Source organism: Malus domestica, chromosome 14 (assembly GCF_042453785.1).
Source record: "Malus domestica chromosome 14, GDT2T_hap1".
Taxonomy (NCBI): domain Eukaryota; kingdom Viridiplantae; phylum Streptophyta; class Magnoliopsida; order Rosales; family Rosaceae; genus Malus; species Malus domestica.
The window spans coordinates 14,092,487-14,236,665 of record NC_091674.1 but is presented as its reverse complement, the minus strand read 5'-3'; the positions used below and the strand labels follow the sequence as shown (position 1 = coordinate 14,236,665).

At 36.6% G+C, this 144,179-nt stretch overlaps 5 protein-coding genes, 1 long non-coding RNA gene and 1 pseudogene across 10 annotated transcripts; 4 read left to right on the top strand and 3 right to left on the bottom strand.

Moving 5' to 3' along the window:
• Window positions 1–28,892: 28,892 nt before the first annotated feature.
• Window positions 28,893–31,183, top strand: LOC103454715 (cytochrome P450 76A1). The gene is made up of 2 exons (XM_008394314.4): window positions 28,893–29,933; window positions 30,333–31,183. Exons 1-2 carry the CDS (start codon window positions 28,971–28,973, stop codon window positions 30,957–30,959), a joined length of 1,590 nt encoding a protein of 529 aa, XP_008392536.1. The 5' UTR covers window positions 28,893–28,970; the 3' UTR covers window positions 30,960–31,183.
• Window positions 31,184–74,736: 43,553 nt separating this feature from the next.
• LOC103454778 (cytochrome P450 76A2-like) lies at window positions 74,737–77,578 on the top strand. 2 transcript variants are annotated; one of them, XM_008394378.4, is made up of 3 exons: window positions 74,737–75,740; window positions 75,972–76,587; window positions 77,500–77,578. In XM_008394378.4, exons 1-2 carry the CDS (start codon window positions 74,814–74,816, stop codon window positions 76,584–76,586), a joined length of 1,542 nt encoding a protein of 513 aa, XP_008392600.3. In that variant the 5' UTR covers window positions 74,737–74,813; the 3' UTR covers window position 76,587; window positions 77,500–77,578. The 2 variants fall into 2 exon arrangements, with proteins under 2 accessions (XP_008392600.3, XP_017177997.3); XM_017322508.3 differs by lacking the exon at window positions 77,500–77,578 and having other exon boundaries at window positions 75,972–76,915.
• A 690-nt stretch (window positions 77,579–78,268) lies between these two features.
• On the bottom strand, window positions 78,269–81,109 carry LOC103454712 (protein PSK SIMULATOR 1-like). 2 transcript variants are annotated; one of them, XM_008394312.4, is made up of 2 exons: window positions 80,802–81,109; window positions 78,269–80,374 (listed from the first exon to the last, which is right to left on the bottom strand). In XM_008394312.4, exon 2 carries the CDS (start codon window positions 80,310–80,312, stop codon window positions 78,582–78,584), a length of 1,731 nt encoding a protein of 576 aa, XP_008392534.3. In that variant the 5' UTR covers window positions 80,313–80,374; window positions 80,802–81,109; the 3' UTR covers window positions 78,269–78,581. The 2 variants fall into 2 exon arrangements, with proteins under 2 accessions (XP_008392534.3, XP_008392533.3); XM_008394311.4 differs by having other exon boundaries at window positions 78,269–80,380; window positions 80,802–81,098.
• Window positions 81,110–86,146: 5,037 nt separating this feature from the next.
• Window positions 86,147–89,449, top strand: LOC103454714 (AT-hook motif nuclear-localized protein 1-like). Its single transcript, XM_008394313.4, has 5 exons — window positions 86,147–86,870; window positions 87,327–87,394; window positions 87,541–87,669; window positions 88,248–88,409; window positions 88,859–89,449. Exons 1-5 carry the CDS (start codon window positions 86,435–86,437, stop codon window positions 89,201–89,203), a joined length of 1,140 nt encoding a protein of 379 aa, XP_008392535.1. The 5' UTR covers window positions 86,147–86,434; the 3' UTR covers window positions 89,204–89,449.
• A 19,858-nt stretch (window positions 89,450–109,307) lies between these two features.
• LOC139191170 (protein kinase and PP2C-like domain-containing protein) lies at window positions 109,308–115,399 on the top strand (annotated as a pseudogene).
• A 151-nt stretch (window positions 115,400–115,550) lies between these two features.
• LOC114821106 (uncharacterized) lies at window positions 115,551–116,423 on the bottom strand. Its single transcript, XR_003768522.2, has 2 exons — window positions 116,096–116,423; window positions 115,551–115,978 (listed from the first exon to the last, which is right to left on the bottom strand). It is a non-coding gene; the product is annotated as an uncharacterized lncRNA (long non-coding RNA).
• Window positions 116,424–117,349: 926 nt separating this feature from the next.
• LOC103454711 (ubiquitin-conjugating enzyme E2 22) lies at window positions 117,350–121,242 on the bottom strand. Of its 3 annotated transcripts, none has more exons than XM_008394308.4 (7): window positions 120,969–121,242; window positions 119,410–119,549; window positions 118,780–118,924; window positions 118,597–118,674; window positions 118,283–118,395; window positions 118,067–118,170; window positions 117,350–117,881 (listed from the first exon to the last, which is right to left on the bottom strand). In XM_008394308.4, exons 2-7 carry the CDS (start codon window positions 119,410–119,412, stop codon window positions 117,506–117,508), a joined length of 819 nt encoding a protein of 272 aa, XP_008392530.1. In that variant the 5' UTR covers window positions 119,413–119,549; window positions 120,969–121,242; the 3' UTR covers window positions 117,350–117,505. The 3 variants fall into 3 exon arrangements, with proteins under 3 accessions (XP_008392530.1, XP_008392532.1, XP_008392531.1); XM_008394310.4 differs by having other exon boundaries at window positions 120,974–121,240; XM_008394309.4 differs by having other exon boundaries at window positions 119,410–119,562; window positions 120,969–121,141.
• Between the last annotated feature and the right edge of the window lie 22,937 nt (window positions 121,243–144,179).

The following is a 144,179-nucleotide window of genomic DNA, read 5'->3' as shown; positions in this document are numbered from 1 at the left end:
CATATTGAGTTGCACGAGTATTCCCGAGAGGGAAATACTGAAATGGAGGAGGAACCCAACAAGGGGTTTGAGGATTTTTGTTAGCTAGGAAGGGAAATAAACCCCATGAACCACAATGAGATTCTTTGACAGTGAAGGAGGTCAAATCATTTAATAAAATTTGGTATCGATGATCACTTAATAAGGGTTATGCTTAATAGCTATGGTAGACTTAATTTGAAGGCTTTGATACTAATCAATGTAATGTAGTTGTGCAATGTATTTGTTAATTACTATATGATAATAAACATTAGGACTATGTATCCTTGTTATCTTCAGTGCCTATTATGTCCTAAACTACGTTAATGTGAAGAGTATCAAATATGTAAATACGCATCATATACACAATATGAACACGGAATGCACAACATATGTTCATTTCATGCACATAGTATGCACATAACTGGTGATCGAGCAATGACCTATTTTTGGCATTAATAAGAAACTTTAACAGCAACCTATTGGTATAGTGATACAACTAAAACATAACTGTTACATACATAAGGTTATAGTGACAATTTGCAAAGTCTTGTTTTGTATATCAACTACCTTTTAACCGTGCACGTGGAAAACATAATACTCGTTGTCGTTAATAACCATGCACACCACATGCAAATTACGGAAAAAATTTCACAAATTTATGCAATTCAACACTTGAACCATAAAGTGTTCCATCCCAGTTTTGTAGCATGTTGAAAAGTAAAGTTCATTCCACAACCCATAGGCCCCAAAATGAAACACAAACCCTAGCTTATAAGTATTGATTCACCTTACAAACAACCCATTTATCCCATAAATCATTGATGTAGAAACTTGGAACTAAACACCCTACCTTAATATGCCTACAAAAGCTTTAGTCGTGGGAAAAAATGAAACTTTCCGGCCAAAACAAAAAATACGATACAAACCTTCTATCTTTAAGGATGGAACAATTTGTTGTGTTTGGTTATGGAAGAATAACACACATAGCTCATAGATCTGAGCTTAAACCCCAAAACCCTAACCTCATTCTTCTCACCTCTCTCTCAACATCCTTGTGTTTGAAATCAGAGGTATGGGTTCAACCCAAAACCCAGCTCACTCTTCTAACCTCTTTATGCACTTCCCTCTCTTTGAAATCAAGGCTCACATATTTGAACTCAACAAAAAAACCCATAGTTCAGACCTCTATCTCGACATCTTTCTTTTCCAACCCAGAAAAATGACGTCATCACTGTGAGTTTTTACAATTTATATGTGGGTATTTTCATCATTTTAGTTTTGTGCATGGTTTGTTCATGGCTTGTAGGTTTGTCCTATTTCAGTCCTAAGATTAAGAAATAAGTCATTTTTGGCAATTTCCCTAGATAAAATGACTGGATCAACAACACATGGTTGCAGTCACTATTCTAAAAATCCCCACCTAGGTGTTAAGGGGTTAGCCACCATTCAATTAGTCTCTAGGCATTGAAAATGAAGAAAGTACACTTAGACTCGCTTAGGGTTCACCTATCCTGCCTAACTTTCACTTAAACAGAAAATCGATAACTTTCATTTTGCATTTTATTTTGTAAATAAAATATAAGAGACTCGTTAAATAAATGGATGAACACTCATTATATGCTTCTTCCCTATGTTTTCAATATGTTCTAAACTTTATAATCTATGTCATTTCTTTAGCAAGTTATGTATCCCAGTACAATTATCTGTTTTAAGTATAAATGGGCACTTCTTTATACAATATGTTTGTACCATACTTAGGGCCTCCGTATTTAGATCTCGTATAAATACTCGGGGGACTCAAATGTAATTATGTAATAAATGAATGGGGTAAATATGTAATAAATGAATGGGGCAAATATGTAATAAATGAGGAGCCCTTATTCTATAAAAGGACTCTTCACTCTCCTCATTAAGGGAGGCCAAGTCTTGGGCCTGTTGGAAATGTGCCCTAAAACCAATCATATGATGATACTTTACGGACATTTCACATGTTAAACTAATCTAGTTTAATATCAAGGGCAAAAATTATTGTTTTAAGCTGTCTCATATAAATGTTATATGCTTAAATGATAAGTCCAAGGAATATGTAATTAGGAGAATGTAATTTAAAGAAGTTAGATTTATGAGACCATTCTCTTAGTGACCTTGGAGGATGAGAGATTGCTAGCTAATCTCCTCCAAGGGGGCCGGCCTCTTAGAGAGAAAGAAAAGCCGAAAGCTTTAGTTTTCGGACTTAGTACTACAATCCCATAGATTGTCTATAATGGCTTGTATATGTACCTAAGTAGTCTCATCCTCACAATCTTCCTATTGATAATGTATCATTGGAAGAACATGTTAGTTAAGTCTATCATAAAGAGGACAACACTTTTAATGTCATAATTCTTCAATTACAAATTGTTGTATAAAGAAATAAGAGTTGCTTTGAACAACCCTTAGCTAATGCAAACATTAGTGCTTGTTTCTTTGTTACATGAACAAGGAACTTGAGAAGTAAGCACAAGGGCATGGACACTTTATGTGCCATGATTCTTCACTTACAAATTGTTGTATGAAGAAATGAGAGTTGCCTTGAACAACTCTTGAAAGTTTGTAATTATGTTTAGAACATAATGGTTGGTTGACAAAAATAGTCCATCAACATGGACTTATGATGATTTTGAATCATTGAGTGTTGAAGTGTTAAACCACTTCTAGAGACGGAAACTAGGCAAGGATTTCACATTTGTGTCCCTATCCAAATGGTTCACTAAGTTTATTGTAAACTATATAGTGAACAATAACCACACGCTCTCCAAATCGTTTGATGTGTATAACACAATTGAAATAAGTTTCAAGAGAGATAGTGGAAGTTTAGGGACCATGACTATTGTAGTCAAAGGAGAAGTCAAATGAAGAAGGGGAAATAACTCCAAGGGAACAAACTTTCTTTATGAAAGGATGGACATTGGAAGGGGTATTTGCAAGAAATGTCTTGCAAGTGTCAATAACACACCTTTTGAAGGTGTTGTAAATTGTTCTTGAAAAATTCAAAACAGTTGGTTCTTCTACTTGAATGCTTGATTCCGTATTAGTAACTATGTTTTACAATTGTTGTAAAAGTGTGGCTAATAAGAAGTAGAAGATTAATGAGAGAAGAGAAAGTACTTCACATTCGGAACGTGAATCAAATGTAGATCTCTGTGAAAGCAGATCGTACTTACTTCCTCATATGAACTACCAAAGAAATTGGAAAAACCAAAGATTGTCTTTACATTCCAATTTTAAGGAACTTAATTCCGTCACTATGAGAGATGGATGAATGTTTTGTTTGACAAAACATTGTTCTTTATTAATGAATGATTAGATTATTGTAATCTAATTGATTATCTCTATAGTAGAGATGATATGGTAGTGTTAACTGTTTAGAATATAACGATGCTTAAAACCCAAAAGGTTGCAAGGTAGTGACTAATCCCAACTGAGTTGTGATACCTCTAAAACATAAATTACGAGTTGGTCATAGATGGATGCTTTGGATCGTTAGATCCGGATCCAATGCCTTCTTGTTAAAATTGTATAGAGGCAAAATGTTTGAATCTTTATTCTTTTGGAAAGGAAGAAAGAATCACAAAGTTGTTGAGGTTAATTCACTTAGATGTTAGTGGCACTTGTCCATAACATAATACTGCTCATGTTGTATGACATTCACCGAAGATCGCTCTCGGTTGGACTATCATTTATTTTGAATAAACACAAGTCCGAATACTTTGCAAAAGGTTTCAAAGAATTCAAGAAATGTAAGTTGATGAGTAAAATGTGTAAAGTATTTACCTCCTTAGATTTGATCCAAGGAAAGGTAACACTTTAGAACAGTTTCCTTGAAAGATATCAAGGAAACAAGCATCATATGATAATGGATTTCTCCATTAAGAGAAGAACGAACTCGAATAAGATTTAGTTCGTTGGATGTTATCAATTACCCATATATATAGGATATATACTTCTAAGACAATATGATTGTCAATTAGAAGATCTTCCAAAATTTTCATGACTCCATAGGATGTAGTTAGAAAGAAAGACAAATCTTAATCATGTTAAGATTTGGGGTTGTGTGCTAATAAGCAATATTTGTTTAAAGAATTATCTTGTGGGTATCCTTAAATTAACATTTGGATATCACTTCTATAAACCAACTAACAAATGTTGTTTGTTGGGTAGTTCATTGTAATCCTACACTAGGATTTGCCTAAGATAGAGCAAATGAACGAGGGATAGAACTCAAAGAATGGGTTCTTTGAGAGACAAGATAGTGATCAACAAATATAACAACCTAGTTCCTATACCACAAGCTCCAAGGTAGTCGAGAAAGATTTATAAACTGTCTCAGTTGAATGGTTTGAACTTTATGATTATGTCATAGAGTTACACCTCTTAATTCGAAAGAAATAAGAATGAAAATCCTTATGACTACATTGAGTGTATATACGACATATACTCAAGGAAATGGTAAAGTACCATTTGACCCGAAATAATGAAACCTTTATAGCTAATTGGTAACTTAAAGTGACTACAATCAAAGAGATTGGTTGACTTTGAAGAAACCATCTTTAACGTAGTCTTGGTTTCAATTAATTCGAAGATTGCTAGCTACAACTAAATGGTGATTCAATGTTTGGACATAATATGGGTTTCCGAAACCATTATTAAGATAGTCTTGATAATATATGTCTAAAACTATGAATAACAAGACATGTAAGTTGTAGAGATCCATCCATCATGAATCTTAGCAAGCTAGTGGGAGCTATAAGCGTTTTATGAGAGAAAAGATCAAATCATTTGATTTCTCATAAAGATGTAAATGAATATTTTGTTTACTAGGTTTACAAAAGATTAGTGGGAATTAATTATGTTCCTAAATTTGAATATATATATATACACATATATGATATATTAATTTTGGAAATGAAAAGAATACTTCTTCGTTAAAGTTATGACTTTAAACATTCTATAAAGATAGAATGGATATGGGAAACATAGTCTATATACATGGGATGGAAATCTACAATGATAGATTTCAAGATATAATTGAATTATATCAATCCCTAATAATAGACAAAAGATGCTAGGAAGTTTCTCATATAATGATAAACTTCAATCAGAAGAACAACTCTAGTGAGACTAGGAGGTAGCTCTTCTCAAAGGGAACGTACCCTTTGACTCCCAAAGAAATAATGCGTAAATAGAATCCTTTATGCATACGCATAAAGGTGATTTACGTATTTCATATTGTATGAAAAACGTTGATATGAGTTGTACCAAGATCGGTACAAGACGATATCAATGCAAGCCCAGGATCAGAACCATGGCAACTGTCAAGTGAATCCTTAAGTATTTGAGAAATAATAAATGATGGATTCCTCAAGAATGAGGAAGAATTAGAGTAACGTAATGAAAGCGTAAATGTATTAGATTATGAATCTAATCCATCATTGAATGTTTCTTCATTATGAATGAAGAGATAATTAGATATCTCTTTATTATGACTAAAGAGATATTTGGATGGAAACATTAAAAGTAATGACTTTAGTGTGTTCCATTATGCATGCAAAATATATTGCCATAAAGAAGCTTACAACAATGTTGTTTGGATGAGAAAGTTCATTTATGAACTCTCTATTCGGTTCCAGCCAGAAAGTGTCTCTAGTGTACCGACACTACGACACGAATGGGGCGATAGCTCAAGCCAGGGAATCAAGGTCTCATCATGATCCGAACTCAAATGAGAGACTAAACCACATGATTAAGAATCATGTATAATGGTGACGTCGTTATTCTCAAGGTTGCTTCTATGGATAACATATAGATATCCATTGTCTAGGCCTACTACTCAGCCATTTTTAAAATGACTACAGAAGAGGTATCATCATTGATGACCAAGCTGATTAGCTTTAGTGCAAGTGGGAGATTGTTGGAAATGTGCCCTAAAACCAATCATATGATGATACTTTACGGACATTTCACATGTTAAACTAATCTAGTTTAATATCAAGGGCAAAGATTATTGTTTTAAGTCGTCTCATATAAATGTTATATGCTTAAATGATAAGTCCAAGGAATATGTAATTAGGAGAATGTAATTTAAAGAAGTTAGATTCATGAGACCATTCTCTTTCGTATACATATCCTAAACGTTCCTGATCATAGGATTGCCAATTGGGCATTGACAGTCCGTTAAGATCAGTACGTGCTGTGTCTTCTCTCAGGGATAGTGACTGGTCTCGAGTCATTGGTGTGATTGACACCAAGACAAGCATGTAGGTGCTCAATAGAGAATGAGTCAACTGAACACGATCAACGAGGAGTTCTCATACTCATGTCACATGAGAACTCATGGTTGGGATAATGCAAAGTAGTCATTTGACCTGAGGCATCATAGTTGTCTTATGGTTAAGTCCTTGATCTTTGACTATGTCAAAGTCACTCTGTCAGAGGTGTCCACGGCATAGTTGGGGTTAAGCCACTTAGCCATGGAGGCAAGTGAATGCGTAACAAGGGATCTCTAACCTTCAAACCGTTTAAGGGAGAATACTCTATGATATGATTAAGAATCTCTGGCCAGAGTATGAATGAGATTTAGGAAGTCGTTCCAAATCACATTCAAAGTAATCATATAAGTAAATGAATCACATTGGATAGTAGACATGAATAAACTATCAAACCAAACAATGTGGTCAAGAGTATTGTATTAGAGAAATACCGTATTGCATTGTAATCCTAAACTGAATAGGTTCTCCACCTCTTCTAATTAGCTTGGGTAACCATGACATACTGCTAGGTGTCACTCATGGTTTGTGGAAGCCCTAAACGTGTATAAACACTAAAGGGAGAATTGAAAGTAAGTTTCAATTCACAATCGATTTGAAAGAGTTCTAATCGCCCACTGCCTCGCTAAAAGGAACCTAATGGATCGTATACCGTGTAAGGTAGAGATTGAAGAAACAACGGAGATGAGTAAGGATAATTAAATGGTTTAATTATTCATGGCAAGGATTAATTAATATGTTAATTAATCAAACGAATAAAGTTCGTTAAAGACCTCGGGTTAGTTTTGGGCCTCAAGGCCCAATGGGCTTCGAACGTCAAGCCCATTGACTTAAGTTGTATGACAACTTAATGACTAAATATTCACAAAGGCCCAAACAGCCCAATAATGGCCATATTGATAAAGGAGTGGGTTTTGGACTTATTACAAGTTTGCCACTCCAATGAAGGTAGGTATAAATATGACTTTATAGCCTTTTCTTCATTAGGGTTTCTTTTAGAGAAAAGATGAGAACAAAATGTCTCTCCCTTTCTCTCTAAGAGGCCGGCCCCCTTGGAGGAGATTAGCTAGTAATCTCTCATCCTCCAAGGTCACTCATCTCTTCTTCAAGTCCCTCCTTGGTGTGGAAAAATTAGAGGTTCTCAATTTTGGGAACTTGGAGAATCCTTTCTACCATCCTCCTCCAAGAAATCGATGGAACTGAGAAGCAAGGAATGAAGGCCCTCTCCTTGGGTGATTAGCCTTTGCTTATGCAAAGAGGAATCAACAAAGGTATAAAATATCTCAACTCACTTTGTTCTTGAGTTGAGTCTTGGTTCATCTTTCTACTAGGCTTTGAATTTCATGGGTAATGTTTTGTTTTTGAGTGCATACAAGCATGATTCCGCCTTTAAATGTTAATTGCATGCCATAGATGTTGCTCAAATGAACATGTTTTTCACAAAATTTCCTTCAGGGCCATGGGAAGAGAGCACACAGAAAATAGGCTAGAGAGCATACTGCCTCTAGCCTTCTTGTATATTCACCATTCAGAGTGAAACAATATCAACATCAGTGTGGACGTAGCCCAAACATTGGGGGTGAACCACGATACATCTTGTGTTCTTTACTTTCTTGTAGATTCACAGTCGGATTTACGTTGTTCTAAAACCCCTCTGGTTTTGTGCATCAACACAATACATTATAAATTTACTTAAATCCGACCCGTCTTAAAATTTACTTTTTAATTAGTTAAAATTATGAAAATACCCGTAATGATGAAAGCGTTGACTTACGTTGACATCTAGGTAATTTTCTTTTATTTTATTCCCGTGGCATTGTCGACAAGAAAGTGTAGGCGACAACGGATTGGATTTCAGAGCTAAAACTAAGTCTACAAATTTTTATTGTCAAGGGCATTTTGGTAATTTCATAATTGGAGATATTTCTCCACTTTAGGCATTCCCTTGGCTGACACGTGGCAGTTTTTACCTGATTCGAAATATATAAGCACACAAATTAAACCCTCTTTTTATCAATTGTAGCAAAGTATGTAAGTAGGGATCGTTCTAGATCGGGGATTAGGAGGGATTGCCAAATCACTTGAAAACTGACTCAAATACGTAAAAACAAGTTTAAAACACTAAACTAGACTCAAAGAATGCAAAACTAAACTTTAAAACACCAAAACAAACCAAAAGACTCAAAACAGCAAACAAACACTCAAAACTGCCTTAAAAACACTTTCTGGGCACTTTTGACACCTAACACTAAATTGGACGAAATTGGGTTATAACTCGACTCAAGACCCTTAAAAACAAAAACTAAATTAATTTCTACTTAATCTAACACTTTAAAATAAATGGGGAATTGGTTTTGACGAAAATTGAAAACAAAAACAAAACTTGTAAATGAACAGATTCTAAAACGAATTTGAGAAAAGTGAATGGATGGAAAGCTAGCTAAGGGGTTCTTCTCCACACATGTCACACTTGCATACAAAACAATTTCCAATTGCTTTTCGATAAACCATGAATTCCCAACACCCCAGATTAACCGTGAATTGCATTAATTAACCCTCAGATTTTCCTTAAGTTATTGGATTGGATGAATTGCATACGACAACCCAAAGCATTCCCCACAAGTTCCCTACATGAATTGCATAATAGAGATACAAGCAAGAATCATTAAGTTCTATGAAAATCATAAGCATTGGCGAAGCACTCGTTACTGTGAATTGCATGAAACTTATGCCAAGAATTTACTTAACACGATTGTGATCAACAACCTTTACTACTTTTGAATATAAGTTCATAACGATTAGGTGAAATTCCCTTATATCCTAGCATCAAACTTATGCATGAAAATTAAGCGTGCACTCTCAACCAACACACACAAATCAATTTTAATTCATGTAGATAAGTAAATTGAATTCACAACTTATGAAACGCAATTGAAAGTAATCAAATCATATAGCAAGCATAAACATGGTTTCGAATCCCCCCCTAGCCAAGGGGGGTTTAGTTCCTCATACTCACAAAGCAAAGATACATAAATTTAGACATTAAAATCCAAAGAAAGAAAACACCTAGATGATCCAACTTGGACAGCAGGTGCATCCACAAGTCTTCTTTCCTCCTTGCTGTGGCACTTGGTCTAAAGTCAGGTTCTAGGGTGGTATTTGTATGGGAGAATGGGTAGGGAATGGTATGGAAGGGTTTAGGATTGATGGGGGGTACGGCTAGGGTAAAAAGAATCAGAAAAATATGGAAGAATGGTGAAGGAAGGCTGTGGCAAAGAGAGGGAATGATTTCTGGCGAAAATTCTGAATATGGACGGGTGGTTGATGTGTTTTTGATGTAGTGTAATGTGTAGTGTTCTTCCCTTCACTCCCTATTTATAGAAGCTCCAAAGCAAATAATCACTCAAGTGGCTTCAATAAACAATACAAACAAAGACCAAAATGATGCAAAAACAGCTAGTTTACATGCTCTTTTATCATTGTGTCTTGCCTTTAACAAAAGGCAATCATTCATTTTTTGCTAATTCAACTCCTTTGTAGCTATCCATGTGCTTTCATTCTTCAATTTCTGATGCATTTGCCTTGTATTCCATCCCTTTTCCACATGTACTAGCTGTTAGACAACTTTCACACACATGTTTTGCATCATTTCATCTTGCAAACATCAACTTTTGACCACTTTACACCTCTACACACATGCTATGCATCATTTCAGCTTGCAATTATGTTTGTAGTTGCTGAAAATGTGAATACATCTTGTAAAGCAATCCAACAAATGGCATCTTTCACTTCTTTTCCTTTCAAATTGTTCCTTAGGTGTATGTATCTGCACACTTCCACACTTCAACTTCATTATTCAGATTTTTGCATGTGTTGAAACCCTTTTTAAAACACCAAAAACGTCCATCCCACTTGCTCCATATGCATGCAATCCATTTTGGCCCAAAATTGCTCCAAATTGCACCAAAATGCACTTTCTTTCCAACTTTCTTATAAGCAATAACTAACTAAGTAAATGCAAGAAAACATGTTAACTAAGTCGCATAAATATGCTCCTATCATTACCCCATTTTTCTTTCTCTCTTCATCACTCCCTTTCCCCCATATCTCTCTCACTCTTCTCTCTCTCTTGGCCGAACCACACACACACACACACACACACACACACACACACATCTACACTTTTGTCACCACCATCACTGGCACCTTGGCACTCCGGCGAGCTCTGGAAAAGGGATGAAACCACCATCAATTCCTCTCTTTTCTTTGGACAATAACCTTCACAATGCAACCTTTTTCTCCGGTGAATTCTTGCCACTTCCTGCCAATGTATGCCTTGGAATTGGTCCCTATCATTGTAGATCATGTATAGGTTCACGATTAGTAAGTTTTTGGGTGGTGTAGGAACTCGGAAAACACAAGGAAAGTCACTGTTCATTTCTAGAAATTTCCAAATCCATGATCATTTAGCCATCTTCCAGCCATTTTTCTAGCCAACTCCGATCTCAGTTGGGCCTCCTAAAGGTATGAACCTCTTCTCCACATTCCTAACTACATATTAGCTTTTGAATCACTCGATTTGGGCTCGTATCGAGCTAGGAACGAGCACTCGAAGTTGGGAGAAAAATCTGGAAAAACTCCAGAAATTTGAAGAAAGTGAGTACACTTGTACTTGCAACACATGGGTTGGACGTGGGATTGCCAAGGGTTGACGTGTGAAGCGTATGCACATTCGCCGGAGGCACTATGCTTTGCCGCCGTCGACTTTTTTAGCAACCCATCTCGGCGCATGGTGATGTGTGCGGCGGCGTGTGGGGGAACCCGAGCATAATGAATTCGAATTCACTATTTTTTTTCCCAAATTCGATCGTTTTAGTAAATGGTCTCTATTTGTATTTAGGTGCGTCGGTTGGAAGTGACCTCATCCTCCCTGGTTTGAGCAACTCCCCGGTAGCTGAATATTTGTGAGTGGACCCCTTTTTAAATTGCATGTTTTTTATTAAATGCTAGGCTTGCATTCACGAAAAGCATGGTTTCATGATTTTACACTTCATGATTTGTTATGGTTTATGAATGGATGCTTTGAGCTTTTAAGCTCCGATGATTTGGAAAGATTATGATTTATATGTTTGGTGCTTATTTAGTGGGTAATCATACAACACATACACACGACATGAGAGTATGTAGACATCTATAGCCATAGGTCACAGTTGAGGATATTTATGACATACTCCCAGCTTCACTGGCAAAACCAGTGTCGAACAACTTCATTGGCCAAGGCTACTGTTAGTGTGTGTGTGTATTCCTTCTCTGGCATAACCCAAAGTCAGACAGCTTCACATTCAAGTGATGAGGTCTACCATATTTCTTCACTACGTAATCCAGTGTCATACAGCATCACCTTCGGGTGATGGTTATGCCTTTAGGCGACTATAATACCCCTAGTTGAGTACATCGTCGTGTTGATTTTCAAGACTCTTTGGCTTTGCCTTCAGGCGTTTCATTATCACTTTTAGAGATGATTTTATTGTACGAACGTTTTTATAACATGTAGAGTTTTTAGAAAAACCTATTATGTAGTATTATATGCATTTTCAAAACGAGGGGTTAGTATCTTCAGAAAGAAATCGGTTTTATTATTATTAGTATTAGTATAAATTATAGTCGACTCACCTTTTGTTTTTGCACCTCTTCAGGACCTAGTGATGAGCATTACGACCCGAGCTTCAAGGCATTTCCCTACCAATGATCTTGCGTTCTTCCACTTGCGTATGGCTTCTTTATGAATAATTGTAACTTGATGTCTTACCTTTAACTAGTACTTCCATTTAATGGTATGCTTTGGACATATTCGTACATATTTTATTTCGAATTTGTGGTCGTTGGACATTTTGTCTCGTTCATGTTTAATTTGGATTATTATTATTGCCTCTTAATGTTTGTATATTCCTTGTGATTATTATTTATTACATGACTTTTGGATTACATGTCCCCTCATGTCCTCGCAAATTCATATATTCATGGCTCGTCACTCTCGAGTGTCGGCCAGCACGTGTTATCCAGGTGTCATTTAGATATCTGGGTTAGGGTGTGTCAGTTTGGTATCAGAGCCAAGTTAGATCAATGTTGGTGGACTTAGTACTAGAAGCTTAAGAACACGATCAACAATGTGTAGACTTAAAAGGAACAAGTGTAAAATGGGTTGAGATGAGATCAAAGAATATGGAAAGATGGAATCTTAATGCAAAGAAACAGGTTATTCGTGCCTAAAAATTATGAAGCAGTGAAGATGGAGATTCTCGATTAAGCACATAAGTTGGCCTATGCTATGTATTCGGGGTAGTACGCAAATGTATCACAACATTCGTCCTTATTATTATTGGTATGGTATGAAGCGGGATATCACTGTTTATGTAAGGAAATGTATAGTCCGTCAACAAGTAAAGGCAGAGAGGAAGAAACTAGATAGACTATTGTAGAACCTTCCGATTCCAGCTTGAGAGAATATCACTATGAATTTTGTGTATGGGTTAGCAATGACTTGGTCAAATTATGATGGCATCTTAGTGATTGTGGATAGACTTACTAAGTTTGCTCATTTTATACCCGTCTGATAGAATTAAAAATTGGAGAAGTTAGCAAAGCTATTTATTGAAAACATCGTCAAGTATCACGGCGTACCTGTCACTATCGTATCAGATCAGAATCCAAGATTTACTTCTAGATTTTGGAAAGCATTTCATGACGCCTTGAATACTAAATTATTGTATAGCACTGCTTACCACCCACAGATAGATGGTCAATCCGAAAGGATGATCTAAACTTTTGAGGACATGTTAAGAATGTGCGTTTTTAGTGGAAGGGTAGATGAGATGAGTATTTACCTTTGGTTGAGTTCGCATACAATAATAGTTATCATTCTAGCGTTGGTATGGCACCGTTCGAGGCATTATATGGTAAAGCATGCAGGACATCACTATGCTAGACCGAGGTTGGTGAACGAGTATTGGTGGGACCAGAAATCGTTGATACTACGAATGCCAACATCTTGTTGATAAAAAAAAATTGAAGACTGCACAGGACTAACAAAAAAGTATCGTCAATCAGCATTCTACGAATCGAGAATACGAAGTTGGTGATTTTGTGTTCCTAAAGTTGTCGCCTTTGAAGGGTATAGTTCGCTTCAACAAGCGAGGAAAGTTAAGTCCTCGACATATTGGCCCTTATAGAATTACAGAGAAAATTGGTGCTATTGCTTACAGATTAGAGTTGGCGCCAGAGTTGTTACAGATACATGATGTATTTCATATCTCTATGCTTCGGAAGTATGTATCGGATCCATGACATAATCTAAAACCACAACCATTGGAAGTGAGACAAGACATGAGTTACGTGGAGGAACCAGTGGTGATTATCGATCGACAGGACAAAGTGTTAAGAAATAAGGTCATTCCACTAGTAAAGGTACTATGGAGGAATCACGTAGTTGATGAGGTGATGTGGGAGACTGAAGAACTGATGCGAGCTCAGTATCCTTTCCTATTGAGCTAAAGTAATGGAATTTCAAGGACAAAATTTTCTTAAGGGGGGTACATTGTAATAATCCGTCTTAAAATTTACGTTTAATGAGTTAATATTACGAAAATACCCCTAAAGACGAAAACGTTGACTTCTATTGACTTTTGTCTGTTGACATGTATGATATTTTCTTTTCTTTTATTCCTGTAGCACTCATCAATATGAACGCGTAGGCAAGACATATTGGATTTCAGAGCTAAAACTCAGTCTCTACGAATTTTTGATCATCAATGGCATTTTGGTAATATCACAATTGGAGATATTTCTCCACTTTTGGCATCGCCTTGGTTGACACGTGGTAGTCTTTACCCCATTTTTTTGGGTGTTCATTTTGGTCCCGTGAACCTTCTCTCCCTCTTTTTATTCTTCATTTTTCTCTCTCTTCATCACTCCATCTCCCCCTCATCTTTCTCACTTTTCCCTCTCTTGGCCGAACCATATACACACACATACACACACACATCTACACTCTTATTACCACCATCATTGGCACCTTGGCACTCCGGTGAGCTCTGGAAAGGGGATGAAACCACCACTAATTCCTCTATTCTCTTTGCACAGTAACCTTCATTGTGCAACCCTTTTCCCGGTGAATTATTGCCACTTACGGCCAAGGTAAGCCTCGAAATTAGTCCCTGTCATTGTAGATTATGTCTAGGTTCACAATTAGTAAGTTTTTGGGTGGTTTTGGTGGTGTAGGAACTCGGAAAACACAAGGAAAGTCACCGTTCATTTATGGAAATTTCCAAATCCGTGATCATTTGGCCACCTTCTAGCCATTTTTTCAGTAAACTTTGATCTCCATTGGGCCTCCTAAAGGTATGAACCTATTCTCCACATTTCTAACTACATTTTGGCTTTTGAATCACTCGATTTGGGCTTGTATCGAGCTCGGAATGAGCTCTTGAAGTTGGGAGAAAAATCTGGAAAAACTCCAGAAATTTGAAGAAGGTGAGTGCGCTTGTACTTGCGGTGCGTGGGTAGCATGTGGGATTTCCAAGGGTCGATGAGTGGAGTGCACGTGCCTCCGCCGTCCACGATGGCATCGTCGACTTTTCCAGCAACCTATCTCAGCGCGTGTGATGATGGGTGGGGGAACTTGAGGTCCCTTCTTAGGTTTTTTTATGTGCCGAATCTGAATCTGATGTCTGTTTTCCTAATTTCGATCATTTAAGTAGAGTTTTATTAAATGGTCTCTATTTGTGTTTAGGTGCGTCGGTTGGAAATGACCCCGTCATCCCTAGTTCAAGCAACTCCCCGGTAGCGGAATATTTATAAGTGGACCCTTTCTTAAATTGCATGATTTTTATTAAATGCTAAGCTTGCATTCATGAAAAGCATGGTTTAATGATTTTACACTTCATGATTTATTATGGTTTATGAATGGATGCTTTGAGCTTTTGAGCTCCGATGATTGGAAAGATTATGATTTATGTTTTCGGTGCTTGTCTAGTGGGTAATCATACAACACATACACATAACATGAGTATGTAGACGTCTATGGCCACAAGACACAGTTGAGGATATTTATGACATACTCCTAGCTTCATTGGCAAAACTAGTGTCGATGTGTTATGTGTGTGTATGTGCGTGTGTGTGTGTGTGTGTGTGTATTCCTTATTTGGCGTAACCCAGGGTCGTACAGCTTAATCTTCGGGTGATAGGGCCTACCATGTTTCTTCACTGGTGTAACCCAGTGTCGTACAGCTTCACCTTTGGGTGATGGTTATGCCTTCAGGCGACTATGATACCCCTAGTTGAGTACATCGTCGTGTTAATTTTCGAGACTCGTTGGTTTTGCCTTCGGACGTTTCATTATAACTTTTAAAGATGATTTTATCGTATGAAAGTTTTTATAGCATGTAGAGTTTTTAGAAAAACCTATTATGTAGTATTATATACATTTTCAAAACATGGGGTTAGTATGTTCAGAAAGAAATCGGTTTTATTATTATTAGTATTATTATAAATTATGGTCCACTCACCTTTTGTTTTTACGCCCCCTTAGGACCTAGTGATGAGGATTACGACTCGAGCTTTGAGGCATTTCCCTACCAGTAATCTTGCATTCTTCCACTTGTGAATGGCTTCTTTATGAATAATTGTAACTTGATGTCTTATCTTTCACTAGTACTTCCATTTAGTGGTATGCTCTGGACATATTTGTACATCTTTTATTTCAAATTTGTGGCCATTGGACATTTTATTTCGTTCATGTTTAATTTCGATTATTATTATTGCCTCTTAGTGTTTGTATATTCCTTGTGATTATTGTTTGTTGCATGACTTTTGGATTACTTGTCCCTCCATGTCTTTGCAAATTCATATATTCATGGCTTTCGTCACTCTTGAGTGTCAGCCAACACGTGTTATCCATGTGTCATTTGGATATCTGGGTTGGGGTGTGGCAATCCGCGTAGCTGCCTAGGCGTTAGGCCCTAGCCCACCTCTCGACTAGCGCCTAACGTCTTTTAGAACCTTGGTTGCAATAGTCTGAATGGTGGGTTTCAAAATTATAACTAGCCGAATCATCTTAAACAAGCCACTAACCCAAACTTTATATTATAATTAAGGGTTTGGAGCAATTAAATCAATAGAACATGCAACCTCAACTCGTATACGAAAACTGATAGGTTATTCAAAATATTTAGTGTCAGTAATGACATCCTTATCTAGCCTATCCAGAAGATTAACATGTTCAACAAAAACGTTAACTTTAAAGTCATCAGTTGAAGTATCATTCTCGAGACTAAATCAAACATTGGTGTTATTTGCGGTGTGTCGTTGTCGGGTGGGGGGAGAGGGACAATCTTGTATCTTTGAATAGAAGGGTTCCAGAATGCAAGCCGACTTTTCTATCACAAAGGTAGTTTGTGGTACAAGCAAATGTCGCCATTGTAACACCTGACACATTGGGTAATATATTCAAGGTGAATGACTGGTTGTTGCATTAGCCTAGCTTTGGTGTCAAATGTTTCATCCTCGTTTAAATGTCGCATTATCATTGTGTAGGTGGGGGGGGGGGCAACATGCATAACTCTTCGACTAGAAATTTGTTCAAGAAAATGTGGCTTTTGCTAATCACAGGGTGTGCCACATCTAATATGCATATCAATATGCTTGTCTCCTCCAAAGCTCTTCATTAACCTCATCATAAGTTGCTTTGCTCCAAATTTTTCCAATTTGTTGTCCAGTTTGTGTCGAGGGGAGGGGTGATTAATCCAAAATTATCTCAGTAGTTATCACATGTATTATAAGAATGTAATTTTTTGATTGTATTAGTTTAGAATTCCTACTTAAATAGGGATTGGTACAACCCTAAATATATTGTAATATTTTCACACATCAGTGTAAGGAGTTAGAAGCCCTTTATCTGAACTGTCTATTTTCCAAGTTGCACTTCGTAGATCATCCTTGCAAAATATTAGCCCAATGAAAAATGTTTGAGGCATCTAATTGAGTTCAAAGAAATTGACAAACACTATGTTCTAAGAAACATTGAAATTTCATTATTACAACAAAATGAGTAAATGGTTTCTTTTGAATTGATTTTTTGCAAAGATGATCTATGAATGAAGACTTAAAAAAAAAAAGGTTCGGATTGTTGAAGTTCGATGTATAATGAGCCTTATGAGACCATGATTTTTAGGGGTCAGAATAAGACTTATCCGGTCATGGACTCACTAGCTCGGAATAAGACTAATATGAACTCCAAGACTTAAAAGATATGATTCTGTTCATATCTAAATCAGATCATGTAGTGGGTGCCACCATTACCTTATTCCGGGGCAATAGGTGGAGTCCTAACGACTCCATTGGATAACCATGCTTGTTTTGTAACACACATGATCTGATCTAGGAATTGGCGTGCGCTACAAGTAATCATAACTCCTTAGTGGATGCAATATCTACTTCTAGATACCTTCTACGATTCTCCCGGCTTAGAACGAAGATTCTATCCCAAAAAGGTCTCTCTCCCAGAGTATAAATACATTTGTCTAGGGTTCATCTCTGGTAACACTTGGATTTTCTTACCCACTACTTAAGCTTAAATTATTCACTAATTTGACCCTCGAAATGCCTTTAGCTGGCTCAATCACCCTCCTAGGGTTCTAGGCTTGCTTATGGCTGTTTAATATTTTGCAGGTAGTCGAGTTCGAGCACTTCCATCACACACAACAGTGAGTGAATTTGGTTCCAACAATTGATGCTTTCATTGAGAGTGAACTTTTATTCCTCTCAGCCAAACCATTATACCAACTGACATGTCCAAACCATTACACCAATTGACATGTCTGAAAGCTTGGTTAATGATGACAACTTTGTCACCCTCCAAGATGACACAAACTAAAGATATGACGGGACCACCATCATTGATAAGATATAGGAAGATGTCATGGAAATCTGTTTATCTCTAAAAAGTGTCGGACGAAACCCATTGGTTAGAGAACTTGCAAGACTTGCTGACATGAAAAAAGTCATTTCTCACTTCGGAGAATTGGCAATCTAAATCGATTTGACCTCCAAAGAATTGCCTCAGCACCTTACCCTTGAAGAGCTTCATAGGAAGTCTAGAAGACTTCAGAGTCTCTACCCTATCCAATGCTTAGGAAAAGAAGCATTCTATAAGAGTGAACTACATATACGGTGAGCAAGAATATTTGAGGAACACATGAAAAGAAAGAAATGAGGCTTCTAAGAAACCAAGAATGGTGGCCTCTATCAATAAACTACTAACCATTGATTCCAACATCCTTATATTCTCTGATTGAGATCTTGAAGATGTTCACTCGCCCCACGATGATGCCCTTGTCGTCAAGGTGAAAATCTCTAACTCTCTAGTAAGCTGGGTCCTGGTCGACAATGGGTAAGGAGTTAGCGTTCTCTTCAAAGATGTTGATGAAAAGATGGGGATTCTTGATACCATTAATTAGGGAAATACGATCCTCCATACCTTTAATGGGGCATCGATCAAATCCTTGGGAATAGTAAAATAGGTAGTCTAGGCAGAGCCCTACAACCACTTGGTTACCTTCCACATGATAAATTGCCTAACTCCTCACAACGCTATCCTCGACCATAATTAGTTACATAAGATGAAAGATGTCTTATCCATCTACATCAGCTACTTCGTTACCCTACTCCAAGTAAGGCAAAAGAAATAAAAAGAGATTAATCCGCTCAATGGGATAACCTCCACTCCGTTACCCCAGTCTGAGTGCTGTGCCTTCGAAAGTATAAATATGATCCAAAAAGGGAAGCAAAGTTCTAGCACTTCCATGGGAGAACCAAAATATCAAAGTCAGGAGGTCAACAGATGAGCTACAAGGAATTCGACCTAGATCTTAACCTCTAAGACGACAGTACCCCAAACTCGAAGGTGGATAAAGATGCCGTATACATCAGTCTCGACCTCGACAGACCAGAGTGAAAAACCAGAATCATATCAAAGCTAACTAATCTTGAGAAAGAGTTGTTTACTAACTTCTTGCAGGCTAACAAAGATATATTCGCTTGGTCGGCTGAAGACATGCCAGGGATTGACCCCTCGTTGATTTACCACTGGCTCCATATGGACTCAACTGCTAGACCAATTATCCAATGTAAGCGAAATCATGAAATAGAGCAGAGTAAGATCATAGAAGCAGAGATCGACAAACTCAAGGATTCCAAGTTCATCATTGAAGTGGACCGCTTAAACTGGCCAACAAACATGGTACTAGTACAAAAAAAGAATGGTAAGTGGAGAATGTGTGTGGATTTCATGAACTTAAACAAAGTTTGCCCAAATGATATGTATCCACTTCCACGGATCGACTTGTTAGTGAACTCAACCATGAGGCATGAACTGCTAAGCACCATGGATGCTTACTTCGAATACAACCATATAAAAGTGTATGAGCCATATATGGAAGCGACGTCATACGTCATTGATCGAGGCACGTACTGTTACAAAGTCATGCCCTTCGAACTTAAGAATGCAAGGGCAATATATCAAAGGCTTGTCAATTGAATCTTCAAAGAAAAGATCGGAGACACTATAGAAATCTATGTATATGAATGGTTGTTCAAGAGTAGAGAAAAGAATGATCACATAGTCACTTCCAAGAGTCATTTGATTTACTCAGAAAATATAACATGAAGTTGAATCTGGAAAAATGTACTTTCAGAGTAGCAGCAGGCAAATTCTTGGGGTACCTTAAGGCCAATCCCAATCAAATTAAGGCAATCATGGAAATGATGTCGACCAGAACCATGAAAAAAATACAGAGCTTAACAGGAAGAGCATCGACCTTCAGCAAGTTCCCTTCGTGATCCATTAACAATTGCAACCATTTTTCACTACGATAAATAAAAGTAAAGGCTTGCTCTGAACTGACAAATGCGAAGCTCAAAGAATACATCTCTAAACCCCCGTTGCTATCCAAGCCAATTGACAGAGAAGATCTATATTTGTACCTAGAAGTATCAGACTGCATGTTGAGTGTAGCTCTGATTTGAGAAGACTCGGATGAGCAGAAATGCAAGTACTGAAATCCTTGATCTAAAACAGGGGCAAGGTAAAAAGTTGTTATTGATTTGTTTCTTGCAGGTTGTTTTAGATATGGTTTGTAATTCATAAGTCTGATAAATGCATAGATAAGCACGGAGCGAAGGATTCTTCATTGGTTTAATGTTGAGAGTAAGGTGGTGTACTAGATATCATGATGAGAATACTTTATGGATGCTAAGTTTGGGAGGTAATGTTTCTTTGAATCAACGTTACCGAGGAAGCTTTCGAGCTCTATCTCAGGCCAAGAAACTTACTTGTATCCTGCTCCATTGCTTATTTTATTTCTACAAGTTCGTTTAATTTGGAAGGATTCATCAGACTTAGGAAAAAAGATGCAATACAAAGTAATAAGTTCACACAAGCACATGTTTATTATCTAAGTCCCAGTAAAAGGTGTCAAATAGGTACAATAGTTTGGGGGAGAAAAGCCATCACCCCTAACAAAAGGAAAAATTTGAAAGCTACTTGGCAAAAATCCTTGGTGCTGATAGAGATATTATTATAGGAATGATTGCGTACAATGCCCATCTTGCTACGTTCGGAACAAGATACTACATCGATGGTGAGTATCTTCATGGAGATTCATCACTTCCGTTGTCCACAAGTGGAGGATAAGGAAGAAAGCAATGACAAAGAACCCTCTAAATAATCTTAACACTCAACTGAGATTCCACCCATATGCAAGGGCTGCATGAGGGTGTTGTAAGAGGATGAATGTTATGGAACAAATCACAAAAAGCGAGGGATATTAGCATGGAATTATGGCTAAATTGAGAATTACTTAGCTTTGTTTGGCAGAGATTGTTGAGGAAAAAAAAGATATTTTTGGTTTAAGGATTCCAAACATCGAAAGATCACAGACGAAACTGGGTTGGAAAGAAAGCTTTTGTTGGAACGCAGAGGTTGCATGATGTGAAAATGACAATGGCTATAGAAATCTCAAAGTAGGAAAAACTATTTAAAGGCAAGTCACTAGAGGATCTTGCCGTTGAATGTGAAAAGTTTTCTATCTTGATATTGACGCGTACAAGGATCGAAGCCACTTGAAGAAACGTGATGCGTAAAATAACTAAACACACAAATTAACCCTCTTGTTGACAATTGTAGTATGGATAAGTAGGGATCGTTCTTAAACCGGGGATTAGGAGGGATTGCTAAAACACTCTAAACTGACTCAAATCTGTAAAACAAAGTTTAAAATACTAAACTAGACTCAAAGAATGCAAAACTAAACTCTAAAACACTAAAACAAACCAAAAGACTCAAAACAGCAAACAAACACTCCAAACTGCCTAAAAACCACTTTCTGGCAGTTTTGGGACTCTAACACAACTTGGACGAATTTTGGTTTTCTAATGACCTAAAACACCTAAAAACATATTCTAAGACAAGTTCTAGTTAATATGACTCAAAGAAATAAGATGGGGTTGATTTTAGACGAAAATAAATAAAACAAAGCAAGAACAATGTAAACAGATTTTTAGACAAAATTAAGTAAATTGATGGGTGATAGACTAACTAGAGGGTTCTTCTCCACAAATGATACACTTGCATTCAACTTTGATTTCCAATTGCTTCTTTCAATAAACTATGAATCTCAACGCCCTAGGTTAACTGTGATAGCACTTTTTTAACCTTCAAGTTTTCCTAAAGTTAGTGAATTGGATGGGAATGCACATGCAACAACTCAAAACATTCTCTAAAAGCCCCTTACGTGAAAAGCACAATAAAGGTACAATCAAAGATCATTAAGCTTCATGAAAACTATAAGCATTGACGAGACAATTGTTACTATGAAAAGCATGAAACGTTTGCCAAGAATTCACTTAAACGATCGTTTATAAGCGACCTCCACTACTTGCAAACATAAGGTTGTAACTATTAGGTGAAACTTCCTTATATTTTAGCTTCAAATTCCTGCATGAAAACTAAGTTGGCCACCTTAATTAACACACAAAAATAAGTCATCAATCAAACGGTTAAGCAAATTGCATTCACAATTCATGAAATAACAATTAGACGTAATCAATTCATCTTGCAAGCATAATCATGGTATTGAATAACCCCCTAGCCAAAAAGGCTTAGTTCCTCATGTTCACAAAACAAAGGAAAACAGATTTATACATTGTAAATATAAGAAAGAGAACACCTAAATATTCCAACGGTTCGATGTTGAACAGCTAGAATCTTCAAGTACTTCTTCTTCCTCTCCTTTGCTGCGGCACAGGGACCTTGGGCAGGTTTTTGGGTTATTAAATGGTGTAGAATGGATGGGGGACGTATGGAAGTGTTTAGGGTTGATGGGTGATGCGGCTAGGGGTGATTTGTGGCAGAAATTTGGGTGAATGGTGGTAGAATGGTGCGGCTGAAGGTGGAGACTGGTTTCTGGCGTGAATGGGCAGTGTATGGATGTTTTGTGGCTGCAAAAGAGGAGTTTATTTAAAGGATTTCAGGAATTAAAACCCTAGGTTATTTAGGTAATAAGAAATTAAGTCTAAGGCTTCTAGAAATAGGAAACAAAATCAGAAAATTAAAGGAAAGGCAAGGGAATGTGCGGCAAGGTCCTAAAACACATTAGGAATGTGTTTTAATGCATAAAATCAGGAAACAACCCTCTCCCTTGCACGGCAAGGAAGAGGAAATGTCAAGGGGGTGCGGCAAGGGTTCATAATGTGCAAGGGATGTGTATTTGATGTCCTAGAATGCTTAGGATGCCTTCAAAGTTGATAAAACTTAGGAGCATTTAGGAAAGGTCAAACCAAAGTAGGAAACCTTGGCTTAACTTTCCTATTTCAAGTAGGAATCCTTCTTGGAGTAGGAATCCTTGTTCTTCTAGGAATCCTCATGTGATTAGGAATCCATCTTTAATTAGGAATCCTTCGTCGATTAGGAATCCTAATTTCTTCAAGTCTTCAATTCATCCATTCCTTTTGCTCCAAAAGGCTCCAAAAGGCTCCAAAATGCATACTTTGCCTCTAGAATCTGAAAACACACAAAAGTAACTTTAAACACTAAAATAGCTAACGAAACATAACATAAATGCATGAGAACAAGCCAATTAAGTCGCATAAATATGCTCCTATCAAAACGTACGATTAATTTTTGTGAAGCATGCACACAAAATGGAGGCATCCATCATCAATTACGGTTGATTTCGCACGATGTTAGAGGATGCATGACAGAAATTGAAGTGACTCAACTGTCCCATGTTAATGCCAAGAGTCGGATCAACACACAGAGATAGAAGACCAAAAGGTACGTATTTCAGCTTACTCCAAAATGAATTGTCTTTGGATACTATCCATCCTCAAGAGGAACGGGTTGCCTCTCAGATGCATAGTTAGGGGGTAATTATGGGACAATGATTTTCTAAGGCTGAAGTAAGGTTGATCCAAATACAATTACCTTAGAATTCCATTCATGGACTCACCAGCTTTGGACGGAGCTAGATCAGACAAAGTACTGGTGCCACCATCACCCTATTCCAAGGTAATAGGTGGAGTCCTACCGACTCTGCTGGATGACCATGCTTGTTCGCAAGACACGTGATTTGACCTGGATATGGACACATCCTTTAAGTCTTAGAATTCCTACAACCTAGGATTCTCTCAGCTTAAAATGAGGATTCTATCATAAAAAGGTCTATCTCCCCACTGTATAAATACACCCGTCTAGGGTTCATCTTTGGTAACATAATTTAAACACACTTGAATTCTCTTATCCACTGCTTGAGTCTAATTCACTAACTTGACCATTGGAGAGCCTTTGGCAAGAACACACCCCCACCCGCAGTTTGTTTACTGTTTTATAGGCGGTTGAGTTTAAGCACTTTATCCACACACGGCGGTGCACAAATTTGGGTCCAACAAGCCCCACAACTAGTCCTCCTTTGGATAAAGCCTCTAAGACCATCCCCAACCGATATGCCAATTCTATGTGGATTGACATATCTATTATGTGCTGCCAATTTTAACATATGAGAAAATCTGATGTCCAATTATTTTTTCAGTGTTTTGTTGTGTGGGTCCTAATAATGCGCCAATCATAAATCATTAAAATTAGTTTTTATTTATTTTTTTGAAGAGTGGGTTCTACAAATATTAATTGATTAAGAAAAAACATATGGGTTGAAGTAAAAGAAAATTTGACATTGCCACATCAGCTTTTAAATTTATTTTTGACATTTTTTTGGCATCTCCATTGGAGATGCTCTAAGGAGTCATATTTCTAAACAATTCAATAAAAATCCACACTTGAAATTATTGCGTGATGGAGCCACATTCTATCCTATTTGAAATCTAATTAATGATGTTACTTAGTATTACGATCTAATGATATTCTTCTTCACTTGTAAGTGAGAGGTCTTAAGTTCGATTCTCGCTAAAAATAAATTTGAACCACATTATTCCTAGGTAGGGAAAGGTAAATATACATTAATACACTTCTTATTCTATACATTATCATAAACCTCAAAGTCATGTTTTCCTCTCAGGCGTGTATCGTGTGGATGTGAAGGTAGGGATGATGACATAGTAATATAGATAAAGCCTAAAACTCATGTTTTCCCCTCACGCGTGTATCGTGTGGATGTGAAAGTAAGGATGATTACAGTATTTCTAATAGTGTTTTTTTTTTTAACAAACGATATTCGTTACACTAAAAGGTGATGAACTTCCTCTCATAATGGACTAGCAATAATATGGTTTAAATTCGTCTTGGCGAGAACGAACTTAAGACCTCTTACTTACATGTGAAAAGAAATATCACTAGACTATAATACTAAGTGACAGTGTTATGGAGACTTTTATGAAAGGAAAAATATTATCATCATCCGTGACTTAAGTATGATTAAGACATCCGTAATAATTAAGGACAAAGTACTGAAATATTTTTATAAAAAAAAAAAGTACCGAACTGGATTTATGGGGAACAATTAGTGCAAAATAATACACCCTGGTGTGGGTTTAATACTCTCTCGTTCTAATTTTTTCTTAACAACTAATAATTTAACTCAATAATCCAATAATGTTATTCTTTATGCTGGACTATGTAATATGATACATAAGAAATGAAGTAAGCATACAGTTGAAGATTAATGGAAAAAACAAAAGGTTCATTACATACGCCAAGATTAGGTGAATTAAGTTTAAGCAAAAAAGAAAAGATTAGGTGAATTAACGAAGGGGACCAGCTGAGCTGTAAAGGCCGTTTCCTTCATGGCTTTGTCAAATTCATATCTAAAAGAAAAAAAAATTATTGGCAAAGCAAAAAAGAGGGACATAAGGATAATGTCACATTTCGGGCTCGACTCCACCGTAGCACGATATTGTTCGTTTTGAGCCTCAACCACGCCCTCACGGTTTAATTTCTGGGAACTCACACGAGAACTTCCCGGTGGGTCACCCATCCTAGGATTGCTCTCGTTACAAACTCGTTTAACTTCGGAGTTCCAATGGAACTCGAAGCCAGTGAGCTCCCAAAAGGCCTCGTGCTAGATAAAGATGAGAATATACATCTAAGGCTTAGTTAGAGGATCCACTCCCTGGACGATGTGGGATGTAACAATCCATCCCTTAGGGGCCCGACGTCGGCACACTTCTAGCCAGGGATTGGCTCTGATACCAAATTGTCACATACCGGCCTGGGCCCCCACCACAGCTCGGGCTCGACTCCACCGTAGCACGATATTGTCCGTTTTGGGCCCATACCACACCTTCACAGTTTTGTTTCTAGGAACTCACACGAGAAATTCCAATGGAACCTGAAGTCAGTGAGCTCCCAAAAGGCCTCGTGCTATGTAGGGATGAGAATATACATATAAGACTTAGATGATTCACTTCCCTGAGTGATGTGGGATGTAATAGATAAGATCAATTCATTTACACTAAACAAAAGAATACGATATTTTTTATTTTCACAAACGATATTATTTGTACTAAGGAAAATGAGTGAATTTAGCCTCATAATGTGTTAGTATTAATGTGATTCAAATTCGTCTTTAGCAAGAATCAAACGTAATATCTCTTACTTACAAATAAAGATGAATACTACTAGACTATAATATTAAATGACAAAAAAAAAACGATCTTAAATCAAATAGTTATTTTTATTTACATACTAAGACGATGCACTCTCTTTCAATATTGGCGAAATGAAAAGGCTTTATTATATATATAGCATAGTACAATTGTACGGTGGTCCCAAACCCCACTCGCAATCTGTTTGACTTATGCTAGTTACTTAACACAATTACCATATAATCACTATTTAATGACAACAATCTTTATTAATGTTGAATTTTTTTTCTATGTATGTATTGTCTTGGTGATTAAAGTTACCCATCGTGTCACAAGTTTAAACCCTTTTCCTTTCCTTAGTGTACACTAGTACATGTCCACACGCAAAGCACGTGTGAAATATTTTACATTTTTTTTTAAACAATCAATATCTACACTAATAAGTGGGAGTGGGCTATAAAAAAATAAATAGAGTGAGAGAGAAGTGGGAGTGGGGAGAGAGGGACAAAAGTTTATTTTTTATTTTTATAAATTAGACCGGATACAATCATATGTAGGTGAGGTTTAAACAAAAAACAGCAAAAAATTATTTTGTAAAATTACATTATTGTCCTTAACTTTTTTGTTATGGTAGAAGACAAAAAAAATCTTTTCGCCCTCTTTTGGTTGACAAAAAGAGTTTCATTAATATATAGTTTAAATTATGAAAATAATATTGCTTGTATTAACAAGGAAATCTATCATTTTAATTTCTATTGACCTTGACGTGTTGTGATACAATCATAAATTCGTAATGATTTGCATAAAGAGTTTTAAGTTCAAGTGTAAAAATCATGTATCATTATATCTGAGTTCTTGTGTTTGATTATTTCGTCGCTAATATCGTTTGTTAAAAGATCATAATGGTCCTTTGTAATTGAAAATCAATGTATACGCATAATCTATATGCATATATAAACATGCATAATCAATACCATTCTATAGAAGTACATGCAGTGGCGAAGCCTGGAGGGGCGGTTGCCCTCCACTCGCAGAGATTGTTCCTACAACTTAGGTTTCCGCCCCTCTTCTTTGGTCTTCTTGCTCTGGTGCTGCGTTGGCTTTCTGCAGCGACGCTATTGCGTTCTTTTTTCTTTTTCTTTTAAGCCTAGGCCAAACAACATTGTTTGGATGGGGAAAAAGGAAAATTTAAATGAAAAAGGTAAATGACGTTGTTTTATTTCAAAGAGAATAAATTAAAAAACTAAATAGCAGGGAAGACTCGTCCCCCAGTATACTCACACCTAGACGAATTGAATTTGTCCCCTTGATTAAGGAGATATCGAATGGGGAATGGGCTGCCATGGGAGGACCAACTTCTGCAGATTTTGTAGATGTGACTCTCATTTTATAGTTTAACAGTTAAAATCCCTTTTTATTGTAGAATTTCTAACAAAATAATTTAAAATGAGATGGTCAGGAAAGATAAAGTATCTAGGTAAGAAGTGAGGCTATGAATGGTAGTTTAAGAGGAAATTGTCGGAATAGTCTCTCAACTTTAACCAAATTGGACCAATTGGAGTAATGATCCCTCAACTAAAAATCCATGACCATTGGTCCCTTAACTCCTTAAAACGTGCAGTTGTTGTCCTTTTCATCAACTTTGTTAGAACTTCCATCAAAATGAGTCACATATAACGCACATGAGGCTGAATCGAGGGGCAAATATGAAAAACTAAAATGTTAATTAAGAAGCAAGGAATACAAGTGTCAAGTGAGTCGTTAGGACTCTCTAGCTTTTTGTTTTAAATCTAAATTATGTTTTGCTTGCACTCATACGTTTGTGGTGACGAGTACTATAAGATTATGGCAAGAAAGGAGACCAAATATAAAGTGAGCTCAAATGTCTACGTAGGATTCCACTTAGTCCAATAGAGGCATTTCACACTCGAAAAATCAAAGTGTAAAACTCCAAGACTCACAAACTTACGCCCCTCCACCCAACGAGTCTTGACTTTGCCACTGAGTACAAGAACACACATGCATCTTTCTTGTTCATTATTCTGATGTTAATTAACTTCTTAATTAGCTGTGTAGTTTCTGCCAAAAGATATTAGGTTACAACAAAAATCTAACAAATGTAATATTCTAACGAAGAAATTTGTGCTCGCAGTAAAATGCTTATATGATTAACCGGTTTAGCTTTATTAATTGTATGAATTTTAAATAACTTGTTCAGTGAAATGGAGATATTACTTCAAGATACGTACAGTATTATATATTATCCAATTACATTAGGTTTTATAGAAAATTATTTAAGATTCTTCTCATGAAAAAGGACAAGTTTTCTCATATGCTAGTAGGTTGCTTGGATTTGTCACGTAACCAAAGCAGAAACTATATAACAGAAACACTGTCTCACTGAGATAACGTGCAAGGAAAAGAAAAGAAAACAAAAAAATTGAAATAGAAATTCTCCCACTGACCAACACACAATTGAAAAAGATAAACAAAAAAATGGAGCACATCGAGGTGGTGGATTTAACCACATGGGTGGTTTTGATATGGGTTGCAACTGCAATATTATTATTGGCACGCCAACTCCGACGGTGGCGTTCAGAGGATGTTGCCGGACAGCTTCCACCTGGGCCGAGACGGTGGCCTGTGGTGGGCAACATATTTCAACTGGGTCTGGGTCCACCCCACGAGTCATTAGCTGTGTTGGCTCGCAACCACGGCCCTATTATGACACTCTGGCTAGGATCCATGAGCACCGTGGTGATCTCGTCCAGCCAAGTGGCCCGTGAAATGTTCAAGAACCACGATGTGGCCCTAGCCGGTCGAAAAATTTACGAGGCAATGAAGGGCGACTATGGCAACGAGGGCTCACTGATCACGGCCCAGTATGGCCCGCACTGGCGCATGTTGAGGCGCTTGTGCACAACAGAGTTTTTCGTGACAAGTCGTCTCGATGCCATGCGCGGTGTTCGTGGAAAGTGTATCGATGGAATGCTCCAATTCATAATGGACGCCTCTAGTAGGACGTCGTCAGAAATTAGTGCCAGTACTGATGGCATTGATCTGGGCAGGTTCATTTTCTTGATGGCCTTTAATCTGATCGGGAACCTCATCTTTTCCAAAGATCTATTGGACCCAAAGTCGGAGAGAGGGGCTATGTTTTTTTACCATGCAGGTAAAGTTATGGAGTTGGCTGGGAAACCTAATATGGCAGATTTCTTTCCAATTTTGCGGTGGCTCGACCCGCAAGGCATTAGGAGAAACACCCAATTCCACGTGGAAAAGGCCTTTGAAATTGCAGGTGAATTTATCAAAGAAAGAATGGAGAGCACGGAGAATGGTGGATGTGATGGCATAGAGAAAGCAAAGGACTTTTTGGATGTGCTTTTGGAGTACCGTGGTGATGGAGTTGATGAGGCCTCTAGGTTCACTTCTCCAAGAACCATCAACGTCATTGTCTTTGTAAGACCCTTTCTATGTGTGTAATGCAATTTGGAAGAGGTGGATAACCGTAGCTTGCTATCAGTTACTTTTTTTTGTAATGAAAAAATAAAATAAGAGTACTATAAGAGTAACACGATGTGGTACTAACAGATGCATCAATGCTATAACATGCTGATTAATTTATTATTAATATTATATACTAAGGGTAAACATGTTGTTCATGCATGTTACGTGTATGAAATAAATTAGTTATGTATATTACGTGACAGTGTTTCAGCACTATAATATGTTCCTACATAGGTATGTGCTCATGTGCCTTAACAATAGTTGTTTTAATTAATGAGGGAGGATGATTCCAATTCAGAATCTCTTATTTTGAGGCTCAATTTCTGTGAAAATAATTTGATATTATTTCAGGAGATGTTCACTGCTGGAACTGACACAACTACAAGCACCTTAGAGTGGGCAATGGCTGAGCTTCTAACCAGCCCCAAAGCCCTAAAGAAAGCTCAAGCCGAGCTAAGAAGCAACATATCTCCAGGCAACAAGCTCCAAGAGAAAGACATTGAAAATCTCCCATACCTCAAATCAGTCATCAAAGAAACCCTAAGACTCCACCCACCTCTCCCTTTCTTAGTCCCACACATGGCCATGGAGTCCTGCAAAATGCTAGGGCACCACATTCCGAAAGACACTCAAATTCTAGTCAATGCTTGGGCCATTGGACGTGACCCAAAGGCATGGGAAGACCCTTTGCTTTACAAGCCGGAGAGGTTCTTGAAGCCCGACATGGTCGATTATAAAGGACACAATTTTGAGTTCATACCGTTTGGTTCTGGTCGTCGGATATGCCCTGCAGTGCCACTAGTCTCTAGGGTACTCCCTTTGGCTCTAGGGTCGCTCTTACACTCGTTTGATTGGGTTTTGCCGAGCGGGCTTAAGCCAGAGAACATTGATATGACTGAAAGGATGGGAATAACACTGAGAAAATCTGTCCCTTTGAAGGTTATACCTATACCTTACAATGGGCATGTGGGATTCTAATGCACTTTTCATTTAGAAAGCCAAATAGGTCATTTGGAATAAGTTTGTTTGTTAAATATGTTAATTAATACATGAGCATTATAATTAATGCAATAAGTAGGTGTGTATCAAATGTAATGCGATGATGTCGATCTATTTGGTGGTGTGACAAAAATGTATGCAGTGCTTGTTACTTAGTCTGAATGGTCACAAATGATAAAGCGTTTGTGGATTTTCTTGCATAATCCAACACATCTCATCTCAGTCTTTGATTTTCCAACTCTGTACGCTCATTTCATATGTCCGCTGCCTAACAAGGGACCCAAAAACACCTATCGGTTTATTCTCTAGCCCAAAACCAAAATGTCAAACACACAAATTTACACCGCACCTTATTGCTCCTGCATTACCGATAACGACTGCCAAAGAGTCAGTCTTCCAAATTACTACGAAAGCTTTAATGAAAAAGGCTTTGACTAACTTTCATTTAACCAAAAACCATCATAAACTATTATTTAATAAAAAGGCTTAAGTTTTAACCATAAGAACAAATTATCGATATGTTGAACCCTACAAAAACTAAAAACACGGGTTCCATAAAAAGTCCAACCCGCATAAAAATTGTTATTCCAAAATTGCCGTAACGAAGCTAACCCAAGCCCGTTAGCCAGAATGACAATTACAAAATTCAATCAGGCCCTCCACCGCCATTAATGATAGAACACCAACCATTTTCTACAAGCAGCAAGTAGAAGAATCTACGCACAATGGCAGAAGAATCCGCAATCAAAATCTCAGAAAAATAACAAATTCTAGACGAACAAGAGGTACTAAACTCGCATCCTTGTTAAATTCTCACTTCAAAAATACAATAATATATATGTTTCATGTTTGTCATTCCATAAACCTTTCAATTCTTCTTTAGAAAACTCTAAACAATGATTAATTTTGTTTTTACTACAGTTTGATAACTACTCAATTTTTTTCGAAACTAAAATTCTGTGTGTTTCCTACTTTTCTTAAGTTTCATGTATAACTTTGGGATTTTGCGTTTTATTTTTTGTTCAAATCCACAATTAGTGTTGGTTCTAGATCGATAAGTGTTTATAACTTGTTCGTTCATGGACTAATGTTGACTTTTCGATTATAACTTGTTCGTTATAACTCCGAATTGAGTTCCGTTTGTGGCCACGTGTTTGTAAAAATGAGTACTATTAAAATAGTAAAATAAAATTGAAAAAGTGAAAGGAAAATTTGAAGTCCATGTGGAAGGCCTACGTGGCATCTTGGCGGTATTTTGATAATTTCATTACTACTAAGAATAAAATACAATAAATCTCGGGATGGGATGTCACATTGTGACTCCCCTCACTCCTCATATTGGAGATGGATGCCTGATCGTAAGAAAGTGTACAAAAGATGGAAATAAGCTTGACAAAGCTGGTAAGAGTAGGAGTCAGTGTCGTTCCCATAAACAGTGCCAAATATTGATGCACAAAACCAGGTCGACTCTCGAACAATATCAAGTGTCAAGTTATAACCTTCGCAAGGTTGCTTTGGTCATCAAGTATGGGTAGTATGTAAAGAGATAGAAGTAGGAAAACAAACACATGATGTACCTAGTTCACCTTAAGTTGAACTACGTTCACGAGGGTAGAGGAATTCCCATTGATATTGTAAAGTTTACATGATACAAAGGTTTAAGGGGGGTATAGTCAAATTAGGATTTGATATGATTTTAATAGACTTTAAAATCTGGGTGTAGTCAATTATAATTCTGAAAGAGGATTTTAAAAGATTCTGAAGTCATTGTGTAGTCAAGTTAGGATTTGAGAAGATTTTAAAGAATACATCCAAATCCAACGGTAGTCAATTAGGATTTTAAAAAGTCCACACATTCTAGGTGTAGTGAGAATATGAAAGATTTGCTAGGATTTTAATGGGTGAGGGATTTTGATGCATTTGAGGGAAGGTGTATAAGTAAAGTACCAAATGCTTTCAACAATCCAACCTTCACCCCTAGGATTTCTTTTATAGACCAAAGAATCCTCTTTGCAGAAGATGAACAATCTTTTATCACCCCTCATCCCCAGCAACACACCCACTGACATTCTGTCATGTACAATTGTAAAATCTAATTGCATTTCTATCATATACAATTCCAATCCAACGTATTATTTGAATGGGACAACATCCAGAATATGAAGAGCAACAGCTCACAGAGAATGGATGGGACAAAACCCAGAATATAGACAATGTATTCTTTGACTTGCCTTTTGTGTGTGTGTGTGTGTGTGTTGTATTAGATTTTAAAATTCAATTGTGATGTTGCTTTTGGTTTATACAAAAGATTTGAATGGCTTCGATTCCTTATTTTAATTTTGTGAGTTGAAATTATTATTTTCAAGTTTAATCACGTGATTGATTGCAGGTGGTTATGAGTCAAGTGATCTTTGTTTTGGTTAGTTGATTTTTTTTAATTATAATTCAAATGAGAAGGGGAAAGACATATTTGATTGGTTTGTATTTCTATATCAATATATGTATGCTTATGTTATGTTTATTTTTTTTGTCAAATTGTGCATTGATAAAGAAATTCATTTGATGTTGTAGAAGTCAACTAAAAAATCCTAAGAAATCCATACAAATCTACAATAGAAATCTATCTAAATCTGTCAAAATCCATATAGAATTGTAGAGTCTATTAAAATCCTTTGAAATCTGCCATTTAAAAAAAAGTTTTTTTTTGAAATTCTTCAAAATCCAAATTGACTAGACCCTCTAAGTATAATATTATGAGCGAGTTCCAATAACTGATTAAGTAGAATAATAGCATTAGAGATTAATAGTGGGATAATGATCTTCTTTTATAGCCGCGGAGAGTCCCATGTTTTCGTCCGTGGTCGATGGAGGACTCTAGGAGCTTTATTATAGTGACGACACGTGTCATGTTGTGACTATTGGTCTCTTGATTGAAGAGGAACTCATGTGTTTTAGTATATATAGGTACCTCACCATGAATTCTTTAGTAATTCTTCGAAAGTATAAAGTTGACAGGTGCTCGGTAGTTTCGAGGTTAGCGAAGTATAATACAAACAATATTGTTTTCTTATTCAAGTGATTTAATAAATTCTATCATAAAGGAGAGAGATTTTTCTAAGCGTAAGTTAATCAAGCAATACTTCACGTGTTATAATACAAGGAAAAGGAAAAATAAACAAAGACAAAAACTACCAAACACAATGTGCACATTTTTTTTTTTGTCGAATCACAGTGTGCACACTTGAGTTTAGTTAAGTTGGTTGGAAGAATGTGCTTTGCTCTTTGCATCAAAGTTTAAATTCTCCCAATAATTTTGATGAATATCGTTTAGAACACAATTGGATTGATTTATTTTTTTCCTGTTTTATGTACAAGTGATTAAACTAGTCTAAACTAGGGTAATAAACCATTCTAATTTGGTTGCACATGAAGAGTAAATCTATTTTAGCCAATGGAACTATGCGGCATGTCTCTTCTGTGTTGAATTAGGGCTTGTTTGGATGTGCTTTTAAAATGACTGAAAGTGCTTTTAGAGAAAATATTTTTAGGCTCCAAAAGCGCTTTAAGTGCTTTCTACAAGAAGCACGAGTTATGTGATTCTCCCATGAAGCACTTTAAGTGCTTTTCCAGGATTTACTAACATTTTTACTAAATATTGTTTTAAAGTGTTTTCAATCATTTTAAAAGCACATCCAAACGAGCTCATAATTAGCAACTTTTGAATGAATAATGCAACTCTTCTCAGAATTCATAAAACTATTCAGAACGATTAGCAACATTCTCTTCAAATAATAGTTTGCAAAGATATGAGCAATTTTAGGTGAATAATGTTGCAGGCCATCAAAATAACATGACACACTCATGCGGCAGATTAACTTCGACTTCATTTGGATAATGCCCTGTTTTGGTTTAGTTTTACTCCCTTTCCATATAAGTAGTGTGGGATATTTCATAAACAGTGTGGGTTATATTGTTCTAGATCCAGAAACAATGTTTATTTTGTTACCTATCATAAATATTAGGATGTTTTTTTTTTTTATCAATTTCACAAAATAATATGGGTTATTCTACTGTAATTCCAGAAATACTATTGGTTTGTTGTTCTAGCTCGAGAAATAGTGTGCGTTATGTTAATTTATGATCATAAAAAGTGTGGGATATTTTGTTGTACTTCACGGACTAATGTTGATTTGCTCCCTTTCATAAACAATGTGGGTTGTTTTGGTTTGGTTTTAGGGGTGTGATATCCACACACCCCTTTTTACTTCTCTCACACCCTTTTAATTTTTGGCCGTCGGATCGGATTAATTAAAGAAGATCAAAGACAGAAATTAACAAGGGGTGTGGGAGAACTAAAAAGGGGTGTGTGGATAGCACACCCCTTGGTTTTACTCCCTTTCCTTATAAATAGTGTTGGATATTTCATAAACAGTGTGGGTTAAATATTTTGCTCCCTTTCATAAATACTGTGAGTTTTTTCGTAGTCGTTACAAAAATAGTGTGAGTGACTTTGGTTCACATTCAAAAAAATAGTGTTGGTTAGTTTGATATAATTCCACAAATAGAGTTTATTTTCTTACCTTCCAAGACACATTGTGGGTTATTTTGGTTCATTTCATAAATAATGTGAGTTTATTTAGCATAGTTCCAGAAATAACATGCGTTATTTTGTTACAGTTCAAGAAATAGTGTCCTAACAATTTTCATTGTTGCAGATGGAAAAAACAAAAACACTTACAAAGAAGAGTACAACTAAGAAAAAAGAAGTTAAAAAGAATAAGGAATACCTCTAGTATAGATGCAACATGACCAAGTTTGCAGGTGCAATGTAAGTTGAAATTGGTACTAGGTGGAATACCCTACAAAAATAAAAAATAAAAAATAAAAAAACTTAAAACCAATTGTACTGACTAGTCAACCGTACTAGTCAACTGAGTACAGATTGTTAGAAGCCCACAAGCATATAAACCAAACAAACTTCAAAGGTTAAAACTTAACGAAGTGAACTTCAGATAAGTTTTAGTCTTAGTACTTGAGTTAAGTTCACTTGGTTAAAAAAGTGACACTACTAGCAAACCCTACAATTTTAACTCCAACAAAGGTGATAAATGAAGCTTTGTAAAGTATTGAACATAAGGAATTATTGGCTGGAAAAACCCACCTCCGGGTTAAAAAACTGGGGACTCTCCATTAAGTCTAATCCCCTAGTGTAAACAAAGGTTTATACAAAAACCACACAAGCTCAATTCATAGATCCTTATCAATGGAGCAGCTTTACCTTTATGCAACCTTGCCTTACATGAGATGGACTCCTTCGGTCTTCATGAAGTGGCAGCTTCTTCTGAGCTCGTCACCTTGTGGCACCAAGATCAACACGATCAGTGATATGCTTATGAGATCTGGATTCATATGACTAGTCAGGTTCTCTAGTCAAACGATTGAAGAAGAACCTAACATGAATCCGAGAGGATTGGTCTATGAAGGATATGAAATTGAAGGTTTAGACCATGAACTTAATACAAAACCATGAAAGCAATGCAACACTAATACGCAGCGATTGGGTATTTGTGCATGAGATGGTTTTGTGCCTAGGGTTTTGGTTTGGAAGCTTAAGAGGTAGCTATAAACTAAATGCACTTTTTTTTTCTTAAACGTGAATAACCTAGCCAAGAACAAATGAATCCTTGAAAACCCTTTTAATGGGAAAGATGGATGTTTTAAACAAGGGGAATAAGGAGACACGCGTCACAAGCAAAGAGACCTTTCTAGATCAAGGGTGAGAGATCCACACACGAGAAAAGGTGTCAATTGGCCTACGTGGGCTGTCTTAATTTGTGTGCCTAGACAATTGGACAACATAAGGAATTTCTGACTAGACAACTACACTAAACAAAAGGAATCTGGAAAAATAAGCTTGACATGCATATGCAAATGTATGATTCAAACCTTTTGTAGTGAAGATGGCTTGTGCTTTGACAAGTTCAATCCCAGTAGTAATTCCATATCAGCATTATACCCTAACTCTAAATTATGAGCATGGGTGGTAGCATTTGTAAATTTTGACAAGGGAAGCCAAACAATAAACCTAGTACTTAACAGAAGTATACAAGCTTATGCTACAAAAACATCAAGATGTTGGTGACGAACTAGCAAGGATGCCATTTTGGAGTGGACTGGCGACGTACATGGACAGGACCTTGATTATGTTAGAAAGGAAGAAGAAGTCCGACATGGACTTGGTCAAAATCATTTAATGCTTGTTGATGCACAAAATCAGCGAGGACTTTGGTACAACAGAAAATGTTAAGTTTGTGACCTTCGCTAGATTGCTCCGATCGCTAATGTGGATAAGTATGTAAATGGATAGAGACAGGGAAGCAAAACAAGATGTACGTGGTTCACCCAGATTGGCTACGTCCACGGAGTAGAAGAATTCTCATTAATTGTGAAGGGTTTACACAAGTACATAGGTTCAAGCTCTCCTTTAGTGAGTACAAGTGAATGATTTAGTACAAATGACATTAGGAAATATTGTGAGAGAATGATCTCTATCTATAAAAGAGAGTTTCTAGTTTCATTCTGACATTGACACGTGTCGTGTTGTGATTGGCTTCTGATGTTGACACGTGTCGTGCTATGATTGGCTTCTGATGTCAACACGTGTCGAGCTGTGATTGGCCTCCTGGTTGGAGGGAAACTCTTCTGGGTCATTGATGGTATAACGTTGATCGGTGCTCAGTAGTTTTGGGATTGGTCAAGTATGGTACAAACAGTGCTCCCCTAAGTTCCCGAGTGAGGGAAGCTCCTCGGTTAGGGACTTGCACGATCCAAGCCATTGAGTAATCATGAAATTTCTAAGTACCGAAGTGTGGTATCATTTTCACTTGCCTTATATGTCTCTTACGTAGATGTGGCATCTTCTCTGGAAGTACTTTTCCTCCATCCAGGGTTGGTATCTTTAACCAATGAAGATGCACAAGGTAATGTATCAATTTCACTTGAAGCTTACTTGTAGTTTCGGGCTTGGTCAAGTGCGATATAAAACCCTATAGTAGAAGTCCCCTAAGTTGCCGAGCTAGGAGATTTGCCGAAAGAGGTAACAGACAAGGTAAGCAATCAGACTTCCAAGGAAGCAACCTGGATCGGAGGTTCGACTTCGACTTCTGGTTGATTGTTCTCCTTCTTCTTGTGTCATAAACAACAATAAGGATTAGGAGAAGCAAATAGAGAAGAGATGATATGAGATACTTTTGCTTTTGAAGAAGTAACTTTCCACAAGCTTATTCTTGAACTGGGCTGGAGGGTTTTCTGGTTTTCTAGTTTCCTCCAGAGTATAAGGCCAACTCAAGAATTTGAGGGTCAAAACAAGTCCATCAAATCAAGAGTGCGTTCGACCTGGATGATATGGGATACTTTTGCTGTTGACGAAGTAATAGATGAATCGGCACGTGTTCTGTTGCGCTTGTCTCCACATGCTTCCTTGTATCCTTCTCACTTACCCTATATGTTCCTCAGGCATATGTGGTATCTTTTCTGGAAGCATAAGATGTTGAAGATGAGTATTCGAGAGCAATGCCAGGTAAGTAATCAGGTAAGGGGTTCCAGGCAGTCAATTCTTGACTAGAAGCTTGATTCCAAGTGCTGACTGATTGCTCTCTTTCTCTTTGTCTTACAGGTAAGAACAAGGGCAAAGGAAACGACAGGGAAAAAGCATGATATGGGATACTCTTGCTTTTGACCCTAATGATATGAGATACTCTTACTCTGGTGTGGCTGGTTTGCATAGGTATTATTGGGGGGGAAGAAAGTTGAGTATTTCGAGAGGTTTCGTTGGGAGTGCCCTCTCAGATATGAGGAAGGGTTGAGCATTTTTGCAGGTCTGCCTGTCCGTGGAGGATGGAGATCGACATATATAGGAGTCTCCCTAACAACAAGTAGTAATGTTATTCCTTTACCTTTCTTAGTCGTAGCAATCTAGTGGGAGCTGCAAGCTTCATGTGTTTTAACTTTGTCAGAGCACTTTGAAAAAGTGGTATGTGGTATCTAGAAAGCTATTGTTGCATGTGAAGATTGCAGACAAACTTTATCTAAGAAAATCTGGCTCTCGAAGTTCGGAAAGCGATGCCTCTTCGGTTTTCGAACAAGCAATCCTGTCGGGGATCTAGCTCTCGAGATTCGAAGAGCAGTGCCTCTTCGATTTTTGAGAAAGCAATCCTGTTGGGAGTCTGACTCTTGATATTCGGAGAGCGGTGCCTCTTCGATTTTTGAGAAAGTAATCCTATTGGGAGTCTGGCTCTCGAGATTCGGAGAGCGGTGCCTCTTCGATTTTTGAGCAAGTAATCTTGTTGGGAGTGTTTTCTTGAATGTGAGTAAAGGTTGGGCATTTTTACCAGTCTGCTTTACCATGGAGCACGGAGGTTGACACATATTGGGACTTTCTAGTTATCAAGCAGTGGTGTTGTTCCTTTACCCTTGTGGGTAATAGTATGGTAGCTAGACCTTCAAAATTTATGTGTCTAAACTTTGTCAGAGATCTTTGGCAAAGTTATCTGTGGTGCCCAAGGAGCTGATGTTGCGTGTGGAAAGTGATGCCTCTTCGAAATCCAGAGAATGGTGCCTCTTCGATTTTTGAACCAACAACCATGTTGCCCTTTCTTTTATAAGGGCACCAATTGTGTGTAATGAGTACATTCAGAGAGTTATTGCTTGTAGGAACTTTCCCTTTACTTCAGAGATTTATTGCACCTCATTTCTCCTTCATCATTTCTGAGAATGTCTGGCCCATTCGACCGTCGTTTTGACTTGAACTTTGGTGAAGAGGCAGCCATGCCTTCTCAAGACAACATATGGCGCCCATCCTTCTTATCCCCTACTGGTCCTCTTACCATTGGGGACTCTATGATGAAGAATGATATGACCACTACGGTGGTGGCCAGGAACCTTCTCACTCCCAAAGATAATAAACGACATTCCAAACGGTTTGATGAGTTAGTTGTTAAGGATTCTCTGGCTCTCAGTGTTCAGTATGCAGGTTCTGTGTCTAATATGGCCCAACGCTTATTTGCTCGAACCTGCCAAGTTGAATCATTGGTGGCTGAAGTGATAAGTCTCAAACAGGAGATCAGATGGCTCAAGCATGAGAATAAACAGTTTCACAGGCTCGCACATGACTATGCTACAAACATGAAGAGGAAGTTCGACCAGCTACAGGAATCTGATGGTCAGATTTTACTTGATCATTAGAGGTTTGTGGGTTTGCTCCAAAGGCATTTATTGTCTTCGTCTTCTGGGGCTGTACCGCGTAATGAAGCTCCAAATGATCAACCTTCGGTGCCTCCTCCTTCTGGGGTTCTGCCTAGTACTGAGGCTCCGAATAATCCCTTTCTGGTGCCTCCTATTTCTGGGGCTCTGCCGACTGCTGAGACTTCTCCTGAGCAACCTTTGTAAAGGCTCCCTTTTGTTTGTTTATTTTGATTCATGTATATGTACATATTTGTAACTTATCGGAGATATCAATAAACAAGCTTTGCTTCATTTCAACATATTGTGTTAAATACACCAAGGCCTTCTTCACTAAGTTCTTTGAATTTTTCCTTTTGTTGAAGTTTGTATGTTGAAACTTTGTGAGTGAAGCATGTAGGTTGAGGTAGTGCTCCCTTAATTTCCCGAGTGAGGAAAACTTCTCGTTTGGAGACTTGAAAAATCCAAGTCATTGAGTGGTCGTGAGACTTCTGAGTATCAAGGTGCAGTAGCATATGGTAGGAGTCCCCCAAGTCTCCAGTCGAGGGAGTTGACGAATGAGGCATTTCCTTTCTAAGTGGTAGCCCAAAACTCCTTAATATATATTTGTTATGAAAGTTGTTAGGCCCAAAGAAGAGAAGGCCTAGGCAATTTTTCGATTTTTATTTTTTTTCGAATTTTCAAATTTTTGAATTTCCGAATTTTTGAATTTTCGAATTTTTGAATTTTCTAATTTTTGAATTTCCCAAAAAATAAATATATATATATATATATATATATATATATATATATATATATTTAAAGCTTTGTAGGTGAAGCTTTGGTGTTGAAGCTTTGTAGGTGAAGCTTTGTTAGGCACCATGAATTGATTTTGCTTCACACTATCTTGATCAAGATAGTGTGAAGCTTTTGTAGGTGAAGCTTTTGTGTTGAAGCTTGTAGGTGAAGCTTTTGTGGGTCAAGCTTTTGTAGGTGAAGCTTTTGTGGGTCAAGCTTTTGTGGGTGAAGCTTTTGTGGGTGAAGCTTTTGTGGGTGAAGCTTTTGTAGGTCAAGCTTTTATGGGTCAAGCTTTTGTGGGTCAAGCTTTTGTAGGTGAAGCTTTTGTGGGTGAAGCTTTTGTGGGTCAAGCTTTTGTGGGTCAAGCTTTTGTGGGTGAAGTTTTTGTAGGTCAAGCTTTTGTGGGTCAAGCTTTTGTAGGTGAAGGTTTTGGAACAACGTAAATCCAACCGTGAATCTGCAAGTAATGTAAATAACATAAGATGTATCGTGGTTCACCCCAACCTGGGAATAAGTATCGTTCCCACAGGCAGTGCCAAATGTTGATGCACAAAATTAGTGAGGACTTTGGTACAACAGAAAATGTTAAGTTTGTGACCTTCGCTAGATTGCTCCGTCACTAGTGTGAATAAGTATGTAAATGGATAGAGACAGGGAAGCAAACACAAGATGTACGTGGTTCATCCAGATTGGCTACGTCCACGGAGTAGAGGAGTTCTCATTAATTGTGAAAGGTTTACACAAGTACATAGGTTCAAGCTCTCCTTTAGTGAGTACAAGTGAATGATTTAGTACAAATGACATTAGGAAATATTGTGAGAGAATGATCTTTATTTATAGAAGAGAGTTTCTAGTTTCATTCTGACATTGACACGTGTCGTGTTGTGATTGGCTTCTGATGTTGACACGTGTCGCGCTTTGATTGGCTTCTGATGTCGACACGTGTCGCGCTGTTATTGGCTTCCTGGTTTGAGGGAAACTCTTCTGGGTCATTGACGGTATAACGTTGACCGGTGCTCAGTAGTTTCGGGATTGGTCAAGTATGGTACAAACAATGCTAAAACCCCAAAAACCAAAAGTTCAAATTTGGACATCATAAACAAGGGGGATTTCCAGTGATGATGTTGTTCAAATCTTCGGATTGAACAACGAAGGAGTTGATATGTCAAATATTGACAAATCCACCAAATTCAGCAAGGACGACCACCTCATCACGAAATACTTCAAAGATGCAAAGATCGTAATGAAGAAGCATCTTACAGAGGCCTACGAGAAATCACTCCAAGACCGAACACCTGAGGGTGCAAAAGATACCACTACACTCATATGCGCACACCACATTCAGTCATTCCTGTTTACAAACTCTGGAACTTACATCACATGAAATTTTCTGAAAATCTGTGGGAACTTGGAGGGGATAAATAATTACAACTCTACAAAAGGAGTAAGAGACTGTCTATTCAAGATGCTTGTCAAAGCACAAACAAAAAAGAAGAAGGGAGGAGAAGAACCGACAACAAGTGGCGGGACCTTTGTTTTGGTAAGTAATCAAAATAGTAGTATGAAAGAACATGAATTGTTTCTTACAAACTTCACAAAACTAACTTCACTTCCTTAATTCATACAGTACTGGATATGTCTTCACACAAATCTGGTGAAGATAATAGAAGGACGAGAAAACATGATTCTAGCAATCACAAGATGAATATGAGCATAATACATAAAGCAATCAAGGATGTCCAAGTGAAAAAAAAATTAAGGTAATCACCAATAATCAATATATTTCACTCTACATTCCACAAGTAATTAGACGTTATAGTTTTAGAAATATTATCATACTGGAAATCCAGAAATAGTTTCAGATTGTAGTTCTAGAAGTAGTCCATATCAAACTTTGAACCTGTTTTCCAACACAAAAATAATGACATTTAGCATATGAAATGCCAACTATCTAATATGATTGTGTGCAAATTAAAGATGTTATTCCTTCTAAAACCGCATCTAGAGCCTTTGAAGAAACAATGACAAAAAAAGAAAGCCAATAAAAGGAAGCAAGCAGATATTGAAGATGATGAATCAAACAAGGAAGATGAACCAAACAAAGAACACATACCACAAGAGGTACAAAACAATCTCCAAACAAAAAACTATCACATATGACCAATAACATCTATAAAAAGTTAACTAATTCTATAAAAAAATAAATGTTCATTTGTTGATGCACAAAACCGGAGGTCTTGGAACAACGTAAATCCAACCGTGAATCTGCAAGTAATGTAAATAACATAAGATGTATCGTGGTTCACCCCAAGGTTTGGGCTACGTCCACACTGATTATGTATTTATCTGAGGGAGAGAGAGCTCTGAGAGTGAGAGCTTTGAGAGGGGGTGAGAGGGCCTAAGAATTGGCCTCCCCTATTTGTAAGGGTGATGAGTCTTTTTATAGAATAAGGACTCATCACTTATTACATATTTGCCCATTCCTTTATTACATAATTACATTTAAGTCCCCCGAGTATTTATGCACAAAACCGGAGGTCTTGGAACAACATAAATCTGACCGTGAATATGCAAGTAATGTAAATAACACAAGATGTATCGTGGTTCACCCCAAGATTTGGGCTACGTCCACACTGATTATGTATTTATCTGAGGGAGAGAGAGCTCTGAGAGTGAGAGCTTTGAGAGGGGGTGAGAGGGCCTAAGAATTGGCCTCCCCCAATTGTGAGGGTGAGGGGTCCTTTTATAGAATAAGGACTCCTCACTTATTACATATTTGCCCCTTCCTTTATTACATAATTACATTTAAGTCCCCCGAGTATTTATACGAGGTCTAAATACGAGGCCCTAAATATGGTATAAACATCATTAATTATGTGTTGTGTTCACTTTCATAAGATGTTGTGGCTTATTGTGTTTCAGTTTCAAAAATAGTTTAAGTAATTTTGCTGTAGTTCCAAAAATAAAGTGGCTATTTCATAAATAGTGTTGGTTAATGTCATAAATTGTGTGGCTATTTCATAAATAGTTTAAGTAATTTTGGTTCAGTCTCATAAATAGTGTTGGTTAATTTAATCTAGTTTCATAAAAAGTGTGCATTATTTTAATCCTTTTTCAGAAATAGAGTGGGTTATATTAGTGTAGTTCCAGAAACAATGTGGCTTAATTTAGTTAAGTTTCATAAATAGTGTGGTCAACTTTCAGAAAAAGTGTTGGACATTTTTATGCAAATTGACAAATGTCTAATGTTTCTATGTGAAGATTGGTTTTGAAGTTCCTTATGCTCAACCACAAGAACAATCTTCAAAGGGAAAACGGCAAAAAAAAAAAAAAGCAAAGAAAAAGAAGAAAACTAACGATAAAACTAATAAATTGGAAGATGATGTTGAAGAGCAACATGAACAAAATAGAGAAGACACAACAGAACTTGATCAAAATGTGAACAATAATGGGCAACAAAATAATGTTGAAACTAATAAAGTGGAGGATCATTCCGAAAAGCAAGATGAACCAAACAAAGAAGACATAATAGAGCTTGAATGAAATCTGAACAAGAACGGGCAGCAAATTGATAAACTTTAGAATATCAACATAAATGAAGCCCAAACAGAATTTGACCAACTGTTCGGTGAGGAAATGATCAAGTTGGATGCCACTATCCAAAAACACAATCGGTATAGATACAGTTATAAGTGAAAAGCTATTTGATGAGTTCAAGAATGCTAGGAGCATTGCTGAGAAGATGTACCTAACCTTCAGAGAGATGATGACACATGCACATAACACATTAAACAGAGAGTGCTTGATACTTGGTCAAACAAATAAAATGCTTAACAATGAAATTGAAAAGCTTCTACGAAAAGTAGAGATTCAGTGGAAGAATAACAATGCACAGAATGCTGAAATGTTAAATATCTAGACAAAGAACAGCATAAATTCTTTGAAAATCAATGATTATCTGAATGATTTAGAAGAAAGTCATTCAAATGTGGCTGAAATGGAACCCTCACCAATTTCATATTTGAATGCTTTTGACAATAACTTCCAAAAGACTTGAATGATAAGAAAGAACCCTCATCAATTCCAAATGTGGCTGAAATGAAAGTTAAGATGAAGACACCAACTGCGGAGGATGATAAAAAGGATGACAATGAAGGAAAACAACATGTCATTGAGGAAAAGGTACCGACGAGAACAATGATCTGGAATGTACGTACTAGGGATGACTGGAAACAGATGCTTGATCCAGGATTTGACTATAGCTTGTTAATAAAAAAGAAAATAAAATACAAGTTTGGAGTGAGTGACAGTGAAAGTCCTTCAATCATACCATCATAAGAAACAACTTTGGACCCTGTCATTGAAAAAGAAAAGGATAAGCCTAAAGGTGAATCACTTATGAAGACTAATGTTGCAGAAACAAAAGTTGAAGCCACACAAGTTGAATTACCTACCAGGACTGAGGTGGAATCCTATTTGAAGAATATAGTTGCATATACAAAAGGTGAATTAGCTACCAAGACTAAGGTGGAATCCCATTTGAAGACTATAGTTGAAGAACCAAAGAATAAGCCTCAAAAGAAAGCAACTCAAAAGAAGACAAGAAGGGAGAAAAAAATTTGATGCCCTTCAAATACAAGGGCATACTCTGGAACAAGAAACAAAAGAAAAAAAAATCAAGGAATTTTACAAACAATATCAATTGTAAGTTTACAATATTGACGAAATTTTTTATATGTAACATTTAAAATTATGTACTGCATAAATATGTATGTATGTGATATTTTTTTTCTTACACATGGACTACTTTTGGATGATACCCAAGACAAGGAACATGGCCACTGAGCTTTTTCTGCTAAAGACTGAGTTGACAACATATTTTTGGATGGAGCAATTGACGCCAGTTTAATTTATGCTTCTTTCTTCATCATGTCCGAAAATGAAACAAAAGAAGGCAAGGAACAAAATCTCTATATTTCTTCATTCATCTTTGTAAGTGCCGAAATACTTTTTCTACAAATATGTGGTTGTGCAATTTCATAAATAGTGTAAAGTAACTGGTTCAGTTTCATAAATAATGTCTCATTCTTGTTCCAATTTAATAATTAGTGTCCACTTATGCTCAACATAAAAAAATAGTGCATATTTCTTAGTCTACTTTTCAGAAATAGTGTCTAGTTATTGGTCTAGTTTTAGAAATAGTGTCTACTTCTTGCTCCAGTTTCAGAAATAGTGTCTAATTCTTGATCCACTTTCATAAATAGTGTCTAGTTATTGGTTCAATTTTAGAAAAAAAGTTCAGTTATTGGTGCAGTTTCATGAGTATCTAGTTATTCTTGCAATTTCATAAGTAGTGTATCATTTTTGGTTCAGTTTTATAAATAGTGCCTAGACAACTCACTACTACATTTAACAGTTATCGTGACAAAACAATAACCATTGCGCAAAGAAAATTTTTGTCACCTAAACAAATTACACGAGGAACACTTCGTCACCATCACTTCATCGAGCAAGGCTCGTAAAGAAAGGTCTTGCGCGACGAAGATCAGAACAATCGTCATGCAAAAGTGTTTGTCCGACAAATTAAAGCTTGATTGCACTAAGTTAAAAGGGGCAAAGCACATTCGTCGCACAAACTATCAAACGCGACAAACATACTTTCGTCGCAAGAAGTTTAAAGGGATGATAATTGTCGTGTTACAAGGACAAAGCGACGAAAAGTCTCTTCATCGCATAAAGTTTAGAGGGACAAAGGATTTCTTATCACAAGATTTATCACTGTTGTTGCGCGTATTAATAGGGACGACGAACTATTTCGTCGCACAAAGATTTTTAAATTTAAAAAAAATGTTTATCAAATGAATTTCAGACAAAATAATTTTGCTTGGTTAAATTAATTTAGGACCATTAATTGATAAGGAAAAATATTGATTTAAAATAAATATGAAAATGTACATACAAGTGGAAAAAAACTTAAAAAGTACGAATGTTTAAAAAAAAAAAAAAGACTACAACACAAAATCATAACTATCAACTCCGTTAGTCGACTGTGTTGGGTCAGGGGCCTTGGAGGTCAAAGGTGTATGAGAAGGAGGTGTAGCGGCGGGGATGTTGAAGTCAGACCTAAAGCATAAAGATGATCTAGATCATCCTAGACTCCTGGGTAGCAATATGGGCATTTTGGGTGGTGATATGGGGCAGTCTGGGCTGCAATGTGGGTATTTTAGGCCACCACCAGCTGCTAGAGTTCTGCTACCGCTTCATCAACAATACGACCTGTCCCGAGGCCGAGATCGACTAGGAGGCTCCCATCTCATGATGATGGGCATTTCCCATGCCCCGATACACCTTCCTTGGCCTATGACCGAGTCTCTCGTCGAGGGTGTCCGTCATGATACAAAACTCCGCATCCTAGGGGGGCACCTCCTTGATTAGGGGGAAGCTGGGAAGCCACCTCCTCAAGGATAACATGTCTCTTCTCCACCATAGCAGCCTGTAATTATAAAAACAAGTTAATTAATATTTATATAACATTTATTTAAAATGAATAATAATTATAAATTTAAGAACTACAAAAACTTACATGGAGCTCCTCCATTAACTCATCCATGTGCTGCACGTAGTACACCTTATTGAACGTGTCAATCACAAGAAACTTCGACCCTGCCTGCATTAAAAAATAATAACAAATATTTTATTAGTTGTGTAATAGAGAGTAAAACTAATAAGTTTCTTTTTTTAAAATGTGTTTACCTGACGTCGCTCCTCTATCATATAGGAGAAGCGTCAAGAGCCGGATTGGCTTTGAAGTTTCTTCTTTGACCTATATATCGCATTGGCCTTGGCTCTTTTTAGTTAAACTGAAAAAAAAACCGTAGTTAATAAATTTAAAATATTAATACAATATTATTAACATATAGTCATATATATATAATTCACTTACGAGATATTTTTCGTCCTAAACATGGGTGCAGAGCCACACCCAATCTTCAAGGTGCTTCACCAACCCCATGGGGCACCCATGTGCTAGAGCAACAGCCGGATCCTCATATGTCTCGAAATTCTTGTGGAGGTTGCTCTTCCACTAAGTGAACTGGCCGGTGAAAAGCTCTCGTATGTACTTGGTTTGCTTGGCATCAAGGTCTTGGAGATCATACTGATGATGCAAATAGGAAAATTATTAATCAAGTTAAAATTTATTAATTTTCACTACTTTATTAAAAAAACAGTAATAAAAGTCAACAATACTAACCAATAACTCATGAAGAACGGAGACCTTAGGCTCCGCCGGGACGGCTCTCCAAGACTACTTCCACTACAGGGGGCAGTAGTGACGCATAACAGAGCCAACATCATGGACCAAGTGGTTGTGTTGTTCCTTTTTTACTGCTGCCCTAAATTTATATAATAATTACAAAATCCAAAAATTGTAAAATTAAAATTCAACCTTAAAATTATACAATTAATACTAGACTTATAAAATTATAAAATTAATACTAGACTTATAAAATTATCACTAAACTTATAAAATTATAAAACCAACCCTACAATTATAAAATCAACAATAAAATTTAAAAGTTATACCTACAACTTAAATCTTAATCCTAAAATTACAAAATTAAACTAAAATCCTAAACCTAGGATTTAAAAGTTAACAAATTTAACTAATTTAACAATTAATCCTAATAAGTAATACTTAATCCAAAACTTATAAAATTAACCCTCAACCCTAATATTATATATAGTCCTAAAAATATAAAATAATACCTAACACTAATACATTAATCCTAACATCATATAATTAACCCTAAAATTATAAAATTATATATACTAAAACTCAGTTTTCTAACACTCTTCATTAATAGTGAAATGGCAAAATTACCCTCTATTTCTTCTTGGTTCCTCGTTATGTTCTCTTCTAGGTGCAGTGAAATGGCCTTTTTGCCCATGTTGGGCATGGGTCCATCATCCTACTTCTTTAGCCTTCAATTAGGTTTTTTCTTCCCCTTACCTTTCTGTTGGCTTTTCTCTCTCGCCGATCTCTGCTTCAATTCATCTTATATTGCGTTCTGTCTTCTAAAATCTTGCGTTTCTCTTAAATCCTCTGTACTTTATTTCACAAAATATTCACGGAATTGGCCTCTAAATTATTATCATGCGTTCCTTATTTTTGTTTTTTGGAGATTTCACTTGCGGTCTCCGTTTTCAAAGTAGTCGTGCATCCTTGTGAACGTAGATTTGTTGATGTTCTATGGAAACTCATAAAATTGGTTTCCAAGGTTTTACCCTGAACTTGCAATCACTAGGAAGACTTTGTGTCTCTTTTTCCGTTTGTCATACCGGAGTTGTCGTCGGATTTCCGACGAATTTTCAGCCTAGCTTGGGAACGGCCTGTTTTCAAGTTATTGTCTGATAAATTCTATTGAACCCAGGTGTGTTTTATAACAGCTGATTTGTTTTTTGTTTTATAGATTTTTATTGATTTGAACTAACGAAACCCTAATGGTTTGGTTTTACGGTGAGTTGTAGTGTTGTCGAGGCTTTGCCGGCTAAAAGCGGATTTTGCCTTTGACGTCATCTGTTGAAAAATCTGAAATTTGGCAGGAGCTGGAATCATTGTTTTGGGTATGGTTTCCCTGCTTCCACTTCTTCATTATTCTGTATGCATTTCTTATTTAAATCATTGGAATTTGTTTTTTGTTGAGTTTGATTTTGTGTGAATTCATTTCGATGGATATCTCAAAACCACATTTTTACACTAAAAAGTCAATCTTAATACTATTCATTTTACCTTTTATTTTGTCCTTATATTTAAAACTCAAAGTTTTCAAGCTCTTTTTAATAGTTTTCCTTAAATCAAAAGGGATTGAATAAACACAACGGAGATGTATTTAAAGTCAATCATATAACTTTGTGGACTAGATATTAAACAGATCATTTTGAAGTAATTAACAAATTTGAGATTAAGTAAGATTGCATTAGGAAGAGATTATGAGTTTTGCAGCTCATCAAGAAAAGTATGCAAGTAAAAGCTTTAAGTTTTGTATGACACATTATATTTTTGTATGGTAGTTGGTAGATATCTTTTTTCTATCTGAGATTTCTTATTGTTGTATTTATGTTAAGATTTCTTTTGCCAATTAATATTTTTCTATTTATACATTCTCTTTTTTGGTGAACATTATTTGTACATTCTTTACATGCAATTTAATCTGTATATTCATGTTTTCATAAATTGATAAAATTTAGATTTTGGTTGAGCAACTTTCTAACAAAATGGAAATAGTCCAAATCGGCGTTTTGCAAGCTTTTAGACCGCCAAAAAATAAGGGCCCAGGCGTGTAGTGTGTGGAGAAGGTAAAGCAGGTAAATTTAAAAAACTCATGTTTGTACAAGCTGTTATATTTTGAACAACTCTATAGGTGTATATAGAGTTGCCAACAACTAATATATATTTTATGTGAATATTTTTCATATTTTTTGTAAATAGTTTTTTTGACATATCTATGATTGTGGTTACAACTCATTTAATCTCTTATTCTAACACTATTATACAACTTATAAGTCATTTGATATTCTCGTGGCAACGTGCGGGTACCAAAGCTCTAGTTAATTATACCTAATACTGAAATCTTAATCATAAAATTAGAAAATTAAACTAAATTCCTAAACCCCTAAATCCCTAGAACCGCAAATCCCCATCCCGCCATAAACTCCTAATTCCCCAAATCCCTAATTCTCCCAATCCCTAATTTCCCTAATCCTACAACATTCAGTTAAAATTGAAATTAACCAATGAATTAAACCACGGTGAGTGTGAGAGGTGGCAGAGAAAGAGAAAGGTTACCTGGGACGAGGTGAGATGGCGGCCGAGGGTTGTGGTTGTTGCAATGGCGAGAGACTTGCCTGAGAGAGAAAGGTGACAGAGGTGAGAGAGAGGGTGAGAGAGACCTTGGGTTGGAGAGAGAGGTTTGGGAAGATGGACGGAGAGAGAGAGCAGTTAGGTTCGCAAGGAAGAATGAAAGAAGAGGTGCGTCACACAATCTTTAATGAAAATTTTAAAATCCGCCCAATTTTTCGTTTAATTATTTTACTATTAAAGACCCTTGCACGACGAAATCATCTTAAATCGTCGTGCAAAGTCCTTGCAAACTAAGATGATTTCGTCGCGCATGTTCGAAAACTGAAATTTAAATCTATAGTAAAATAAAGGATAAATTAAACATATTAAATTAAATTTTGTGTGACAAAACATTACAATCGACGACATCGTTGTAGCTCAAAGGTTTTAATTTTGGCAGGGTGTAATTAAATTGTTGGACTTGCACAATGGAGTAATTGATCTTCGTTGCGCAAGTAAATCATACGTGAAGACTTATGTTTTATTCGTCACGCAATCTTCCTTAAATTTAAATTGGAACAAAAAGTTGTTACAAATTTAATTTATCCTTCATTGCACATAAGTCCAAAGTTGTGATTAGTCCTCATCCTCGGTACAATAAATATCACAATCCTCACTTTCATCACTTTCAGTCTCCCATTCATCTTCGTCCATTGGTACATTAACATTGTCGTTCGCTGCCTCAGGTGGATTGTATCTTACGAGACTCTCTAGATCAATTGTAATTGAGTCTATAGGAATTCTGATTTGAGGACCTCTAGCTACCTGAAACGAATCTTGGACAATATTAGTATTTCGAAGTGTGTCTACACCAATTTATGTCGAAGTTTCGAAGAGTTGGTCGACAAAGTTGTTGTCATCTTCATCGTCAACAGGACCTCAGTTTGGAATATCATACACCCCTCTGTGATCAATCCTTTAAACAACTTTCCATCCCCTCCCGGCCTTTGGGTCATCGATGCAGAAAATTTGTTTAGCCATCGTTGCCAAAATGTACAGGTCTTCACTGTATCAACATTAGTTAGTGTTCACTGACATTAATCCATCATCCCGCTTAACGCTCCCATTCTTACAAGGGTCTATATCGAACCAACAACAATTAAAAAGGATGACTTGGCAACGATCTTTGTAAAGCAATTGCACAACATTTGTTAGTTTGCCACAGAAATCAATGTTTGCAATATCCCTCATTCTTGGGACATGTACCCCACTATTTTGAGTATACAACTTGTAATTGTGATCAGCTTCTATGAACTTTATGCCGTTTACATAACATCTTGAATACAGTTCCGCGCTTAGGGGTCCAATAGCCAAGTTGTATAATTCTTCAGTGTTCGCGAGGGAATTGGTTTCTTTCAAATTTTTACCTAATTTATAACAAGCATTCGACATGTTGGTTTTACCAAAATTTAACACAACTGACATGAAATTATATTTTTGGAAATAACCCCAAAAAAAGCCCAAACAACTTACTTGTTCATGAAACTAACAAGGTAACAATTCACGGTGCTTCACAGCATATCAATGCGAAGGATGTTCCCGCTTCATCAACTCTGCACGCTCATCCAGGTACTCCATTATCTCATCACAATTATTAAGTACGAACCAACGGGCTACCTGTATGTCCCTTTCGGTATATGAATTGCCTCGTACCAGTTTGCCAAAGGGTCGTGTAATTGGGCAAAAACATAAAGTTTTTCCCTTCTCACACCATCATCATTATTGCGTTGTGGTTGATTGAACGTTGTCTCAACATCTTGTAAGTACATAGAACAAAAGGTATTCGTCTCAAATGCGACCTAAGCCTGCATAATTGATCATTCGATCAGGCTTCATCTTGTTCAGCACACTCTTCCTTAACTCACCAAGCAAAAAAATAAAAATGTTATCATTCAAATAAGTTAAATCATCAATTGATCAAGAATTAATAAATTACTAAGGATGTTATACCTTTCTATTGGATACATCCATTGATGGTTGATGGGTTCGGCAAGTCATCACGTAGATCATGCTTGTGAAGAACGATGGTGGAAATATTTGTTCAAACTTGCATAGAACTTCGATAATGTCAGCACGTAACTGTTGAACATCAAACTTTCACAACGTCTTAGAAGATAATCGAGAAAAAAAAAATTATCTCATCAACAACATAATCGGCTTTACCATATCTTTGTGCAAAAGGTGTCGAATACAAACCAGGAGCAGGCATTGCAGTATGACATGACAATCGTGACTCTTCAACCTAGAAAATTTGCCACCATCCATGTTTGCACATCGACTATTATTTGAAGTATATTCATATGGAAACTTTACAAAGGATAAAAACTGTAAAAACTCTTTCCTTTTTTTCTGGTTTTACCAAAAAAGATGCAAGCTCCTTTCTGGCTATCTCACCCTCCCTCATCATCCACAAACATGACTATTCACTCCAAATCGATGTGAGCTATGGTCTTGTCCTTTGTTTTTTCCTCGATGTCTAATATAGTTCCGACCAGTGTATCAAACACATTCTTTTTAACATGCATAACATCGACATTGTGACACAGTTTTAATTTTGACTAATATGGCAACTCAAACAACATACTCTTATGTGTCCAGTTACGATGGGTGTCTGTTCTAGTCTTATTTACCGATTTGTCAAACGAGCCAAAATCCAAACGATTCAACTGAGCCAAAATATGATCTCCGGACCATTCCCTAAGTAACCAATTATCCCCGCATGCCAAGAAGACATTACGTCCTCCTTGCAAACTAGGCATGCTAAATAACCCTTAGTACTGGACCCAGACATCATAGCGTACGCAGAAAAATCGTTTATAGTCTACATCACTATTGCTCGCAAGGTGAACATCTGCCCAGTTGCTTTATTGTATGTCAGAACTTTGTTTTCCCATAAATCGCTTAGCTCATGGACCAATGGCCGTAGATAAACATCGATAGACTTGCCTGAATCCTCGGTTATTAACATATTCATCATCATATATTCTTTCTTCATGCAATTCCAGTAGCCAATTCTACGGAATTATGAAGATTGGCCAAGTGTTGTAGTTTTTGTTTAGAACCCCAAACGGATTAAATCCGTCTGTGGCAAGTCCCAATTTTACATTTCACAGCTCTCACACAAAATCAAGGTACAACCAATCAAATACTTTCCAAGCCTCTTCATCAACAGGATGCCTCATCAAGTAATCATCCACCCGTCTATCCTTATACCATCTCATGTCATTAGCAGTATGCGTCAACATATACAAACATCGAAGCCTGGCCTTTAGTGGAAGATAATGCATAATTTTTTGTGAAATCTTCGTTGTTCTGTTTTGAGTTGTCATTTTAAGCCTCAACTCTTTGTATATAAGACATTTATCAAGCACTTCATTCTTAGTATTGAACAATATATAATTATTTTTGAACGCGTGAATTTTTTCATAGCCCAAATCCCAGACCATTCAACACCTTCTTCGTACTTTTATGATCTTTAGGCAAGCAATTGTCCTTTAGAAGCATCCACTTGAAAAGCCCCAAAAAATAATCAAAGCACTGGTTCGACACACGAAACTTAATTTTCTCATGCACTAACTCCACAAGAGCCATAAGTATCGAAAAGTTCTCGCAACCAGTGTATAAGGCATTTTTTAATAGTTTTTCATAATTTTAAATGCTCCACTATCCATGATTGGAAGGACATCATCTCCCCCCTTCCCGGTGTAAATTCGTCGAGGCGTTTGGAAAAGCATCATCTAGGATACCCATAATTTGTTCGTTTGGATCCACATAAGATTTAATAGTCTCATCTAATGGGGTCACATGTGAAGATGAAGCATGTATTAATCGTTCCCCATGATGGTTCCAAGTAGTATACATCTCCATCATACCATGTCTTACTAAATGGTATCGAACATTTTTATAATACTCAACCATTGAGTCGTTACATTTCCTACACAGATACCGGATTAGAGGTGAACCCCAGTTGTGTGCCATTGCAAAATCAATAAACTGTTTTATTCCATCCAGGTATTCGTTTGCACATCTATTAGGATTATGTATCCACTGTCTGCCCATATCGCTTGCGAAAAAAAATCACAATCGTTACAAACACTTCAATTATAAAATGCCACTTTATGCCTCCGGTAAAGGTCCTATCCCATTCAAGAATGCACACCTATGTACCGTATTTTACAGCTCTATTAGATTGGATTTTGAAGTCAGAAAAATTCGGCAATATATCCATGTTGTTCTTCAAGTGCAGCACATACGTATTAATATGTAAGCAACACTCAAAGAACGCAAAGACATGTTACCAAATTTCTCACGATCGAAATCTAATCCGTGAATCGCAAATTACGACACATAAATTTGCATTCCCAAACTATCCAAAAAAAAAGGGGCAATTCAAGAATTAATTGAACCGCAGTCATGTTTTCTCATCCATGTGCGAAATCCAACTAGTTCTCAAATGGGAAACTAAGTTTTCATGAAAAAAAAATGTATGAATTTAAGTACTATTAACTTTATACAACAAAAAACATTGTTTGCATACAAATAAATTATATCACAAAAATGCTAAAAAACAATTAAATTAACTACAATTAATGTTAATGAAATCGTTGTAGAAAATATACATCCTAATTCGTTTTTCACCGATAGTCGTATAAAAAAAACCCTGTAGACAACAAATTTAGTTTTGTTAGTCTCATTTCAAAATTTTCCAAAAAAAAAAAATTCAAAACAAAATCGCTCACCAAATTCAAGGATCGATCAAGGAAATGATACAGGTGATGAAGAGAGGGAGAACGAGAGGTAGTGAGTTGAGGGAGAGGATAGGCAAGGCTGCAATGAATTTGCAGTTTCTGCCTCCTTGCGTCTGAGAAGCTGAATAAAAAAATCATCTTGTGCAATGAAGCCTTCGTCATGCAAACCCTATGCATTCGAAACTTTAACGCCAAATCTGCGCCCGTTTACCACGTTTTTTGCTCGAAATTGCGTGACGAAAAAGTCGTTGCACAAAACATATGCATTCCGCATTTTGGCACCAAATAGATGATCATTCCCCGCGTTTTCTCCGACAACTTGTGCGACAAACAACTTCATCACGCAAAACTTTGGTGCCAAATTTTTCCCTACCAGCGTTTTTCTGCCAACCTTTGCGCGACGATTTTGTTGCTTCGTCGCATGAGTTATAGCGACAAAATCCCATAATCGTCACACAAAACAGTTTTATGCGATCGATTTACCCTCGTCGCTTGAAGTATAAGAACTCGTCGTGCAAAACAACTTTGCAAGACAAACCTTTGTCACGCAACATTTAATTTAATTTTTCTTATTTTAAAAATATTTATTTTTCATTCATTATTTTATTTATTTTAAACCCATAAATAAATCACACCCAAATAAATCAAGAGATTATTTAATTAATATAAACATTTATTACAATACCATTTCATTCAAAAAAAACATTAAGGGCATATTGAAAAGTACCATTCATAAATAAAAACTTAAAAGTCAAATATCAATATTTAATTAATGATAGGAGCATATTTATGCGACTTAGTTGGCTTGTTCTTGTGCATTTATGTCATGTTTCCTTAGTTATTTTAATGTTTAAAGTCATTTTCATGTGTTTTTAGATTTTAAGGACAAAGTAGGCAAGAAGATGCATTTTGGAGCAAAATGGAGCTTGGAATGCATGTCACATATTTGGAACCAAGGTTTGGACGAAATTGAAGACTTAAAGAGGCTAAGAATGTGAAGAATTAGTGTACAAAGGATCATGAACTCAGCCACAAAAAGACACACATCCTTGCCATGCAATCCACATAGCATTCCCTTTGGATTCCCATGCATGCTTAATCATCCTTGTCCCCTAAAATATTTCTGATTTCATGCCTCACTACATTCAATTATCACACTCAATTGCTGCATACCTCTTGTTCCCTTCACCCATCAGATTTCACACATACTTTCACAAACATTCCATGCACCAATTGATGTTCCATCATCCACATTTGGGATCCAATGCAGTGTGCAACACATGTTGCTGCACCTTTGACTAATTTCTGAAACATTTCACCTCCCCTTTTCATTTCCATGCAATGAACACAATCATTCATGCTCCCTAGCTGAAATACCACTCCATTTTACCCTCCATACTTTGCATCATTGCTCCATTTTCATCCTTGGACCATTGCACACCACAAATTCACCCTCCTTGCTGTGCATTTCCCCCACTGCCTAATCTGATTCTCTAGGGTTTTTGGGGCCTATATATACATGTTTACAACCCTTGGCAAAGGGTTGAACCTCCCATATTCATCATTCATGCAGAAAATTCGTCCATACTCACCCTAGGCAGCAAAACACCCCAAAAACACCATTTTAGTGCCCAGAAAACATAACAGCCACTCCACCTTATTCCACCCTCCAACCATCAAACACTCCTCCACACTCACCCTAAACCTTTCTATATCATTCCTCATCCATTCTACACCATAAAACTACCCAAAACCTGTCCACAAACCAATCTGCCGCAAGCAAGGGAAAGGAGAATTCTTGGATGCACTTGCTGCCAAGTTGGAGCATTCTAGGTGTTTTCTTTCTTTGGATTTTAATGTCTAATTCATGTAATCTTTGTTTTGCTTTAAGTATGATTGGCTAATTTTGTTTTGGCTAAGGGTGTATTCAAAACCATGATTATATATGTGAAATAAGTTGATTACTTCCAGTTATCGTTGCATAAGTTGTGAGTACAATTTGCTTAACCGTTGGATTTAGAACTTATTCTTGCATGTTGATTGAGAGTGCACGCTTGATTTGCATGTTTGAATTTGGTGCTAGGATATAAATTTGTTTCACCTAATCGTTATGAATTTATATTCGCAAGTAGTGAAGGTCGCTAGTCACGATTGTGTTAAGTAGATTCCTGGCAAGAGTATCATGCTTTCCATAGTTACAAATGCCTTGTCGATGCTTATGATTTCCAAAGAACGTAATGATTCTAACTTGTGTCTTTATCATACTGTTCATATAGAGAACTTGTTAGGAATAATTTGTTTGCGATGCATATTCATCCGATTCAATGATTCTAGGGAAATCTGAAGGTTAATTTAAGCGGACCTAATTAACTTGGAGTGTCGAGGTTCATAACTTATTCAATTGATAACTGGAAATCGATTTAGGTTGCATATATTTCATGTGTGGAGAAGAACCCCTTAGCCATTCCATCATCCATTGATTTTTCATAACTTTGTATTACAATCTGTTTCTCTTACAATCTGCCATTTAAGTTTATTTTCGTCCAAATCAAATCCCCAATTATTTTGAATTCCTAGATTAATTGGAAAGTTTGTTGGTTTATGTTTTTAAGTGTTTTGGTACAAGTTAAAACCCAAATTCGTCCAATTTGATGCTTTGTGTTCAAAACTGCCCAGAAAGTGGTTTTTAGGCAGTTTTGAGTGTTTGGTTGTTGTTTTGATTCTTTTGGTTCGTTTTAGTGTTTTAGAGTTTAGTTTTGTATTCTTTGAGTCTAGTTTCGTATTTTTAAACTTTGTTTCACATATTTGAGTCAGTTTAGAGTGTTTTAGCAATCCCTCCTAATCCCCGGTTTAAGAACGATCCCTACTTATCCATACTACAATTGTCAACAAGAGGGTTAATTTGTGTGTTAACTTATTTTTCACATCAATTAACCATAAAAATAAATAATAATAATAATAATAATAATAATAATAATAATAAACCAATTCTACTCCGCCGTCGGTGGTAGGTATTCGCTGCAATTCTGCTTCACTTTGAGCCAAACTTCCACTCTCGGGAAGAAAACTTGATATGTTGTCGATCCACTTCATCAGATTTGGGTTAGTTTTGCCAATATCTCAATCAGAACATTTGTTACGCACTAATGACCCAATGTTGCACCTAAACCTGGAGCGCATCTCCGACTCCCCAAATCCCTTTAATTCTTCATACGTGTTTCGGTAGCGACTCCCACCAAAAGTGTATCAGACCCGAGGTGCAACTCTCTTATTTTTCTTGTCTACCAACAAATATTAATTTAAAATAGTAAAGCAAAATATATATACTTTATACAAATCACAAAATTTAGTACGTATTACCTTTTTCGGAACCTTTGCCCACGATTCTCTTTGATGTGTTGAAAATGTGCCCTAAATCCAATCATATGATGATACTTTACGGACATTTCATATGTTAAACTAAACTAGCTTAATATAAGGACAAAGATTATTGTTTGAAGCCGTCTCATATAAATGTTATACGCTTAAACAATAAGTTCAAGGAATATGTAATTAGGAGAATGTGATTTAAAAAAGTTAGATTCATGAGACCATTCTCTTCCATGCACATATCCTAAACATTCTTGATCATTGGATTGCCAATTGGGCATTGACGATCCGTTAACATCAGTACATGTTATGTCTTCTCGCCGAGAGAGTGACTAGTCTCGAGTCATTGGTGTGATTGACACCAAAAGAAGTATGTAGGTGCTCAATAGAGAATGAGTCCATTGAACACGATCAACGAGGAGTTCTCATACTCATGTCACATGAGAACTCATGATTGGGATAATACAAAGTAGTCATTTGACCCGAGACACCATAGTTGTCTTATGGTTCGGTCCTTAATCTTTGATTATGTTAAAAGGCTTTTTTTTGAGAATTTCCACGGCATCGTTGGGGTTAAGCTACCTAATCATAAAGGCATATGTGAGTGTGCAACAAAGGATCTCTAACCTTTAAACCATTGAAGGAGAATACTCTATGATATGATTAAGAGTCTATAGCAATAGCAAATGAATACAATTTAGGAAGTATGTTCCAAATCACATTCAAGGTAATCATATAAATGAGAGGATCACATTGGATAGTAGACATGAATAAACTATCATCCAAACAATGTGATCAAGAGTATTGGTTTAGAAAACAACCTAATGGATCGTACACCGTGTACGGAAAGATTGAAGAAACAATGGAGTTGAGTAAGGACAATTAAATAGTTTAATTGTTTATCGTTAGGATTAATTAATATGTTAATTAAATTAATTAATCAAACGAATAAGTTTGTTTTAGACCTCGGGTTAGTTTTGGGCCTCATGGCCCAATGGGCTTCGAATAGTCAAGCCCAATAACTTAGGTTGTATGACAACTTAAAATACAAAGGGCCCAAATGCCCAATAATAGCCCCAAGGTCGGCCATACATAGGGTTTGGTTTAATTTCAACTATGCCACTCAAATGTGAGGCTATATAAGGAAATTTATAGGCCAAATTTATTTAGGGTTTTCTTTTGAGGAAATTGGAGAGAACAAAAGCTCTTATTTTCTCTCTAGGAGGCCGGCCCTTAGGGAGGATTTCACTAGCATCAAATCCTCCCCAAGTTACTCTTCTCTTCTTCAAGTCTTTTCTTGGTGTGGAAACTTAAAGGTTCCCTTTCTTGGGAACTTGGAGAATCCATTCTTCCATCCTCCTCTAAGAAATCCATTGAGCCAAGAAGCAAGGAATGAAGGCACTCTCTCTTGGGTGATTAACCTTTGCTTATGCAATGAGGATTCAACAAAGGTATAAGAAATCTCAACTCCTTTCTCTTTGATTTGAGTTGAGTCTTGGTTCACAACTACTAGGCTTTGAATTTTAATGGGCGAAGTTTTGTTTTTGAGTATATACAAGCATAATTCTGTCTTTAATTGTTAATTGCATGCGTAAATGTTGCTCAAATGAACTTAATAAAACCTTATTTTTCACATCATGATGCACGAGCACTAGAGTCGGCCATTGTACTAAAATTCAAATAACAACTGGAATTGTAATCCAAAAAAAAGTAAAGCGTTTCCGAAATGAATTGTGAAGAACAGGGAGAGTGAAACTACAAATTTAAAGGAAGTTTAGGGACCTTGCGCTATGAATCTTTCATCGTGCATAACCATGCACTAAATATAGTATTGATTCCTCCAATTCAAAAGCATCGGGCTGAATACTTTGTGGGAAATATTTCATCGCACATTTGTTTAGCCCCAATAAAGCGCTTACCCGCGGTTTTCTGCCAAACTTTGCGTGATGGGTCATTTCTTCGTTGTGCAAGGCCCATTTGCATGACAAAACCTTGCGTCGCACAATGTGCAACAAATTTACACAACGGTGTCTTAATTTCATCGCTCAAAGCACCCTTGCACGACGTTGTTTTCTTCATCGCACAAAGATCTGTCGCGCAAATGGTTTTTTTTCTACTAGTGACTTGAAATTGGGTACTAGGAGGAATATCCTGCAAATAAAAATTAACTTTGCATAGTAGACTAGTCAAATGAGCTAGTCAACTAGTCACAAGTTAGCCAGTGATATAAAGTGTAGTCGTAAGAGCAAAACTTAATTGACCAATACATTCAACTAATCAGAGTCAGTCCAGATTAGTTTCACAGCAATAATTCCTAAGCTTGAACACATTTACATATTGGTTCATTAACCGAACAATAATAACAAAGTAATTATGAATTAAAGTATAGTGGTTTGACTAGTCAAGCTCACCAGTCAACTAAGTACAGATTTGTCAGTTAATTAAACGCAAATCTATGAACCAAACTTAGTTCATTACGAGTTATCTTAGTCAACAACAAATCAGTTCATTACTAATAATATGCAATGTAAAATTAGTCTCTAACACATATCAAATAGCAATTCATAGGATTCATGAAACATATGCAAGAAAATAAGATATGTGGACAAGCTTAAGAGACAAAGAACACAGGAAGTTTTTGGCCAAAAAAACCCACCTTTGGGTTAAAAAACCGGGGACTCTCCACTAAGTCTAATCCACTAGTATAATCAAGGTTCATACAAAGACCACACAAGCTCAATTCCTAGATCCCTATCTACGAAGCAGCTTTACCTTTGTCCAACCTTGCCTTACACGAGATGGATTCCTTCGATCAAGGTTCATACAAATACCACACAAGCTCAATTCCTAGATCCTTATCTACGGAGCAGCTTTACCTTTGTCCAACCTTGCCTTACACAAGATGGATTCCTTCGGTCTTCAAAAAAGTGGCAATTCCTCCTGAGCTCTTCACCTTGTGGCACCAAAATAATGTTGTCTCTAATCTTCACAAGATGGTAACTCCTCCTGAACTCTTCACCAAATGAGCTAAAATCAACTATAGATATAGAAAATTCAAATATAAAATGAATTTAAGCAAGCAAATTCAAATATAGGTATAGAAATATTCAATGAATAACATTACCCATAAAATATGTTTGATGCTCCTAGGATATCTGAGATGGATATGAAAATAAAACTCTTAAAACCTTTTCCATTCTCAAACCCCATAAACCAAATGAACCCTAGCATAAACTTATAAAGAGGGATGAGTTTCAAACAAGAAAGGCCACGTGTCAGGTGCAAAATCAATCTGGAAAGATCTAAGGCTGAAAATCCATCTTCGGGAAAAGGGTCATATGGCCTATGTGGGCTATCTTAATTTGTGTGCCTGGACATATAGACAATAGACAAAAAAATTTACTAGACAACTACACTAAACAAAAGGAATATGAAAAAATAAGCTTGATATACAAATGCAAATGTAGGATTCAAACCTTTGGTAGTGTAGAAGGCTGGTGCTTTGACAAGTTCAATCCCAAGAGAAAGCCCATATAAGCATTATATCATAACTCTAAATTATGAGCATGTGTAGCAACATTTACAATTTTTTACAAGGGAAGCCAAACATTAAACCTAGTACTTAACAATATCCCCCTTTGGTTTTTCTTGACAAAATAACCCCAAACCTATAACTAAAATCACACTTCACCAACACTCAAGAAATTAGCAGTGGCAAGAGAAGAGCAAGTAACAACTCCTACAACAACACACATTTCTCGGCAAGAGACAAGTGAGATTCATCATGGGTTATTCCAGTACCACAATTAAAACACATGTAAATTTTTCTCCCCATTTTGTCATGTCAAAGACAAAGGATTTAAAATGAATGATATGCTAGTCCAATTAAAAATAAATAAAAGGCCAATAAGAACAAACAATCAAGATTAGGCACAAGGTTCTCAATGTAGTATGGCAACACAAGAAAGACCGATAGATGATTTTGCAGTAATAGTGAGAACAATCCAAGAACACAATTACAATAAGAGCAATATAGTCAACACAAACCATAAAGGTCCAATTCTCGGTGCCAAGACATTTAAAGCAAGTAACTTGTCCAAGGAAATTGTTGAAAAACAACCCACAACAAAGAATTACACCAGGAGTACACAATCAAGGTGCATCAGAAGAGAGGTTCAAAAACAACAAAGCCAAAACAGGTCATGTTTGCTTAATAAAAATTTGAACTCCCCCATAATTGGTACTCTCCTTTGCATAAACTCCCTTATAAACATAGAATTCTATAGACCTGGCTGTATCAGATCAGAAACATCCAAATTTGCAACAAATATACAATGCATGGATAGCAAAAGCACAGCGGAAAAGTGTAGCAACAATTAAGCATAGGTAAGTAAAAAGACTCTCCCACAAAAGAAGCATGTGATATAAATGAATTCCCCAAAAAATGATTATTTTCATACAAACAACAAAGACCACAACAAAAAAACAAGCACTAACAGTGAAAACCTTAAAAAATTTCACTTTCTAACGAAGGACAATGACTTAGCATAAAAAGGAAGATGTCTAATTACTAACAGTTTTGAATGTATCTAAACATATTTGTGCAAACGCATAAAAAGATAAAGAACATGATGACACCTTTGGACAGAGGAATAGTGGGGTCCCGATAGGCTTGACAGTGGCAAGCTTCTATGTCATAGCAACAAGTGAACAACTCATAAGGGTGCATACTAGTAGTGGAGGTGAAAGTGAAATCTTAGAGATGTTAGAGAAGATAAATGCCTAGGATACCAAGAGATCTAAACCGTGGAAGGGACATGAACGGTTAAGATGAGGAGGTTAAAAACATATGGATCATTGACAGAAATACCTTAATATTTTTCACTGTTCTGATGAGAACCAGTGACTCAATAGAAGAGAAAATTGTCCTTTTAAAAACAGTTTTCTACAAGAGCTTAAATCAAAGTATCCAACCAATTGGGACACCACGGAGAAGCAAAAGATATTATAGAAGACAATCATAACCTTAGCACCAATAAACTACAACTAACAAGACAAACCACAAAGGGACTAAATGAAAAATTAACTTCAACATCTATGCTTCCAAGAGAGAGTAAACAAAATACTTGAATTAAAAACATGCAATACAACTGTCAAAAGACAAATCTTCAAGATCATACATGGACAATAATACCAAGATTAATACTTGCACATGATGTAACAATGATGTGTCAAGGTATAGGAAGATGGACATATGATAGCCTTTTTGAAATCATAGCTCCATGCCACTAGGCCCAAAGTTAATTCAAAGGCTAACCAAACTTTTAATAGTCTGCTTAAGAAATAACACTTCCTACATAATATGGACAATGGGCAAGACTTGCAAATAAGCCTTGAAAGAAAAGCCAGCTTTGTGTGGATCTTTGAGTGAGGCACCGATTTGAGATATGCCAAGGTCATTTGAAAGAAGGTCAATTTTTATGAGACACCATTTGAATTTTAGTGATTTGTGTTCATGACCAGTAGAGGGGATCTTGAAGCACAACCTCATGACATTGCATGGAAGGCCAAATTGATGAGATCTTAAAGCATGCTGGATTGATTAGTCAACTAAGTACATATTTGTTAATTAATCAAACACAAATCTATTAATCAAACTTAGTTCACTACAAGTTATCTTAGTCAACAATAGTTCAGTTCATTGCTCATAATATGCAGTGGAAACTTAGTCTCTAACACATATCAAATAATAGATCATAGGATGCATGAAACACATGTAAGTAAATAAGATATCTGGACAAGCTTAAGAGATAAAGAATGCAAGAAGTTTTTGGCCAGAAAAACCTACATCTTGGATAAAAAACTGAGGACTCTCCACTGAGTTGAATCCACTAGTATAATCAAGGTTCATACAAAGACCACACAAGCTCAATTCCTAGATCCCTATCTACGGAGCATTTTTACCTTTGCCAACCTTGCCTTACACGAGATGGATTCCTTTGGTCTTCACCAAGTGGCAGCTCCTCCTGAGCTCTTCACCTTGTGGCACTGAAATAGTGTTGTCTCCAGTATTCACAAGATGGCAGCTCTTCCTTAACTCTCCACCTTGTGGCACCGAGACCAACACACAAACTATGCATATGTTGATACGACAATTATATGCAAATCTGGATTTGATGTTTAGTCAGTTTCAGCAGTCAAACACTTGAAAGATGAAACTAACAAGAATCCAAATAATAGGTCAATTCACAAATTTGAAACTTGGAAAAACTTGACCTAAAACAAAAATCAAAATCACAAAAACAATGCTACCCTAATATGGAATGATGTGGGTATTTAGTGCATGAGTGTGATTTTGTGGCCAAGGTTTTCAAGTAACAACAAAAAAGATAGCTTGAAGCTAAAATCAACTCTTTTCTAAAAATGTAAAACTCCTAGCCAAAACAAATGAGCATATAAAACGAATTTAAGCAAGCAAATTCAAAGATAAGTATAGAAATATTCAATGAAGAACATTACTCGTAAAATATGCTTAATGCTCCTAGAAGATCTGTGATGGAGATGAAAATAAAACTCTCAAAAACTTTTCCAATCTCAAACCCCAAAAACCAAATGAACCTTAGCATAAACTTTATAAATAGGGTTGAGTTTCAAACAAGAAAGGGGACAAGAAAGGCCATGTGTCAGGTGCAAAATCAATCTGGAAAGATCTAGGGCTGAAGATCCATTTTCAGGAAAAATGGTCATATGGCCCATGTGGGCTATCTTAATTGAGGTATTCATCAATTCACCCCCTGAACTTGTGACCATTGGCCAATTTCCCTCCTTAACTTTAATTTTGGCCAATTGCCCCCCTCAACTCTCATAATTAGTCAATTTCCACTCTCAACTTTAATTTGGCCAATTTCCCCCCTCAACTCTTATAATTAGTCAATTTGCAACCTACTGTTAATTTTTTTTAATTTTCCATCTATTCTTTTTTTTTTCTTTCAATCTTTCTAATAACTTCCAACAAAGTACTAAAATTAACATAAACTCACCTACATAATATAGGGTAAAATGTACAAAAACATAATACAATTAGTATGTGATATGGGTTGATTATAAGAAAAAGTTATGAATCGGGTTTAAAGCATGTAGAAGAAGAAATAATAATCCTAAACTCATGGATCAGACCTATTTCAATAAAATGGGTTATTCTTAATAAGGAGTCGAAAATTATGAATTGACTAGCCATTTTTGCACTAAAGCTCGATTCTCCGCAATTTACTTGAACTTAGCTTTCACTTTTATAAAGAAAATTGTATTCACATACAAAAATGTACACATCAATCCTTTTCGTTATCAATTTTGTATAGTAAAAAATCAAATAAAATTACTCCATACTGATTTATTATGACTAATAATACTATCTATGATAAATTGTAAAATTCTAAATTTTAATCTATTTGTAATAGGATAAAGACATAGGAAAATGATTAACATACATCTTATTTAGTTTCTTACACACACTTGTTTAATTATAATCAAATTAAAAAATTACAGTAGGGTGCAAATTGACTAATTATGAGAGTTGAGGGGGGAAATTGGCCAAATTAAAGTTGAGGGGAGAAATTGACTAATTATGAGAGTTGAGGGGAGAAATTGGCCAAAATTAAAGTTGAGGGGGGAAATTGGCCAATAGTCACAAGTTCAGGGGGGAAATTGATGAATACCTCATCTTAATTTGTGTGCATGGACAGTTAGACAACAGATGGAATTTCTGACTAGACAACTACACTAAACAAAAGGAATCTGAAAAAATAAGCTTGATATGCAAATGAATGTATGATTCAAACCTTTTGTAGTGTAGAAGGCTGGTGCTTTGCGAAGTTCAATCCCAGTTGAAATTCCATATCAACATTGTATCCTAACTCTAAATTATGAGCATGTTTGGTAATATTTACAATTTTTGACAAGGGAAGCCAAACATTAAACCTAGTACTTAACATTATGCACATCAAAAAGAAATAAATATAGTCAAGTATCAACTATTTATAAAACTGTGATTGAACTACTTCTATAAATATCATTGAACTACTTCTTAAACTGTGTTTCAACTATTTTTGAAACTTTTTTGCACATCAAGATAGAAAGAAACAAAAAACAGATAATATCGAATATAAAGTCAAAAACTATTAACTCACCGTTATTGTCATTTTTTGCACAGCAAGATAAAAGTATGCCCTTGTATTTGCTCTTGATAAAAGTACCATCAATGAATAACATCTGGAGATAAAACAAGAAGCATTTAATCAGTGTATCATAAGCAACGAACAAATGAAGAAATCTATTGATCTTTGGTACAACTTCAAGCTCAAACAAAGAATCAAAATTGCTTGAACATGCAGATTCAACATACCAAGGCAAGAACTTGTAAGCATCAACATCGTCACCATTTCGCTCAAAAACTGCCATCTCTTTACCAAAGTATGCAGTAAAATAATCAATATCTAATCCCTAATACTATTTTAAGTTTGAAATAATCTCTTTCAGTTTAATAAGAGGATTTGATTGAACCTTATCCTTGATGAGAAAAGCAACAAACTGATGGCTAACAACTTTGTTTTTCTTCTTTCTAATCATACCCTTGCATGTATGCACATTATGCAACTTCCGAATAATGAAAAAGTCATTAATATCACACTTGGACACATACACACGCCAAAGACAACCTTTAGATTCCTTCCTAGAACACTGAGCACTAATGCGATTCTTATCATTCTTCAAATACTTCAAATCAAAACCCCATTCAATAGAAAACTTCTTCAACTTATCTCAGAAATCAACACCACCTCCCCTAAAAACTTGCCCCTCAAATTCTATGTAACTATTTCATTCACATGACATATAATTATGGATATCATAAGAACCATACTTCCTACATGATCATTTTCACTATCAATAATCATAGAGCATGTTCTACAACACAAAGAAGATATGCTATCCGTAGGTAATGAACTATAGAACGAGCACATTTATCGATAACCAATATTTATACGATAGATTTTACAACAACATCAAGAACCAGCAACATATTCATAACATCCGCACTACAATTTAAGAGACAAGTAGGATTTTCATTCAATGCATATTGCAACTCAAAACAACCAAGTCTCAAACCCTTAAACCTAGAACAAAGATCAATACAAATTTGATCGAATGTAGAAGTTGATGAAATAGAACTAACAACGAATAAACCACCATATGTAAACTGAGCTAGTTTACCATTCTCTATAACTATTTAAAACAAAAAACAAAAAAAACAATTACAAATCAATACACAAATATTAATAACACATATAACAATAACCAACAACAAAATGTAAGCATAACCACAACTGTTTAAGAATATGTTGCAAAACTGAATTCAATATTTTTCAAACAAAACAATAAATGTTTTTGAAACCATATACATAAAAAAAGAACAAAAAACTAACATTGTTTTTAAAACAAAACAATCACAAACAAATAAAAAACTAAAAATTATTATAATAACCACTGTTTCAAAAACTATAATAAGACTACATGCACTATTTCTAAAATGCTAAACATAGCCAGTGTGATGAACAAGAGAAAATTCCTAAAAAATTAAGAAAACTAATGGAAAATTAAACTAAAGCATCTACCCAAAGCATACAATATAAACAAGACATACAAAATTAAAAACAAAATTTACCTACAATTCTTCAAAATAGTAAGCTACAAACAGAGAAATTCAGAAACTGAAATCAAATAATTGAAATCTTGTAATCTGAACACAAATTAACCAAAAAAGTATCAGTCAATACAAAACTAAATAAATTATTTGCAAAACTAAGCAGCAAAATTGTCTTCAACCCTGTAATACGATGCTGATAACCTCCAATCAAAAAATGAAACTCTAATGAAACTACGAAGAATGACGATCAGATTACAGAACTCCAGTAAAACGATGAACAATAATGATCAGGATTTCAAAATGGACTCTCAAAACCGTCAACCAGTTCCAAAAAAAGGATTGAAGAACTCTACAACTTTTCTGCAAACAAAGACTTCTTATTTCAAAATAACTAAACTCACGGAATAACTAAGGTAAGTTAACCTAAAATATTAGGGGTAAAATAAACAAATCAGCATGTTTTTTTGGTTTGGCCTTTTTAGTTAGGCTGATTTAGTATTGGGCTTTGTACTAACTAGTAAGTAACGTTATAATATGGCTTTGGGTTAAAGTCAAAGTTTTCAAGCCTTTTTTGTTAGTTTTCCTAATAATTAATGATACCTTGAGTAACGGCTGTGGAGTAAAAAATAATTCCAAAAATCCTGGAGGCAACACGTGGATTTAAAGAGGGGAATCTATTTTGTCCCATTATGCAAAACACAAACTTTTAGGGTCACTTTGTAAATGCACAAATGTTCACAACTTTATATTATTACAAGTAAAACCAAAAAATTACAAAAATTTCATTGATGGAGCAAAACAATTTGTCATTTAGTGATTTTGGGCCTTTATGTAAAAACATAAACTTTTGGGTAAAGTGAAATACACAAAAGTATCAAACTTTATGTAATTGCAAGAAACCCCCAAAAATACCCTACTTGTAGGGGTGGCCAGATTTGAAGAGAGAGATAGTGTGAAAAACTTTTGGTGAGTTTCACAATTCAAAAGGTGAGAGGAAAGTGGCCACTTAGTACTACGGTCTAGTGGTATTCCTCTTCACTTGTGTGAGAGGTTTTAGGTTCAATTCTCGGCAAAGATGAATTTGAACCGCACTATTGCTAGCCCATTGTAAGGCTTAGTCTACTCCCTCACCCCCTTAGTGTAGATAATGAGTGGAAAAGTACCACAAGTGGCCCTCTACTATAGTGATGGAAAGGAATGATGCCCTTGCACCACGGTGTAAGTTCAAACCCCGTCGGCTCTTTAATCTAACAAATCTATCGTTTGGCAAAAAAATAGTGGAAAAGTACCAATCTAGTCACACAAACCAAGACAAACAAACACTATACTAAGCACAAAGTAATTTTGAATAAAAAACTCCCAAACTTTTTGTTCTTGTTATGAACGTGAAGAATACAACAAGAACAATTAAGAACATTCATGAAAACACATAAAAGTTTCATGAACATTTTTCATCCAAAGAAACCTAAAACTCCCTCAAACAAAGAGGATTAACATATTGACGTACTTGGGTACTTAGGGATTCCTAATGTCACTTTAATACTCTTTGAATAGGACAAACATGACCCAAAAATCCACCCATGAATTTGCCAAATTTCCCCCAACAAAAGGCTCTAAATTTTAGCTCCAAAACTCATGCTCATTTGAACTACATCTACAACTTTTGAGATGACAAATTTTCATGCAAAATTTACATTCCAAGAGGCAAGAATAAAGCTCGTAACTATTACAATATTCAAATCATAAGCTATGAACAACAAAACCCAAAAGGGTTCACCAACTAATAGACATAGAATCTTGATACTACTTGTAGGAAATTTTTTTTTATAAACTAAGTTCATTGAGCAACATAATACATGCATTTAACAATGGTAGAAGCGTGCTTGTATGCACTCTAAAACAAAATATAAAACATGAAATTCGAAGCTTAGTAGTTGTGTTAACCAAGACTCAACTAAAATCAAAAGGATTGTTGAGGTTTGTTATACCTTTAAAGCACCTGTTTGCTTAGCAAAGGTTAATCACCCATGAAAAGGCCTTCAATCCTTTGCATCCTTGCTCCTTGGCTCCATGAATATGGATGTAAGAAGTTTGCTTCTTGGCTCCTTGTCTTCTTGGATTTGGATGGAAGAATAGACTCTTCAAAAGCCACCAAAGTTGGAGGCCTCTAAGTTTCAACACACAGATGATGGAAGGAAAAAGATGAGTTATATGGGAGGAAGTAAATGCTAGCTTCCTTCTCCCATATGGCCAGCCTCTCTAGAGAGAAAGAGAGAGCTTGTGTTCTCTCATCTTTCCTCAAAGAAAGCCTAAAGAGATTAAAGCTATAAAGTTGCTCTTATACCTCTTTACAAGTGAATGGCAAACTTGTAGTAAGTCCACCATCACACTCGCTCTAGCATGGATGGTTAAAGCTATAAAGTTGTTTTTGAGTTAATTCCCATTTAATTTTAGTTGTCATACAACTTAAACTCAATGGGCCTTGTGGACCAAAATCTATTTGGGCCCCGAAATCCGAAACCAACTTAAATTCTAAACGAACATTTCGTATGATTAATTAACATATTAATTAATCTTTGCATATACAATTAAACTATTTAATTGTCCTTACTCAACTTGGTTATGTCCTTCAATCATTACCTTACACGGTGTGCGATCCATTAGGTTCTCCTTTTAGTGAGGCAATGAGTGATTAGAAATCTTACTAATCAATTGTGAATTGAAACTTACTTTTCCTTTAGTGATTATACATCTTCAGGGATTCCACAAACCATGAGTGACACCTAGCAGTATGTCATGGCTACCTAAGCTAATTAGAAGAGGTTGGAGAGCCTATTTAGTTTAGGATTACAATGCAATACAGTCTTTCTCTAATCTAATACTCTTGATCACATTATTTGGTTGATAGCTTATTCATGTATACTATCCAATGTGATTCTCTTGTCCATATGATTATCTTGAATGTGATTTGAAACGACTTCCTAAATCTCATATGTACTCTGGCAAGAGATTCTTAATCATAACATAGAGTATTATCCATCAACGGTTTGAAGGTTAGAGATCCCTTGTTATACATTGACATGCTCACTTGAATAGTAGCTTATTCCTAGGATGCCCTCAAACGGAATGTCTTTAACATAATCAAAGACTAAGACCAAACCACAAGACAACTATCATGTCTCAGGTCAAATGATTACTTTGCATTATCCCAACCATGAGTTCTCGAGTCGCATGAATATGGGAACTCCTTGTTGATCGCGTTCAATAGACTCACTCTCTATAGAGCACCTACATACTTGTCCTGGTGTCATTTAGACCAATGACTAGAGACTAGTCACTCTCCTAGTAGAGAAGACATAACGTGTACTGACCAGTCTCTCATGAATCTAACTTCTTTAGATCACATTCTATTATTACATATTACTTGGACTTATCATTTAAGTATAACGTTTAATGAGACAGCTTTAAACAATAATCTTTCCCTTTACACTAAACTAGTTTAGTTTAACATGAAATGCTTGTAAAGTATCATCTTATGATTGCCTTTTGGGCACATTTCCAACAGGATGTTAGAGAATGAGTCTTATACAAGCAAACCGTTTCTCCTAAGGTTTAGGAATTAATATTTTAATATAATTATGATTGTATTCCTAATTTGTAGATATCCTTGCTTGTACACTAAGGGTGCGTTTGTTGCACCGGACTGTCTCGGACTGGATTAGCTTCAGGGACTAAGCTGGACTGACTTAGACTAGACTAAGCTGGACTAACTTAACGAAACGTTTGGTGCAGTGTCGGACTAAGAATCAGGATAATAACAAAATTTTATACAAATACAAAAAAATTGAACCCCAACGTCAACATTTTCTGCAAAATCCAAATCCTAACATCCAAATCCAAAACCCTTCTTTGTGTCTGTGACCCAAGTGTCGAAAACCTTACCCTCTTCCCTCCTTTTCTTTCCGCCATGGAAACCCAGTCGAGTTGAAACCCCACAAACAAGACTCGGAACCCAGTTCCCGGAGACATGCGTCTTCTTCTCCATCGGCCTTTCCGCAAGCTCTCCTTCTTATCCTCCTCAACCTCCGGGCTCCTAATGGCCTCCAAGCAACTACTCAAGTCCGCTACTTTTTCGAACCCACTGACCCCTTCTGCACACAGACACCCCTTCTGCAAAAAATTGAAGATTATTCTGCAAATTTGCATGTTTGAATTGAATTTGGGGATTTGAGTACTGGCTAAATTTAAATATGTCAAGCTCTATTTCTTTGTCTAACGGAGAGGGCCCAAGCGAGCTCAGAGGAATCAGACGACGGCGAAAGCGGAACCTTCCTTGGAGGTTTGCAGCACAGAAGTCATTGTTGGAGCTCTATGCAGCTGCAATTTGGTCGGGTCGCCGAGAATATCGCCATAGTTCTCTCATATTCGAAACGAGGGAATGGTCTTGGTGTGGTGCTGTGATCTCGTTGGATAGAGGACGCAACGCAGACGAAGCAAGGTCTTCGCAGAGGGAGGACGCCAAGCGGCGCAAAGGAGACGAAGCAGGTCTTAGCAATCCGATGGTTTTCGGGGTGCTTCGCTAAGACGACCTAGCGAGGGAGATAGTCCACACGAGTCCGGGCTAGTCCCACTTAAGTTAGTCCCCAAGCTTACCAAACATGGGACAATAATCCTAGCCAGTCCAATCCCACTTAAGAAGGTGAAACAAACGCACCCTAAGTCTACACGTTTGTATAAATAAGCATTTATGCTATGAATATAATTATCAAGTTTATAATTTCTACATTCTGTGTGTTCAAAAGTGGCCACAGAATTTGTGAACTTATAATCTTCTGTTGAGCAGGAAATATTTCTGGCCGGCTCGGAAACAATGGTCACTGACCGAGCTGCCATGCCACCCTGAGAAATACCTAAAAACACACAGGCTTTTGAGTTCTTTCCATTTGGAGCAGGAAGAAGAGTTTGTGCAGGCTTCCCACTAGCTCATAGAATGTTGCACCTTACTTTGGGCACCAATTTGACTGGGAACTTGGTGGAAACGTCACTAGAGGCAACATTGATTGGAAGGACAAGTTAGGGATAGCAGTGGCAGTGCCTAAAAAGTGCTCAACACTAGGTCAAATTATGTGGCCGGCGATGGCTTATAATCGTATTTCTTAGAAATAATTATGTGGTGGCCGAAAAGTTACCATCTTATTTGCCAAAAATCAGTAAGGTTCAAAGTGATCTCACATTTATCGCATTTTTGTTGGATAATGTTGTCGAATTATGCATACTATCTTGAAGAAATAATTTCCAAAACCCTAATCATGCATTCAAATCACTTTTTTCCTCACCAATGAATTGAGTAAATTAATGAGAATTAAGGATTAAAAAAAAAACAGTGCAAAATTAGAAACTTTAAGTCTGGAACATTTTTTATTTTTATTTTTTTACACGACGATATATTTACACTAAAAAGATAAAGAATTAATGGTATCAAATTCATCACAAACAAGATTCTTACTTAAAATATCTCACTTAAATATGCAAAAGAATATTACTAAACTGTAATATTACAAAACGGTATCATTTTTCCTACCTTATTGTCAAACACGTTTATTGTTATATGAGGAGTAGTATTAATATAAAAATGATTAAGGTGGGTTGTCTTGTCCTCCGAAAGTCCAAGGGATTAATCCAATCAAACGTTGCCATTTCAAGGTCTTCTGTGGGTAGATGCGTCACACAAACATACCAATTAATTTCTTTCAATTTACTATGGTTATATGAGACAAAATGATTCCTTCAAGTCTTGTGTTGATTCTTTCAAAATGATTCTCTAGTTTCAAAAATAAACTAATTAAAAACAAAATAAACACTAAAAATTTATTATAATATTTACATCACTGCCTAAGAACAGGTCGTAACTAATTTTTTTTTTTTTTTTATGTCGAATGTCGTAATTAATTCAATAATGTTCTTTATTACCTTTTCTAAACAATAATCAAAAGGCTAATAGTATGAGACTTTCCCATGAAATCTAGTTATAAATCAACAAAAACTTTGCTCAGTCTGCTCACAACAACCTACTGATTTTAGAGAGCAAAAACGTTACAATGCTTCATTTCTTCAACTTCAATGAGTGGAATTTTCTTGTCTGTTTGATAATCTTCTTTTTACCAGTTCTGGTCTTCTTGATCCGCCGGAGTTCATCAAGCTCGGGTCACCGTAGGCTTCCTCCCGGACCCAAAGGATGGCCTGTAATCGGCAACATGTTCGACCTCGGCACAATGCCACACAGGACTCTCACTGACCTAGGACACAAGTTTGGCCCTGTAATTTGGCTTACACTTGGTGTGAGAAACACTATGTCAGTTCAATCTGCCAAGGCAGCTGCAGAGTTTTTCAAAAACCATGACCTCTCATTTGTAGAGCGCACAGTCAACGAAAACGCTAGGGTTCATGACTACCACAAAGGTTCCCTGGCAATGGCCCCGTACGGCACACACTGGCGCGTGATGAGGCGGTTAGTGACAGTGGAGATGGTGGTGAACAAACGCATCAACGAGACGGCTTTCATAAGAAGAAAGTGCATAGACAACATGCAGTTGTGGATTGAAGAGGAAGCGTCCAAAGTCAAAGAAGGGCGTGGGGTTCATGTGGCGCGTTTCGTGTTCCTTATGACTTTCAACCTTCTTGGCAACCTCATGTTGTCTAGGGACTTGGTGGATCCGAATTCGGAAGAAGGGATGGAGTTTTTTAAAGCAATGAATGGACTGATGGAGTGGAATGGGAGTGGCAACGTGGTAGATTTTTTTCCATGGCTGAGGTGGCTTGATCCGCAAGGCCTGAAGAGGAAGATGAAAAGGGATCTTGGAAAAGCTATACAAATTGCCTCTAAGTTTGTCAAAGAACGCATCCAAGAGAGGGAGGTGGGTGGAGAGAAAACTAAGGACTTCTTGGATGTGTTGCTTGAATTTGAAGGCAACGGAATTGACGAGCCAGCTAAAATCTCTGATCACGATCTCAATATTTTCATACTGGTAAGTTTTTTGTTAGCTCTAAATTAACCTTCAAATTTGTTGAAATGTTGTATTGTCATACTGCCTGAGAAATTGTGAATTTGGATTATCATTAGCTTGATTATTGCCTTAACGCTGTGTTCGAGATTGACATCTGACAATATATATATCTCGCACGAGAACATTAATTACCCTTCACGTTTCACTTAAGGAATGAAAAGTGAGAAACTGAAAATGTGTGGTGTGGTGCAGGAAATATTTATGGCTGGTTCAGAAACAACAAGCAGCACCACAGAATGGGCATTGACCGAGCTGTTATGCAACCCGGCAACGCTTGTCGAGGCGAAAGCCGAGCTCAATCGAGTAATAGGTCCAAGCAGAAAGATTGAAGAGAGTGATATCGACAATCTTCCATACTTGCAGGGCATAATCAAAGAAACACTCAGATTGCATCCACCAATTCCTTTCCTAGTACCAAGAAAGGCAATGCATGACACCAGTTTCATGGGGTACTTTGTACCCAAAGACACACAGGTGTTTGTGAATGCTTATGCAATTGGAAGAGATCCAGATGCGTGGCGTGATGAGCCGACGTTGTTTAAGCCCGAGAGGTTCATAGGCTCAAAGACTGATTACAGGGGGCAGAATTATGAGTTGGTTCCGTTTGGAGCTGGGAGAAGAATGTGTGCCGGTGTGCCTCTGGCTCATAGAATGCTGCATCTTACATTGGGGACGTTGCTTCACCAATTTGATTGGTCACTGGATGCAAATGTTACTAGAGAAACCATGGATTGGAAGGACAAGTTGGGGATAACAATGAGAAAATCTGAGCCATTGCTAGCAGTGCCCACGAAGTGCTTCTTATAAGGTTTGATCAAGACTTTTGATATGTCTCATTTGATTGTTTCTGGACAACAATCTTGCATGTTATTTTTATTTTTTAACAAAAGATATTATCTACACTAGGGGATGGGAGAGTGGGTTAAGCCTCAAAATGGGTCATCAATAATGTGGTTTAAATTCGTTTTTTGCGATAATCAAACATAAGATCTCTCACTTACAAGTGAAGAAAAATAGCACTAGACTATAGTACTAAATAGCGCGCATGTTAAGCCTTTTGAATAGTTGACCTTCACCATTGATGTTCATGTGTCTTGAATGCTTGGTTCTAATAATCAACTTGTTTAATATTGGAATATTGTGGCCAACACTAAATTTATTCACCGAAAGACGTGACAATGTTCTATTAATGCTTTTACCAATGACCATGATAAGAGTCCACTTTGACACTCATTTATTTTGAAAAACAATGCTTGACTCCTCAAGATAAAGGAGGAATTCTTACTCAATTCATTTAGTGACCGATTCAGATAAATTTGTGTTTCTAGCCAAAACTGTTCATATTATAATTTACTTTGTTAAAATCATCTCTTTAAAAAATTAATTTTATAAGTTGTCTAGTCAATCAATTGTAACAAAAAATAGACAATTTTTACCAAACCCTTCTATTTATTTTTATACGATTCGATGATTGAAACATTATTGCTAATAAATAATAATATTACGTCAAACTGTTACTCAACTTATGTGCTACAACAACGTTGTATTATAAGATGTGTGAAAGCCACAAGTTGGGTGAAAAAAGTCTTAAAATCTACGTTGTATGGCATTATTGAAGAATCATTGCGTAGAAAAGGAGATCAATTGAATGATTACGCATGGTTTTTTATTAGTAAAAATTACATAACAAAAAGTTAATCATTTGGATCTTTCCTTGTAGTTGGTATGATAAGGGCCCTACCGGCTACCTAATCGTTTGGTATGCAGACGAGACGAGACAGAACGGAATGGGACGGAACAGAGATGGAGCAAAGATGCCCTCGGATGGAAACAAGGAGGAAGAAGAAGGAGACGGAGAGGTTATAATTTTGTATTCCACAGATATGGAACAAGTCGTTCTAAGGGGGTGAGGCGGAACGAAAATTCACCCAAAATTCGTCCCGTGGAACAGCGCATTCCACCAGTTTTAGACACACCAAATGTGGAACTAAACGCCTCGTTTCACTCCATTCCGTCTCGTCCCACGTACCAAACGGACAATGCAGTCAAGACATGAACGATTTCTGACCATTGATACATATGAAGAACATAATTAACCAACAGTCAAAACTTGCCCACTAGGACTGACCATAGCAAAATATGATCTTTCCAAGTTAAAGACTGGTTAGTGGTGTTACAAGATACAGCCTATGCTTGGTTCGGTTCGGTTTGAGTTCAATTTTGGTCAACTCAGTTGTCTTCGATTGTTTTCCCTTGGTCTGCTTCGGTTTCCCTGTTTGTTGGTTTTTTTGTCCAATCCGAGTCTCTAATACTTCCGAAAGAGGAGTGATTTTGCCTTTTCACATCTTGCAATCCTCTTTAGACATTTCTTGTAGTCATCGGATTGAATAGATCAAATGAGAGTCAAGGAACAAAATGAGGCGTAGGAGTCGAGGAGGGCAAAAGGGAGTGCGGCAATCATTTCACCTTCCGAAAAACAGATATGGATATGTCAAAAGAGCAGTGCAAATATACCATTCCGTGATGCCGCAGAGTTTCGAATTACAAGATATGCTTTACAAGAAAGTGACCGTTGGCCCCCAATTCATCCATCATATGAACAAATGAAAGATTCTTTGAGTTCCACGAAGAAAAACAAAATACAAAAAGAGAAGCCAAACGTGTTAATTTGATGCCTTAAACATCTCAAGAGTGGAGTTATTCGATATCCGATCGCTTAGAAATACCTCTTCGAAGTGTTGTCATGTAACTCATGCTTCTCTAAATCACTTCATTGATTGAACATCATCTTATAATGCAAGTTCAAAACGCTATTGCCGTCTCCAGAATTTCTTGAGAAATTTCATCCCGTTTGAGCATATAATCATCGTATGGTCGGCTGCCACCAGCGTCTCGCAAAGCCTTCCTATTAAGTTCGTCAACCATGCACATGTAGTTCAGACCTATGAGAAGCTCTGTAATTGCAGCTTCAGTTTTAGCCTGACTTGCAAAGTAGAGGGTCTGGACCAGAAGCACATTCGTCTTGGAAACTTCCTGCTGCTTCATAATTTTGCGGTCAGAATGCCACCGTATCATGTTATGGGCTAGTGGAGCAAGCCATTCCAAGATCTGCTCCATCGCCAGATTCCACTCTCCTGCAAGGTCAGGATTGTAGACAGATGATCCCGTAGTTTTGGCATATGACTTCAGTCTAGCTCTCAGAGCAGTCCTTATAGTTGTGGTCAACATGTTGTAAAGATTAGATCTTTCGTCAAGGCTGATCAAGTGAGGTGATGAAGCTATCTTTTCAATCAAAACAATCACATGTGCGTAATGGAGCGCTAGAGCAGCATCGCCAAGGGTAGATGGCGGAGCATTCAGTAGTGTACATTTTGAATTGAACAGGGATAGTTTAGAATAGATGCCATGACTGAAAGATTGGGATCCCATATGTGTGTACTTTAAGCTATCAAAATGTTTGATACCCGTACTTCTCAACCTCATAGAACCACCCATTTCAGGCTTGCAGCTCTCAAAAACAGGAGAATTACTTCCACCCATCATGCATCCTTTAAACGGACCAAGATGAGCAAACCGTTTGGGTTTTAGTTGGGAGTAACTTCCATGTTGGATGGATGACTGGTGATGAGCTTGCCGCTGGTTGTTTGTTCTATTCTTGCGAGCATTAAGCCTCGTCTTTGCAAGCGACCTCCCAAGAGGTCCAGACCCACATAGATTACCATCAGATGGATGAACAGAAGAGTGCATAAGAGCAGAAAATGAATGACTGCGAGAAAGACAAACAGAATTGATAACTTCAGAGCTATCCATTCCCTCTCCCAAAGCCATTTGATGAAATCCAAAGACAAACTTTATCCTATCTAACATTGTAAAAAGGGATCTTGCCAAAAGTCGGACAGTGTAATCATATGTTCTACTCCATGGAGACATCTCTTGTAAACCTTTTACTTCTTGACGCCGCCACATTACCTTCTGTTGAAACTCGAGCAATTTTACCCGATTTACATCAGGATTAGCACGCATTCTCCTCAGAGTTTGCTCAAGCTCCGCCAGCACTTCCAGCTCCTGGGATAGTTGCATTGTTGCTTCAATAAATCTCTTCATTTTCTTCACTTTCCTCTCCATTTTCTTCCACTTGTATGCCCACCCAAGCCACTGAAAACCATTCTCCACAGGGTCATCAAAAAATTCTTCAAAACAGTGATACACAGGGTCGGTGCACTTCTTCCCAAGCCTGACAACAGACACTGCCAGATATCCCAAATTCTCAATTATCTCATTCAGTGCAATTTCCATCAAGTAATAGTCGTCATCAGACACAAGCCTTCTGACCCCAATAGAGTAAACAACCTCTTCCCTCAACCTAAGCATCTCATTCTCACTCACACTATTCCATAAATCAACCACCTTTAACATCAACCCAGCAACTTCAAAAGCCAGAACGCCAATCACCGGCTTGTCAGCCTCCGCCACACGACTCCATGAGAACCTCAAACTACCTAACCAGGACTCAGACACGATCTCACTCCCCATTTAAGCACATACACTGCAAAGTGCAAACCAACCCAAAACAGAAATCTCAGTAGATCTCTTTCCTGTCCCTAAACAAGAAGTTGAACTTTATTATATTGTTAAACACAAACAAAATCACAATTTCTTGACCCAAAAAACCCCAGAATTTCATAGAATTAACCCTAAATCCCAAAATCCACCTTAGCTCAATACTGAACCGAAACACTAATATACAACAATTCTGGTTCTAACCCTTCATTTGGTTGCTCGGTAAGAAATTGAAAATAGGGAATCAAACAGTAACTGAAAAATCAAATCCCCCCTCATATCAGCAAATTTAATACCCAAAAATCAAATAACGAAATTAATATTTTCCCGGGTCCCAAACAGAAGAATTCCAACATTTTCTCACCAACCAAACAGCCCTCACAGATTCAAACGACAATACACCAACACAAGCATATACATGGTACCAACTCTGTGCATACAGACAGTAGGAGGAAAACTCACCGTTTAGTTCGAACAAGGTGGAAGCTTGACATCAATCTGAAGCGCAGAACCAAACAGAAATGATTGAGCTACAGAAACAGAGGGAGGAGGAGGAGGGTTTGAGCGATTCGGGGTTTGGGGGTCCGTGTTGGAGGGAGTGGGTAGGTTTTTACCGTACGCACCACCTGCGTACATATAGCCGCGCCGGCAACGCGGAAGGGAGACAAAGCTCAAGGCGAAAAGACTCCGAAACAAGTCATAATGGGTCCAATCGAGGTGAAAAAACAGGATACTACATGGCTTGGGGATACTCCAAATTCTTTCCATTTTTGGTACTTTATTATAGAAGCCTAAAGGGACGGTTTGTTTCCGTGGGGATACGATTGTCGAATGATATCCCTTGTGGTAAAAGTAATTAGGATTTAAGAATTTGTGGTGAAATATGTTAGGATTTATATTCAAAATTAAAAATTTCGTCTACTCTTCATCAATTATTAGCAAGTGAGCTACATATATAAGGCTAAAACATAACTCTTTTAATTGTTAGCACAAGAGCCTCACATATGAGCCTTATGTGCTAACAATTAACGAAGAGTTGACGAACTTTTCAATTTTAGGTCTAAATCCTAACAAACTTTCACCACAGAAGCTTAAATCCTAAGGTTTGTACGACATGAGCTATCTTTCGAGTACCCTATCATCACATGAACTAATAATCTAATTAGGTCTTTTTATATTAGGCTCACCTAATATATTTATTTAATTTATTTTTTCTATGCATAATTACTCGATGTACGTTAGCTTTGATCTAGTTGTATTTTTGTTCCGAGCACGAGGTTTTTAGTTTGAATTCTTTACTTTAATTGATGTGAGAAAAATTACTCGATATATATTTTTAAACTTAAGTGATTATGAGTATTATTAATTACGAGATGTCATGTATCCTAAATGAAGAACCAAAGTGCATGCATTAGCACTCCTAAACAAGTCTTATATTAAAGTTCAAGGGCTTAATCTTAAACCATTGAATGCGGCCACAAATATGAACAAGCAAAGCATATAGGTTGAACAACTTAAAGACACTAAAATACGTATACTTGGTGTAGTATTTGATTCTATGATCCAACAATGATTCTTATTTTTTATGAGGAAAAAAAAGGCATGAACGTTATTTATATCATAAATGTGACATTGTCAAGGCAAAAGCGAGTATATTTTTGGAGGATTTTAGTGGGTTAAGGCATCTAATGTAATTTTATATTAATAGGGACGTGTATTTGTGAGTGGGCGTTGTTGGACATGGACTTGGTTTTTGTGGTTGGGAAGAGCATTGGGAATTTCATTGTGGGGTTGGGTTGGGCCGCCAGTGATTGAGGCCAACAACAACAAAGAAGAAAGAAAGAAACGGAGAAATTGTGGCATCAATTATAAGCTTGGAATCTCCTTCAGTAAACTCCTCCTTACAATTTTTGACCTTTGCATATCTCAAAGCATCACGAAGAGCAAGATTTTCAGCAACATAAATTGTCCTTTCTTCAAGATTGCGGCCGCCAACCACAATAGGTGAACCGTTTAGCATCTCTTATGATGAAACTAGTAGCAGCCTTAGAACCCAAAATAGAGCCATCAAAATTAATTGAGATGAATCATGAACATGAGTTGCATTCTAGGTACAAATTGATCTTAAATTTTTATTGGCAAGGTAATATTGCCTGTCAACTATAGCAACAACCATAGGAACCTTAGCAGGATGGGCCTTGCAATCATGGAAAGTAGGATTATTGCTATCATTCCACACTTGCCAACAAATTAGAAGAGCCTTACTTAGATCAGAAAGTTCGAATTCATATTCACATTTAGCTGGGATAGCCAATAAATCAAAAATGAACTTGCATTCACGGGCATTGGCCCATTGGAGATCCTCCAAACATCTTGAGAAAAGCTGCAATTACAAAGAGACTATTACAAAAAGGGGTGTGATATCCATACACCCTATTTTACTTCTTACACACCCCTTGATAATTTATTTCCGTTGATCTTCTTCAATTCATTCGATCTGATGGCCGAAAATTAAAAAAGTGTGTGAAAAGTAAAATGGGGTGTGTGGATATCACACCCCTTACAAAAAAGGTAAATAGGGTTAGTATTCGGAAAAAATCTAAGCAATTTCTTTCTTGTTTGTAACCTGCCTCTCAAGAGCTGGAAGGCATCAGTTATTTTTTTTAGGACATTTAAAACACATCATGCTTGATTGGGCAAACCAGATAAGTTGGACTTAATTAGGGTCAGCCTACCAGCTCTTGAGAGGTATTTGCCTTCCAACCTGCAAGCTTCTTTTTAACTTTGAGAATAAGCTCTTTAGCATTAGTAGGGTCCATCCAATAAATTATACTATGGATTCCTAAATGCTTACCAATAGTTGTTTTATGTTGAATTTGCATGATATTAACAATATCACTTCTCAAATTGTAAATAGTATTATTAGAAAAATAGAGAGATGATTTATGGAAGTTAATCCTTTGTGAGAGGCCGAGGTTAACTTACCGAGGGTATTCATGATGCTCCTAGCTGCCTTACATGATGCTTTGCTAAAAATTAAACAATCATCTGCAAAAACAAGATTAGAAATTCTAAACTCAAAGGGGGAAGAGAGAATGCCAACCTTATTTTTAGGATTACTAGCTAACATATTCAGTTGTCTAAAAATATTTGTCGTTCTAATTCAAGAAAATTAGAGAAGATTAATTTTTGACATTAGATGATAATCAAACGGCTACATACGTACGAATATAAAAGTCTAACGAGCAAAGGGGGCAGCAGTGATGGCACACAGAATTAGCGTTGCAACATATTTAATACTGCATTGACCGTCAACGGTCTTACTCACATATTACTTTCCTCTGTTTTTTTGTATTTTTTATTAAACCTTTTATTTTATTTTCTTTATTAGGGCGCCCTGATTATTAAATTAGTAAAGTAAAATGTTTTTATCACAAGTTACAACTCTAAAATAAGAAATTTATATTTTTTTTATACCACTATTATAGTTACACTATTAAATTGTAGTGCTAAATAATAATATAAGAAATTCATGTAAGTGGAAAATTGATAGAAATCCACAACACTGCTATCAATGTTACTCAAAATATAGAAGGTATTCAAACTTAGGTGATGGAAGAAAATGTATTGCTTTAACCAACTTCGATATGTTTAGATATGCAAGTTACCTAATGTATTTGTTTATTTTTTTTATTTTCCTTGATGTTTTTCTTTTGTTGACCCAAATTGTTTCTTTTTTGTCAATGTACTGAGACGCGATTACTGCTACAAAAACGTTATGATTTAATGGCGAAACACTTTGCACATGAAAGTGCGTTATTAAATCGAAATGTCACATCACATTAAACTCGTTTCATGCAAATCATTTTACAGGGGGAGGGTGCTATGTAGGGATGACAACGGTTTGGTTTGGGGACGAAAACACTATAATTAGCCTTATAACCACGAAAATTAACCGTATCCACAACCACAAATTAACCATCATAGATTATCCATAACTATATCCACTGGGTGATGGATTCTCAATTGGTTAATGGTTATATCTATTTTCGTCAATTAAAAAAATTATATTCATTCAATTAATGCATTATAATATAATAGATACTAATTTCATCATTAAATATTCACATCCACTAAGGGAAAAAGACAAAACAAATTGTCAAATATCTCTTTCATAAACACCATTGAGTTATCATTGGTTTTGATTCAAAATTTTTGAGCTTTCTCACAAAATGCAACTTTTGTAATTCAAGATAATATGTTTGGTGAATATACAAAATATTATACAATACTATATTATATTATATATACAATATGTATTACTCGGGTCAGATTTAAAAACAGATATGAATCGGGAATCCCTATAACCTTACCTAAAAGTATAACCGAATAATATTTTCGATATTTCTCCATATCTAAAACATAAGCGAATTTTCGTCCTAAATTCATTCTATTCGAACGGATATCCACGATTGATCAAGTTTAACAGTTTGAACTTTGAATTGCCATGGTAGGGCTATGTTTATCAAAACTTTAGGCGCCCATTGGCATGAGTTTTTTTGGAAATAATGAAATCCGAGAAGAAACGATTTAGAGTTAGAAAACGTAAGCTTGGGATTTGAACTTTTCTTGCAGCTTAATAAATTAAAATATATTTTTATATTACTATTTTATGGCAGGTTATAGCTTTTACAGCACAGCGCTTGTTTGACTGCATTTTTAATCCAAGCGACTTCTTTTTCAGAAATCCAAAACAAGTTTTAATTTTCCCGGTCTTTCACACCAAACTTAAAAAACAGCAGAAATCGTTTGCAATTACAAAACTACCCTTCAAATTTAACTTTTATCCCGTCAAGGACCTCATTGCCATCTGTTGTGCTACCGATATTGCCCTTCCTTTTCCTTGGTTTTTATTTAAATAGTCAAAGTTCTCTTTCCTCAATAAAAATAAAAAGTGAAAAGTGTGTAGTGGCAATATTTGAATCTATTGAAAAAATAGCTTGTAGTGAAAGCAAGGCTTTTATCGTTTTTTCAGGATCTTGCACTAAACCAAATGATTTGCTTCCTCATAAAAAATAAAAAATGATTTGCAATATGTTTCTTTCACTTACTTTTGGTATTTATATTTCCTTTAGTTTTATTATTTATTGACATTTCATTTATTTAAAAAAAATTATTTTTACCATTTATTTGTACTATCGTTTTAATAAAGTTGAAACATACCGGTGTTGCTGGGCCCTTCCTCTATTAGAAAAACGGTACAGATAGATAGTAAATGTAACACTATTCTTATTTTTTTGAGTTTGTTTTTCAAAAATGTTATTCTTACTATCTATTGTACAATCTCTCTAATAGAGATGTGACCTACATGCAGACCCTACCTCTATTAGAAAGATGGTACAACTAGATGGTAAGTGTAACATTACTTTTTATTTTTTGAACAAAGTTTGGGAGATTACATTTTTGTATCATGATGTACCATACGATGTGAAAAATTAATTAATAAATTTATCTCATTAAATATTGATTATATGCATCACTTGCCGCATCAGATGTAAACCAATGTGGTATAAATTTATAATTTCTTTAGCATTACTTTTATTGTTAATACAACACTTTAAAATTGAAATTACAATAGTTAAGATATTTCCTTATCAAATTTGTCAAACCAAGAAAATATTTGTTCAAATATGTTTTGATATTGACCAAAAATAATATGAACATGAAAATAAAAAAGAAAAATAAAAAAGGAAGAAAGAAATTAATACAATGTCCTAAAATAGGAGGGGTAAAAGCGTAACTCAACTCTCAAATAGATAAACAGAGCCTGATGGTAATTTGGTTTGAGGAGAGAGACAGTGCAAGTCCAGACAAGAAAATCTGAGAACAGCAGTTTTCAGACCTTTTCACCTCCATTAATGGAGGGAAGGAAGTTTGTATAAACTCTCTCTCTCATATCACCACCTTCTACTACACTTCTGCCGCCTTTTCCAGATCAACCCATTTCTTCCAATTAAGTTTCGACTCAAACCCCCAAAAGTTTCTTCAATTCCTTCTCAATCCTCAGTCTCTGTGTTCCTCCTCTGTTTCTGGTTATGGAGGAAAAGGAGAGCACCTTTTCTGGGTCACCCGGCAACTCGGAGACCGAGTCACCCCCAGTGACTCAGAAGGTGAGTATGCCCATGGCAGCCATGGCGGCCGTGGATGCCACCGTGAGCTCGGAGGAGAATTACAACAACACCCCTGTTTCGGAAACAACCCAAGCCACAGAAGTTGCAGCAGCAGCAAGTGTTGGGCGTGGTGATTTGTCTGGGAAGAAGAAGAGAGGGAGGCCCAGAAAGTATGATGCAGATGGGAATTTGAGGCCGGGGTATAATAGTAATAATAAAAGCAATAAGGGTGGCGCTGTCCCACCGCCTCCGCCGGGGTTTTATCTTTCATATCCCCTGTCGTCTGAGTTTTCATCTTCTTCCAAAAGAGGAAGGGGGAAGCCTTCTGGATCCGGCAACTGGCAGATTCTTGCTTCTTTGGGTAAGTTTATCAACGGGAAGGACTACCTGTACAAAAGTTGGAATATTTTGTTTTTTGGGTTTTCTCTGTGTTTGTTTGTTTGGTTGCCGAGAAAATGCTGCAACAGGAAAGAGATTTTGACAGAAATACAGGATACTGTGGTTGGTACTTGGTTTGGTTGCTGGTCAGTTGTGTTTATGTTTTTTTTTCCACATTTTCTGATGTATAAATCTCAACTTACCTACCTAATAGAAGAAAAAGAAACCTTTGTTTTTCTTGTTAAAATATGTAATTTGTAAAAATAACCAGAGTTAATGACCACAGCTTTTGTTTTCTTGCATTTTCTCACCAACCAAACAGTCCTAGGAAAATCAGTCTCACACTTATGGATGGTCAAAGATCTGAAATTTCTATTGGGATTTTTGTTTATAGGAGTTTAGATTTTGGTGTGTAATATTTGCAACTTGATTTTGGCAGGAGGGTTGTTTGCAAACACAGCTGGTGGGGACTTCACACCACATGTGGTTAATGTTAGCACTGGGGAGGTAAAATTTCCTCTATTCACCGATCGTCAACTGCGAAAATTCTTTGGTATTTCGGAGTATCCTATACTATGGGATTTTTAACCGTTAGATTTTGGGGTTGCATGAAAAAACTAACAAAAGGGTACACAAAAATTGTGGAAGTGCAGGATGTTGCAAGCAAAATATTTTCAATTTCTCACAAGGGTCGAGGCGTTTGCGTTCTCTCAGCAAATGGAGCTGTTTCTAATGTTACCATTCGCCAACCGGGTTCTTCTGGCGGCATTCTCACATATGAGGTATCATCTCACATCTCTTTCTGTCAACATCACTCGGGTTTTTTCCCTTTACTTTTTGGTGGGTCATGTTCCATGGGAAGCAAATAGTATCGCTCATCATCTAGCTCGGTTTAGTCCACAATGTTGGGAGTTATGGTTAATGGATTATATTCATGCCGAGTCTGTAACTGGTTTGTCATCTACCGACATGTGAGGCGTCTTTTTCCTTAGTCGAGCTTTTTCCCACTGGGTTTTACTCGGTTAAGGTTTTTTCAGAGGCTGTAGTTATGTTCACATGTGCGTCTATGTTTGTCGTGGTTATATGAATGAAATCATCTTTTGCCCTCAAAAGAAAAATATGTCTTAGAAATTTGTATCTTTTGGATTTGGTTTTTAGCCTCATGGTGCTTGAGAAAGTCAAATTAAAATTGTGCAATGAATCTTTCAAACCTTTTCGGGATTGATAACGAACTAACAACAGTTTTGCTGCTTTCTGCTATTTAATGCTGTTTTTTTTTTCCTGCTACTATTGTGCTCGGTTTGTATGTCATTAGGGGATTGGATTTGTTTAGCATCCTCTAAAACATAATTTTTTGCAGGGACGCTTTGAGTTACTGTCTTTATCTGGGTCATTTACCGTCACTGAGATTGGTGGTGTAAGAAGTAGAACTGGTGGCTTGAGCGTCTCGTTGGCAGGCCCAGACGGTCGCGTAATAGGTGGTGGCATTGCCGGTGTGCTAACTGCTGCGAGCCCTATCCAAGTAAAGTCCTTCCTTTCACATTTTCATTGGAATTGCTTGGTATTGGTAAAACCCGTGACCTTTTATCCCCTCATTTGCTATACCATTATACTTGAGCACCCTCAGAGTCTAATGATGTAAAATGAATGGAGGGACGGCAGAAAGTTACCTGCAGTTGGGATACTGAGGTGGCATTATTCCAAGTCAATCACGCGCGGTCATGTGTTTTAACTTTCCCACAGGCCAATAAATGATTTGTCTAGGGATAGGCACAGTCGCCAATTTCTTTTGACATCTGTTATAGTTTATCACTACCCAGTTTAACGAAACTAATTTGTCTGCTTAAACTGTTGTTAGAAAGGTTGTGTTATTTCTAGTTATTTTCTTAGGTTGAGTTCTTTCTGGTGAAAAAAAATTAAAAGCAAAAATCGAAGCCATTTTTGACAAAGGTGTGTGTTGTTTATGGTTAGATTGTGGTTGGAAGCTTCATGCCAAATGGATACAAGGCACATAAGGTCAGGAAGCATTATCGTGAGAATACAGTAGGTTCCCCAATCTCAAGTGCTCCAGATACAGTCACTGCAGCAACTCCCATCTCTCAAGCACAACCTGAAACTGAATCCAGACTGAATGCAATATCCCCTTTACCGGCAAATAGCCACGGAGGAGAAGCAAATAAAAGCATGATCCAAATGCACGGCACCAGTGTTATATCCACTAATGCTGGTTGGAATGGTGCGGATCTCAAGTCAGAACACAGGCCATCCCCAGACATTAATGTATCCGTTCCTGGTGTATCTGTAACTGGTGCTTAGAATAAGGTGCGTATCATATGTATGCTGCAGTGTGACGAAGCTTCACCACAGACGTACTTAGAGGAAGACGCAGCAGGGCATACATCAAACTAATCAATTTTTTATTATTTATTATTGCTGTTGTAACATGGAGATTTTAGTGAGAGATTGTAGGAAAATTAATAGACATTTGCAACATTTGTTTTAGCTTGACATGCTTGCTTTATAAGCAACAATTATTGATTAAATACTCTCTGATGATGGTTATCACTTGCTACTGATCATATATACCTAGATGGTTTCCATAACGGCTATCGGGATCACGGTTACCTTGGTTTTCATCCTTCTTTGCTAGAGACTGAAAACAAGAAGCATCTTTCTTGGTCCTCAGTTGAGCTTCTCAGGCGAAAGGCCACAGTTGCATCCCACGTCTTTGTTGTCATCATCGCCATCACTGCCATGCGGAGCGCTATGATAATCATCGTCGCCATGTCGTGATAACGAAGCTTTTTCTGACGACTCGTTTCAGCCATATAGTTCAAAACAATGCTCTAGCTAGTAATCGGTAACATATTACATATGCTGTTGGTGTTATCAATTTATGTATAGGAGGAGAGGATAATGCAACTGATGCAATAACACGACTGCAGGCTTTTCAACTTGTGAAAATTTAATTAAACCGAATAGGTATTGCTCCAACTTCCAAGTTTCAATTCATATTTGGAAACTGAAAAGAAGAACCCCTTCAAATTCGTCAATTGCTCAGCTGCTTGGAGACTGGTAGGGGTGTGTTCGGTTTTAATCGGATTAGTTTTTTGCCGTAAGTTTAATTTTTTTTCGATTTATTTTGATTTGGTTCAATTACGGTTCAGTTTACGTTTTGGTTCGGTTTTATTTTTCATAAAAATTTAAAATAATTTTTTTAATCTAAAAATTCACATGAAGGAATATGCGGGTGTTCATTGAGATGGTGAGTGTGATGATGATGATCTACCAAGGAAACATGCATATATGATATTTCAACAAAATGAGGTATTTGGTTTCTCAGCTCTCAATCCCTCTTCCTCTCTGTCTCTGCCGTTGGATTGGATTCGATTTGTGCTAATTCCACAACCACCAAGCTGGTCTTGGGATTTCTATTTGGCTTGAAGTTTTCAACGTGTTTGAGACTAAAACTATATTAATAATCGATTTGAAATTGAGTTTAAAAAATAAAATCCAATATAAATAAAAGTAATTATATTTAATTCGGTTCAGTTGGTTTTGTTCAGTTTTGGAACCACTAAAACGGAAACCAAACCAAAACATTTTCATTCAGTTTTTTGTTCAGTTCAGTTTTTTTTTCAGTTTCAGTTCGGTGTTCGGTTCGATTTTTTTGGGTTTTTGGTTTTTTGAACCCACCCCTAGATACTAGACAAGCTTTGATCACCTGCACATTTTTTTTCACAAGTGATCGATTGAGATTTAACTAGGTCATTTCTAGTCAAGGAGGGTTAACGTAGCGTTTGTCCGTGTTTTAGCCCTCTAAAATTAATATTTTAAAGACCACTTTTGGGCTAAATTTTTTCATCTCCAACCATGCAGGACTATATTCTATTTTATTGCTTTTGGGGGCCAAACTTAGTTTGCCCTGGGGTTACATGTTGACTGCTTTAGAGATAAACTTAACCTGATTCTTTTAGCCCGGTTCCCTTTAGACCTTTCGCTGGTGACTGGTTTTGTCAATTTTAGGGCTAAATGTGACCTATAGCTAGGGATATAAATCAGCTCAAAATAGTTGAGCTCACACTCTGTTCGGCTCGTGTTTGGCTCGTCGAAGCTGGGCTCCTCAATAAACCAAGCCAAGCCTAGTTTGACTCAATTAATAAACAAGTTAAGCTTTAGCATTTGTATGTTCGACTTGTAAAACTTGTGAGCAACTCAAATTTTTTTACGAGACAACTCAAGGTAGACTTGAGCTCGGTTCAATTGTTCAAGCTCAACAAATAATAATACTATAAAAAATTCATGTCTTCACCTCTTGACAAAAAATTCACTCCCTTAGTGCATATAATATCCTTTATTTTAGTTGGGTGTCTTTATTGGTACCCAACTTTAAATTAAGTTCACCTAACTAAAAAGTTCCTCACTAAAATTCTCAATTTGTCACTCAATTTTAAGTTCACCCAACCAAGAAAAATCTTCTCTCATTGATTTGTTGAAAATGTGTATGCAGAAGCTTACTCTTATTCCTAAGTTTCAGTGATATCATAAGTACAATTTGTAAATGCAGAGTATAAATTTCCTTTTGAAGTTGAATTTGGGGAGTAACAGGTGCTCGTGGTTTTATTATTTTGCTTTCAATTTGAGGTGGTGTGATATTGAGGTGTTGGAAAACTACAAAAGTATAGTTTCTCAAAATTTTTGGTTTCCATATTCTTTCTTTCATTAGCCTATCACCTTTAACCCCATTACAACCGTAATAAAATCCTATTGATCCAAGGCATTACCTAAATATTGATAGCGAGCTAGATGGACAAGAAAGTATATGGCGGCATGTACAATGAGATCACTTGAATGAAACACATTAACCAAAACATATGAGTGAATGAGCGTATGTCTTGTGAGAAACTCACATGTTTGCATATGATGATTTAAGGGAGCTTGGAATTGCATTGACATGACTAGCTCACAAATGACATTTCAAGGTTTTGTTTGAAGGAAATTTGGTTAACTATTGGATGATGTTTTGAGCTCTTGTTGCTTAGTTCTTGGTTGTTTGTTTCATGGTTGGCACTTATCTCTAAGATCAAAATTGAGAAGTTCGCTACTAAGTTGTTGAGTCAAGTCTTAGTTGAGTAGTTTTGTTTTGCTAGAGGACTAGCAAAAATGTAAGTTTGGGGGTATTTTGATGAACCAATATTTATACCATAGATTTCCCCCTTTTATATTTCTTTTCTTGTCTAGTTTAGTTGGAAGTTTTAAGTTTGTGTGATGATTTTGCCATTTTTTGTGTTTCTAGGATCAGCAGGATTGAGTTTGGTGGAAAAGTATAGAGATTGAAGATGATCATATCAAGTTTTTACCTCAAAAATTCCCAGCCAATTGTTCCCAATTTAAGAATGAAGAAAGCAGACGTTTCAAGCTTTCTAAGGACATCTCATTCATTGAAATCTAAGGACTTTTGGTCTATCAAGAAATTATATTTCCACAAAGGGAGAGATGTACAAGGGGTACATTTCGTTAGTTTTCTTGATAGCGATTTTACCACTTGTAAAATCAGGGTTATACCATAGAAAATTCTTGCAAGAGAACAAGTGTTTGTAGTATAGAATGACTCAAGCAAGGTGGATCTCCTCAGGGGCTTATATAAACAATTTACGAGTTATTTATTTATTTATTTAACTTAGTTAACTCTAAGAACTACATTAATTCGACGAAACTAAATACTATTGTATGTGACTTAAACAAATATCTAAAATGAGAATTGGCTTATAGGAATAGTGATCAAACTAAACAAAACAAGTAAATATAGAAATTCAAGATAATACAAATAATTGAAGAAAATTAGACTGACAAGGCGCTAGAGTTCAACCTTTACCAACAACACTCCTATGTAGCTCTTCCAATTGCTTAAGTAATCAAAAACACACATGCTTTGAAGGTTGGGTTTTCCTTGTGTATGTTTTACTTGTGACATTCAAGCTAAAACGCATACCACTATATGCAATTTATCCATGACATTTGGATTAAATATAAACATGAGTGATTCATTAATCTAGGTGAAAATCATTTTGTTAAACCATGTAATCCCTAAAAGTATGATATTTACTGTTGAACAATAAAAATACATGACGTATAAAAAAATAAGGTCCATACAAATTGGGTCAAACTATAAGGCAAAACAAGATGTAATCCAGCCCAACAAAAATGAAGATGGGCTTTACATACATCCATAAATAAAATAAAATAAAATATGCATTTCCCTACAAAAGAGAGAAGAAACATACAAAATCAGCGACTCCCCCATTTTCTGCAACAAAAAGAAAAGTGGAGTCAGTTTAAGAGAAAGTGGCGAAAAGAAAGGCCTCTATCCTCCCCCACGTAAGAACTCTGGAAACCTCCTAAGATGCCTATAAATAGGCATCAACCACAGCAAAAAACGGGACAAAAAAAAAAGAGGAGACATTGCAGAAATTGAAAAGCACAGAGAAGACAACAGAGAGGCAAAGCAAGAGAGCAAAGGCACAACAAAGGAAAAGAAAGAAGAAGAAGAAATTAAGAGCTACAAGCAAGAACAAAGAGCAGGAGAAACTACACGACATTTGAAGGTAAAGCCGTTTCTTTCTTTTTAATTTTTTTTCTGGGTTGGTTCTCTTCTCTGCTTTGTAGGAAGAAAAGAAGCACTTTGCTTCTTCAAACTGTCTCATTCCCCAGAGCAAAAAAATGACTCTAAATAAGCAACCCCAGATCCTTTCTCTCCCTATCTGGTTATTCACCGAGACCTACGAAGAAAACTTGGGAAATTTCTCTTCTCTGCTCAACCGATGGCAGCAAGTGTTGATGCAGCGAGCAAACTGCAACACCATCGCTCTTCAACTGTTGTCTTCAGCAGTCCTTCGGAAGAAGCCCAAGGGCCCCGAGGACGGTGAACCAAGCAATCAAGCAAACCGCAACACTACCACTCTTCAACCGTTGTTTCCGGCAGTCCTTCGGAAGAAGCCCAAGGGCAGTGCCATCCGCACTCCGAGGACGGTGAGTGATGTAGTTAGGCACGTGGGTCCAGACCATCAACAAATTCGACAAAGGCTCGTATGAGAAGATGGCAGCAATGGTCAGTGTGAAGAAGTGAAAGAAAAAATGCAACACCAATCGCCATGAGCCATCCTTATCCCACTAACAGTGGCGAGAATAATCCAAAGCCTTCAGAAAATGTGGAAGACATCCGAAGGCAAGAAAGCCGAGAATTTGGGAAAAGAGAAACGTCCCTAGGTCCAAGAATGTAGCAGAAGTGGTTCTAAAGCTACACTTTGAAACAGATTACAGTGGCTCAAAGGCTCTCTATGAAGTTTCTACATCCATATCCGACGACCGTGCTGTATTATTTGAGACTAGGAAAGTTTGAAGTCTTCAAAGAGGAGGAAGAGTTTGGCATGCCGCCCGTTTTCGTCAAAAGTCAAAGATGGAGGGAAACAAGCAGCAGCAGCAAAGAAGTGGTGTATTATCCTTCCGTTCTAGCGGATGAACAAGCAACGATAGAGGAATAAAATAAAGCTGTTATCTTCCTCTCATGGGTCTTCACTACACTACATATTTGAATAAAAACTCTCAAAAAGAATTCAAAGACTTCAGAAGCTCTTCAACCAACCAAAAGCAAAAGGTGTTTAAAACCTTTTTCACTCCGTGGCATGAATCCCACCAAAAAAAAAGAGTTACTGCAGGAGGGAAACAAATAGATGTTTATTTCCATGTAAAGTCCTACGGGGCTTGGAAGAGATGAAATTCACAGAGAAAGAAAAAAAGCTTGCTGACAACGCCCCAAATCAAATGGGAGAGATACTCACGTGGCAACTGTAAAATGCCATAGCTCTTCAAACATAAAATCATGAGGTTTCTTTCGAGGGAAAGTCTGACTATAAAAGCTTGGAAAATGCATTTATAAAAAATAGTGCTCTGCCACTTGCTTTTATTAAACAATATGAAATCAAAGGCTCGTTGTGTTACTGTGCAAAGATAAAAGGTGACGACTAAGGGACATGCATAATGACAAAATGACATGGGTTTCAAGACAACATAAAGAAAGGCAAATAAAAGAAAGAAAAGTTGCTCATCACGTGGGAGTCTAAGTCTCATCCTAAAAGCACTAGGCATTGATTATTAAAGGAAAAGACATGGGTCATTCTTGTCAAAACCCATCAATTCATTTTTGCCAATCATCATCTTTTGGCTCAAATAAATCAAATGGACACCTTACTTTTGCCAAAGTCTTAAGTCAAAATCCCAAATCCACGACAACAGCACCGCTCTCATCTCCTTTGCAACCTCATTGTCGTAGCAAATTTTTAATGAACTACGCCGGTTTGATTCCGTTAAGGATACGTAGGCAGTCTAATATCAAGTTTTAGACGCAACCGTGAAACCGAAATGAATCCCTGGTTTATATAAACTAAATTCACTCCTGTTATCAAATACCAAAATGGCACGAAGCCGAAGAAAAGTTTTCAAAGGGCACGAAGCCGTATCAAAGTCTCAAATGGCACAAAGCCGAAGAAAAGTCTCAAATGGCATGAAGCCATATCAAATTTTCAAATGCTCCTCGCCCGCACGAGCTGAAACTGCACAAGGCATCAAATCCAAACAAGTACCAAATACCTGAACTACGAGATCCCTTAAGAGGGTACGTAGGCAATCTAGGATTCGACCTAGGTGCAGTCACAAAATCAAACAAACACCAAAATCCTCAAATTACGATTTATTCGAATTGGAATCAAAGGGTATTCCTTTCCCAAAAGAAGGGTTGTAATTCATAGGCGCGCAGCCTAGAATGGGTCGAACTCGAATTAATAAAACCCTATTCGAAAAAATGAACGAGGGTGAAATTGTGTCGAGTGAATTATTTGTTTACATATTATGTACAATTTTTGCTCAACATTTACCTTAGGAGAAATTACAATCCTCAATCACAAGAAGCATAACCAATTTTAACGTGACATTCGTTCAAAATTGCATCCAATGACTTTTCTAAGCATCCTAATGGTGATCAAGTATCAAGGCACATAGATAGTTTAATTTAGTGATTGAAAATATCAAAGCAAGCATGTAACAACACTTAAGCAATTGAAAGAGAAATCTACATAATCATGTTGAGGCTCATGGCCTCACTCTAGCAAAAGGAAATTAGTTATACATACTTGTTTTAATACATAAGGAATTATCCATTAAAAATCAAAGAAAGAAAACAACCATTTTTTTACAAGAGGAGCTTTCTGATCATCTTCTCCTCGAAGAGAGGAGCATGCTTCTTCTTCCACCCAATTTGGAGTTGTGACCCCCTTTTTCCTTCCTGCTCTCTTCTCTCCCTTTGTTTTCTCCCGATTTTGCTCTCTCTGCTCCCCCTCTGTTGTGTTCTGCAATCTCTGCAGAAAACTCCAATCAGTTTATTCCTCTTCTACCCTGCTCTCTGTTGCCGTGTGTTGATTATTTTATTAGTCAATGGAGTAGGCAGTTGTGCTCTCCACTTTGTCCTCTCGGCTTTTCTTTTGCTCCAAAGGCTAGTGAGTGGAATTAAAACCCACTTTTCTGCCGAGTGTTGATGACAAAGCAAAGCACAAGGTGCATTTACTTTCTTATTTTATTAGTTATAGTGGGCAGAATTGGCCATAACATTTGGTAGACCAAAAGTCCTTAGATTTCAATGAATGAGATGTCCTTAGAAAGCTTGAAACGTCTGCTTTCTTCATTCTTAAACTGGGAACAATTGGCTGGGAATTTTTGAGCTAAAAACTTGACATGCTCATCTTCAATCTTTATACGTTTCCACCAAACTCAATCCTGCTGCTCCTAGAAACACAAAAAATGGCAAAACCATCACTCAAACTTAAAACTTCCAACTAAACTAGACAAGAAAAGAAATATAAAAGGGGGAAATATATAGTATAAATATTGGTTCATCACTCATCAACACCCATCTTCATCATTTCTCTCTGTAGCATAAAAGTGTTGGAGAATAGGAACCTACATCGGTCATATGACAAAATAATATACAATTAATACATTAAAGTTTCCACCTCTAATAGGCTAAGGGTAATGCTAGGGAGACCAAATTTTTAAACCAAATTTTGTAAACCAAATGATGTGGATGTTGATGATTTCCTATTGGTGACACATCATTTGGTTTGCAAATTTGGTATAGAAATTTGGTCTCCCTAGAATTATCCATATGCTAATATCACCCATGCCTTTTGTAATAAAATTCAACACCTACCATTAGGTGGTTAAGTTGAACAATATCAATGATGTTGGTGGTAGATTATGTTGGGCATTTATCAACAAGGTTCTGAACACGGCGGCTTTGAATTGCGTCTTGAGATTGAGAGTAGGAAGTGTAAGATTGAACTTATCAAAACATAAGTTAAGAGATTAAGCTCATGAACCACAAATTTATACAATGTTAAAATCACAATTCGATAAACACAATAACAAGCTAACCAGTAGAAGTAGTAGAAGAAGAAGTCAAAGTAGACTTCTAAACAATGCACCTTCTCATCTCTAGCAAAACCAAAAGTACTCAAACTAACAATAGGTGTTTGTTAAATATTAAGTGTATGTTTTGTGAGAGCAGAGGCCACTATTTATATTGAAACAATCGTCGTGATTTCCCTATTAATATTAGTGTAGGAAACAAACACACAATTCCAATCCAACTACGAGTGCTAAGTATGAAGATTTAATTAAAGTTTCGATCCTGAACTGATTAAGAAAACTTTAAACTATACAACTAGACCTTTCCATACCAATTGAAACACTATAGTCAACTTCTAGCACCCACAATTATACTCATATTCTAACATTCTCCTTTTTGAGTGTGATATGTGCTTGAAACACAACTAATCAAATTATTACAAAAGTGGTCACATAAGTCTTCTATAAAAAGTTCTCTATCACATACAATATAACCATACATTTCAAAACATAGAACCAAAAACCTCTGCTACTACATGATATGTCCATTATTTCTTATTATTGCGTGTTAATTATCCCTACGTTTTATTAAGGAATTGGTCTTAAAAGAACCTTATTACTTTCCTTTTCTCAGTTTCAACCAATCTATGCACTCATGACGTTTTTGGTGATAATTCGACTATTTGGAGGAGTTTTAACACAAGGCCAATTGGAGAAAGACGCTAAGAAGCTGAAGATCATTGTGTTCTAATTTCATAATTTCCATGAAGCCATTCAGTCTAGTTTTACAAATCAATCCCGAGAGAGTTGCAATCCCGTCAGTACTGCACAACTTTGGAAGAATGATGATTTGGACCCTTTCCCAATTTTCCTAGTGGCATGCGATATATGCTTAGAAAGATAAGACATAGTTGTGTGCGATATATGGTTGGAAAGAAAAAACATAAAGCTATGTTTCTCAAATTTTTACAGAATTTTCCATAAGCTAAATCGACCCCAAAACTGGCGTCCAAGTTAGATGACGTGTTTCCCAAGCCAAGAAGGATTCTTTCCTAGTTTGTTTCATTAATTGTTTAAGATTTTGTTTTATTTTAGAAGAGTTTCTACCATACTTTCTAAGGTTTTCCAGCATAACTATAAGGCCCTGATATCTCTCAAGAGACGACCATCATACTACACCCACTGTTCTAAAAATCCCTGCCTAGGCTCTAGGTGGTTGGCCACCGCCCCGATTTATGCCTAGGCATTTGAAAATTAAGAGAGGATGCCTAGACTTGTTGAGGCGCCCGCCTAGACCGCCTAGGCACCCGCCTAGCCTACGTAGACCCACCTAGACACCTGCCTAGGTTGCAACTCACTTAAATATAAAATAGATAAATTTCTTTTTGCATTTTATTGTTTCCAATAAATTATAAGAGACTTATTGAACACATACACACACAATATATGTTTGCTAGCCATGTTTCCATTATGTTCCAATACTTCATAATATATATATATATATATATATATATATATATATATATATCATTCTGTTTTCTAGTTTATGATGAAATTATATATTTTTTAAGTATAAATACAATAGATTTACTTAAATCTGCCTAGACGCTAAGCTCCAGCTCGCCACCCAACTAGCTCTTAGCGTCTTTTAGAACCTTGACTACACCATCCCCCCACATCACCACCACGCCATATTACACCATCTCCACAATTCACGAAGATGAGCTTAGGGACGTGCTTTGCCATGGACTCCGGGTTCTATCTTTCTTTTATTTTTATTTCTATGTGTAAGTTATTTTCTAAGGTTTATGATGAAGCCATGACATGAATATTTGCGAAGTACTTTGTTAATTGTTATCCAATTATATGCCATGTTATATTCTTAATCTGTGTGTGTATTTTATTTTAGATTCGGATTTCTAATGACTAATCACCTTTAGGAATTTTGCATCTAGATATTTATATAAATCTATGAGGATGACCAATCAATTAGTTTTACTGGAATTAAGATTAAGAAGAGTAGACAAACTAGTGAGGATGACCAATATCAAGCTAGTCCTACTTGGTTAACATGATTCTTCTATGCTTAATGGGTTTTTATGTGTTTAATTGTATGCCTAACCAATAGGATATAATTATAATATAGAGATACAAGAGTTGATGTCTGACCACGGATTAATTCGTACCTTAGAAAGAACAACTTTTAACATTGACATGGTAATTGGATAGTAGTTGGCTCTAGGAAAAGTGAATGGGATTGTTGTTGGTGGTTTCATAACCTTAGGCTTTCTTGTGTCATGTGTATATTTTAATTAATTATATTTAGGAAAACTAAAGAAACGAGCTTGAAAACTTTGAGTTTTAATAATAAAGACAAAATAAAAGGTAAAGTGAATAGTACCAAGATTGACTTTTTAGTGTAAAAATGTGGTTTTTCGTTAAAGTGAATAGTACCGGGTGCTTTTCGTTAAAGTTCCCATTATATTTTCCTTTTCTTGTTAATTTTACTCTTAATCATTATTTTATTCAATTTTCCTTTGTTTGTTTAATTAAGTCTAGCATGACTAATCGGTTAAATTGGTGTTAAAGCAATCCATGTGGGATCGACCTCGTATTTGCATATCTTACTACAATTGATTTGTGCGCTTGCGAGTTTAATTTGGCTTAAATTAATCTATTATGTAGGTTAGTTTAAATACACATCACTACATAATGCAGAATTGGTTCAAGATTACTGATGTCCAATCTGTATATAAAAATGTGACTCACTTATAGGAAAAACCAAAATTATTCGCTCCCACTCATCTGACCAAACTTAACAACAATAATTTTAAGCTTCAATTAACAACAAACTTTGCTAACTTCCATAGTACTCGAACACAATGAGTAATAAAGTAATAATTCAACCAATTGTTTAATCATACCACAATTCGATTAAAAGCAATCGATGTGGTAGAAACCAACACACAAATTAAACCCTATAAATTATGCAATCGTAGTACGAGTAAGTAAGGATCGTTCTATTCCGGGGATTATAAGGGATGCTAATCAACACAAACTAAACTTATAAAATTGAAAACTAAATTAAACTAACATTAAAACAATGAGGGGGGATTTTGGACGAATTTGATTAAAACAAAAGTAAATTGCAGCAAGTAAATTAAGTTGTTAATGAAATATGGATGAAGGGATAGCTAAAAGATTCTTCTCCACACATGAAACATATGCATACAAATCGATTTCCAGTTATTCTTCCTATAAACCATGAATGACAGTGCTCCAAATTAACTGTGAACAGCACTAATTAATTCTCAAATTTTCCTAAGTTCATTGAATTTGACTCAGCAACGCAACCAAATTATTCTTCTCAAGTTCCCTAACTATGAAAACATGATAGAGATACATCTCAAAGATCATTAAGTTTTGTGAAAATCATAAGCATTGACAAAGCATTCGTAACTATGAAAAACATGATACTCCTGCCAAGCATTTACTTAACTCAATCATGACTAGTGACTTTTACTACTTGCAAATATAAGTTCATAACGATTAGGTCAAATTCCCTTATATTCTAGCATCAAATCCCTGCATGCAAACTAAGTATGCATCCTTAATAAACATACAAGAATAAGTTCTCTATAAAGCAGATAAGTAAATCGCATTCATGTTTTATGAAATAATAACTGGATGTAATCAATTTATATAAAACATATGATCATGGCTTCGAATTCACCTCTAGCTAAAAGGAAACTTAGTTACACATGTTCATCATAACTGAAAAATAATCTAAAATAAACATTGAAACTTAAAATAAAGATAGAAAGAACCCAGAAAACTCTTGCAACTTCAATAAGATGATTGCAGGTTACGGCACACTCCTCCCCTATTTAATTTGTGGCAATAATGTATATATAGGGTAAAGGCACAACTAAATCCCAAGAGGAAAAAGATTAGGTTGTTTGAATTATTTTAGGACTCCTAGAATCAGATAGGAAGTGTTGGAATGTGATAAGGATTCCTCCTTGCAGCTAGAGATAAGATAAGGTAAGATTGGATAAGATAAGATAAGGTTGGATAAGATAAGGTTCCTCTCCAACTAGGATTCCTCTTTCTTGTGTAATTCCTTGTCTTCCAAGCCTCAACTTTAATTTCTCCAAATTTTAGCACATATCTAACACCATTTAAACACCAAAAGCGTTTAGCCCATATGCTATCCACGCAGGCTATCCAATCCAAGTCCAAAACTGCTCCAAATTGCTCCATTTAACTATTTATTGTCATCTTTACCAAATGGACCTACAATAATACGAAAATAACATAAATTACCAAAATAAATGCAAATTAACGAAGAAAATGCAAAGAAATAAGATAACAAAGTCATATAAATATGCTCATATCAGCATCAAAATAAATTATAACTTCACAAGAGGCCAAAATTGTATGCTCACGTTTTCCATGCCAAACTCAGTATTAACACATAATACTTAGTTTCAATCAGCTCATTACTCATACGTAATCAATAACATGAGCATCGTTCAACAACTTGCTTAATAAAAAAATTTAAAACATCCATAAGCAACAACATGAATGATTAATATTACAATTCCACCAATTGTCTTATCAAATTAGAAACGATTTATAGCATCATAAGAATTATAATTTAAAACTAATAGTTGTCCTAAATACCCTTAGATCTATACTCACATTCGAACATATCATTCTCCCCCTTGAGCATAAGGTGAAGGTATTACACAACTAATGAAGAAATAAGGGATATGAACCAATTGGTTCTTGATTTCTCAATTGATAATGCATAATCTCAGTTTGATCAATAGGCTTAAACCCTTATGCACCAATTTATGTATCAAAAGACAATCTCATTCATCTAGGGAAACTTTTCTCACGCAAACCTAAAATTACTAGTTTCTACTATGATCAAGAACAGAAAAGCAAACATAATATTTGCATTCAATTTGATCCTAACTAGTTCATTGTCCATCAAACAAGAATAATGTCTGGATATATATCACAACAATATGTCTTGATTAAAGCGAGATAATCAAGACCATTATTTCTTCTGTAGGTCTCAAATTTTATCTTCCTCCCTATTGTTAATTTAATTAAAACATCGTAGCAGAAGCATGCATCAAAATTGATATCTCAAATACACAAAAGAGGAACAAAAAACACAATTAGGTAAAAACGTAAAATTCAATTCACGAACCAAGATCTTAACTCCATGATATTCACAATACAATAAACGTATCATAGACAATAATAAGTCAATTATATAACAAGTACATTCTTGCGAATAAACAAAAAACCACATGGTGAAAATGATTAAGACCATTACGAGTAGTCAATACAGTAATAGACATTAACTTTAGATGTCTAAAACATGCGTGACAATATAAAAGTTTGTAACGCTCATATATATATACAGATCTCAAATGGTCAAATAATGAAGTCACGATTATATCTATCACAGAATCAAAGGTGATAGATATACTTATCATCATGAAAATATTAAACAAGATATATGTTAATAAAAGCATCAGGATTCCATTACAGTGAAATTGTTTGTTTTTATCTCTCTAAAAAGTCAAGAATCCCACGTAAATATACGCAGACACAAGAATCCAAACCCCTTCACATGCAAAATACCACGTGCTAAATTCATTCAAATAGCATTATGTACATATTTGTAAGTATGAATAGATCCGACAACTTCCAAATAGAAATCATCCATATATGCATTAAGTAACCATCACCATAATCAGTAAATATGTATATTAGCAATTCAAATCATTAACATAACTAGCATTTGAATCTTTTATACTTGCGATCTATACAACTTTGATTGAATTAACAAGCTACAGAGAAATTACGCACTCATGCACCAACACACAACAATGCATCCATATATATGCATATAGACTTAAACACATAAATTATAACCATCAAGCATATTCGGGATAGCAAAAGGGCCCTAATTCATCATGATTTAACTCATCAAACTATCATACATATAACATAACAATAAATCATGCATGAAACAGTGAACTGAGTTTATCCATATGCATTATTGGAGCCGTATTCATCGACCGGACCCAGATTCCTCGACCCTAAATCATTCACACAAGTCGCCATCATTACATACCCATGGAACTAGAATCATTGATAAAGTCCTCAACTAGTATCTTGTCGATGCAAAATCCCCAGAAAAAAACAAATTATGAACATGAGTATCTCTTAGACGAAAACGACAACATATTAATGTCTTCAAACCAAGAAACCTCAAAATCAATATTTCACCTTCAGGAACACTAAGATATTGAGCCCTTGATTAAACAATCAATTCAAAAGTTTTATATGGTAACAAATACCAAAATATGATTTTATAGCTTATTCATGCTTGGCACATATATGAATTTTTGCCGATAAGGTTCACCAAACAATTTATATCATGCCATACTAGGTATAGATACAAAAGTCTATTTGTGAGATGTTTTACAACGATATATATTCACATGGAATAAAAATTCAAAAGAATCTATATGGTTTTTCTATATACAATTCATATCTTTACAAGTTGTGCCAATAGTATATGCACGATGATAGTATGATAAAGAAACCCATAATCTCATTCAGGAAATTTGCATATCAGCACAGTTCAAATAACAATATACTTTATATTTTATGCATAGAATCAAAACATTGCCAGCCTAATAAAAAACAACAAAACGCAAGAAACATATATCGCCACAATATCTGATTTGGGTTGACTAATGAAATTAAGATCATTACAAAATAAAATCCAAATTACACAAATGTATACATATTTGCCATATATGCACAATAACGATTCTAGCCAAAACATATTTCACATATATATGTTTATTCATCTGTTCATATATTTTCTTGTATACATTAGTGTGTTTTATTCAAACAAAACCTCGAATTCATAATGGAAAATCATGAGAATTCAAAAACAATTAATCCAAAAATGTTATCTTTGTATGCATATAGATTTGATTCATATATGCCATTATATATAAATCACAAAGCAATTAGCATCCACATTATATATTGTAATAGATTTGTGTTTGTGCTTCCTTATATAATATAACGTATATATATTATCTAGCAAAATATAATCAATGAACAACACTCAATTGCACATAAAATAACATGGTATAACAAATTATCGAAATTAAGAATGAAAGTTTTTGTAGAAAATGATTCAAGATAAAACCTTATAAAAACCCTACAGATTTCCTCACAAACGAAATTTGATGCCTGGTAATTAATCATAGTCTTTTATTTTATTTTTTTTAATTTCAATACTTTCAATTTGAATTCAAGAGAAAAAAAATCTAAGGCTCTGATACCACATGTAAGACTAAACTTATCAAAACATAACTTAAGAGATTAAACTTATGAACCACAAATTTATACAATGTTAAATCGCAATTCAATAAACACAATAACTAACTAACCAGTAGAAGCAGTAGAAGAAGAAGTCAAAGCATACTTCTAAACAATGCACCATATCCTCTTTTGCAAAACCAAAAGTTCTCAAACTAAAAATAGGTGTTAGTTAAATATTAAGCATATGATTTGTGATAGCAGAGATCACTATTTATATTGAAACAATCATCGTGTTTTCCCTATTAAAATCGACATAGGAAACAAACACACAATTCCAATCCAACTATGAGTGCTAAGTATCAAGATTTATTAAAGTTTCAATCCTGAACTGGTTAGGACAACTTTAAACTCTACAACAAGACATTTCCATACCAATTGAAACACTATAGCTGGCTTCTAGCACTCACAATCATACTCATATTCTAACAATCATTTTTGTAAATTTCAAAAACAAACCTCAATCATCCAAAAGCCTATTTCCTTGCATCCTAACATAGCCACATTTACACATCATACACATGTAAAACTCACGTCTAGACAATTAATATCTGCTCGTTCGGGCAAAGGTTTGGTTGTGGATAGTGACACACCCCGACCCGGAATGCCCACTTGGACTCCGAATTGAGCTGTGTTGGCTGACACCTAGAAGGTGATGAAGCCATAAAGTGTAGTGATGTAGAAAATGTATATAAATTTAAACCTAAAAGAGCCTAATTTTAAGAGTGCGCTTATGAGCAGGAAAGAACCTATTTCACACGTAATGTCAGAGCATAACTAAAGTATAGTAAGGTAGGATGAGAATCGTACCCATAAAGGTAATCCCAATACCAAGATTTGCCAAGAATCCTCGTCAACACGAAAGCTCAACTAATAAAACCCGGAGGGACGAAAAACAAGGGTTAGTGGGCCTAGAAACAAATCTTTGTAAAAACCTTTCCGAAAACATAGTAACCCCTCGCTGTAAAACCAGTATAGTTTCAAAATTATACATACTACGTATAGTAAGAAAATACTTACCGTAGCCTGCACAATCTCTAGAATTCATTACGGCACAATATCTCGTAAATAAGGGCATGACATCCAAAATCACAAAATCTGACATAAGTAACATATCATAATGGGTGCTCAATGACACATGCTAACACACGAGTTCATGCAAAGGTATTCTAACATGAACATGACTGGGTGTAATCATAATATACGCTCTAGTGCTACAATCATGTGAAGACTGGCGCCATTCGCGGTCACATACGAGTTGGAGTTGCCTATTGCAACATGTATGACAAGACTGGCACCTAATTGGATCCAAGGAGAGCGTGCGGTGCGGATGTGAACATACACGTGAAAGACTGGTCCTGGCCTTAGGTGAGCACTAACACCGGGTGCAGCAAACGATGAGTAGATAACACAAATATAGTCATGCCACAGTGATTCGATAGTTCTAATCAACATTCTAACATTCATAGTCGTAGGTATAATTATGGCATCAAAGATTATAAGCCTACATGTGCATCATGTAGGATGTAGCATATTTCATAAATTCCGTCATTTCGCTAATTCTTATAAACTTTAGTCTAATCCAAGTGTACTTAAGAAATTCTTTTTCAAATACATAAATGGAAACTATCAATCACACACACACACACACACACACACACTATTAAAAGGAAAAGACCAACTCACTTGAAGTTCGCGCTACAACTCCTTAGTACGAATATCAAGGCATCACGAACGATCGTCCCCTAGAACAAATATCAAATCACATCTCAGAATTCTTATCGATAGAACATGCAACTTACATAAAACACATCCCCAAAGACGTTCTAGAATTATTTGTAACTCATTGACCAAAAGTCAATCGTCGATTAAAGGTTGATGGTAAGGTCCACAACACTATGTAACTCGATTAAGAAGATCTACACCTTGAATTTCCAATCAGTAACTTCCAAGTTCCACATTATGCTTCTAAAAAAAATACTAAAATCTTACCACGATCTAACAGTCGGATCTTTGTCAATCACGATTCAAGTGGCGATCAACGTTTTATTTTACGAACTTACAAATACAATTCGGGAAGATCTATACGACGGATTCTAGATCCGTCAGTTCCTATGGTCCTCAAATATTACGTACTATAATGTATTAAGGTTTGGTGACGATCCAACGGTCGGATCGTTAATTCATATAAAGATCAATTGGAGGTCTCTATCAAAACTATGTTCAAACGATGAGATTTCATCAATCAGAATTCACCTATGGAATTGGGGTATCAAATTTAGCCTAGGAAGGTTAGGGGGTGCCTTGGCCCACTCGTCGCCGCACACGATAACCTGCCTTCTAGACTTACCAGAAAATTCAACTATTTCCAAAAATTACCAAATTTTATAAGCATGTAGAGCAAGTCAAGGGGAACAATTTTCATACCTGGGCCGAGGTCCAATTAGGCCTAGAAACACCTACATTTTTCCTCGATCCACAGGAAACCTTAGAAATTGGTGTCCCTTGAATCGTCCTCAGTTCAAACCCCAACGCCCCTAATCTTGTTTACGCCTTGTTCTTGAGGTTGAGAGAAGTTGAATGAATGTGGTGGTTATCGTCGGAGCTAGCAAGATCGACGAATTGTCATCGGGTGTCTCTGGCACCCACCGGTGCGGTTCATCATAAAACTGGGGTCAAACTCAGTTGAGTTTGGATGGGAAAGCAAAAGAGGACATCGGTGAGTCTGGTGGTGGTGTTGGATAGCTTCAACTCGCTGGAAATCTGACAGAAATGGCGACAGAAACTCGCCAGAAAATGAGTTGGAGTTGGGTGGGGTGTATGGGTCGACAGGATCTGATGTTCCACAACTCTTTCCCTTCTCTTGTTTCTGATTGGCTTCCTACCCTCCTCTTTCCTCCTCTGATTCGTACCCCCTAATTCCTCTATTCTCTCCCGCAACTCCTTCCTTCCTTCCCCTTATTTTCTAATACTCTCCGGCAACTCCTTCCTTCCTTCCTCTTATTTTCTATCAACTAATATTAAAATAATAATATAAAAACCAAATAATGTTAAATAATAATAATATAATAATTATGAGAAATATATAAAATAACCAATAGTAATCTTTACAAAAGTACTTTTCGGATTAGTAGCTCCGTAAAACCCCTATCATAACTCCGATTTCAATTTAGATTACGCTTACGCGATCGTCCTGTCGAGAACTTCGAAAGTACGATAAAATAGTAACTTGCACGAGTCCCAAAAGGACAGTCAACAAAAGTCGATAATCTCGCCTCTAAGGTATTTTCGTCAATTCATGCTTTTAAAATTTATAAAAACGTAAAATTAGAGACGGGTCATCACAGTTCGTCCAAATTTTCAATTGAAATTTGGGCAATAGTCATCCGAATCTAATTGACAGTTTCAGTTGGATAACACTAAACAAGCCAAATCTTTATGATTAGGTGTTTTCGGACGTTGTACGCCGAAAGTTTTCAGATGAGTTATGAAGTAAATTGCCGAACATTGTTCGTTAAATTGGTGTCCACCATTGAGTATTATTTGCGTTGGCCTCTTCTATCCAAGTTTGATTTTAAAGACCTCGTCTTCAAAGCAAACACATCTGGGGTTGGTGCCACTTCCAACAACATTCGATTTGACCCAGAAAAAGAAAAGCAATGGAAGGTGAAGCCAGAGAGATTCACCGAAATGTTTGTAAATTATTCTTAGTTTTAAGAGTAATGTTAGATAGACTAAATTTGTAAACAAAATAAATCCCTTTGTTTTTTTTTTTTTTGGAAAACAAGGAGAGAGAAAAATAATTTTCTAACTTGTGTCCAAAATATAGTGATGTGGATCCTTTCCAATATATACATAACACTACATCATAATATTATTATTTACTTCGTTTATAGAACACTATAACCCTTTCAAGATATGATATTTTTTTTTTAAACAACTGAACCAACTTAATATTAGAAATAGCTCAAAATACCTTGAGCTCGGTATCGGGCTCAAAATTTTTAAGCTCATTTGAACTTGGCTCATATAAGAACCAAGCCAAGTCTAGTTTCGAGTTAAAAAAAAAAAAATTAAATTAAACAAGCCAAACTTGAACATAGTAATACTCCGTTCAGCTCAACTTGTGTACAGCTCTACCTATAGCCACATTTTGAATTGAGTCAAGAATTATAAGGCCCAAGATTAAATTGTTTTTAGTAGCCCATTATGAAATGTTTTCACATAATTAGGACTTGCTTGATAACAATTTACAAAACAGTTTTTCATTTTACACATACAAAAATGCGTTAGTATACTGTTTTGTGAAAATAAACTTAAAAAACGAAAAACGGAGAAAATAATATTTAGCTTAAGTTTTGTAGAACATCAACTTGAAACGGTTATGTATCAAAATCCATCAAATCCATGTATCCGGATCATTGAAATTTAATCCAATGGCTAAAATGAGTCCCTGTTTGTAACCGTTAGATTAAATTTCAATGGTCCGGATACATGGATTTGGTGGATTAGGATACATGGATCCGGAGAGGACCCCATGTCCCTTTTATGGTACCCTCTTTATGTTGTGAGTAGACAAATTCAAAAGGGATAATGCTAAGGAAACTAAATCTCTGGACCAAATAATATGGATATTGATGATTAGATTATGAATTTTGATTAACGTACTTATTTTCTATTGGTGACACATTATTTAATTTGCAAATTTGATTTAAAAATTTGGTGTCTCTATGCATTATTTAATTCACAAACTGGAGAGCTTGGAAAAAAGATGGAAAAAGAAGAAGAGTAGCATTTGATTTAAAAAGTTGGCGCTTTCTATGTTTTAGTATGGTAGTGGAGTTGGAGAGGAAGCAGCGTTGGGGGAGAGAGAAATGCAGCAGCAATTCCATTCCTCTCCTCCATCCTCCACCTTCCTCTTACACTCTCCTCAAACCCATTGTCCGAGGTAAAGGTAATTATTAACACTCCCTCATAGGCCCCTGTTTGGCTAATTAATTGATTTTTTTTGCTTGGATTATGGGACTAATTGTGCCAGTAGGGGCTGAGAGTTGCTGTCAAGAAACCCATCCATTCTACTTCTGATGATGTTGATAAATTCCACAAGGAATTGCATTTGCTTTGGTATTATATATATAGGCATATGAATCTTGATAAATTCCATATAGGAGTATTGGTAGCGAAACAGATAAAAGGTCGTACCCAGTGCATAAGGCTCCCGCTTTACGCAGAGTCTGGAAGAGGTGAATGTCGGCTAGCCTTACCCCCATTTATGGAGAGACTGCTCCCAAGTCTCGAACCCGAGACCTACCGCTCATGGGCGATTTCATCGGTAGGATTCACTCCAGGGGCTTCATATCCAAACTACAAGAATCACACCGGTAGGATTCATGAAATCGCTCTTAGACGCATTATGCATCACAGGATTTACTCCTAGAGGCCTTTATGAACAAAAGAATTTCCCTTTTGATTAAACTCAATCAATACTTTACATGAAATGATTTAAAAGATTACAACAGGATTGGCTTTTAGGGCACATTTCTAACAATTTGGAGATTATTTTCAGTCTACGCTTCTCCAATACACATAGAACATGTTACATATAGACTTTGAGGTCAACTATGCAATAACATTAATCGTGCCATCAAAGATATTTCACAACTTCTGCAGCGGATATTAGATAATGTTTCACCGCCTGAAGCCCTTAGTTATGATATCTGTCAATTCATCCTGGGTTGTTATGAACATAGTGAAGTGCAAATAATCCCTTACATGAGGTTTTCCTTCAACAATATACTACAAATACCTTAGGATCCTTTATGCCACTCCTATATGAGTCTCACTGTTACATGAATTGAGTCAGCTTCTCAACAAGTAGAGCAACTTCATTTGAATCAATATATTATACACACCCTAACCCCAAATACAACGAGTTTCAATTGAGCGATCCCTCAAACAACACTGTGGGGCACCTTGTAGGATCCACATTTCTTCAAAAGATCAAGTGCATTCGAAGATTTTTCGTGCAAAATACCTTAACATTAAATATAGTTGTACAATTATAAATATAAATGTTTTCATATCACAATGAATACTTGTGTAACCAAAATTGCTGATGTAGAACAAGTAACCAAAGGTTAGAAATCAGAAAGAGATTTAGAAGACAAGAGGAACTAGGTCTGAATATAAGAGAAATAGAAGAACTGAGAACAAGAAAACAGAACGAGCAGATAGACCGAAGAGAAATCTAGAACAGAAGGGGGGATCAGGGTTTAGAAGACAGAAATGCAAGAGATAATTCAAGGTGAGGTAATCCTAACACTACTAGAAACAGGAATGTACAAATAAACTATACGAAAATATCTCTAAGATTTTGTTCCGCATCATTTACTTTTCAGTAGTAGTATCATTATTAATGTTTATTATCATATAGACAAGTATGCGGTTTAAATTTTTGTCCTCTTTTTCCCATGAATATGAAATTTCAGTATGATCCTCTTGCAGTGAGCTTCTTACCGGTGTTGTTTCATACACTGAACTTTGTGCAAAAGCCCAGGTGGCCTTTCTTAATTGTGTTTTGCTTAACTTACTATATATTAAGAGATGTTGATTTACAGTTGGATTGATGTGTCATATGTTTCTTGTTGCTAATAACATGGCTGCACTTATACATAAGAATCATTGGAATCCAAACTGTCCCTGTTTTAGATCACCATCTAGGAATCATCCCTGCGAAAAATCATTCAAATCCAAAATTGCTTGACCATTTGATTATCACCGTGAACTCTTTTGTTCTTTAAGAAAAAACTTTGTGTTCGTCCATTTCTTATGTTATTGTTTGATGACTAAATCATTTTGGATCTCATAGATTTTTTTGCAAGGATGATCCTTGAATGAGGTCCAACTGTTCAGATCTTCGGATTGCATTGATTGTTGAGGTCACGTGCGACCCCTTTTTGTGAATAGTATATATCCCAAGGGATTGGTTTTTAAAAGTTTCAGTTCATTTTTGGTTTATGCAGAAATAAGTTTCCACCATATTCCGTTGGATTTTTATTTTTAATTTTACATCTCTGGTAACTTGATTTTATGGCAGCGTATTGTTTAACATTGATTCATTACTTGGAAACAACATATTTAATGGATGAAAGAGGGTTTAGAATTCCGAAACTGCGAACTTTTCATTTGATGTGGTTTATATTTTATAGTATCAACTTACAGAGGTTTTATGTTGAATAGAGCATCCAAGTACAAAAATATCTCGGTGGGAGGAACCATCCCATCCTCTGAAAAATTTAGGCAAAGCATCACAGTTTCATCATATCAGTTTACTGCTCATTTCAATGAAAAGATCTTTGCTGTTTGTCTTAGACTCTCAGTGTTTAGTTTGTGGTTCTTATGCTAGGACCAGGATCTTGAGACAAACAAGTTCATGAATATTCTTACAGCTTTCTTTAGCCTTTGGATTATCAAATCCAAGGGTCTTAAACGAAGGTGGATGTCTTATAATCATAAAATGGCATAGAGGCTGACATGGAATTATAGCTAATTAGGGTACAAGTCTAAGGAAGAGGAACTAGAAAATAAGATAAGATTCCCGTCCTCCATTGCCACCGCAAACGCTCCTACATTGGTGCTGCTTCGTCGCCTGAGTCTTTGCTTCTATCCTGTAACATACTTATTCTGTCTGACTACCTGCCTTTATATTTAGTAAGAATTCTTGCCATCTATAGATCCGTTCATGTATGTATTTCGTGTTCTGAGTATCAGTATTATGATCTTGAGTTTCAAAGCAGCATCTTCTGATGGAATTATGCTTTTATCCAACACAAATTTCTCATAGCTTTAATGCTTTCACTATGAACGTGACTACTCAAATATGTCACTGAATAGCTCATGGTAGCTACTAGCTGATTGGTGTATAATGCTGGCAGGCGCACACTGTACTGGAGATGAACTACAAAGAGCAGCAACTTACAGCAGCAGTGGTATCAGATGGATTGCGGCCAGTTCTTGCTGATCCTGAGTCTGGAGTGCCATCAACTTTATTGTCATTGATATTGAGATGTTGGGATGCAAATTCTCAAAACATGCCTTCTTTCGATGTCATAGTTACTGAACTTGCTATAATTTTGGAACAGGGAAAGAAAAGAAAGGAGCCAGATATTTCCTTTCACGACTCTCTTAATTCTCTTGGTAATCAGCCTAGAGATGTTGCCGACAATCTTGAAGCTTATCAAGAGGGGGTTAGCTGGTTTACTGAGGGAGAAATTCCGTCAAAAGAGCTTGTGAACCTAAGCATGGTTTGGAAATGTGGCTTCGGCCTTCAAATGATCCTTTGGCATATCATCCTGTGCTTTCTTGGGGATCCCTTGCTACATGTGGCAGAAGGGAGACCGTGGAGGACACACATTTCCTTCAGCCACACATGTGTAATGAAAGGGATATCCATGTTTTTGGTACTTTTGATGGTCATAGAGGTGAGTTTTGTTGATTTATCTAATTATAATTGTGTATTTGGTACTTGTACTGGAAACCTGATTCCAATACTGTGCTACAAGGATATATAACTGTAACAAAATGCAGGTGCAGCAGCTGCTGAATTTTCAGCTCGAGCTTTTCCAGGATTCCTGCAAGCTATAAGTTCGATTAGCAGGTTTGTTACCTTCATTTTTTTCTCTTTTTGACAGTGGATATTTTATTTGAGTAATTGACTTTATCTCTAAATGCAGTCCCAGCAGTGCATTGTTCGAGGCATTCGTTAAGACCAATATAGTATTTAGAGCTGAGGTGGGTTTATATCGGAAATCCAAGAGAGTTATCCAGAAGGATTGGCACCCTGGTTGCACTGCGGCTGCTGCTCTTATTGCTTGAAACAAACTTTTTTTGTGGCTAATGCAGGAGACTGCAGGACAATAGCGTGTGGTGCTGGGCTGGCCACCCCTTTGTTCTAAGCAAGGTGACTAAAACTTGATACATTCCTGTTTGGTCGTTCTGGTTTAGTACAGGGTTTTATTCCTCAGAATAATGAATGAGATATTAGGATCACATTGCAAGCTGTCTCGTGGAGAGTGATCGGGTTATTAGTGCAGGGGGAGACGTAAGATAGCAAGTCGATAATTGGAGGTGGGTAGTGCCGCTCTTCAGGTTTGTGCCTTCAGATATCATGATGTTTGATCTAATCTTGTATGTTTTGTTTGTTTTATGAGTAGGTTATATTTCCAACTCGTTCATGCTGACTAGGGAACCTTATTTCGAGTACAATTTATAATTCATTAGATAAATAAATTTGACAATTCATAAAATTTGTGTGAGGGAAAGCAGAAATAATCAGCTTCCATTGTGAAAAAAAAAAGGATTATTATACAAAATAATCTCTGAGATTTGCAAGATCAATAGAAATGGTCTCTGAGATTGAAAATCAATATAAATGGTCCCTGAGATTGTCCACCATCCATGATTTTGATCCTTCCGTTAAAAACTCTTTGGGCAATTTTTAAAGCTTCGTAACTCAATCGATTCTTAACCAAATTCGACCCATAATATATCAAAATGAAGATAGGAAAGTGTAGAACAAGATTATACCATTTTTAAGCCTAATTATTGACGGAGATGGCCGGAAAATAGCCTTAAAGGTGACTGGTTCGCGGGAAAACTGGAAAACTATCTGGAAACTAGGTAAATTTTAAACGTTCATAACTTCTTCAATACTAAACGGAATCAAGTGATTCAAAAATGAAAATCATACTTCTCGACGAGATGAAGAGAATGAAATCTTTTTTTACTGCTAACTAGCCGTTTTTTGGCCGGAAAACTGCTCGAAAGTGGCTAACTCGAAAATGGTTAGTCACTTTCGAGCTGTTGTCCGACCAAACCACGGCAAGTTAGCCTTCAAAATAGGTATCATTCTCTTCATCTCATCAAGAAGTATGATTTTTGTTTTTGAATCACTCGATTTCGTTGAGTATTGAAGACGTTATGAACGTTTAAAATTTACCCAGTTTCCGGCGAGTTTTCCAGTTTTCCGCGGACCAGTTACCTTTCAGGCTATTTTCCGGCCATCTCCGACAACCATTTGGTTTCCAAATAGGTATAATCTTATTCTACACTTTACTATCTTCATTTTGATATATTATAAGTCAAATTTGGTTAAAAAACGATTGAGTTATAAAGCTTTGAAAATTGCCCAAAGAGGTTTTAACGGAAGAATCAAAATCATGGATGGTGAACAATTTCAGGGACCGTTTCTATTGATTTTCAATCTCAGGGACCATTTCTATTGACCATGCAAATCACATGGACTATTTTGTATAATAAAATATGTGTTTCAACAAATACACAGAATCATCATTGGATCAGGTACTCACTCACTCTGGACTCTGGCTCCGGTTGTTGTACTGGAATCCCCTTGGGGTTTCGATTCCTTGATTCGAAGCGCGAGGATGTGTCAATGGAACAAGGAGGATTGAGGTATGTTTGATGCTGGTTTTTGAGCGTGTATCTGGGGTTTTGGGGGTGTGTAGCTGGGTTTTGGAAATGGGGTTGAATGTGGCAACTGGGTGGAAGAATTGGGGACTTGCAGTGCTATTTGGAGTGATTGTACCTGCATTGCAAGGCTGCACATGGTGAAGAGTTTGCTAATGGCAGTGAGTGTTTTCACTTGCTTGTGGATGACGGAAATTGCTGATGCGGTTTATGTAAGGCCTACTTGAACCAAATGCTTATGCTACTTGTGTGTGTTAATTGTATGTTGTATATGTTTAATTGCAAGTAAGACAGCTTTGGTAATCTAGTATTAGTAAAACTGTCCACCAGATTGCTCATGTTGTTTTCTTAAGGTCAACTTGAACGAAATGGTACTTGTATGTTAATAGTACGTTGTACATATTTAGTTACAAGTAAAACAGCTCTTGGCGTTTGAGATCTTCATGCTTGGGTTGCCTCCACAACCTCGACTTTTCTTTCATTTGTTTTTATGTCAACTGCAGTGCTTGTTTCCTGGTGTTCCAAACATCTTTTCTTTGGTGTCTCCATTCTCCAAATCATGCTTACTGTCTAACGTAGCGTTATTGCATTGAATGAGATCTGTGCCGTTATGTTTTTCTCTGGCTTCACCGTTCTCAAGTTGATGCTTACCATCTGAAGCAGTAGTACTGCCTTGGATGCTTGCTGTAGTTGAACCGCGTGGTTGCTCAAACGCTGCTTCATCTGTTTACAAACACCGAAACCCGGTTCAGGTTGAGGCCATTTTCGCAACGATAGACGTGTGTGAAAGTGTGTTGTGAATGTATATGCACCAAAAACCAGTTTAAAGTTTAAACCAACCTAGCCTTGGAGCAGTATGGCCTTGTGGATGCCTTATGATGAGAGGGTTGTCAAATACGGAGGCAAAGTCCTCGGAAGGTCGATTTCACCAGTATTTAGCTCCCATGAAGTGCTTTTAACATTGCATTCCCAAAACTTGCACTTCAACTTCAATGTGTCTTTTAGGCCTTTAACTAACATCCATCCTAAAGCTATCCCATAACGCGTTTCAAAACCAAAACCGTCTATGCGTAGGCCCTCGTTGTTTGTTAGATAAAGTTGAAATGAAAATGCAGAGATATACCTCCCAAGAAAGTAAAGGAATCGTAGAATATACAAGGTTCTAAACTTTGTGGTGGTTAGCAAGAATGCACTCGACCGACCAGTATTTGTATGGAGTGCTAAAACAAAGGAATCAGAAAATAATTGACCAAAATGATATTTTTACCTTGTCAAATTGAAACCACTCGTAAAAAGATGCCATCTATTTCAGATTTTCCACCAGCGGGAAATATTTACTTGTCGTTTATGGAAAAAGTTGCCTGGGTTCTTGCGTCTTGACTTGCTTTGTTTAACTTTAACTTTATTTCATTTGGGTGTTGTGAATTTGTTTTTGTTAGGTTGATTCGTGTGTCCTAATAAAGCTGCAAATGCGTTGTTTTTTTTTTTTTTTGGGAATTTGAGATTTGAATACAAAGTTAAAACACAAGTACGATAGGAGTCGAATTACAATTAATAGCTGATATGATAATTTGAAGTCTTATATCAAATTATACGTTTCTTTAACTAAGTTATCAAATATTATTTTTTTCATTAAAGTAAAACTTTACAAGGTTGTATTTGTTAAAAAATTGTTAGAAACAAAATTTATCTGTTGAAATGTTAGTAGAATAAGAGACCCACATTAAACTAATAAAAAACAAATTTGACATTGATTGGTCAAATTTGACTCCTAAACACAAATGTTCAAATACAGTCAGCAAGTAACATTTCGATCGAAATGATTTTTGATGTCAAATATGCAGTCATATCTCCACTTAGGATTTGACATCTCCTTTAGAGATGTTTTAAGAAATTGGACTGTATTTTTGAAACGGAAATTTAAGTTTAGCCAAATTAACTAAAACAAAGTGCTCCCCCTCTTTACACTCGAGTTTCTTATGAATTTAGTATACTTTTTCATTGTAAAATAATTAAATCATAAACCATTATTTTTTTAAATAATAAACGTAAAAACCAACAGGTCCATCCAGGTTTTCAAGAGCGAGTTACGGGTAAGATAAAAGGTTGAACTGCAATTTAAACCAAGACATATTTGCCAAATTCATGTATTTCTTACACACGTTTCGGCTCTTTGGAGCTACAACAAGGACAAATAAGTCACAAACTGCATAACACAAGTTTTCAATCAATCATTTATCCCTCTTAACTTCATAATCTCTTTAAACTCTTCTTTCTCGCATCTATTTTCTTCTTGTCCGCCTGTGCTTTTGTCAATCCGCCATCTTTCCTCACGGTAGTAGTTGCTGCTGCTGATGCAGCCGCAGCAGACCCACTTACTCCAGTCTCCATTGGAGCTACAACAGCTGGCTGATCCTGCCCGTTTCCTCTAGTGGTGACTGTAATAGGCGCCAGTGGGGATGGGGATGCAGAAATCACTGGCAAGGCAGCACCAGGTGCTGTGTTCTTTTGATCAGCATTCAGTGTCGAAGTGTTAGTTTGTTCCACATTCAGTGCAGTTGTCGACTCTGAAATAGCTCCCGTTTTAAACTTGGGTTTCGGCTTTGCATGGATTCCAGTATAAAGCCTACATGCAAGAGGTGAAGTCTACTTAAGTTTCATAGTCATGCCACAATATTATCTATAGTCGGCATATGTATCTTTCATTTTCTATTCATAAGCAAATGAAAAAAAACCAGGTATGCAAAGGTTTACATATAAACTTCCCCTGCTCCAGTCACCTGAACACAAAGCACCACGACTATAACTCACCTTGCATGTCTTGCATACTCCTCATAATTTTCAAGAAGCATCTTGCCTGCCTGTTCATTCAACGCTGATTCAGGAAATGGTTCAATCAATAGACATCTGACTACCTGTTATCACAAAGCACGAAGCCAAGACCAACTAAAGTTTGTAAGGGAACACAAAAATCTCAGATGAATAAGCATAAATGAAAGAAAGTCAACAACCATCAAGGGAACTTACAATCAGAACATGTCGTAATCCAAGACTTGGATTCCAATCTTTTTTCAAGGTGTTGACACAAATCTCACCGTTAGTCGCAATGTTTGGATGGAAAATCTTAGTCAGGAAGTAGCCTACAACAATTACATTCCAGAAGTTATAATCCGAATAGGGACTAAAGAGTTAAATGATATCAAGCCTTCCATCAACAAAAACCTTTCTTCAGTTGTATGGTCACGCTTCCAAACAGAATGAGGCAACAGAAATATGACATGTCCACTTAAATGATAGTATCATCGATTATGTCATTTATGATAAAACATAGTCAAACCAACCTTTAGGAGGAGAGTGTGGAAAGTCCCAAGACAATAACAACTTCATGCGGAAAACACCATTCTCGTAAGGAGTACCAGCTGCAAAGGCCAAGGTCGTAGCTCAGTAATCATCTCAAAATTATTCAAAAACTGCAGGAGCGAAAGACTAAATTACAGTTTACGCCAAGAAATAATTGTACATGCCTGGCCCTTCAATATCAGCATATATGATAGAAAAATCATCATCGTTAACACCAACTTTTATGCCTTCAGGAGGGGATTCATCAAGACTCTTCAATTCCTTCGCAAGTTGCTTAATTACATTTGGTGGGAGATTTTCATTCGTAGCCTGAAATGTTAACATGACCAAAAGAATTGTAGGAAGAGTTTGAAAGGAAAAAGAAGAAGAATTCATCAGGTGCAAACTTGTAGCTAAGAACAATCGTGACAATCCATTTGTTTCAAGGGAGAAAGATAGACTCCATAAACAAAACAAACTATTTGTGCATATAAACTCTGAACTGCTATATTCCCATGGCGATGTTTCAATATTACAAGGATTAGTTATTTACTACAGGAATGGAGTTCCATGCATACATATTGCTGTTGATTGTTAAACCATCATCTACTCTTAAAAGTAGAATGAAAAAATCTTAAATTAGTTTTGGGTGAGAATAGCATGCCATTAAAAGATCTATCTGCCTTTAATAGTCCAGTGCCAGTGTATGGACTGGACCATACTAGTCCATATAACTATCATGTTATAATTTATTATAGTTAAGCAATGATGAAAAACAAAAGAATGAATTTTTATGTACAGAGACAGAACATTACCATAAGAAAAAAAGGAATGAAGTCCTCAAGAAACTTTGGCTACCAAAAGAGAACCAGCAACTCAGCTTATTTATGTGCCACAAAATTCCCAACTGCACTGATTAGAGTGCTAGAATACGGCAAGTTGTAAGCGGATATACCTGCAATAACAAACTAGCATTTAATATGAAAAATTAGGAAAGTAGAAGTAAGATCAGTCATGTCTCATAATGAAAAATAGAAGACTAACAAACAACCACGAGGCACAAACCCTTGCCGCTCAAAAGTTAAACAGAGTATTATTAGCATTTGATTGCCAACAATAACATAGAAACTGTAATGCAGACAGCGGGCAAGTAGGTTGGTAGAGATTAAGAATAACTGAGACCACTGTTTGGCCCGTGCAAGAGTCTGGATACCAAGAGCCAATCAATCAAACAATATAGTTTGATTGATTATGAAGTTTCCAAAGTAATATGATTATACTGGACATGACATTACCTCCATAAAGCATTGTGAATCATAAATTCCTCATAACTATCAATCCAATCCTGTATATGTCCCTTACAATTACAACTGAAGCAACCTAAATGGTTATGGCACATCACCTAACTTCACGGATCAAGTTTGACTTGATTTCAAACATGCAACAATTAAGTCCTCTCCTCTCACTTTTTCGTCTTGTCCACTATTTTTTCTACATTCTCATTTCCAAACTTTCTTTTGCAAAACTAAAGCAGACCACTTAGTTTCCTGATAAAGGCATAGTTCAGATGATTTGAGCATGACAGCACGAAACTGTTTTGGCTTTCTAAGGGTTGTCTGAGTGTCAGTTAGGGGATCAATGGCTTGGAAAGCTGCAAACGAGATTGGGCCTGTTTTTCTCCAATTGCTATATTTACACAAATATAAATCAATAAAGTTCTGAAAACAAGATATGTTTGAAAGATATGTTCACAGAAACAAAAATCATTAGTCATTACAATCCAATTACAGGCATAATTACTTCAAGCTAAAACTTAAGACAAACACAACAGCGCGTTCAACGAACGAAGACGACAAAAAGCCAAGAGAAGTGCAAAAGCTAGCCTATTATAACTTTTGAAACCTCTAAAACACGAGCGATGAACAGCTAAATCCTGAAATCCACTAAGACCTAAAGGCATTAACAAAACCAGCTCACTCACTTCAAATCAATATCAATACAAATATGATAAAGTCAACAAAACCCAAATGGCTTATCTTTCCTATGAGATAGAAAGGAGAAAGCTTTATCTTTCAAGCAAACACCCACAGAAACAACAACCATGTTGCCCAGAAAGCAAGAAAAGCACCTCAAAGGAGAAAACCTAAATCAGATCAAAGAACCAAAACCCTGATGTCCAAAAATCCCCTTTTTTTTTCCCATTTCACAAAATACAAATTACAGATTGATATGTATTTACTCAAGAAACAAAATCAGAACCATACAACTCAATAATCAAGAACACAAAGGCATCCAAGAAACACCAAATCGACCAAACTGACCGTCCAGAAAGACAGATTGAAAGCGGAAACCGAAACCAAAGAAAAAAATGTACCAGACCCAGATGAGAAATCGCCAAAAAAACTCAGTCAATTGCTGTCCTGCAAGGCGATGGTTGAGGGCTTTAAGGGCCGCGATGCAACGAGCAGAGAGAGAGACTGTGCGTGCTCGAGAGAGAGAGAGAGCGATTTGTCCTTGAAATGATTGAAGGGGTTGAATTTGAGGAAGGAGAAAAATATATATTGAATTATTATTTAGACAAATAATTCAAATTTTACTGACTTACTTTTAAATTAATTATAAAATACTCTAAATTTTAAAATAAAACCACGCAACGTTTGAAAAGAAGGGAATAAATAATGAAAAAGACGTTGGATTGTCTGTTGGTAGTGTCAAACACGCGCCCTTGTTGCGGTGCGCCGCCCATTTTTTAATTTTTAATTAGGGGTTCGATAACGCAGGTCGACTTAATCCCAATTCGACTTTTATTAGTTTAACTAGTCGGTTTAGAATGAAGTAAAAATCAGTTTGATTTTAACTCCATCTAGACTTAATCATCCAATTGTCTAATTTTTGAGGCGTTATTCATAGCTAGTTTATAAAATGATTTGCCCTAATCACAAGTCATATGACTATTAATGATGGCCATTAATTTTCGAGAAGCACCGTGTTTGTTTATCTATTTTCTTGGTCATGATCAAGGAATAAAAAATCGATAATATCGGCGATATTTCGCCGATATTATCGTTTTTTTTAAGATCCGATATTTTTTTAACTACCCAAATAATTTTCGTCAAAATATCACGATATTATCGATAATATCGATAATATCGCGATATTTTTAAAATTATCAAAAATATCGTAATAAAATATTCAAAAATACTTAATATGTTGAGAAATCTCAACATACTACACTTGATCAAAGCCCAAAGGGCCAACCAAGACATGAAGACAAGCTTTCTGAGGAGGTGAATGTGCCTTTTATAGGAAATTTTGGCTTGCTCACTGCCCTCGCTGGGCGATGTGGGACTCAGTCACTCAAGGAAGAAAATCAGAATTTCGGCCGAAAATTTACACCCACTTTAAACGGCCATAACTTTGTCAAAACTCAACGAAATCAAGCAAGACAAAAACTAAAGTTTCAGTCCTCGAAGAGACGAAGAGAATGGTACCTCACACGACGTCTGAATCGTCGTGGTTTGGCCGGAAAATGCCTCGAAAGTCACTGAGATCGCCGGAAACTGGGTAAGATTCAAATGAGTATAACTTTTTTAATACTCAACGAAATTGAGTGAAACAAAAAGAAAAGTTGTACTACTCGACGAGACGAAGAGATTGATACCTTGCACGCCGGCCAACTCGCCGTGGTTTGGCCGGAAATTGCCTCGAAAGCCACTGAGGTCGCCGGAAATTGGGTAAGATTCAAATGAGTATAACGTTTTCAATACGCAACGAAATTGAGTGAAATGAAAAGGAAAGTTGTAGCCCTCGAAGAGACGAAGAGAATGGTACCTTACACGACATCTGACTCATTGTGCTTTGGCCGGAAATTGCCTCGAAAGCCACTGAGGTCGCCGGAAACTGGGTAAGATTCAAATGAGTATAACTTTTTCAATACTCAACGAAATTGAGTGAAACAAAAAGGAAAGTTGTACTACTCGACGAGACGAAGAGATTGATACCTTGCACGCCGGCCAAAATTCAATTGACACACTCCTGGTTTCCAAAATTCAATTCTTTTACTTTATATAAACTTGAAAAAACATAATCGGCATCCAAATTAAAGTTTAGTCTTATTCTTATGTGTAAGAAATTTAAAGTGTCAAATTCGGCACATTATTCTTCATCATTTTATTCACTTCCCTTTTTTTTTTTAATATCCTAAATAAAACCTCCAAATATTGTACTAATTAATTATATATAAATGATTATGGTGTGTTTAAACTTCTTTCATTAATTACTACATATTTTCTACACTCACAATGTTTGCCAGCTCGCTATATAATCAACTTAAATCAGTTAAATCCATCATGCAATGCATTTCCTTCCAATTTTTTGTGATAAACTAATAGATAATTGACTAAATAAACATCCTACAAAGTTTCATTAAAAATTTCCAAGTTTTTCTTACAATTTCCGTGGTTTCCATGTAATTTTTATCGATATCGATATTTTACCGATATTTCCGTGTTTTCGGACTACCGATATTTCCGATATTACCGATATTTTCTTCCTTGGTCATGATTAAATGCATTAATTGTTTCAAATTTCACTATGAATATAGATTTGAAAGATATGCAGTTTGAATTTTTAAAATTAATGCAAGAGAAAATGCTCAAAAAAATATGCACCTAATCAAATTCTCACATAAAATCATAAAAACCTCAAATTTGGGATTCTACTATAAGGACTCTTTAATTAGAGGCGATTCGTTTAGGTACACAAAGATTCTTTTTAAATCCTTAAATGAGTACTCAAAGGTGGTGGTTTTGGAGATGCTCCATACAGTCCCTATATATGGTTATATATACTAAGTATCCAATGAATTCTTATACTTTAAGACTCACTAGTCCCCTCCCCACTTAGAAAAAAAAACCAAAAGAAAAGTAAAAAGTGAATTGGCGCGGCTACGCCCCGCAACCTTTTTAACGAATTATGTATTTATAAACATCGGTGACTTCTCTATTTAGTATTTACTTGTGTCCAAGTAATAAAAAGAGAAAAATAATATCCAATAAAACAAATTAGGAACTCCACAAATGAAAAAAAAAATGAAAAGGAAGGTGTTTAAATATTTGGAGTGTCGCCATTTAATACTACAGTCTAGTTGTATTCATCTTCACTCATAAGTAAGAGGTTTTAGGTTCGATTCTCGCCAAAAGCGATTTTGAACCACATTATTACTAGCCCATTGTAAGGCTAAACTTATCCCTACCCCCTTAATGTAGCTTATATTGTTTGTTAACAAAAAATTATTGAACTACCAAATATAGTGCAAAAATTTATATACTAAATGGATTTTGAGGTGTCGAGCCACCAACCAAAATTGAAGGGACCAAACCCATTTGAAAATGAAATGGGATGAGACGGAGTGGATCGTGTGTATTTTAAAAATAAAACTGAATCTAACCCCGCCCATAATGGGCTAGTTTTTGCGGATGCACAGGTGTACGAGTCTTGCAAAGGGGTGAAGACTTGTGACAACGAAGTTGCACTGCGAATTTGGGTCTGAAAGATTAGGAGTCAACAAGAGTTGACAGACTGAGAGAGAGACTAATTGACAGCATACACTAAGAGACAAAGGGTTAGCGCCGATGACCCGTTTTCCTACATATTTGGACTCATCCCAACCCTCGGGTCCAGAGCCCGTTTGCCTACACCTAACTTATATGGATTGATGCACATGATGAAAAAGATAAAACAATAAAAAGGGAAAATGTTGCCACCACTGCGCCAAGTACACAAGGTAACAACCAAGCCCATGCAGGCATATTCCTTCAAACTTTTGGGAGGACTATCTCGGACTAGACTAGTTTTAAGGATTAAGCTGGATTGGCTTAGAATAGACTAAGCTGGACTAACTTAGTGAAGTGTTTAGTATAGTCTCGAACTAAAAAGCAAGATAATAAAAATCAATTTTTTTCTTTTTTCTTTTTGTTTTTTTTCATTTTCTAGAATTCACTCTATCTCTCCATTTTTCTTTGGTCAAACTATCTCTCTTCCTTTTTCCCATCTCTTTCCTTTTCATTTCCTGTCCAACTCCTTCTCCCCCACCCTCTTACTCATTCACTTCATCTCACAACTTCATAATCGACTGCATGTCTTCAAAAACAAACCACAGAGCAAAATCGAGTGAAAATTAAGGAGTTGGGGTGGGGTGCATGTGTAATTGGCTCAAAGGTGAAAGATAGGGAAGATCTGTGATTAGGGATTTTTATGTTTTCTGGGTTTGGTTTGCTTTCCACATCAATCCCATCGTTGATTCAAGCTCATCCCACATAATTTTTTTGGGTTTTATGAGTTGGATTTTCTAGTTGTGGGATGCAAGGAAAAAGGAGATGGGAAGGGCAAAATAGAGCAGATGTAGCAAAAGACCCGTCTTTGTCATCGTTTGGGTCGACCCAGATGGCGAAATACCCCAAATCACCGACCTAGATGCCAAAAAAAAAACACTGGGTTTGTCGTGATGGAGATCGGCGACAGCCGTTTCTGGTTTGGTCATCAGAGAAGAGGTGCTGATGCTACTCATGTTGGTTCATGGGACGCTTGCAGATGAAGGAGGCGAGACTAGCAATCCCGTTGTTTTGGAGGGGCCGTGCTAAGACCTTCTAGTGAGAGATTTAGTCAAGGCGAGTCCTCCTTTATCCCATTAAATTTAGCCTTGTCTATAACAAACACATGTCTATACTAATATATAATCATGTCCAATCCATTGAAACTTAATGAAGCCAAACAAACACACCCATAAAGGATTAGTTGATCCCCTCCTCCTCTGTGTGTGTGCCCCTCAACATAAGTTCAACTTGAAAGTGGCCATCTATCACAGTAGTAAAGATGAGTGTTGGTCTTGCACCACTATATGATTTCGAACCCCGCCGGCTCTCTAATTTAATATATAATAAAACAATCGTTTGACAACAAAAAAAAACAAAAGTCCGACCTACGTCCCTCTTCAATTCCCAGAAAAAAAGCATATAACAATAGATCAAATGATACGATCCATGTGTCTCTTAGAATGAATTGTGAAGGTATTTAATTAACACAATTCCTAAAAGATTAAAAAAATTATTAGTTTTTAATAGTCTATTGAGTATTATAAATATTATTTTAACTGAAGATAAACAAAAACCCAACATTAAGAACACAATTTCCCAAAAAAATTTAGATATTGGCCCCAAAACATACATATATGATTCTTTTGGTCTATTTGGCAGATAGGGGTTAGTGACCGTTGAGTGGTCATCTTTCAAACTAGCCGTTGGAGCCTTGGAGGTGCCAGCAGCGGCAGCAACCTGCAGAATCTTTTTTATTTTTAATTTCCGTTTTGCAAACAGCAACAAACCTACAAAGCTATGGCTTGCTGTTCTGTCAAGGTATTACAGTAGGAGGTAGATTGTCTGCCCTCCTGTTATAGTGTATTTTTTATTTTTTTCTATTTGTGCGGTCACGGTTAAGTCACATCAACATTTTATATTTTTATTATTTTTTATCTTATTATCTCTATAAAAAATCAATATAAAATATTGACGTAGCTTAACCGTAACTGCACAAATAGAAGGGGATGAGAAGGGCACTATAACAGGAGGACAGACAATCTGCCTATACCATATTCCAGATTTATTTTTTTATAATCTATTTTTGTATTATTCAGTTTTTTTTTTTTCCTTTAGAAAACGTTGATGTCTCTAGGCTTATGTTTTGCAATGTCTTTGTCTTGAAATGTAAATTGCGTTATTTAATAGTTGAAATGTAAATTGCGTTATTCAACACATTGAAACTCAAGTTTCGTATTACTTTGGATTTGGATTCTCTCTTGAGCAAAGGATAAGGATCCTCCTAACCAAGCTTATTGGGCCGTTAAAATTTTATCCAAATACTACAAACAAGGATCCTTCTAAAAGTTATAATAATTATAACTATTTGGATAAAATTTCAACGGCCTGATGAACTTGGTTAGAATGATCTTCACCATTTGCTAAGGAGAGGATCGTGATCAGTATTTACTTTATCACATTTCGTCAAATATGTTGGTTCCTGTGGCATAAGTGGAGCCAACTACTTGCTGACATGTTTTCCATGTCATTACCACATCAGCTTAAAATATATTTAATGTTTACAAGAGATCAGTTAAAAAATTAAAAATAAAAGAAACAAATAGTGAATGAACGGCAGCGGAGAAGGGCTTTCATGCGTACGTAGAAAAGCTTCAGGTTTGGTTTTAAAGAGAAAATAAAGCTTCAGACTTTTCGTTCTGTAGTAAGGAGCCTTCTAGGTTTTGCTTTTCTGGGGGTTGAAGAAGAAGTTGAAGAGTCAGAGGTATTTGTAAATTGTAATTCCATTTTTCACCGTAACTTTTAATTGGTTACTCTTAGCTTATTTACTTGATTCAGTTTATGTTGAATGCGAATCTTCAATCCTTTTCCAAACTGCTCAAGAAGATTTCTTTTTTATTTACCAGTACACCGTTCACAATTTTTCTTTTAGAACAACCTAAATTCTGCTCTATTGGTTCTTTTTTGTGGTCGAAAACAAAGCAAGCAGTTCCATTGAAACATAGGGATAGCTAAAGCCCAATCAGCAAAAATGCAGAAGATAACCTGCACAACACGACCTCGACTGCCGCCATCACCTTTCCAGCAACCACATAGGTAATCACCCGAAGAAAACCAACTCTGCGTTGAATTCGACGAAGGAAACGTAGCGCAAACCAAACCAAGACTGATACACTGGAGAAGAGTCAACATATCTGAACCACAAACACAAGCACCTGCAAGTAGAACCAAAAACGAAAACAAAAGGGACGAGGATGAGACTAAGGGGACAAAATCTGGTTTGTTGCTCGTGGCTTTGAGTAGAGGTTGAGGGACGGACGGCAGGTGGAGAGGAGAGGCAAATGAACAAGTGGAAGAGGGTGGATGTTTGAGGTTGAAGGAGGGTGGTTGTAGGATAAGGATTGGGTTTACCAAGACACAAAAAACGGTGATGAAGGCTGGGATATGGCGAAGAATGCTACGTGAACTACAAAGAAAACAAATAAAAACATGGGTGATTTCTCAAATCGATACCCATGGGCATCGAATGAGCAATACACTAGATTTCTCATTCGACACTCATGGGTTTAGAGCAGCTAGGGTTTAGAGAACGAGTTTAAAATTATACGCGACTCTGCTCTATTGGTTCTGTTAGGCTTCTTTCGTGTTCAAATCCTCTATATAAAAGTACGATCCATCAAATCTACTTGCAATAAATGCCTTAGTTTTCATGATTTATATCTTAATAGTTGTTCTTGTTCTGCACCTTTTGAAGATAACATGGTTTAGTGGGGGTTTTTGAAGCTTCAGAGCTCGTGAATTGTTCTATTATATGAAGGGCGACCCGGTTGATTATGGCGAAGAACACAACAAGGCTTGTGGGCATTCACAATACGATCCAGGAGTGATGCAGCTACCTGACATCGCCGCAGCCGCAAGCCTCTCTCTTCCGCTGCTACTTCTCTCGCTCTCACAAGTCTTTTCCTCTAATTTCCATCTCTAATTTTTCAAAGTGATTCTTTAATGTTTTTAAAATATTAAATTTTTTATGTGTCAATGATGTGGCAACACATGTCAGCAACTAAGTGGACTTGTGCCACATTAGAGACTTAACAGATTTGATGGAATGTGACAAAGTGAGACAGGATCATGTTTCAAAGTCTTTAGTGACGCAATTTACGTTTCAATTATGAAAGGGTGATTGATGTTAAGTTCCATAAGGCATTCCAAAAAATAATCCATGTCTATATACTTTTTTTAAGGCTACCTACTATGGGTGTTTTTTCATTATATATGTGAGACCAGATTTTCCACCTCTTTAGAATCGTGAATATATGGACCCAATTTGTTGATCTGAATATCGTTACCTCAGAAGTTCGGTTATGGACTCATTAGCTCCGAGCGAAGTTGGATCCATTGGAGCAGCGGTGCCACCACAGAAGTTTAGTCAGAGCGACTTCGCTAGAATAACCAAGCTTGTTCCGTAAGACACGAGATCTAATCTAGTATGGAATCAGTTAGATCTCGATAAGTCTTGGAGTTCCTACAATCTAAGGACTGGCGTGAGCTAGGAGTGGGTTTGGTTTTTTGCCAAAACCAAAACCAAACCGAAACTTCCATTCAATTTGATTCGGTTCAATTTTCTTTTGGTTCAGTTTTATTTTTTCGGTTTGGTTTTGTTCGGTTCCCTTTTTTTTTAATATGGAATTTATAAACGAGGCTTGCATTGGAAGACTAATAATAAGAAAATGAGGAAAGTGAGAAGGTAGCTGTACTAAAGGGATTCAGCAAGGGTATGAAAGCAGAGAGCATTGGTAGACTAATATTTAATAATAAGAAAATCGCAGGGTGAGGTTGTGACTTGTGAGTGGAGCAGCAAGGGTATGAGAGTAGAGAGCATTGGTAAACTAATAATAAGAAAATTGCAAGGTGAGGTTGTGACTGTGAGTGAGTAGCGGGCTATGAGAGGAGATAGCAGATGAGGCGTAGGTTTAAATACTCTAAACATAAAATAGGGTCGTTTTAAGTGTAAAGGGATTTGGTTCAATTCGGTTTTATTTTGGGTAAATTACATAGTAGCCCCTCAGGTTTGAGATCTATTACAACCCCATACAACAACTTTAAAACATTTCACTTTCATACATCCAGTACCATTTTATTTCAAAATAACACCTTCGTTAGATTTTTCATCCATTAGTCTGTTAAATGTTAACGTAGCTACCACATTTGTGCTGATGTGGCTGCCACATGGAAAAAAAATTATTATTTTTATTTTAAAAAAAAATATTTTTTTATTTTTTTTAAAGAAAAACACCTAAATCTTCTAAATATTAAAATTAAAAAATTAAAAAAATTAAAAAAAAAACTAGAAAATCCCGAAACACAGATCCCTTCTCCCCCTACCCTTATGCAACTCCCAAAATCCTCTATTCTCCCCGTAACCCCCAAACCCATATCCCCCATCTTCATCTTCTTCCATGCAACCCAGAAATGATAACCTCCCCCCCCCCCCACCCTACCCCACCCACGTCCCTCACCCCAAAACCAGAAACCCAGAACACCCTCCCCCCCCCACCTGCGACCCTCCATGTGCACCCCCCAACCCACGACTCTCCCTCCCTCCGCACCCACCCTCTTTCCTTCTCTACACACCCTCCATTCCACGAACCCGGTGATGGCGAGATGGGATCTGGGTTTTTTTTTTTTTTTTTTTTATGGGTTGCAGGTAGGGGGTTGGGGGAAGAAGATGAATATGGGGGAGAAGAGAGGGGAATAGAGGGGAAGAGAGGGGAAGATGGGGGAAAATACGAATCGAATGGGGTTTTTTTTTTCTTCTTCTTTCTTTTCTTTCTAGGTTGCAGGGAAGAAGATGGAGATGGGGGATATGGGTTTGGGGGTTGTAGGGAGAAGAGATGAGGATGAGGGAAGGTTTCAGTTTATATATATATATATATATATTAATATTTAGAAGATTTAGGTTTTAAAAAAAAAATTAAAAAATTATTTTTTTTGCCATGTGGCAACCACATCAGCAGAAATGTGGCAGCCACGCCAATATTTAACAGACTAATGGATGGAAAATCTAACGAAGGTGTTATTTTGAAATAAAATGGTACTGGAAATATGAAAGTGAAATGTTTTAAAGTTGTTGTATGAGATTGTAATAGACCTCAAATCTGATGGACTATGTAATTTACCCTTTTATTTTTTCTTTTTTGATTAAGTTTTTTATCGGTTTTTAATTTTTCGATGTTAGTTTAGTGTCCGGTCCCCCTTTTTGTTAGGTTTTTAGTTTTTTTAATCTATCCCTAGTGTGCGCCACAATTAATCATAACTCCTAAATGGTGCAATATCTACTTCTACATATCCTCTAGGATTCTCCCGGCTTATAATAAGGATTCTATCATTAAAATGTATCTCTTCTGGTTCACACAAATACACCTATCTAGGATTTGTTTCCAATAACAGAATCTCTGCACTCGAATTATCTTGCCCACTACTTGAATCTTATACTTGATTACAAACTTGACCGTCAAAGAGCCCTTGGCGCACACCCACCCACCGCCAACCCCCTTGTGCCCAAGGCTTGCTCATGGTTGTTTGTTCTTTTACAGGTTACATGGATTTGTGCATCTCCACCACTCACGGTGGTGCACGAATTTGGTTTTAACAAGCATGAATATATCAACATCCCTACCAGTACCCACTTTTAACTTTAATGGCACTATAGTTAATGGTATCAAAAATCTCACTCTGAGGTATAGGCAAAGGATACAAGAACTCATTGATAGGCAACATGTTCTCTTAGACAGCTTTGGGAACATCCAACTTAAGCAATCATGTAGCAAGTGACTGTTTACCACAGTGATGGAAATGTGTTGAGCCCTTGCATGGCTGCGTGGGCTCGAACCTCGTCGATAGTTAATCTAACAAAATCTATCATTTGACAAAATAAAATAAAAAAAATTAAGCAACCAGGTATGAGGTTAGGACATAAGAAAATATTAGAGCCTTACAACAAAAGTTTGATAATTTTTATTTTAATTTCCATCAAAGCTAGCACCATATTCATTCCCTTGAAAATAGCCTCCAACTACTTTCTAGAGATCATGATGCACCTGTTGAGCAAAAATTGTACACAATATGTAAACAAATAATTCACTCGACACAATTTCACCCTCATTCATTTTTCCGAAGAGGGTTTTATTAATTTGAGTTCGACCTATTCTAGACTATGCGTCCATTAATTACAACCCTTCACTTAAAGAACTGAACACCCCTTGATTCTAACATGAAAAATATGAATTTCGAGGGTTGGTGTTTTTATTTGATTTTGTGGCTGCATTTAAGCGAAAGGCCTAAATTGCCTACGTACCCTCGTTGAGGGATCAAGCCGCCTGTAGTTCTTTTGATTTGGTATGCGGATTTTTAGTGAGTGAATGACCCACTAAAAAGGATTTGGTGTTTGGTTTTGTTTGGGTCAATTTGGTTGAATGAACCAGGGATTCAGTTTTTTGTGTTTGAGCTTTGTGGTTGCGTCTATAATATGGTACTAGATTGCCTATGTATCCTTGGCGGAATCAAACCGGCGTAGTTCACAATGTATTTGTTGGAATTTGATGCCTTGTGCAGTTTAGGCTCTTGTAGGCGAGGACCTTGAGTTACTTGGAGCTTGAATCAGCTTCGTGCTATTTAATCGGCTTTGTGCCATTTAGAATTTGATGTGGCTTTGTGCCATTTGAGGCGGCCTCGTGCCATTGGAATTTTAAAGCGACTTTGTGCCGTTTGAGCGCCTAAGTAAAATTAATCCTCTAATATTTTGGCATTTGACTTTGGCTTAGTGCCGTATCTTTTGTCTCCGCATTTCAGGCTTCATGAATAATTTCAACTTGATGGAGGCCATATTCATAAAGCCCACGTGTGTAGCATGGAGGTTCATCCATCTTTCTTTTATTTCTTGGACAAAAGACATGGAAGCAGCAATTGACATCTTCCTCTCAGAAGTTTTTGTCTTGTTTCTTTGTGGGTCCATGTTTAAATAGCCTTTTTATAAGATTGGAACCTTATGTGAACATCATTTTAAATGTGCTTTTGCTGGAACCTTCCTAATTGTAGGAAGACATCATTTTCTTTTTTGATTTCACCACAAGCTTGCTGCAACACCCACGTGATGAACAATATGTTTTCTTTCTTCTTTTCCCTCTATATTTTCCATTTTCTACCGTAGCTTTCTTTGTTCTTTTGTTATCCCAATTTTAATGGGATCTTTATGAAAGACATACAACAACAGCTGCTATGGTCCTTGAAATCATAGTGGAGATTGCTTTGTTCATCTTCATTACTTTTTCACTTCTCATATTTGCATGAGAAGAAAATAAATGAATGACAATGAGTAGGGGTTGCCTTCCTCTCATTTGCTGCAACCATCACAGTCGGTGGTTTCTTTCCCCAAGTGTGTACTCAAAACAAAAAGGGCAGGATGACTTTTTTTTTCTACTATTTGTAAGGTACTCACAGTTGTTGGCTGGGCTTTCTCCAAGACTTGTCACCAAGGAAAGAGCATACTGCTCTTCGTTGCAACAGTAGAGGAATGTTGTTGTCATCCCTATTTGGCAGCTACGTTGTCACTCTACACGAGACTGTTGCATCTCCGCTATTTTCACTTTTTGCTTTCTTCAGACTCGTGCTATTTATGGGAGTTTAGTTGTGGTGAAGACGGAGGACTACATGCGTCTTCTTTCTTTGGACGGAGCATAGACAATGGAGAGCAGCGACCACTCCCTGGAAATTTATGGAGTCGATGATGATGGCATGGAACGTAGAGCGTCTAGCCATGGAGATTCATCTCGAACTTCGACGAGTGGTCTAGACCACTTAGAAATTCATGGCTGGGACGACTCTGTAGGGAGTGGCATGGACTACTCCTTTTTCTTCTCTTTCTTTGTTTTTCTTTTAAACGTTGCTGTCTTTAAAACCTTTGTGGTGTAGAATATTTCTTGACCAACAGATTTTGACCGTCCCCGTAGAGATCATTTGTCAGCACTTCCGTGTCTTTGTAGAGACATGTTGTGCCGAGAAAATGTTTAACAAGTAGATCTGACCGTTCTGTACAAATCATTTTCCGGCATCTCCAGACACTTAGAGACATGTTGTGCCGAGGAAATTCTTGACGAGTAGATTTTGACCGTCCCCGTAAAGATTTTCGGCACCTTCGTGTCTATGTAGAGACATGTTGTGCCGAGAAAATGCTTAACGAGTAGGTCCTGGGATTTTTGAAGCATTTTTTTTTTTGTCTTCTAACTCATAAACTACGGCTGGGATTTCTTGACCACCTTTTTATGCTAATTGGTTGCATTTTTCCGAAAAAGGCAAATTGTTGTGGGATTTGGATATGAATCCTGAGGCCTTGGAGATAGCCCTGGCATTTTGGACCCAACCCGTTAACCCGACCCAACTCAACCCGTTAATATTTGTATTTGGATGGATGCTTAACGGGTCAGGTCGCTAACGGGTGAACCCGTTAACAACCCGTTAAATAACGGGTCACTTTGGGTCAACCTGTTAGATCCGTTAGGACCCGTTAACACTTGTTAGCACTCGTTAGTTGATGATATTTTAGTAATTTTAGTAAAGTCTTAATAACAAAAAATAAATTTTATGCAAAAAATAATAATAATAATTGTTAACGGGTGAAACAAGTGACCCGTTAGCTTAACGGGTCGGGTTCGGGTGACCCGTTAGCTTAACGGGTCGGGTTCGGGTGATCCGTTAGCTTAACGGGTTGAGTTCGGATGATCCGTTAACTTAACATATCGGGTTGAACCCGACCCAAACCCAATAAACCCGACCCGTTTACAGGCTTGCTTCTTTAGAGTCCCCACCTTCATTTTTGCTTCGGGGAATGGGAGAGATTGAAGAAGCAAATTGCTTCTTTTTTTTCCTTGCAAAGTAGAGAGAAACAAAACAAAACACAAAGGAAAGAATAACCCAAAAAATGGATTTATACCTTTTGAGTCCTTGCTTTTCCTTTTTGTTGTCCACCTTTCCTTTGTATTTTTCGGTTCCCTCGCTTGGAGTTCTTGGTCTTGGTTTATGACTGAGAGAGATTCTTGCTTGCTTCTCACTTTCTCCGCACTTTGTCTTCTGCAAAGCTTCTTGAATTTCAGCAGCGTTTTGGTTCTTCTCATTTTGCTACTTCTCTCTGATATCTCTCAGCCATTTGTCGTCTCTCTCCCATTTGCTTTGGCTTAGTGCATTTTATAGGCGAACAGTGGAAACGGAAGTTGTGGTTAGTGGGTGAGTGCTACCACGTACCCTGCATAGTGGGATACCCGTAGAAAACCACCCACGTCTCCAGTTGTGAAGTGATTTTATTATCTCATTTTTATATATATTTAGGGATAAAAATCAACCTCCATATTGTTTTCACTCCTTAAGACCATCTCCAACCCTTGGGCTAAAAGCTAAATTTTTTAGCCAGGAAAATTTGGCTTTTAGCCCAGAAACATCTTTTCTGCTCTAACCCTGCTGCCCTAAAATTTTAGCCCGGAATTATTAAAGAATGAACTTAGGCTAATTTTTTTCTTAAATCATTTTTTTAAAAATAAATATGTGGATTATTGTAAATTAATTTTATGAACATTTTAATTTAAAAAAATTTAAATTCCGATAAACATTTGGCATTTAGCCATGGGGAAAGCTGGGGGGGTATTTGGCCCAGAAATAACATTTGGCATTTAGCCTAAAATTTTAACATGGGTTGGAGAGTGTTTGGGGGGGGGGTCATTTGGCTTTTAGCCCTGGTTTGGAGATGGTGGGCACTTGCAATCCCCACATATCTTCACATCTACTCCACTTCTTTTATATTTTTATTTATTTATTTTTAATTTGTGAAAATATATGGTTCAACAGCACTGATAACCAATTAACCAAAATGAACCAAGAACTCTAATCTCTTCGAATGCAGCAGAAGACAAGTAACACCCTGAAACAAGAATTGAAAATCGGCATAAAATGTGATTAGCATAAGAGTAAAGGAAAAGTGGTTGTTGAACCTATTAAAATAAAGAAAAAGTAGAAATTGGGCCCATTGAAGAGAAATATTAAAATTAAACTTTTAAAAGAAGACTAGAAGTTTAGCCCACGCATTGCTGCGGGATTAAAAATAGATCATAACCATTGTCTGTGTAAATATGTAAAAGCTATTTACATAAAACATGTAAAAAGTATATATAGTAGTTGTTAATAGTTTCACCATCTACACCGATATTATATACATACAATGAGTTGTTCAAAATATAACTACTCCTATATAACAAATTCATTCCTTTTATCTTCTTGCTTTTCTAGATTGTAGAGATATCTACCGATATGCCTTCAGTTGGATAATTCTGCATATTGTGTTGTTTTTTGCGTTATCCCAATTTTAGGTAATTCAAATGAACATTAAAGAGTCTATCCGCAGGCAGATTGCACATGAATTGAAAATAATCAGTCGTCACATGCTTTGTAAGGTCTAATTGCCTGTCTATAAATAAGAAGAATTACACAAAGATTAAATAATCAATCGTCACATGCTTTGTAAGGTCTAATTGACTGTCTATAAATAAGAAGAATTACACAAAGATTATGTTCCCAATCTAACTACTGAAAAGCCGTTTAGTACTACAGTTTAGTGATATTACTCTTTACTTGTAAATGAGAGGTGTTAGGTTTAATTCTCGTCATAGGCGACTGTGAACCACATTATTATTAACTCATTGTAAGGCTAAACACACCCACTCTCCTCTAGTATAAATGATATCGCTTGTTCAAAAAAAAAAAAAAGAAAAAAAGAACACGACTGATAAACCCACAATAAAACCCAAGTCTGTTCAGCAATAAAACTCAGTTCATGAGGAAATCAGATTGAAGCCATAACCACACAATGCCAATGAGGAAAAGGAGAAAAACTGAAATTAAAGGCACATGAAAAATTGAGAGCGCTAGATTACCTGTAGTTGGACATACAAAATTATAGAAATCCGAAAATGATCATCCTAATTTCCAAATCCTGCATTAGCCCAAACAAAAATGATTATTCAGAATTCTAAATTAAAATTGCATTAATCAAAATCTTAGTAACATGAAAAACAAAAATACAAATTACACAATTAAAAAAGCTATTAAAATGAGTGTAAATTAGTAAAGTTAACCATATCAATGACGATAGAGTGCTTTTAGTTGGTTAACTATCGCTATATATAAAGCCAATAGTCTCTTTTGGGGTCACTGGCGTCACCAAAATTTTTGAACCAAAATGCTCCCCAAATAAAAAAGTTCAAAAGCAGTCCAAAATAATGCACCAAATAATGCAGAGGTATTTTCGTCATATTAATAATGTTTTTTAATATTAATTTTTATGTACAGTTTTTTTTTTTAATTTTATTTTATAATTAGTACCTCACATTAGGCTAGCAATAATGTGATTTAATTCGTTGTTTATTAAATATTATTTTTTCTATTTTTAAACACGTTCAAAACATCTTAAGAGGCATGCAATACCGGTTATAAAAAGGTCTTTTGCACGTGCATAATAATGTGATTCAATTAGTTGTCAAATTTTTTTTTTAACAGACGATATTATCTACATTAAGGGGAGGGGTAAGCTTAGTCTCACAATGGGCTATCAATAATGTGATTCAATCATGTTGGTACCATATTATATTGGGCCTCGTTACTTGGGCTTTCAGACATTAAACCCATGATTTATGTAAAAACGGAGGATCCCTTAGTCTATAAAAGGGCATCCTCACCCTCACAATCCTCAGGTCTCATCCTCACATACAGAAGCCACAAGGCTCACAAACAGAGAAACTCTCACAAACTCTCTCTTTCTCTGGGGGACTCTCCCTCACACTTGTAATCCATACATTCATACAGAGAAATACAATCAACATGAGTGTGGACATAGCCTAAACATTGGAATGATTCATGGTCAGATTTACGTGGTTCCAAGACCTTCCGGTATTGTGCATTAACATTTGGCGCCGTCTGTGGAAAACGACACGAAAAGCTGTGTCAGTTCTCTTTCAATTTTTCATCTCACCATCGTGAATCTGGACAACTCAAAAACCCCAAAAAACCACAGTGACTGACAGAATAGTTCAACAATGGCCGGCTTTGAAGCCACCCCTAAAGCGCAATGATCAAAGAACAAAAAGAGAAATCAGAGGAGTCTTGGAGCGTTCCCAAGACCTTCCAAAACATAGTGTATTAATCTCTCAGAGAAAGAGATTGAATCGCAAGACATGATGGAAGTTAAAGGAGCTAAAAAACACGAGCTGAGAGAACCCAGTCACGATCTCGAAGAAGCTGGTCCATGGCAGAACCTGGAGTTGGTTTTGTCAATCCAGAACAAAGAAATTGATCTTCAGAACAGACTATAAAAAGCTTTAGCTCTATGAATCTAGCCATGCCCAACTATGAGTTTCAAGAATCTGAGGTCATCTTCTCCATGGATAATTTCAACTTCGAGACCTGCTTGGATTTCCGACGCACACCAGGTGGATTCGGGTTTAAGTTTCGGTACCGACGCCGACGCCCTTACCGATCTCACATTCCCGCTCGGCCAGCTCTCGGCCCAACTCAGTGACTCGGACCTCCGACTCACCACTTACGAGATCTTCGTCGCCGCCTTTCGCACATCTACCAGAAAGGTTCTGACTTGGATCTCCTCCTTTTTCCCCAAAAATGAGGATGCTGGTCCTCCTCCTCCTCCTCCTCACATGAAGATGGCGATGGCAATGGGTTCGTATTTCTAATTCCAACTTATCGTTGTTTATGTTTTGTCAATCCTGCTATGCTCTATATCCTCAGTGTCGTTGTCATCTCCGGCTGTTTGCTCAGAAGCAGATAGAGCATCCCTTCTTAGCTTCAAATTCAGAATTTTCAAGGACACAACACAAATGATGTCTTCATGGATGGGCAGAGACTGTTGCGCCGTTGGCTGGGAAGGTGTTAAGTGCAACCCAAGTGGTAAGGTTACTGTCTTGCAGTTGCAGCGCCCAGCTTCCGGACCTGATTACATGAAGGGCACTATCTCCCCTTCTCTTGCCAACTTGAATTTCTCAGAGGTACTCGTTATCAGTGGGCTAAAACTAATTATAGGTCCAATTCCTTAGAGCTTCCCCAATCTCATCCACCTCACCCGACTCTCTCACCGAGGCTCCCTTCTTGCGAACGATGTCGTGCTGATCTTGGGGTTCCATGGACGGAGGAAGAGCACAAGCTTTTCTTGCTTGGATTGCAGAAAGCAGGAAAATGAGATTGGAGAGGGATCTCAAGAAACTTCATGAAGACTCATCCCTCTTCACCTTCACCACCGGCCTCTGTTCTCGCACCAGCTCTGAGTACTAGTACTCCTACCCCTGCTGTTTCCCCAGCTACCTCACAGCCCCTGAGAATAATGGAGAAAGGGCTTTTCTAAAAAAGCCACGAAAAAGTAACAAAGAAGATAAGTTTTCTTCAAAATTCATATCTTGTTACTAGAAACCACATCATCACATCATCACATCATCACATGCATCATGTGATATTTTATTCTATGAGGTTTGTTATGGGGGAGGTCATAGTCCACCACTATCAAGTCTGCCACACTCAATCATCCATTCGCACTCATGTAAAACAACCACAAAGATAAAACTCTTATCTTTACAGCCCATACCCACTGTCATTGATGAATATTTTATTAAGTTGTCTTCTGTAAATTGGAGCAATTATTATATAGTCATACTGATGGGTAAATCTGGGGTATGACACCAACATTTGGCATGGTGCTAATAATGATGACAGCTTACAAGACCTAGAGGGCTCACTCAAGTCAAAAATATACGTTTATGGTGGGGGACTACCTTCTCAAGGTCGGTCCTTGCTTCAGGTAATCGACTAATTGGCCACAACAAATGGATTACTGGAATCTCTTAGGAACCAGTCCACCTTAGCTCTCCGTGTCGACGCTTTATTTCCTCCAACAGCTGGACCGCTGAGGTTGATGTGAAGGGAGAAATCTCGTTATTGACATGTCCCATAAGCTTTTTTTTAATGATGTGATTTACTTTTCTTATCTTTTGGAGACATTTGTATAACCCCACCAGAGGGTAATCATAAATAAAGAAAGAAGACAACATGCCAAAAAAAAAGGGCAAAATGTCGACAAGCCCAAAATAGTGGGCTAGAATGTTATGTGGAGGGCGAATGCCCATATGCCCAAAAAAGCCGGCCATATGGCTTCAAACTCCAACCTTCATCCCTCCACTTAAGGTTCACCCTCTATTATCACCAACCAGGTGATCAAAAGTACGTCCAGTACTCCAAAATTATTCGGTAGCCTGCCACTATTATCACCAACTAGGTGATCAAAAGTACGTCCAGTACTCTAAAATTATTCAGCAGCCTACCGTTTTATCACCAACCAGGTGATCAAAAGTACAACCCGTCCTCCAAAAAATCATACATGAGCATCACTCATGGTGATAGGAGCATATTTATGCGACTTAATTGGCTTGTTCTCGTGCATTTACGTTGTGTTTCTTTAGTTATTTTAGTGTTTAAAGTCACTTTTGTGTGTTTTCAGATTCCAAAGCCGAAGTGTGCAAAATGATGTAATTTGGAGCCTTTTGGAGCAAAAAGAATGGATGAATTGAAGACTTGAAGAAATAAGGATTCCTAATCAACCAAGGATTTCTAATCGACGAAGGATTCCTAATCGACAAAGGATTCCTAATTGAAGATGGATTCCTAATCACATGAGGATTCCTAGAAGAACAAGGATTCCTACTCCAAGAAGGATTCCTACTTGAAATAGGAAAGTTAAGCCAAGGTTTCCTACTTTGGTTTGACATTTCCTAAATGTTCCTAAGTTTTATCAACTTTGAAGGCATCCTAAGCATTCTACGACATCAAATACACATCCCTTGCACATTATGAACCCTTTCCGCACCCCCTTGACATTTCCTCTTCCTTGCCGTGCAAGGGAGAGGGTTGTTTCCTGATTTTATGCATTAAAACACATTCCTAATGTGTTTTAAAGCTGTGCCGCATATCCCTTGCCCTTTCCTTTAATTTTCTGATTTTGTTTCCTATTTCTAGAAGCCTTAGACTTAATTTCTGATTACCTAAATAACCTAGGGTTTTAATTCCTGAAATCCTTTAAATAAACTCCTCTTTTGCAGCCACAAAACATCTAGAAAATAACCATTCACGCCAGAAACATCCTACCACCTTCAGCTGCACCTTTCTACCACCATTCACCCAAATTTCTGCCACAAATCACCCCTAGCCGCATCACCCATCAACCCTAAACACTTCCATACGTCCCCCATCCATTCTACATCAATTAATAACCCAAAAACCTGCCCAAAGTCCCTGTGCCGCAGCAAAGGAGAGGAAGAAAAAGTACTTGAAGATTCTAGCTGTTCAACATCGAATCGTTGGAATATTTAGGTGTTCTCTTTCTTATATTTACAATGTATAAATCTGTTTTCCTTTGTTTTGTGAACATGAGGAACTAAGCCTTTTTGGCTAGGGGGTTATTCAATACCATGATTATGCTTACAAGATGAATTGAGTACGTCTAATTGTTATTTCATGAATTGTGAATGCAATTTGCTTAACCGTTTGATTGATGACTTATTTTTGTGTGTTAATTAAGGTGGCCAACTTAGTTTTCATGCAGGAATTTGAAGCTAAAACATAAGGAAGTTTCACCTAATAGTTACAACTTTATGTTTGCAAGTAGTGGAGGTCGCTTATAAACGATCGTGTTAAGTGAATTCTTGGCAAACGTTTCATGCTTTTCATAGTAACAATTGCCTCGTCAATACTTATAGTTTTCATGAAGCTTAATGATCTTTGATTGTATCTTTATTGTGCTTTTCACGTAAGGAACTTTTAAAGAATGTGTTGAGTTGTTGCATGTGCATTCCCATCCAATTCAATAACGTAAGGAAGACTTGAAGGTTAAAAAAGTGCTATCACAGTTAACCTAGGGCATTGAGATTCATAGTTTATTGAAAGAATCAATTGGAAATCAATTTGAATGCAAGTGTTTCATGTGTGGAGAAGATCCCCCTAGTTACCCCATATCTCATCAAATCACCTAATTTTGTCTAAGAATATGTTTTCATTGTTCTTGTCTTAATTTAATTAATTTCGTCCAAAATCAACCCCACCTTATTTATTTGAGTCATATTAACTAGAACTTGTCTTAGAATATGTTTTTAGGTGTTTTAGGTCATTAGAAAACCAAAATTCGTCCAAGTTGTGTTAGAGTCCCAAAACTGCCCAGAAAGTGGTTTTTAGGCAGTTTTGAGTGTTTGTTTGCTGTTTTGAGTCTTTTGGTTCGTTTTAGTGTTTTAGAGTTTAGTTTTGCATTCTTTGAGTCTAGTTTCATATTTTAAACTTTGTTTTACAGATTTGAGTCAGTTTAGAGTGTTTTAGCAATCCCTCCTAATCCCCGGTTTAAGAACGATCCCTACTTATCCATACTACAATTGTCAACAAGAGGGTTAATTTGTGTGTTTAGTTATTTTACGCATCACATGGAAATCACCATCATACATGAGCATCACTCATGTCAATCATACATAAACATTCATGAGCATTACTCATGTCAATCATACATAAACATTCATGAGCATCACTCATGTCAATCAACATAAACATTCATGAGTATCACTCATGTCAATCAGCTTCGAAAGCTTCATTTACAAAGCTCCAGCTTCGAAAGCTTCATTTATAGAGCTCCAGCTTCGAAAGCTTCATTTACAGAGCTCCAGCTTCGAAAGCTCCACTTACAAAAGCTCTAGCTTCGAAAGCTTCATTTACAAAGCTCTGACTTCAAAGCTTCATTTACAAAAGCTCCAGCTTCAAAGCTTCTCTTTCAAAGCCTCACCTATAAAACTTCACTTTCAAAGCTTTACCTACAAAGCTTCAATGCATGGTATACAAAGATCGCCTCTGAACAACTGCCACTTCGGCCCATACATGGATTGAATTCCAAGTCTCCAGCCAACATACTCTATTGATCGAAGACTTGGGGGACTACACTATGTACCATATATTGGGCTTTCGCAACTGGGCCTCATGAAAAATACTTGGGGGACTTAGCCCATTATTTATGTACTGAGGAGCAAACTCTTATTCTATAAAAAGGACTCCCTCACTTTCATTAGAGAGCACCCATTATTCATGTATTGAGGAGCGAACCCTTATTTTATAAAAGGGACTCCCTCATCTTCATTAGAGAGAGACTTTTAGTCCATCACTTATGTATTGAGGAGTGAACCCTTATTCTATAAAAGTGACTCCCTCACCTTCATTAGAGAGCATCACCGCCAGTTGAGCAACCGTCTCGCCGCGAGCATCACTCATAACCCATCACTTATGTACTGAGGAGCGAACCCTTATTCTATAAAAGGGACTCCCTTACTTTCATTAGAGAACACCTATTATTCATGTATTGAGGAGCAAACCCTTATTTTATAAAAAGGACTCCCTCACCTTCATTAGAGAAAGACTCTTAGTCCATCACTTATGTATTGATGAGTGAACCCTTATTCTATAAAAGGGACTCCTTCACCTTCATTAGAGAGCATCGCCACCAACTGAGTAACCGCCTCACCGCCAGCTGAGGCATCACTCCTAACCCATCACTTATGTATTGAGGAACAAGTCCTTATTCTATAAAAGGGACTCCCTCACCGTCATTAGAGAGCATCGCCACCTGCTGAGCAACCGCCTCGCCGTGAGCATCAACTCTAGCCCATCATTTATGTATTGAGGAACGAGCCCTTATTCTATAAAAAGGACTCCCTTACACTCAACACCACAAACCGAGCCAACCAAGGCAACATAAGCCACAAGTTGAGCAACCTCGCAACTTGTGCTACTTCTAGTTGAGCATCATTTCACATTGAGCACCGCCTCATATCGAGTATCAGTTCTAGACGACATCTAGTTACTTCGGCCCACACATGGACTGAATTTCAAGTCTCCAACCAAAAGACTCTCTTGACTGAAGACTTGGGGGACTACTGTTGGTACCATATTATATTGGGCCTCGTTACTTGGGCTTTCAGATATTGAGCCCATGATTTATGTAAAAGGGGATGAGCCCTTAGTCTATAAAAGGGCATTCTCACCCTCACAATCCTCAGGCTCATCCTCACATACAGAAGCCACAAAGCTCATAAACAGAGAAACTCTCCCAAACTCTCTCTTTCTCTGGGGGATTCCCCCTCACACTTGTAATCCATATATTCATACAGAGAAATACAATCAACATCAGTGTGGACGTAGCCCAAACATTGGGGTGAACCACAATACATCTTTGTGTTCTTGGGCATTTACATGATTCACGGTCGGATTTACGTTGTTCCAAGACCTTCCGATTTTGTGCATCAACAAATCAGTTGTTTATTAAATATTATTTTTTCTATTTTTAAACGCGTTCAAAACATCTTAACAGGCGCATAATGCTTGTTATAAAAAAGGTCTTTCGCACACGCATACTAATGTGATTCAAATTGTTGTCAAATGATTGTTTTTTTTTTGTTTTTTTAACAAACGATATTATCAACCTAAGGGTGATTAGTTGTGATGTTTTGCTACCAGCAGCATTCATAATCATTTCTCCTTCATCTCTTAATTTCAAGTCAAAATTTATCTCTATAGTAATCAAGGTATGTGTCCCAATCAAGGTTATAAAAGACGCTAGACGCTAGTCGGGCAGTGAGCTGGGGCCTAGCACCTAGGCGGATTTAACAAAATCCATTATATTTCATGTAAATAAGTGTATGTTTATACTTAAAATATATATAATTTCATCATAAACTACAAAATAGAATGACACATATATTATGAAGTATTGGAATATAATGAAAACATGGGGAGCAATCATATAATGTGTGCTTATTTAAGTATTCAATAAGTCTCTTACAATTTTTTTTTTGTCAAAAGTCTCTTACAATTTATTG

What these genes read in the sequence shown, in the direction of transcription:
- LOC103454778 (XM_008394378.4), top strand. Translation starts at nt 74,814, where the DNA reads ATGCTTCATTTCTTCAACTTCAATGAGTGGAATTTTCTTGTCTGTTTG. An exon ending in ATCTCAATATTTTCATACTG is followed by an intron (nt 75,741 to 75,971) that starts GTAAGTTTTTTG and finishes GGTGTGGTGCAG; the next exon opens with GAAATATTTATGGCTGGTTC.
- LOC103454715 (XM_008394314.4), top strand. Translation starts at nt 28,971, where the DNA reads ATGGAGCACATCGAGGTGGTGGATTTAACCACATGGGTGGTTTTGATA. An exon ending in CCATCAACGTCATTGTCTTT is followed by an intron (nt 29,934 to 30,332) that starts GTAAGACCCTTT and finishes ATATTATTTCAG; the next exon opens with GAGATGTTCACTGCTGGAAC.
- LOC103454712 (XM_008394312.4), bottom strand. Translation starts at nt 80,312, where the DNA reads ATGGGGAGTGAGATCGTGTCTGAGTCCTGGTTAGGTAGTTTGAGGTTC.
- LOC103454714 (XM_008394313.4), top strand. Translation starts at nt 86,435, where the DNA reads ATGGAGGAAAAGGAGAGCACCTTTTCTGGGTCACCCGGCAACTCGGAG. An exon ending in GCGGCATTCTCACATATGAG is followed by an intron (nt 87,670 to 88,247) that starts GTATCATCTCAC and finishes AATTTTTTGCAG; the next exon opens with GGACGCTTTGAGTTACTGTC. An exon ending in CTGCTGCGAGCCCTATCCAA is followed by an intron (nt 88,410 to 88,858) that starts GTAAAGTCCTTC and finishes GTTTATGGTTAG; the next exon opens with ATTGTGGTTGGAAGCTTCAT.
- LOC103454711 (XM_008394308.4), bottom strand. An exon ending in TCCACACTCTCCTCCTAAAG is followed by an intron (nt 118,396 to 118,596) that starts GTTGGTTTGACT and finishes TAATTGTTGTAG; the next exon opens with GCTACTTCCTGACTAAGATT. An exon ending in GATTACGACATGTTCTGATT is followed by an intron (nt 118,171 to 118,282) that starts GTAAGTTCCCTT and finishes TTGTGATAACAG; the next exon opens with GTAGTCAGATGTCTATTGAT.